This window comes from Eupeodes corollae, chromosome 3 (genome assembly GCF_945859685.1).
Source record: "Eupeodes corollae chromosome 3, idEupCoro1.1, whole genome shotgun sequence".
NCBI lineage: Eukaryota > Metazoa > Arthropoda > Insecta > Diptera > Syrphidae > Eupeodes > Eupeodes corollae.
The window spans coordinates 37,357,305-37,501,483 of record NC_079149.1 but is presented as its reverse complement, the minus strand read 5'-3'; the positions used below and the strand labels follow the sequence as shown (position 1 = coordinate 37,501,483).

The 144,179-nt window shown below is 33.9% G+C and overlaps 3 protein-coding genes across 5 annotated transcripts; 1 reads left to right on the top strand and 2 right to left on the bottom strand.

Annotated features, from left to right (window-relative positions):
• The first annotated feature begins 26,844 nt into the window (after positions 1-26,844).
• On the top strand, positions 26,845-27,471 carry LOC129950420 (uncharacterized). Its single transcript, XM_056062362.1, has one exon. It carries the CDS (start codon positions 26,845-26,847, stop codon positions 27,469-27,471), a length of 627 nt encoding a protein of 208 aa, XP_055918337.1.
• A 38,501-nt stretch (positions 27,472-65,972) lies between these two features.
• LOC129949414 (uncharacterized) lies at positions 65,973-120,292 on the bottom strand. Of its 2 annotated transcripts, none has more exons than XM_056060859.1 (5): positions 119,542-120,292; positions 70,439-70,743; positions 68,623-70,339; positions 67,444-67,619; positions 65,973-67,263 (listed from the first exon to the last, which is right to left on the bottom strand). In XM_056060859.1, exons 2-5 carry the CDS (start codon positions 70,673-70,675, stop codon positions 66,802-66,804), a joined length of 2,592 nt encoding a protein of 863 aa, XP_055916834.1. In that variant the 5' UTR covers positions 70,676-70,743; positions 119,542-120,292; the 3' UTR covers positions 65,973-66,801. The 2 variants fall into 2 exon arrangements, with proteins under 2 accessions (XP_055916834.1, XP_055916835.1); XM_056060860.1 differs by lacking the exon at positions 119,542-120,292 and adding an exon at positions 70,879-70,997.
• On the bottom strand, positions 95,320-106,799 carry LOC129949415 (phosphatidylinositol 4-phosphate 5-kinase type-1 alpha). Of its 2 annotated transcripts, XM_056060862.1 has the most exons (3): positions 106,365-106,799; positions 96,088-97,875; positions 95,320-95,969 (listed from the first exon to the last, which is right to left on the bottom strand). In XM_056060862.1, the coding sequence occupies exons 2-3, from the start codon at positions 97,681-97,683 to the stop codon at positions 95,910-95,912; spliced, it is 1,656 nt and encodes a 551-aa protein (XP_055916837.1). In that variant the 5' UTR covers positions 97,684-97,875; positions 106,365-106,799; the 3' UTR covers positions 95,320-95,909. The 2 variants fall into 2 exon arrangements, with proteins under 2 accessions (XP_055916837.1, XP_055916836.1); XM_056060861.1 differs by having other exon boundaries at positions 95,320-97,875; positions 106,365-106,798.
• Positions 120,293-144,179: the final 23,887 nt, after the last annotated feature.

Below are 144,179 nucleotides of genomic sequence, written 5' to 3'. Positions count from 1 at the left end.
TGGCGGGGATACCATCCGGACCAGGGGAACCTATTGTTCTGAAGAAGTGTTCTCCAACGCTGGCAAAACCACTGCGTAAGCTTTTTCATCTGTCCTACTCCTCAGTTCTCATTCCGAGAGGATGGAAAACTGCATTTGTATAGCACATTCCCAAAAAAGGCGAATTTTCCTTACCCTCTAATTATTGACTGATTGCGCTTACGTCCCTTCTGTCCAAGGTCATGGAAACTCTGATTAAATATCAGCTCAAGAAATATCTTGAAGATCGAAAGCTTCTTAATGATGGTCAGTACGGCATTCGTAGCAATAGGTCCACTGGTGTCCTCATGGTTCATCTCACCAAACAGTGGAACAAATCTTTACATAGCTTTGGAGAGTAAGATTATTGCACTAGATATTTCAAAAGCATTTGATAGGGTTTGGCATCAGGCTCTCTTATCGAAAATGCGTGCTTTCGGTTTGCCTGAGTCCCTGCTTCTTTGGATTAGTAATTACCTTTCGGATCGTTCAATACAAGTACCATGGGTGGATTCAAGTCTTAAGTCCATAAAATAAATGCTGATGTGCCCCATGGTTCCGTTTTATCTCCAATACTCTTTCTAAATTTTATTAATGATCTCCTGTCTGCAACTTCTAATCCAATATATTGTTCTCTGACGATAGTACTCTTAGATTTTCATATTCGTTTTCAGACTCACATCCCTCTTCTTTGGATGTGAATCTGCAACGACAAAACATAATAAGCTCATTAAATTCCGACCTAAACAGCATTGTACAATTGGGATTAAAAACCGCGTGGAATTTCATGCTTTGAAACCCCAATACTGTCTTGTATCGTTAAAGCGAGTTATCCCCTTTTGCCACTATCCATGAATGGCACTTGCATCGAGGAGACTGAACATCTCGATACTCTCGGTATGTGTATCACCAACCACCTCTTGTGGAACGATCACATACGCGATGTCGCCAAAAATGCCGCAAGGTGTTTAGGTTTCCTTAGGCGATGCAAGAAATATTTCACACCTTCTTGTCTCACCCTATTTTACCGATATTTTATCGGCTTATGCTCTAATGAAATAGCCAGCTGCATTCTTCCCTTAAACAATTCAACCGTAACACTCACGCTTCTAGGAATGCTCATCAGTATACCCTCGAGTCCAACTTCGGGCGTACTGTCAAAAACATAGATTCGTTCTTTAGCCGTACCACGTGAATGTGGAATACCTTACCACACTCTGTCTTTCCTAGTCATTGCAACATTCAAGAATTCAAAACCAATGTGCACCTACATCTCCTTTTAAACCCTTTATCCTTTTTCTAGTGCTCACACTGTGCCTTTGCATATTAAGGGTAATAATATCCCCTTGAGTGTGTGCTTATTATATAAAAAAAGGTTTCACATACTTTCTTAAAAAGTAACACATCAAAGTCTTTAAATCATAACAACGAACATGGTCACAAGTCATTAGTGACAAAGCTAAGTTTTTTAATAGCCTATCGGAGTTTCTAAACCTCTAAAGGTAAGAGCACCCGACACCGCTTACATATACAGAATATTTGGAATATTTAATTTGGTCTAGTCTCCGACCTTTTTTCCTCGAATTTTCTACTTTTTAAGTGCCTAGCTATTTTTCTGCCTGCCGACTTTGTGCTTCTAACATTTGTCTAATACCTAAGTCGAAAAACTTTTCCTTTATAACCTTCAAAATATTATTTAAACAAAAGTTCAACAGCTAAATATGAGTGCATCACAGCTAATGACCCACAAATCAAAAACAACAAAAAATGCAAATCCTCCATATTATTAATATGTAGGCCAATGTATTCTACTGACAGAGTGCAAAACTCTCATCTTATATTTAGGATGGTATTTTCCCCTTAAAAGGACATTCACGCTTCAAAAAAAATTCAAGGATATATATTCCCCTATATCTTGTCCAACATGATAAAATTCACCACACCATCTTCGAATTTTCCACCTCGATGGAGAAAAAATATTATTCCCATCTATAAAAAGAGAAAATTTCCCTTTTTGGTTAAAGGATAACAACATACAGAAATATCCTTCTCATCGGCGAACTCAAAAATAAGGAAATACTACAAAAATATCCCACATCCATGAAGAATCGGGTTTGGGCTAGGTAAGTTATGTCTTTCCTTCCGTTGGACAATATTATTCTTAAGGAATTTCTAAGCACAATCACACATGCGCTGCTCCTTCTTCTTAAAACCAATTCAACTCAAAATCTCACCTAGTTCCCACAAGGATAACATAGAAAAAGAAAATTAACAAAAAAAAAACATGTCTATATAAAAATATCACATAACAGAAAACTAAAAACACTGATATCATGTCCTTGGTTTAGAAACTAAAGCGACTACATCACGAGGAGGAAAAGGAGGAGGCAGCATGCTAAAGCGGCAGCAGTAATAGAAGCCGCAGCAACAGTATAGTAGCATTATTAGGACACATCCTGCCTGCCAGGGATGTAGAGTTATTCAACTTTCATTTGCATTATAATTGTTCACGGCGCGTATATACACAGGTTCTTTCAGCTTTCCTCATCCAGGGCCAGCAACATCAGTGGAAACATCATCATCGTCATCATCATCAATGTAGATCCTTAACTCTAGTCCTAGTGCTAATATATATGTAGCCTCCATCTATATGAGTAGGTATACCTCTATATATAGGATATGTGGTATGATGTTGAGGATGAGTGAGTGTATAAGAGTATCTATGCCTTTTGGGTCTTTATCATAAAACTACAGAATGCAGCGCATTAAAATGGCACACGACAACGACGAAGAGCGACGACACGACGACGACGAAAAGTGGCTCTTACGTTTTTCGAGATGCATTGTCATATAAATTTCATCCCAAATGAAGCTGAAGGAGCATCTTCTGCGATCCCTGGGAGCTGCAATGCAAAGTAAAGTATGCACTTGGTTGCAATGATGTTGGTTAGGGCCAGGTTTATTTGTATTATTATTATTTTAATTTTTTTTGTCCTTTTTTTGTGAAATAATAAAATTTAAAATCCGCTGATGGGGATGTGGAAAAAGACGTTAAATGATAAACGAACATCAACAAGCCACATTTGCAGTTCCGGGCGGTGGGGTTTTGCTTTGGTTTGGTTTGGTTTGGTTTGGGAAAGCGAAAATAAGCTGACAAGCAAGATGACAAGGACGACAAGGATAATGACGAAGACGACTACGAAGAGGGTGACTGTAAACGAAATAAGATGTCACTTCTAACAAGAATAATTTATTTGTTTACGTATGTGTGTGTGTGTTTGTTTCAGGGTGTGTGTATAGATATATATATAAGGATTTTGACTTACATATATAAATTGTCAAATCAAGAGTCTGCGTTTATGGGTTTGGGGGATCGCGTCTAGTGCTAAGATGAGTACATACATACATACACTCACAAATATATAGAACAACTGACGTGTATACTGAAAATCATTAAATCTGACGTTTGGGATGAGATATTACTTGATGAGGTTACTTGTGTGACATTTATTGATATTAACTTCCTTTACTCTGGGCGTTACATAGAATTTTACTCATTATAAGTCTTTAATTTATTGACATCAAGTGTGTTGTAGGTTATTTTTGAGATCATTTTAAGGAATAATTGAGAAGTCTGCGTATACTTGTCGTGGGTACGTAAGTACACAAGGATGTAATATAAAAATTATCAATAAATCGGATGCCTGGGATATTAAATAAATATTATTTAGTCTTTTATTTGAAACGTGCTGTTTAAATTTACCAAGGTTGACCTTAAATAAAGGTTGACTTTAAATACTAAAAAAAGAGGCCGAGATGCGAACCTAACTGATAACTTCCCATCCCGCCTGTCGATTTGTATTGCTTAAACGTTTTTAGGTTTTCTTGATTTGTTAAAAAATTTATCAGTTAAATTATTTAAAAAAATTTAAAATTAATAACAATATTTTGCATATGATGAAATGATTTCAAAATCTATTTTTCTGAACAAGATTTTTAGCCGTTAACCGATTTTTACAAATTTTAGAAGCATTTCTTAAAAGTTTTTATTTCTTATATAAACAAATACAAATTGGATGAATGAAATTATTTTAAAGTCAATGTTTTCTATTATAAACCGAACATCGATATTTACCTTTTTGGGGAAATTTGTTTGTAAGTTTTTATTTTGTATGAAAAAACTGATTGTTAGATTTTTATAAAAAAAATTATTAAATGTTGTAAACAATATTTTTTTTATAAAATACAACTCTGCCGTAAAAGTGCATTGTTTATGTACAAAATCGCTCTTGAATATTTATAAGTTTTAAGTCTGTTAAACTAAGAGATAAAATTTTAAATGAACTTTTACTTGAAGATAACAATCAGTTTACTAAATTAAACCAATAAAATCCCTCAAGTTTGCGACCGAAAAGCAATAGAAACCCAAAAGCATTTAAACACCACAATAACATAGCTATGTCACAATCTGTTTTTGAACAAATAAGATCAATTAATGATAAAAGGAACTTCTGTTTGAATTATCAGAAAACATACAATTAATAATTAACGGATTAGCATCTTACTGCAACAGATGCGGACTACCAATTAATACGTACAAATCTAAGGTCATGGTGTTTTCGGGCTCCTCCCGAAGTCAAAACGTGAAGAGGTGGTACTTCAATAGAAATCTACTAGAAGTTACCAATTAAATTAAATATCTTGGCGTAAAACTTACCCACAATTTGAACTTTAGCAACCATCTAAGAGGAAAGGCTAATACTTCACAAAGCTTGTTGAATTCTACATGGAGAAAAGTATTTACTTATAGTAGAATAATTCTTTCCGCCAAGTATAAGATATACGAAGCGGTAGTAAAGTCAACGCTCTGTTACGCATGTCAAGTCTGGGGTGCAGAAATTTCATAAAAAACTGTTCAACTTACCTCGAAACACACCAAACTATGCAATCTACTTGGAAACAGGATTACCAAAACTCTTAACAAGTAATCTTAAAGCTCAGGCTGATTTTATTATTAAATCTTTAACCGATGACGACTCAAGGATGACAAAAAAAATGCTGTTTAAATTTACCAAGGTTGACCTTAAATAAAGGTTGACTTTAAATACTAAAAAAAGAGGCCGAGATGCGAACCTAACTGATAACAATATCTTCAACTTGTGTGGCTTAAAAAGTTTGTCATACGTTTGGCGATAGTTGTTGTTAATTTGTTTTATGGCTGCATTTAGGAGTTTTTGCATTAGGTCAATTTGTATGTGTTTTGTAGTTGCTTACTAATTCCATGCATTTTTTTGCGTTTTATTGCATTCCTCATTCTGTAAATAAATCTTTTGTTTTGTCCGTTTAAACTGTGGACTTCTGATATGCATCATTTTTGTTGTTGATGCATTCATTACTAAGTCGTTTTCATGACATCATCTAACTGCCATGTTGAATTCTTCTTGAATTATCTTTGCTACCGTATCAAGAGAAATATGGCGAACGAAAATAGCGTATCATCAGCAAAAGCGAAGGGAATACTCTGTTTGAAGCGTCATAGCAATTCGTTAGTGTATAAGAAAAACAAAATTGGTCCCAGTGTAGAGCCCTGTGGAACTCCACATCTCATCATTTTTGTTCTCACGCACAGCATCTTTGATTTTAACATAAAATGTTCTGTTTTGCAGATATTCTGTCATCCGATCAGCCATAAAGCCAAGAATTCCAATACTTCTTAGAGCTTTAATAAGATTTGAGTGATTTAATGTGTCAATCGCCTTACTGAAGTCCATGAAGATTACTAATACGTGATGTCTCCTATTTTAGCTTTTGTTGACACAATTCGCAAAATCACAAAGAAACTTTTCTATTATTTTACCCTTCTAAAAACCGTACTGGCTTCTTGAATATATGCATGTTTGTCAACAAAACCTCGCAAGCTGTTGGCAATCACACCTTCCAAACATTTTTCAATAACTGGAAGAATTTATATAGGCATGTAGTTGTTAAGTTGGTTCTTTGCGCCTCCATTGTAAATCGGCCTTACAACTGCTGTTTTTAAAGGAGATGGAATTTTTGATTGAGTTATACTCAAATTAATTAATTTGCATAGAATAGGAGAAAAGACATTCTTATAGCTTCTTATATCAATTGCTTTGATTCAATCAAATCCTGGAGCCTTATTTTCTCCAAGTGTATCGAGAATGTTTTCAATCTCAGTGACATTAGTTGCATATGAAAATATTGAACTTTCCACTGTGTCAAACTTCTCTCAATTTTCTTCTCTAATAAGCTGGTTAACTCTTGAGCTAGAGATGCATGAAGAAAATGGAATTATTCATTTTTTGTATACTTTTCAAAAAAGATAATTGCTCAGTGATCGGTAATACCATTATCAATTACAGCTGCATTTATTACAATGTAATCTTTGTTAAGTAGAATATGGTCTATTAAAGTTTTGGTTCCATTTCTAGGATCAACTGCTATGGTAAAAACCACGAACGCAATATTCTTGAGAGTCCTTTCTGCATATTTCTGCGTTATTATTATCTTTATAACAAAATTATTTGAAGTCGATATCTCTTCTGGTTCTTCTGGGTCTTCACCCACCTGCATGCGCCACCTGAGTCGCGGTCTTCTTCTACTGCGCCGTCCCTCGGGATTGGATTGAAAGACCTTCCGGGCTGGAGCGTTGATGTGCATTCGCTCTACATGACCTAGCCATCTAAGCCGTTGGACTTTAATTCTGTTAACTAGGTCAGTGAAGCTGTACAGCCCGTACAATTCGTCGTTATATCTTCTTCTCCATTCTCCATCTGTGCATACGAGACCTAGCTTGTCTGTCTAGCACCGTTTTGTATGCCTCTTTTTTCACTTCGTGCGCATGCCGGCATTCGTCATCAAACCAGAGGTTCCGCTGTTGTGACCGTTTGAAACCTAGCACTTTAGAGGCGGCATCTCTGATGGCTGCAAGGCAATGTTGCCACTGGTTTTCAATGCTTAATGCAGGCAGCATAGGACTCCTTAAAAGGTTACTAGAAACTCGATCGGAGAAGGACATGGCAGTCTCTTGCGATTATAGCCGTCTAACGTCGAACCTTCTCACAGTACTTCCTTGTTTTTTTTTGTTCGGATATCCTGGATACTGGAGAAGTGTCGTGCATCGATCGCAATGTGGTCAGTCTGGTTGACAGTTGATTGATCAGGAGATTTCCATGTCCCCTTGTGGATATTGAGATGTGTGAACTACGTACTACTCGTAGCTACCAGAATGTCTCGCCCCGCAGCGAAATCAATCAGCTTGAATCCGTTGTTGGAGGTGGTGTCGTGCAGGCTGTATCTACCGATTGTGCCATCAAAGAGATCTTCTCTTAATAGCTAAGGCTGAAAATCTCCTATAAGACAATTTAAATGTCATAGCCAGGGCACTACTCATAAGTCTTGTCCAAAAGCTCGAAGAATATGTATTTGGTGTTATCATCTTTCTCCTCTGTTGGGGCATGCGTGCATATTAGGCTTATGTTGGAGAATTTAGTCTTGATGTGGATTGTCGTGATGCGCTCGCTTCCAACAACAAATCCACACCCAAAGAGACCCCGTCTTTGTTCTCGGTAGCATTTGCCTAAGTATACATCGCAGTCCTTTAATTTGTGTTTGCCCGGTCCATCCCATCGAACTTCTTGCTGCCTTGCAGCAGTTTAGAGCTTCCGCTAATTGTTCAGCTGCACGTGGTCTGTTAAGGGATAACACTCCACTTACAGACCTAAAGTTCGTTGTCCTTATTTCGTTTGCTTGGTTTGTCAACAGTAAATCCGTCCGTATCCATCCGTTGGTGCTTCGAAACTTAAGGTATTTTTTACGTGGCCAGGAAGTCATCCCGACGGCACAAACCCCAACCTGGAGAGTCAGATCCTTAGTATAACTCCAAGGAAGGGGAGCCGGGTAAACCACTCCTTACAGGCCTGGGCTCCGAATATGTCGAAGAAGCCCTATAAGGTGTTTACTAAGTAGCTCAACCTTACTTGAACTGTAGACACCACCGTTGATTCCATCTCGAGAATTCGTCAGCTGCCGTCTGGATAAGGAGAGGTGCCTTGGAATGGAAACACCTCTCCCCATCTCTCGTTTGCTGCCCCCAACAACTTTCAACTGGGGTTAGAGCCAAATCTCCAGTTGAGGTACTAAGCACCCGATGTTCACTGCGGGGAGTTGAGAGTAGGAGTTGATGGACAGAGGTGGGTTTTGAGAAAAAAACTTATGGAGGCTTGTGTCCTCTTAAATGCACATGTCTACCATTTGAACATTTTTTTAAACTGATATGATAAAAAAAAAACCACCCACGCAATTTACTTGAGAGCCCTTTATGCATCTTTCCGTATTATTATCTGTATAACAACATTTATTTGAAGTCGATATATCTTCTGTTTCTTAGGGTATGGACGTCGAAATAAACGTCGCTATCGTCATTCACAAAACTGACAGTTCTTACACTCGAACTATCAATAATATGAAAGATGAAAATCTAGTTTTTCTTATTATGTAGAAGAAAATCCTACATTATAATAGCAAAGTAGGCAAAGTAAGTCTTTACTTCGATCACAGATTACACAGAACAATGTCCGAACTTCAAAACGGATGCTGGGGTAGGTGCAGGTATCTTCTCGGAAAACCCTGATATCACCAATTCCTTCAGACTCCACGATCAAACCAAGGCAGATATAGATGCTGCGAAAAAGGTCTCAGTATCATTTATAGTCAAGCAAAATTAAATTCGATTCCTGACACCACAATCAAATCGAAACTTAAGAGTTATTATTGCCAAGATGAACATCGTGGTAGCCAAATACTAAAGAATAGCCTTAAAAGCTGCACCAAATCACAGTATGGAAATTATGGTCCAAATTTGACAGCACAGAATCCTGTTCGATTATGCTCCACGATAAAAAGTCTCTACGATTACCTGTTGGGCCACCACACGAAGATCCTGACATATACAGAGGGTGTAACTATAACGATGCCCAACATTGTTCCACACAAGGTACATATTAAGAAATAATTTTCAGTAATTTTGAAGAACTCAAAGATTTTGCAGTAATAGTCTCTTAAGGTTTATGAAAAACTCCTAAATGGGTATAAAATGATAGAATCATTTTTCAAGCTGTTGTAAAACTTTCTGAGTATCGATTTTTAAAGATCTATGTGTAGCGAAAACTAAATAAATCGCTTATTTACCTAATCTAACCTTACCTTGTAAAGCAGCTATTTTTCAGAGTTATGATTATAGAGACAATGATCGTTAAAACAAAATGATTTCTATTGTTTTTATGTGGAAAACTAGAATAACCCGTGTATTTGACGACTTGCACTTTAATACATATTCATACAGAAGGCAATTTTGAAATTTCAGTACTTGAAAAATATAACGACAAAAGAACTACAATTTAGGTTGATGCACATAACTCCACTAAGATATAAAAAACTATATCAATCAAAGTTTTCTCATCAAGCTTTAATTAAAAAAAATATTATTATTTTATTTGAACTTCTATTATATAGCCTCAATGCCAGCACTGAAAAAAAAAAATGTCAAACATTTTTATGAGCTCTCATTTCACCACGATCCAAATCCAAATATAAAAACGACAATAAAGTACACAATTCCAATATCAACAAAAATATGTACCTACCTATTTATTATTTCCAAGTGACAAATCTTTTTCTATTTTTATTTTTTGTATATTTAATATTCCATTGTTATAGTTCGAACAAATGAAATTCCTTCATTTGCACTATGCTCATACTTTGTCCCAAATAACATAGTCCGTTCATTTATTATTACTATCTTCTGCTCCTGCTACACCTCTCTCATCATGATGATGGGGTGGTGTTGATAGAAACTTAGTTCCTTCAACTTTCAAAAACAAAACAATAGAAATGTACAAACACTCATAATATACAAGTAGGTACTAGTTTTTGGGATTTTCAAAAGCCTGTGAATTTGGCAGTGCTTGTTTTTGTATATTCTTCATGTTTATTTTTTTATCATATCTATATCTATAACGATAACAACAACAAAAAAGTAGAAATGTCAAAATTGTACAAAAGATTTTTGTATACAATGATGTGCTTGATATGAAGCGTTTTGTATTATTTGTTCTCGCCTCATTCTCATTTTCAAAATTCTAACTTATATTATTAGATGAAGTATAGAGAGAGTGCCACTTCCAAAGACGAACAAGAAATGGTATAGGTAGTATTAGCAGTAAATATACATCACACCAAAAGCCAAACGGAAGCAAAACCAAAACCAAGTTGATAACGTTGACAGAAATAACAATGGCACATCGGAAACAGAGAATTGTTGAGTGAAAAGCTTTAAAATTGGCTCCCTGAAATAATTATAGTCCGATGGGTAGAGTTAGAAAAACCTTTAAATATAACCATGTTAAATAAATGTCAATAAAACTTTATGGACAAACATTTGTATAACAAAACCCGATCTTGAAAAGCTTGGTTGATTTTGTAGGAGGTCGAAATACTGTTTTTCAGAACGCTGTTTCATAAAAATGTATTAGGTTTCTGTTTGGTAATACTTCTGAAGACTAAATTTCTGCAATTCAAAACACTGTTCATTTTGAAAACTGCATAGCTTTAAATCTTGTATAAACAAAACATTGTATGTCATAATACTACATTTAAGACTTTCTTGAGACCAACAATTTATATTCTTAAAAGATTTATTTAATAGTTGTTTAATTATCAGTCGAAAAAAACGATTTAATTTATTCTTATTTTTTGTCAATCAGAATACATTTTGTATCAGAATTCCATAAAAATCGATATTGAAGATACTATGTTACTTTTAATACATGTAAATAATTTCATACAAATTTACAAAAACAAATATTCAAAATATTGATATCCCCATAAAAAAAAGTCACTTAAAACGTATAATTTTTTGACAACGTTTTAATCTCTTAAACACTGTCTATCTAAAAAATAGAATTTTATTGACTTTTAACTTATTTCTTTATCAAGTTCTCAAGCTATAAAACTCTGATTTTGATTTCAGTTTGATGAGGAACTTTTATTTATTACACCCTACAACTAAGGGCTCCAATATTATGTATTAGAACTCGGTTCAGCATTAATTTTACTTCTAGAAACGACTTGACATTTAAATATTTTGTTTTTCTTTATTTGATGATAAATTCAATTATTTCCACGAACTATTTAAAAAGAGACACACCGTTTGTGTTACATGTACTTCTAGGACATATTCTAGAAGTACCAGAGCTGTAAAAAATGCAATCATTTTTGTATTGCAGTTAAATGATTGGAAAGACTTACATTTTGAATAATTTGACTTCATGTCAGTACTTAACTTCGAAAAAAAAATCACAGTAAATTTTGAAGTCTTTTGCAAAAAAATCATTTAGAGCAGTTAAAAGACTTAAAGTCAAAAGAATGCATTACTTTTTACTGCTCGCATTCTTGTAAGTCTTTTAAAAGTCTTTTACATTCTTTGCATTCATTAAGTCTTTTGATTGCATTCAATGTAATGCAGTCATTTGAATGCTTTGAAGTCTTTTTACTGCTTGAAATCTTTTTATTGGTTGAAGTCTTTTGAGTGCTTTAAGTCTATCTATATAGTTTATCATCAGGTTCCTTACGACTAGCATTTACTTTGCTCTTTTGATTATTAAATTCATATTGTACTCGTAGTTAGCCTCACAAATACAAAGTCTATCAAAATTTAAAAAAAAATATACAACAAAGGAAGGCTAATGTTGCACGTTGTTTTTAATAATAATTTAGTTTATATTTGATTTAGTTTTTTTTTTTTAAAGTGTTTCTCCGGCCCGAACTAAGAACACCTACACAAACGTCTTTTTTTAGAAGCCACCTTACATGTTTTAGCCTATGATCACACCTTCTGCACAATACATTCATAAAAAGTAGTCTTTAGACTTCAAGCAGTAGAAAGACTTCAAGCAGTAAAAAGACTTCAAAACATTCAAATGACTGCACTACATTGAATGCAATCAAAAGACTTAATGAATGCAAAGAATGTAAAAGACTTTTAAAAGACTTACAAGAATGCAAGCAGTAAAAAGTAATGCATTCTTTTGACTTTAAGTCTTTTAACTGCTCTAAATGATTTTTTTACAAAAGACTTCAAAATTAACTGGGAATTTGTTTTCGAAGTTAAAGTATTGCATTAAGCAATGTTAATGCATTCCCAAAATTCAGTTAAATGAATGGGACTTTTCGCGATAAAATACCAAATGATTGCATTCTTTTACAGCTCTGAGAAGTACATGTTTTGTCAAAACATTGTTTGATAAAACCAAGATCGAACCCCTTAAAATCTCCTTTTGAATCTTGACCATAAAGAATTTTGTTTATAGAAAATTCTAAGATACAATTTTATTACCCATACAGTATTTGCAACCCTATATAATTTTCAATATTCTGTTTTAATATTTTTAGCATTTTTTGAATTTTTTCAAAAATCCGTATTATTTGTTAGTCTTCACCTCTCTTAAACTATTGATGCTTAAACAGTTCTTATAAAAAAGGTCAAATCATTTTGAAAGACTTTATTTTTGATTGACTCAATAGAAGTTTCAAAATCAGCAATACCAATTTAATATTAATCGAATTTTTCAAAACCATGAAAGCATAACCCTTCTCAAAATTTCAATAACACTTAAATAATTTCTTATTTGCAAAGCACCATACGATTTGTTGAGAAGAAGAATGTTGTGTTTTACGTTTTTAGCTTTTCTAAACATTTTTAAAATGGCATATTTTAAATACCTGAAGAGATGGACAAAATTTAAAGGATTTACATTTTTATTTATTTATTTTTTTATTTATTCATCAAGCAGATTAATATAATATAATTAACAAATAAAATATAATCTTACAGACTACAGAAACAAGGTTTTTAACTTTAGCTATAAAAGAGTGAAATATAAAAAAATATATTTAATTATGTTAAGTAATAAATATAATAAATATTTTTTAAAAGATTCTAGACTTTGATAGGAAAAGAAGTCAACATGATTATAAACGATATTAGATTCTCTAATGCATCGAGTTAAAGGCTCATTGAAACCATAGTTTACTCGTTGATAGGATTCATTAAATAGAATTCAAGATAGCGTTTGCATATGCGGAGCATATATATCGACTAAGGACAAAAGTAAAGGGCCGTATATATGGGAAGTAATAAAATCACATATGAATACCACTGGAAAATACTGACGGCGAATATCAAGTATTGTTAGACAAAGCAGTTTACACCTGGTTTCATAAGGAGGCATTTCAATGTTCCAATTTAGTCGGTGAACTACAATTCGCGTACATTTGCTCTGAATCCTTTCAATCCTTAAACAGTGAGTTTTATAAAAAGGATTCCAAAGTAGCATAAAATAATGAATGAAGAGTAAATTCATCTTTAAACTCTTTTGAGTTGCGAACCACAAACCCTAAGAAGTTAAGTTTGTAATCAAATGTTACACCTTGGCCTTTATTTTCTGTAAGCTTAGTAAGTTGTGTTTTATTTATTTCGAAAGAAAGATAAAAATTAGCATTTAGAAACATTTAGGAAAAGCTGGTTAGCAGTGCACCATACAGATAAGAGCTCAAGGTCCTTTTGAATTAACAGACAATCGTCCAACGATTTGATAAAGCGGAAAATTTTTATATCAGCTGCAAACATTAGGCACATATAATTGTTGATAAACGTTGGTATGTCATTGATTAATATCAGAGATAGAAGCGGTTCTAAGTGAGGAACACCAGAGGTTACATGAATTACCTCAGAAAATAAATCATTAACGCGGACAACCTGTCTTCTAGCTATGAGATAGGACGCAAACAATTTTAAACTATTCAAATGGAATCCGATAGATTCCATCCTTTTTTAATAATGGAAAATGGTTGACCCTATCGAAAGCCTTCGAAAAGTCCGTTAAGACTACATCAGTTTGAAAACCATTTTTGATATTTCTAGTGATTTGGTTACAAAAATTGCTTCGTTTGTTGCAGTGGATCTTCCAGTTATAAATCCATGCTGAGATGGCGCAATCATTTCTTTAGTTAGGTTAGTTTTTTATAAACTATTTTCTCGGAATTTTTGGGAATCGTAGACAATTTACTTATAGGACGGTAATTAGAAACAACCTGTTTAGAGCCAGGTTTATGTATAGGAATAATATAGGAAATTTTCCAATCGTCAAGAAAAAGGCCATTTTCGGTAAAAATATTGAACAGTAGAGTTAATGGCCCTGAAAGAGCAACAGCACAGTTTTTCAATACAATTGGTGGAATTCCATCAGGTTCCGGTTGACTATCATCATTGAGATCCCTTAGAGTTGACTCAACATCTTTGCAGCTTAAGTTTAAGCTGCCTACATTGATGAAATTATCGCTTATTACTGATAAATAATTTTTAGGAACACATTGAGGGGAGTAAACCGATTATTGAAAAGAAATTGCAAGGAGTGACTAGTGACTGACAACTTTTAACCATTCCTGTGTGCGAGTTCTGTTGTCAGGGATGGAAGGGACCTACAGTTTTAAGCCAAATCCGAACGGGAAATTTGAGAAAGCACTTTTCATGACAATAATTACTCTTGGAGAATCTGTCAATTCCTCGCAAGAGGCAGTACCCGTGAAAAAAAACTTTAGGTGGCATAGGCAGGGATCGAAGCCAAGACCTCTCGCATGACAGTCCAACGCACTAACCGCACTAAGTGGTGAATAATATTTTTAAAAATAGGATAGTAATCTTTATGGAACAGAATAATTCTCCATGGTTATTCTGCTCTAAACAGCTCATCCCTCTAGATGATGTCATATACGGCCTTGAAATTGATGAAAAGATGGTGGGTGTCGATTTGGTGCTTTTGGGTTTTTTTTCCGCGATCTGCCGTAATGTGAATATTTGATCTATTGTGGACTTTAATGGTCTAAAACCACACTGAATATATCTTACAGATAAGTGGCTGCATGCTCCCAACCAACTTATCTCCAGCTGCTTTAAAGACCTCGGCATTCAAGCCATCCGCTCCAGCGGCTTTATTAGACTACAGCTAAGATATGGCAATTTTTACTTCATCTAAGTCGGAAGGACGGAATTGTTCGCTTTCGTCGTCTGTGTTGAATGGATCATCCTGCCTTACATCGGAACTTGGTTTGTCATTGCCATTATAAAGTCAGCAAAAGTGGTCCTTCCATATCCTCAGCATTGACTGCGATTCCAGTATGATATTTCCATTTTCGTCTATGCAGCCTTCGGTTCTAGGTTCAATAGAAAGCCAGACGTAAATTTAATACATGTTAATAATTTCCTATAAATTTACAAAAACGTATATTCAAAATATCACTATCTTTATGAAAAAAGTCACTTAAAACTCGTAAAATTCATTTTCAAAGCTCTTATCTCTTAAATTATTTTGATCGAACAATTAGAACCCGATTGAGTTTCAACTTTTCATCAAGTCCCCAAGCTTTAGAACTTTAATTTAGATCTCAGATCATAAGACCTTTCAAAAACAAAACATTGCTTTATAAAACCGAAATTTAAATCCCTAAAATTTCATTTGGATTTTTGACAATACAGAATTTTGTTCTTAGAGAATCTTATAGTATTATTTAATAAGCCCTACAGTATTTGTAGCCCAACCTGCTTGATTTTCTTCATCTTATTGTCAATATTCAGTTTCAATATTTTTTTTTTTATTATTTGTCGTCTTCACCTCGTCCTCAGAACTGTTAAGTCCGTTGTGAACCCCTTAAGGGCATTGACCCTCTACTTCACCTGCGCGCCATCACGATGGTCATACACGTATGGTTTCCGAAAATGTGTTTCAGCTCCTTCCAATTCTTGCCTAGTGACGCTCATTCCACTTTGACTGTCCTGCGCCATGTGCTTCTCTGTCTTCAAGCTCTTTTTCCTTCTTGTGTGAGCGGATTCCACTGCATTGCTTGGCCTGCAATTCAGTCTTTACCTTTTCGAACCGTATGTCCAATCTATTGCCACTTACGTCTTTGTATTCTAAATTCTATAGGTTTCTGGCCTGTTCTTCTATGAAGGACCTCATTTGAAATACGGTTTAGCTAGAAAACTATTAGGTTGTTACGAAGACATCTATTTACGAAGGTTTGCAGCTTTCTTGCTGTGGCTGAAGTAACCTTCCAAGTGCTCCATAAAGAAGCACAGGTTCGACATTTGTGCGAAACACAGTCGTAGCTTTGTTCTTAAGCTGATAGAGTTATTCCTCCGAATTTTTGACAGCATACATAGTCTTGTTCCCATTGCATTGTCTACTTTATGTGCATTTTGTTGTCTGTTAAATCTAATTCAATAACCCAAACCAGTAAAAAAAATTAAAAACAATAAATTAAAAACAATAATAGTCCATCCCTTATATACTTTCTTCTAAATCTATTAAATAAAAATAATTAAAATAAATTCGTCGCCGTATTAATTCCATTATCAAGTGCATGTACTCAGTGTTCAGTGTTTTTATTACAAAAGGAAAAACAAAAAAAACAACAAAACAATACCTACCTACCTTCAACATTGCGTATATAATTAACAAATAAGCAATGAAATGGCAAAAGTGATAAACACAGTGTAATGGGTAATCCCTTCTCTCCTTTCCCTCCACCCCAGACAGGCATATTATCACAATCGATGTAGACATTGCATACGGTTCTTTTTATTGCTATGCAGTGTATATATGGATTGAGTTGGTGTGTCTTCGGATAGATTAGTACATGTGATATCTAGTTAACCAGGGGCGGATCGATATGCAGATTTTCACTAAGGCATAACACTAGTGAAAGTCTGTTATTGAAAAGTTCAAATTGGATTCTAGATATTACATTTACTATAGGTAATTGTCCGAATTTGTTGTTTTACAAGTTTTATACATTAAAATGTTGAGTGAATTCAGGGTGGACTTTAGTAACATTCGTCGTTTAAGAAAGAATTCCTATGCCACATATGTCCCCATTGCATCAAACAGGCCAGCTGTTTTGGCATTGAGTGAAACTCAAATAGGTGAAGATTCCGATCATTCGGAATTCAATCTAAATGGGTATAACTTAGTGCCATTATTTTTTCCTCATCATGGACTAGCCGTATATATAAGAAATGATGTTGCATACCAACTCCAGCCACAATATGGTTTGTGCTCTAACACAAACCTTAACTTCATGTGGTTAAAATTCACGGTAAATAAACACATCATCCACACATGTTTTTTATATCGAAGTCCAAATCTGGACAGAAATTCAACTTTTAACGAATTTGATGCTCTGTCTGACTCCATTCAAAGAATTGTTGCCCATTATCCTCACACTGAAATTGTCATTGCGGGCGATTTCAATGTACACAATTCTTCTTGGCTTCGTTATTCTGGTCAGTCAACACCGGAAGGAAGGTATGTTGAGATCTTTGCTGAGTTAAATCAATTAACCCAGCTTGTCGATGAGCCAACTCGAATCCCTGACGTTGCAGGTCAATCCGCCAACACCCTAGACTTGTTTCTTACCTCTGACCCTAATAAATACACAATTAGTGTATTACCGCCTCTAGGCACATCAGACCATTGTATCATATCTGCAAAATTCTCATGTCGAAAAAACCCAGTTAAAGAAAAAACTCCTATGAGAACCGTTTGGCAATATGAAAAAGCCAACTGGGACGGTCTCAATGAATTCTTCAGGAACTTTAACTGGTCACTATGCTTCCTCGATAGTGACGTGGATTCCAGCGCAGATATGGTTACAAATTTAATTCTTTGTGGAATGAGAAATTTTATCCCGAACAGGGTAAAATCTATCAAACCCAAATAGAACTCATCATTTGATTCGAGCTGTAAAGAGGTTATTAGGATCAGAGATGTAAGTTTCCGTTGTTACAAAGCCAACCCGACTGAGGAAAACCGGAATAAGTTCAGCACAGTTTGCTGTTAATTCGACGCTACCGGAAAGTGTCATGAGTCCTCCTGTTCTTGAGAGCGTAAATGATTCAATGGGACGAATCTTCTTTCGCACTCGTGCGGCAGATGACATCTTGTTCGTTTCCGCCTTCGATGGAAACGATACTTTCAAGGTATTGAAAGATCTCCACTTTTTCCACCGGTTTCGAGAAAATATTATAGTCGGGTTCCGAGGCTGATCGTTTTTGTTTTTTCGGAATTAATCTTTAGCCCCACAACTTCTGCTTCTCTCTCCAAACATGTTGTCATTTGATGGAAATCCATGATCCTATGAGAGAGTAATCAAACATCGTCCACGTAATCCAAGTGCTTTAAATAGGATGTCAAAGTCCATTGAATCCCTCCGCTCTGATGCGTTAAAGTATGACTTTTTCTACATTTGTTGCAACGGCTGGTAGAACGCAAATTCCTTTCCAGTTTTCGCAATTAATCTCCTTTTTTTGGGAGCTTGACTATAATTCCTTTCTTCCACTCATTGGGGAAGTTTTGGTGGTCCAGGCTTCCTAAACTATTGATGCTTTTATACAAAAAGGGAAAATTGTTTTTGAAAGACTTTTTTAAGAATGTATATTTCAAACACCTGAAGGGATGGACAAATTCAAATGTAAGAATCAAGTTTATGACAGCTAAATCATTTAATAAAGTGTTGTTTAGGTAAGATGATAACCTGTAAGTTTTAAAACTTCTCTGAAATGTGAGTGTACCAAATATTCTACGATTCTATCGGCTATCATTTATTAATTTTCGTGCAGTTTTCAAGGCTTTTACATTGCTCGTTGGTTTCCTGGGGAATTTCTTATAAACTATTTTAATTCAGATGGGGTGCTCATAGTTAAGTCTAAATTGGATTGGTACAGTTTTTTAACCTTTCCTCGCAAGTTCAGCGGCTATCTCATTTCAAGGCAAACCACTGTTACCAGGTACCCAGCCGGGTCTAATATTATGCTGTGGACTAAGAACTGTAAGTTTTTGGCGACACTAATTAAGAATCTTCGATTTAATTACTATAACAGAAATTATTTGCTGCTTCTCTATAAATGAAAATGGTGGTATCGCCCGTGATAGCGCCATCATTGAGTACTGTTTTTCAGCGTCTGAAACTACCAATACCTCGGCTTGAAAGACGCTGCATTGATCGGGGAGTTTGAAGGAGTTGTCGAGTTCAATTGTGTCCGAAAAGAAATCATCCGTTTTCGAGCCGTCAGTGTATAGATATAGTCGACCCATGTTATTTATTTACATTTCTTCAAAAGTCCTCTATTTTTGATCTTTGATACACAGCAAAACTTTAGTACATTAAATATTCTACAAAATAATTCTTGTCAAAATTTTCATTGTAATATTTTCGAAATTGACGTTTACAAAAAAGTGTTGTTTGAATTTGAATACTTATTATAACTTTTTCTTGTCACTCAAGTCGTAAATGATTAGTTACAAAAGGTCTTCACTTATAAATATCATTGGAAACGGTTTTCAAAATTTTAAACAAAAATAAAATACAACACTACTTCTTCGACTATACTAGAGAGTAAGAGTAAGTACATAGAATTGAGCCATCTTACTCTATGCTTGACATTATTCCCACGTTGATTGATTCGAAAGTATTTTCGTAAGTCATTTTGGTAAAATCACATTTAAAATCGATGTCCCTTCATTTGGGTAACAACTCTCTTCTATATATAAGAACCACTCGTCTATATGTACATACTTACCCTTCGAATCGGAATAATTAATCATGTGTAAGTCCTTTCAAGTTGAGAGTTAAGTCTCATTGTCATTTCTTTGGATTTCTTCGAAAACAGAGATTGATATAGCTTTTTGAAAAACCTTTAGGTACCTATAACCATCAGTACCTACCCATTCATATACGAATACTCGTATAGCGCCAATTTGAACCAAGTTTTTAAAGATCGGTTTAATTCAATGCTGATGGCTGGTTGATGTAAAATTAATATTCAAATTGAGATTTGGATCTAGGATATTAGGGCAGTGAAGTGGATTGGAGGAGTGGTGAAGGGATGCTCTCGATGATGATGAGATGACGGTAATGATGATGATTGTGATTGCTTTATGTTGGAATAAATCGTTTGTTTTTGTTAGCTTTTTTTTTGTGTTATTTACACGAGCACAAACTTTATAGGACACACTTTGAGGAAACTCATATAATACCATTCAGCCCACATCAGTTATTGTCCTTGTGTTATTATTCTATAAATCAAAGTCTTGAAATGATGATTTGTTAGGCTTTCGATAGTTTGTCATTGTGACATTAACAAATGGGCTTAAATGCACAAAACAAAAATGTAGCAACACCAACAATAACAAAAAATATAAAAATAAATAAATAAAACAGTCGTCGGCTATCATAACTAGGTTAGGTATCCTATCGAAGGTTAGAGAAGAAGAGAAGTTTGGGTTAGGGGTGTGTATTGTTCCTTTATTGGGATTCTGTTCGTTGTGGTCTGTTACTGCTAAATGAATCTAATTGTATCAATAAAGAAATTTTACTGACATTTATAAATTACTTAGACAATTATTTTGACAGCACTATCTGCGTGAGCGATGAAACAATAATAACAGACAAATCGGCTATGAAAAGAAACAATTTCTTTTTGATAAGGTGTCAATTTTTTTTTCTGGGTCTTGATGTTGTTGGTTTTGCCGTAGCTTAACCAAAGTATGATTTGGGAAGAATTTTGTTTGAGATGAGGAATTAGAACATTGATTGAAATAATTTTCTCATTTTTCTTTAACATTCGGATATATAGCGAAAGTAGTTACGAAGCTAATTTGTACGAACTTTCTGTAATATTACAAAAAAATTAATACTTTATTTTGATGTATTTGTTAGAGAAACATAATATTAGCGTTAATTCGATAGAATATTCAATTTATTTGTATTGGAAAACCTATTCGAAGTCTTTTGATGTCCGTTTTCGATTATAAGTTATTGTGATGTGTCCTTATTGATGAATTGAAAATCTTAAAGGAGTGCAAATATCGATTTTAAATATAGACTTCATAGATGATATAAAAGTTAACATATATTTCCTTAAAACATTATTAACTTCCCATAGGAAGTTATTGTAATGGTTCCGATTTGTCAAATTGAAAATTTTGACATTTCTCGACAATTCAAGGTCCCTAGAGTCGAAATAAAAGATTTTTAGAAAGATGTGTGTGCGTGCGTGTGTACGTACGTTAGTACGTCCGTACGTTCGCGACGTTTTTTCGTCATCCATAGCTCAAGAACTAGAAGAGATATCGATTTCAAATTAATTTTGTTAGATAATAAGGCAGAAAGATGCAGAAAGGGCTCTCAAGAAAATTGCGCAGGTGTTTTTTTACCATAGCAGTTTGACAAAAAAGGTGAAAAAAAAACTTGAAATTTAGGGTTCAAACTTATTTTATCTTGTAAGAAATATTGTTTTCAACATTAAGAAATTTTTTGAGAAAAATCGAATTGACAGTTTTTTTACAAAAAATAAAAACCTAAAAAAAAATTATAAAAGTTGGCAAAAATCGATTTTCGACTCAAATATTTGTTCAAAACTTTGAGATATTGGCTTTAATTTACTTTTATCTTTCAAAAAATATTGTTGTCAACATTCGATAAAATTTTGAACAAAATCAAATTGACAGTTCTTTTTACAAAAAATTAAAAACCTAAAAAAAATTAACAAAAGTTGGTAAAAATTTACTTTCGATTCAAATAGCTTTTCAAAAACTACAAATATTGGCTTGAAACTTATTTTATTTCACAGAAAATATTGTTTTCGATATTCAGTTATTTTTATGTAAAAATCCAACAGTCTGTTTTTCATAAAAAATAGTACGCAAATTTGGTAAAAATTGATACGAGTACATATAGACAAACTTTTAAGCAAGACAAATCGGCCGACGGGATGGGAAGTTATTAGTGTGGGTCGCATACCAGCCTCTTTTTTTAAGATGCTATGTATATACAAAAACGATTTTTGAGTTTTCAGTGTTAATGGACAGTAGTTAAAGTTGTGGAAAAATTTGACCAATTGGTAAAAGTTTGAAACTGTGTGCCTCGCTATACTTAAGTATAGTGTTGCTGAAATTCTAAAAACAAAACCCACACCCAAACATAATTATTGGTATGATTAGCGTTTTGGCTAAAACTACTCTGGTTTTTAAAGGTGTTACCGACTGTGTTGCCCAGAGTGTGCGAAGACTTGCGTAAACCTTACCCAAAGTCCACCTGATGTGGTTGTTCCATGTAAGAGTTTTGTTAAAAGTTATCAGCAGAATCAACAAAAACGATAGGACTGTTATTAAGATAAATATATGGAAAATATGAAGTATCTACCGGTTTTCTGGAAATAACCAAACATTTTGACTTGAATGTGTTTAAATGGAGAACGTTTTCGCGAGACCATGGAAGAATTCTGTCGAGATCTTCATTTACTTCACAGGCAGCGTTTTCCACTAGACCCAAAGGAAAACTTTTACGCATCTGCACATCATCTGCGTACATATCAACCGAAGAACTAAATAAAAACTTAGGCAAGTCATTAATGTACATAGTAAAAAATATTGGGCCAAGAATCGAGCCTTGTGGAACACCTGAGGATAGTGGAAGAAAGTCTGATACGGAAATATTAGAAACAACTGCTTGAGAACTACAATTTAAGTAAGAAGATATGAGTTTTGTGGACGATGAAGAAAAATTGAATTGGCTTTGAAGTTTTTTTTGCAGAGAATATTGTGATTAACCAAATGCCTTTGAAAAGTCAAGTAAGATAAGAAAAGTTACTTGATCATTGTCTACAGCTTGTCTTATATCTTCTGTCACATTTATTAAAGCAGTTGTAAAACTGTGTTTTGGTCGAAAACCCGATTGATTGTCACATAATTGATTATTATTTTGAAGAAATCTTTGTGTGTGAGAACTCATAATTCTTTCAAGTACTTTAGATAAAAACTGTAGAATGGCAATTGGTCTGAGCTCATTATGGTTTTTGGGTAAGGACAAACTCCCGTCATTAATATGGATTAAATGATGTGTGTAATATATTTCAAGGTAAAAGGAAGAATAATTTTAATGAAAACCGGACTTATTTCATCAAACCCTATATCGAATCTGATTTAATGGACAAAACACTTTTAAAAACCTCAACATCATCAACAGTTGAAAAGCTTAAATTAGGAGAGGAGTAGTTAACATTCGCAAAATGCTCTTCACTGTACCTTACATTTGAAATTTCACCGTCGTCGTCGTCTAGAGTCGGAATGGAAACAAAAGACCTATTCAACACATTACATTCAATATTATCCATATACCTTTTGATTTGTCTGCCTAAACAAATTTCCTTTAAATTTTTCCAGGCGTGGGGCATAAAAGCACATTTTAGCCACGTGTTCTTCACGAGTTACCCTGTTTCTGAGAGTACGGTACGCACTGTAAAGTACGTCTAAACGAAATCTTTTCTACCGATTGTATGCCTTGTCACGTTGGGATATTAGATTTTTGATATCTGTTGTAAACCAAGGACATGAACTTACTTTGGTTTTTGATAACTTGGTTACTAGCGAAACATGAGTATTTAAAAGACTTACAATTTTGTCTTGAAAGAAGCCTACTTGGTCATCAACATAATATGGCATACCATTATATCCTATACCATTCTACTGCAACAATATCTTCTTTTAGTTGATCTATATTAATGTTCTTAAAATCACGTAACGTAATTTCTGTGCGTGCGAGTGTACGTACGTTCGTACGTCCGTACTTCCGTACATTTGCGACGTAGTAGAGATATCGACTTCAAATAAATTTTGAAAATTGAGTGGGTGGTTTTTTTACCATAGCAGTTTAAAAAAAAGGTGAAAATGTTGGTTAAACCTAAATATCTCATGAACCACTGGCGCTAGAGACTTGAATTAAATTTTATATTATATATTGTAACGTAATACAAATCAAATATATTTTTGGAAAATAACTAATAAAACTGAAAAAAAATTTGTCACCTCGAAAAGACCAAATTTTTTTTTTGACAGGAGGAAATCTTCAAAGGACACTTGGCAGTATTCGTCACCAAGTAGTGTGGGACTCAAGGCGGACTCTATTTCAGAATTAGTATGACTTTGCAGTCTCTGGTTGTGCGATACAGCGTATTTTTTAACAACTTCTGTAACCATTTCTATTTGTAAGTCACGATGTAGATCGGTATTTCTCATGTACCAAGGTGAATTAACTATTCCACGAAGGACTTTGTTTTGGAATTTTTGGATGATTTCGGTATTTGTTTTCTTTGTACAGCCCCATAATTGGATTCCATAGGTCCAAACAGGCTTTAGTACAGATTATTATGTTTTGGATTGATTAATCAGATTTGTTACCAACCAACCAGTACATTTTTCCATATTTTAAGTTTGATTCTTCTCTTTTCTTTTTGATATGCTCTTTCCACTTTAGCTTTGCATCCAAAGTCATTCCAAGGTATTTGGCCGTATTGGCGTAAGGTACAGCTTGATTATTAATGATTATTGGAATACTGTTTATCTTTTTATTTGTAAAGTTTATATGTGAAGATTTTGTTTCATTGAGTTTGATACTCCTTTTTTTGGTCCAAGCTCTCACTGTGTCGACAGCATTTTGTAGTTTTACTGCTGCCTTAGAGACACATTTTTCGGGTACCAAAATTGCGGTATCAGCTGCAAAAGTAGCCATTATGGTGTGATTACTAACTGGAATATCCCTTGTGTATAGTAAATACTGAGTAGGACTTAGGACACATCCTTGTGGTACACCAGTTTCTATTTTCTTCAATTCCGAGTATTTTTGATCGTACCTTACTCTAAACAATTGGTCTGACAAGTACGATTTTAATATTTCAAAGTACTGCCTGGGAAGATCCCTTTGCAGTTTGTACTCAAGTCCCTCATGCCAAACCTTGTCAAAAGCTTGAGCAACATCTAAAAAAATAGCTGAACATACTTGTTTTTCTTCTAATGGTTTTTCTATTACATCCGATATTCTGAACTTGGTCTATCGTGGAATGTTTATTTCTAAAGCCAAACTGATGGTTTGGGATTAACCTTCTTTCTTCTATGATTTTGCTAAGTCTCTTTAGAAACAGTTTTTCAAAAACTTTTGCCATTATTGGTATAAGCGATATTGGTCTGTAAGCCGTCACTTCTGTAGGTAGTTTATCTTGCTTTGGTATGCCAATTACTTCAGCAATTTTCCAATGGTGCTGGACATACCGGTGATTAAGTCATGCATTTATTGTATATTGAAGTTTTATGAAGGTTTTCAATGGCATTTCTTACATAACCTGAGCAGTAATTAGATCGTAACCTGGTGATTTTTTATTTGGTAGTTGATGTAAGCACATACTTTTTATTTCTTTGAGTCTCATAATTGGTATTTCACTTTCATCTATCTTATCAACAAACTGTTAGTTATTTTCAGCAGCGTTTGATGAGTATGGCTTAAAAACATTCGCAAGATGTTCAGCGAAAAGGTTAGCTTTTTCTTTCGGGTTACCGATCCATTTCCCATCTTGAGATTTCAAGGGCGAGTTTTGTAACTGCAGTCTTTTCAGGCGCTTGACTGCTTTCCATAGCGAAAAATCGGTTGAAGCATCAGTCGGTAAATTCCTTAGAAATGTACTGAGTGAATCATTTTTGAATTTGTAAAATTGTTTTTTATCATCTGGAAATCTGCTATTTTGCCATTTTCTTCGAGCTCTTCATTTCTCTATTATCAACTCTCTTATCTCTAAACGATATTTTATTTCATTTTGTCTTCTATTAAAAAATGTTGGAGTCCTTTCTTCAGCAGCCTGTTGCACATCAGCAATAAATTGTTCCACTTCATGGTCAACTTGCTCGATTGTATCCATGGGAGATCTTAAATTTATAAAACTTAAAAGCCTTTCTCTAAAATCATTCCAGTTTGTTTTCTTATTTACAAGCTTTGGGTTACTTTTTTCTAGTACTTCCGATTCACTTAGTGAATGAATCACTGGAGTATGATCTGATGACAGGTCATAATTACCTTCGACACTAATGTGATTTCGTTTGATTCCTTTAGCTACGAAAAGTCAATAAGGTCTGGTATTTTGTTAGTATCGGAAGGCCAGTAAGTTGGCGAACTGGAGGAATAGAATTCGCAATTGTATTTACGGCCTGCTTGGAAAAGTCTTTTGCCTATTGTTGATATACGCCTATAATATTACTAAAGTTGATAAAAATTGAATTTCGACTCAAATATTTTTCCAAAAACTTGACATTAAAGCTTCAAACTTATTTTATCTTATAAAAAATATTGTTTTCAACATTCTAAAAAAATTTGAGAAAAATCGAATTGACAGTTTTTTTTACAAAAAATAAAAACCTAAAACAAAAATATTATAGAAAAGTGAAAATTATAGAAAAGTGAAAAAACAATATTCAAAAACTCCTAAAATTCTACAATAATACGCATTAAAATGATCAGGGGTAAGGTAGTTTTCTCTTGATAAGCTTTGTCTTGCTTCCCCCCCCCCTTTGGACCCTTTTTTACTGATTTTTAACTGTTCCTTTATAATACGTTTGTAGTCACGTGTACAGACACTCAATTGATTAAGTGCACTTCAATAATTATGTTTTGATTTTTAAATAACAATCGAAACACTTGAATATTTTCAAATTAAAAAATGTTTAATTAATAATGAAAAACATCAAAAGGTTCAAGAACATTGTTACATTTTATCAAGAGATAAAGTTGGTAAAAGTTCTTAGTTTTAAAATTATAAAAGCAAATGTAAGTCATCTATTTAAACTAGTTACTCCATAAATTGTCATCAGAATGCGCACAGTTTGTTTTTTACTATTACTCTCAGCAGTTGCCATTTCGGCAGACCTTGAATCTGATTTCAAGGATATTTTGCAACAAGTTTCCAATGAAAATCATCAAGAAGGTGTGAAGGAAACACATCATCTGGCTTTGAATTCGGATCCAGCGCAAAACACCAAACTCAATGGAAAATTTCGCAATGATCTTTCATTTCCCCAGAACTTTAATCTACTGAACTTTATCCAAGAAGTAATGCAACTAAGTGATGTCAAGAAAATTATTGATTTTCTCAAACAATGGGGTTTTGATATGAATATAGTGATTTCACGTTTGGCAAATTATGCCATGAACAATCCTAACATCTTTAATAACATCCAACGGTTGTCCAGTGAAATACCATCGCACGATATTACACAAATAATTCAAGAGAAAATCCAAACAAGTCCGGAATTTGCTAAATTTGCTACAGCTGTTAATAATCCCAAGTTAAAGGGACTACTTTATAATGTTGTGAATTCAAAGGAACTACAAGGACAGGTCCAGGGTGTTGATGTGAGGAGACTTTTCGGATCATTAAGGCCATTTGTTTCGGGTTTTATTAAAGCCTCCAATAATAACCACAGACAAATTATTTACTAATTTTTTTTTGCTAAAAACAGAAACTAAAATGAAATGAAATAAAATAAAATATATACTTTGATGCCATAAAAAGCGTGAATTCTTTATTTTTTTTATTGAAATTCGTTTTATTTATTTCGAAATTGTTGAAAAGGCTTTGATGTCTAGACTCTTAAACTAATAGGCAAGAAATGTGAATTTTTGTAATCAATGATAAATTTAAAAATTTACGGAATTCAAGTTTATAGATAGACTAACTTTTAATGAAGTTTTTTTTTTAGAAAGCATGGAAGACCCATAAGTTTTTAGAAAGCATGGAAGATCCAAATCATAACGAATTATATTGAAAAAAAAAAAAACAATATAATTAATTTACATATCCCCGAAAAGCCTAACATAAGTATTTCTCGAATTATAAAAGGTTTTATCTGAAAAACCTGACCTGATAGATTGATTTAAAAGTCGGAATTAAAATAAATTAATCAAAAACTGTATTGATAACGCGCTTTCCTTATTTAACTATTTTTTTTCCTAAATTTAGAACTTTTTATTTGTATTTACTTACTTACTTACTTAAGGTGGCGCTACAGTCCTGTGTGAACTAGGGCCTCAAAACAACAAACTTCTCCATCTAGCTCCGTCCCTAGCTAGATGTCTCCAGTTTCGCGCTCCAAGTTGGGTGAGGTCACCTTCCACTTGTGCGCGCCACCTGATCCGCGGTCTTCCTCTACTGCGCTGTCCTTTGGGTGTGGAAGCATTGGTTTCCATGCGCTTTACGTGACCCAGCCATCTTAGTCGTTGGACTTTTACCCTTCTAGCTAAGTCAACGACGCTGTACAGCTCGTCATTCTATCTTCTCCTTCCATTCCCTTCGATGCATGCGGGACCGTAGATCGAACGAAGAACTTTTCTCTTAAACCGACCGAAGGAGCTTGCATCCGCTTTTGTCATAGTCCAAGCTTCTCCACCGTGTAGCAGGAAGGGGATGATAGAGGTCTTATAAAGTAACATTTTTGTCCCTTGAGAGATGATTTTACCACTCAATTGCTTTCTTAGTCCAAAGAAACAGCGGTTTGCAAGAGTTATTCCGTGTTTGATCTCAGCGCTGGTGTTGTTTTCTGCATTTACAACGGAGCCTAGGTAGACGCAGTCCTTAACTACCTCAAAGTTACGTCTGTCGATTGGGACGTTTTGACCAAAACGTCGGTGTTGTATGTCCTTTCTAGACGACAGCATGTACTTTGTTTTGCCCCCATTAACCGTTAAACCCATTTTTTCCGCCTCTGCCTCAATACTCACATAAGCCCCATTGACATGACTTTTGAAAGATAGTGCCTCTAGTGTTGACGTGTGAGCTCTGCACTATTCTTCTAAGTACGATGGTAAAAAAATCGAATGAAAGCGCATCACCTTGTCTAAGACCTTTTTTGACATCGAAAGTTTTTGTAACCTTTATGGAGCAGTATGAATTCTCAATCCATTCCATTCTCATCCTGCACAAACGGACGAGTTTAGCGGGTATGCCAAAACTAGACATGGCTCTATACAGCTCGTCCCTGTATATAAACTGTCATATACGGCCTTGAAATCGATGAAAAGATGGTGGGTGTCGATTTGGTGTTCTTGGTTTTTTCCAGGATCTGCCGTAATGTTAATATTTGATCAAATGTGGACTTTCCTGGTCTAAAACCACACTGATAAGGTTGTTGACGATGGGCTTTAGACGTTAACATATTACGCAGAGAATATTTTATAGGCGATGTTAAAAGACTGGTTCTCCTATAGTTGGTGCAGTTTAGTGAGTCTCCTTTTTTTCAGAATCGGGCAAACAATACTAAGGTTCCATTCATTGGGCATGCTTTCATCAGACCATATCTTACAGATAAGTTTGTGCATGCTCCTAACCAACTTATGTACAGCTGCTTTAAGGAGCTCGGCATTCAAGCCATCCGCTCCATCGGCTTTGTTACACTTCGGCTTAGCTATGGCAATCTCTACTTTGTCTAAGTCGGGAGGACGGGATTGTTGGCTTTCGTCGTCTATGTTGAATGGATCATCCTGCCTCACAGCGGAATTCGGTTTGTAATCGCCGTTATACAGTCTGCAGAAGTGGTCCTTCTATATCCTCAGCATTGACTGCGGTTCCACTATGATGTTTCGACTTTCGTCATTGCAGCCTTCGGTTCTAGGTTTATGTACCTGTGAATTTCGTTTCACCTGTTCATAAACATAAACTTTCGAACTTGATTCCTGCTTTAAAACCTCTCAACATCTTCGACCGAATGCTTCTCATGCTCTCTCTTTTTCCTTCAGAGAAGTCGGTGTTCCTCTCGCCTCTTTTGCTGATAGAGCTCATGAACAGCTCTCTATTTCTCTGATTGCATCTTTTCTATGTTGCCACTGATTTTCTATACATCGTGTTGGCGGCAGATAACTTCGAGAGAGGTTACTTGTAACTCGGTCCGAAAAGGATTTGGCGATCTCTTGCGATTGAAGCCGTTCGACGTTGTACCTTCTTCCAGCACCTCCCTGTTTTGCCTTGGGTCTGGAAACCCGAAGTGCTACCTTGCCTACAATGAGGTTGTGGTCCGAATCGATGTAAGCTCCTCGGATAGTTCGGACATCCATGATCCTGGAAGCGTGTCTGGCGTCGATCGCAATATGGTCAATCTGGTTGACGGTAGATTGATCTGGAGAAATCACAGTTCTTTTGTGGATGTTGAGGTGTGGAAAGCGCGTACTGGCTATCATGACGGTTTGCCCCCGCAGCAAAATCTATGAGCCTGAATCCGTTGTCGGAAGTGTTGGCGTGCAGGCTGTTCTTCCCTATTATTTTACCAAAGATGTCTTCCCTTCCTAGCTTGGAATTAAAATCACCCAGGACAATCTTAATATCGTAGCTAGGGCACTGCTCACATGTTTTGTCTAAGAGCCCGAAGAACATATTTTCGGTGTTGTCATCTTTCTCTTCTGTGGGGGCGTTTGCGCATATCAGGCTAATGTTGCTGAACTTAGCCTTGATGCGAACGGTCATGAGGCGCTCGTTGTCTAAGTCTGGCTCCAATGACAAAGCCGCATCCAAATATTGTCCTTAATTGGTTTGTTTGAAAAACCTGTAGACGCTTGTGTCCTCTTGAATTCACATTTCTACCATTTGAACATCAGTTAAGCCATGACTTAAGCTTTAATTAAAAGGTCAACTTAAAGGGCCAACGCGTTGACTCTCTGACGTCATAAAAAAATTTAAACTTTCTGTGTCAACGCACCGTCAAATTTCACAGCATCAATACTTAAAACGTCGACTATCACACGATTTGACAAAATAATCTTTATTTAAGCCAACGTTATTTTTTTTCTTGTTAGTGTGTGAAAGGGAAACATTTTTAAGCAAAAAATTTCTAAATGAATGTCTGTTTCTAGACTTAACTTGATTTAATCAAAAAATTGATAGTTAAATTCAAAATTAAGATTTTCTCCAAAATTATAATAAATTTTTTATTTATTTCAGATGTCCAGACTTCCCTTGATATTTCCAGACCTCCCTTGATTTTTCTAGACCACAATTGATATTTCCAGACCTACCTTAAAATCTTCAGACATGACTCGATTTTTCCAGACCTCCCTTGAATTTTCCAGACCTTCTCTGATATATCCAGACCTGTCTTGATTTTTCTAGACTTGAAATCTCCAGACCTCCCTTGATGTTCCTAAACCTCCCTTGATATTTCCAGACCTCTCTTAAAATTTCCAGACCTTCCCTGATATTTCCAGACCTGCCTTTATTTTTCTAGACTTGAAATCTAGAGACCTCCCTTAATTTTTCAGAACTGCCTTGAAATTTCCAGACCTCCCTTGATTTTTGCCTTGAAACCTCTGAACCTTCCTATAGCTTGATATTTCAAGACATTTCTAGACCTTAGTTGATAGTTCAAGACTTTTCTAGACCTCCCTTGATAGTTCAAGACCTTTCAAGACCTTGACCTTTGTAGACCTTGATATTTCAAGACCTCAAGACCTTTCTAGACCTCCTTTTATTTTTAATGTAATACAATACATTCCACATGCAAAACATGTGGAACGAACTGTTTAGGAAGTCGATAAAAAGATGTCAGGCCGAGCGTTCCTCTTCATGACAGTACTATTCAAATATACAAAGCTGATTTCCTTGTATATATATTTGAAAAAGTACTTTCAAGAATTGAATTATCTTTAAAATAATTGTATTCATATAAAAATAACGTCACATCCAAGACTCTTTTTTAATTTTACTCTCTCAAATTTCACTGAAACATCTGTTACTCAAAAACAATTTTGTTGCAGGACCGACAAGTTATGAAAATCTGTTAAGTCCATACCAGAACTTTCATTTCACTACTAGCCCATAATTATTGGACACCCTTTAAACCGTTATAATTACACATATAACTCTAAAACCACCTTGGTAAATCCCCTTTAAGCACTTATGGTTTTTGAAATTTTTAAATATACTACCAATTATTATTTGCAATTGACTTTTGGTTATGTAAGACACTTATTGCAAGTTAATTAGAGGAAATCAAATACAAATTTTAATTAACTTTTTGAAATGTTTGTTTGTACTTTATCAAAATTAAAAAGAAAATTATGTTTATTTTAAGAAAACGGAATGTGATCTGTTTTACTTGAAGTGTAATTAAAAGAAATTAAAATTTAAATGGAACTATACGGTTTCAAGAACTTTTTTAGCTAACAATTAAAATTAATTATAAGTCTTTATTTCGATGCTTTAATTGAAAATGTTTGCATTACTTGAAAAATATTAAACAATCTTTCTAAAACGCCATTGTTTTTAGAAATATATCTGAATGAGCATGTGGCTGTAATTTTTTGATTATTATTTGTTTTTAGTTCTCGATATCGCATTCTCAAGAACGAGCAAAGTTATCGACTTCAAACAATGTTGGTTTATTAAAAAAACTGAAAGTTTTGGTCTGTCTCAAATATCTCACGAACAATCTGATATCTTCCCAGAACCCACCGTAAGGTTATTTTTTATTAAATAAATATATTGGGTGGCAGTCCGTTGAGAACTAGTGCCTAGTGACTTACAACTCTCAACCATTCCCGTGTTCGAGTAATGTTTTCAGGAATGGAGGTCCCCTACAGTTTATATTCCGAATCCGAACGGCTAATTTGAGAAAGCAATTTTTCATGACAAGAGTTACTCTTGGAGAATCTGTCAATTCCTCGCAAGAGGCAGTACCCGTGAAAAGACTTTAGATGGCATAGGCAGGGATCGAACCCAAGACCTCTTGCATGACAGTCCAACGCACTAACCATCATTCCACGGGTACTTTATTTTTCATTAGGGAAACATTTTTTTCGGGCAGCCATTTTGTGACCATATTTTTACAATGACATCTATTTTTTATAAAATTGAAAAATCCAATTGAACTAACAAAGCAAGTTTATGCAACCAAGTCGTGTACTTGTGCGGGGATTTTGAAAATTAGATTATTTTAGAAAAAAAAAGCAGGCAAACAATTACAGATGTGTAAAGCTATCCACTCTACTAAAGATCTTAACCTACCCAAAGGAATGTATTTTTGTTCTAAACTAATAACCACTTGTTACAACAATACTAACAAGCTTTTTCGAAACTGTTTTTTTTCAATTGTTTTCACTTAGAATATCAGGTTAAGATACCTATACCAGGTGTCAATATTCAATAGCTTTTAGCTTTCGACTTTTTTATCTATATTATTCTATCAATTAAAAAAACGACTATAACATTCAAAGCACCACATATCGTAATATTGTAAATAAAACACTTCAAATACATTCTGCTGATATTATTTCAACAACTATTGCAAATAATATCTGAAGACCTATTTAAGTCGTGAAAACCAAGTTGAACATTATAGTGTTGATTCACATTCTTAATAATGAAAGTTATTTGTGTTCTTGTTCTGCTTAGTGCAGCTGTCATTTCGGCTGATCTTCAGTCTGATATCAATGACATTCTAAGTCAGCTACCTCAACATCAAAAACAACATCAACTTGTACATCATTCTCAGAAGCCCATCGAATCTAGTGATTGGTTGGAGAATTTCTTCAAAACATACGAAGTTCAAGATTTAGTGGATTTCTTCGAACGCAGAGGAATTGATATAAGGCCAATTTTTACAAATTTGTTCAATAATTCATCTAAATATCAATTAACTGACGAAGATGCTAGATCCGGTAGAGATGTTCTTTCCAGAATCAAGAAAATATTCAGTTCTCCAAAGATTGCTGAACTTATTAAACAGAAGGAGAAAACCAGTGAAGAATTTAAGGATTTCCTTGATGCACTTAGAGATCCTGAATTCAAGATACTATTCTATAGAGCTTTTAATCCAAAAGCTTCTCTCAAAAATATGGAACAACAGCAACGCGGTTTCTTCAAGAAAGTATGGAAGAAGGTTTTGGCTCATGGAATAAGTGTTAGTATTCCATTTGCTGGATAAATACTTTATTTTGTTGTTTAGGTGGTTTAAATAAAAAATATGTTTTTTTTTTAAATTTTTAATTCAAAAACAAATATTTAAGCCTTAAAGAATAAATTTGAACATTTTAAACTTTTTTGGTTTTGTAATTCTTATTACGCTTTGTTATTTCTTGAAATCCTGTTTCTTCTTGATCCTGTTGAGTAATATCTTGATTTTGAAAATTTCCAAAAAATCAACTTGTTCTCATGTTCCAACAAATTTGGTTATTTATTTGTTTTTCAAAAACCACACCTTTTAACCTTATTTTTTAAAAATGTCTTGTTTTGTATTCTTTGTATATACTTTTTCTTGTCGTTTAAATAATGTTTCATTGCTTAAGATTATTCAAACATAATTTTTTTGTCTATCAATTTTCCACATGACACTAATTGTTTTCTTGTGAGTAATAAAATGGTCTGGCAAAGATATAATAAAAATGAAACATTGACAACATTTTAATTTTAATTAGTCTAAAATGCAAGTATCGAGAGGAATAGGCCACGTTAAAATGAAATTAATTATTTCTATCGCCTTAATTATTGAAGAGATTTTTTTCATATAAGAAATTCAAGGAACGGATGGTTTTGTCAGATCTTGAAATTTTAAGTGTATTTCCCTATTTTTTGAATTGAATAAAATTTTGATTTTTTGATGATGATACTAAATTATTAAATAAAAAAAAGAGGCGGGGATGCGACCCACACTGATAACTTAACATTCCGTCTGTCGATTTGTCTTGCGTAGGTTTTGGTGTTTTGTTAAAAAAGTAATCAGTCAGATTATTCTTAAAAATTTAAAAATAAGCAACTATATTTTAGATACGATGAAATAGTTTGATTTAAACGAGATATCGAGATCCGAACGCCAATATTTACAAACTTTGCGTACTATTTTTTTCTATTTTATTTTTAACTTCCCATAGGAAGTTATTGTAATGGGTCAAATTCAAACTTTTGACATTTCTTGACGTTTCAAGGTCCCTAGAGTCGAAATAAAAGATTTTTAGACAGACGTCTGTGCGTTCGTGTGTACGTACGTTCGTACGTCCGTACGTCCGTACGTTCGAGACGTTTTTTCGTCGTCCATAGCTCAAGAACCAGAAGAGATACAGATTATAAGGCAGAAAGATGCAGAAAGGGCTCTCAAGAAAATTGCGTGGGTGGTTTTTTAACCCTAAATATATATTTTGGTTAACCCTAAATATCTTACGAACCAAAAAGGCTAGAGGCTTGAATTAAATTTTATATAATATAATGTAACGTGATTTCAAAGAAGTATATTTTTTGAAAAAAAAAAATCCATTAAACGGTTTTTTTATAAATCAAAAAACTGAAAAAAAATATGTCACCTCCAAAATTTTACGACTAAAATATGATTTTATCACCAAAACCATTTTGTGCAACGAAGAATAATGTTTTTGACATCTGATAAAATTTTAAGAAAAATCGAATTGACAGTTTTTTTATAAAAAAAAATCTAAAAAAAACATTACTCAAAGTTGGTAAAAATTGAATATCGATTCAAATATCTTTTCAAAAACTTGAAATTTAGGATTCAAACTTATTTTATCTTATAAGAAATATTGTTTTCAACATTCTGAAAAATGTTGAGAAAAATCAAATTGACAGTTTTTTAAAAAAAAATAAAAACCTAAAAAAAACATGTATAAAAGTTGGTAAAAATTGATTTTCGACTCAAATATCTTTTCAAAACTTTAAGTAATGGGCTTTTATTTACTTTTATCTTCCAAAAAATATTGTTGTCAACATTCAGTAAAATTTTGAAAAAAATCGAATTGACAGTTTTCTTACAAAAAATTAAAAACCGAAAAAAAATTAACAAAAGTTGGTAAAAAATGATTTTCGACTCAAATAAACGGTGATTTTTTAAGAGCTTGAAAACTTAAAAAAAAAAAACGCATACAATTTGCAAAATCTCATCGATTCTTTATTTGAAACGTTGGATTGGTCCATGACATTTACTTTTTGAAGATAATTTTATTTAAATGTTGACCGCGGCTGCGTCTTAGGTGGTCCATTCAGAAAGTCCAATTTTGGGTAACTTTTTCGAGCATTTCGGCTGGAATAGCCCGAATTTCTTCGGAAATGTTGTCTTCCAAAGCTGGAATAGTTGCTGGCTTATTTGTGTAGACTTTAGACTTGACGTAGTCTAAAGGCGTCAAATCGCATGATCTTGGTGGCCAACTTACCGGTCCATTTCTTGAGATGAATTGTTCTCCGAAGTTTTCCCTCAAAATGGCCATAGAATCGCGAGCTGTGTGGCATGTAGCGCCATCTTGTTGAAACCACATGTCAACCAAGTTCAGTTCTTCCATTTTTGGCAACAAAAAGTTTGTTAGCATTGAACGATAGCGATCGCCATTCACCGTAACGTTGCGTCCAACAGCATCTTTGAAAAAATACGGTCCAATGATTCCACCAGCGTACAAACCACACCAAACAGTGAATTTTTTCGGGATGCATGGGCAGTTCTTGAAGGGCTTCTGGTTGCTCTTCACTCCAAATGCGGCAATTTTGCTTATTTACGTAGAACAAAATTTGTCGATAAAAAAGCGGATTTTCTGCTTTTCTAGGGCCCATTCACTGAAAATTCTACGTTGTGGCAGATCGTTCGGCTTCAGTTCTTGCACGAGCTGTATTTTATACGGTTTTACACCAAGATCTTTGCGTAAAATCTTCCATGTGGTCGAATAACACAAACCCAATTGCTGCGAACGGCGACGAATCGACATTTCACGGTCTTCAGCAACACTCTCAGAAACAGACGCAATATTCTCTTCTCTACGCACTGTACGCATTCGCATGGTTGGTTTAATGTCCAATAAAGTAAACAGAGTGCGAAACTTGGTCACAATCGCATTAATTGTTTGCTCACTTGGTCGATTATGTAGACCATAAATCGGACGTAAAGTGCGAAACACATTTCGAACCGAACACTGATTTTGGTAATTAAATTCAATGATTTGCAAGCGTTGCTCGTTAGTAAGTCTATTCATGATGAAATGTCAAAGCATACTGAGCATCTTTCTCTTTGACACCATGTCTGAAATCCCGCGTGATCTGTCAAATACTAATGCATGAAAATCCTAACCTCAAAAAAATCACCCTTTATAAAAGTTGGTAAAAATTGATTTTCGACTCAAATATCTTTTCAAAACTTTAAGTAATGGGCTTTTATTTACTTTTATCTTCCAAAAAATATTGTTGTCAACATTCAGTAAAATTTTGAAAAAAATCGAGTGGACAGCTTTCTTACAAAAAATTAAAAACTGAAAAAAAATTAACAAAAGTTGTTAAAAATTGATTTTCGACTCAAATATCTTTTCAAAAATTTGAGATAATAGCTTCTTACTAATTTTTACTTATAATAAATATTGTTTTCAACATTAGGACAAATTTTGGGGAAAATCGAAATGAAACTTTTTTTACAAAAAATAAAAACCTATAAAAAAAATTAATAAAAGTTGGTAAAAATTGATTTTCGACTCAAATATCTTTTCAAAAATTTGAAATATTGGATTCAAATTAATTTTATCTTATAAGAAATACTGTTTTTAACATTCAATAAAATTAAAAAAAAATCGAATGGACAGTTTTACTTTCGACTCAAATAGCTTTTTAAAAATTAAAAATAATGGCTTCAAACTTATTCTATTTCACAGAAAATATTGTTTTCGATATTCAGTTATTCAGTCCGTTTTTTCTACAAAAAATGTACGCAAATTTGGTAAAAATTGATACGAGTACATATAGACAAACTTTTAAGCAAGACAAATCGACAGAAGGGATGGGAAGTTAGCAGTGTGGGTCGCATCCCAGCCTCTTTTTTTATTCTTTATTGGTAAATATAGGATCTATTTGTAAACGGAGCCGTTGGATACAGGAGCAATAGAATTCGGAAAGTAAGAGAAAAGTTAAACCAAACTCCTCACCATACATAAACAGTTTTTATTAAACACATACAAAAAGAAAACCGATTTTTATACCTTAATAATAATGGTGCTATATTATTAAAGACCCTTCTTATAATTACATCTAATTGATCCTTAATATATCCAATTATTTATATATTACGTTATGCTTATGCCATACACTGATATAACTTAACTCTCTGCAATCAAATAATTCTGTAGCTATAGGAGGAACGTATTTATTTGACCATAGCGTTAGAAGCTTAGTCCCTTATAATTTCGGTCCACAAAAAATGGTAAAATCTTTTTGACCAGCTATATCGTCTGTTTATGGGGGTGAGGAATAAAAAAAAACACATTTTGTATCTTGTAATGGATCCCAGTCAGGACTTTCGATACCAATCTTCATGAGTAGAAACCTTTATACCTATACAACAACAAAAAAAGAAAAAGAAACCTGTAGACCCAACAGGAATTCCCCATGACATTGAACGAATAATAAAGTACGGTTAAGGGTTTAAAACACAATATTCCTGAATGTTTGAAATTCTGTATCGAGCATCAACCTCTGTTCTTATTTTTCTTCTTTGACTTGATACCCAGCAAAGCCCATAGGATAAAAATAGTGATGGTGAGAACTTCTTTTTATTTTCGGGGAAAAACCAAGGGGATAGCATTATCATACCTTTGGCGAAAAAAAGCATTTTCTATCTTATGAGGTCCATGAAAGTTCTAACCTCCACAACTTCTGCCCCAAAACAATCATAGGTACTCTACATAGCAACAATGAGAACAAATTCAGGGTTGGCAACAGATGCGAATAACATTGTGTGGTTCCATATTTCTATAGCTATTATTTGTGAGCAAAGAAGGAGGTTTGTTTTGTATTGTTTTGTTACCTTTTTTGTCACCAGAGGCAAAGTGAACAGATTCTGGGCTAGTAAATATTTAACAAGGGTCTGGCCAAAAGTTATCTTCTGCTACAAGTTATAATGTTCCTTTTACATTACTCACACGAAAAGTGCACCACCAAACAACAAACAATAAAGGTATGATATTGCTTACCTATATATATTATTTTTGTATAATGAAGACAGAACGTTTTGGATTAATTAAAGTTCAAAGAAGTTTTGCGGCAGGACTTATCAGGGGTAACTTTCTTCAAATAGTGTATCATGTGTTTTTGAAACCGAAGTTGCTAATAGAACCACAGAAAGTTTTGTGAGGACCACCTGATTTCTTTCATGATAGTTTGTTGCACAAAGAAAACATATATTTTAATGAATTACTTATTTACAAATGCATGTTAGAAGTACTTTTCGAAAACTTATCGATTTTGGTCAGATTGATGATTTAAACTTGAAATAATGCCTTCATGAGCACGATATGCCGTGTGCAGAAAAAAGGAGTGACCTGAGTGAGCCAGAAAAATTTAAGGAAGAAATTATCAATATAAAGACATACCCTAAGCAAAACAAAAGAAAGCTTTCTGATGATGACTTTGAAAAAGATTCAGATATAGCGAGGAGCTCGTCCAAAAAGAACAGTATTCAAATATAAAACTTTCTCATCGTCATCACCATCGTCGTCATCATCCCCCCTGATGAAATATGTCCTCAAGAAAACCGTCACTATGGGTCAAAATGCCGACGCTAAAAATGGTAACCAATTTGCTGTAGATAACTTCGAAAAAACAACAAATCAATAAATCAATAAATTAAAGGATTTAACGATAGGATAATAGGAATGAAAGTCAAAGTAGAGAATTGTAACATATCCATCATACAAGTCTATGCACCAACTGAGAAAGCAACTGATGACGAGATGAATCGCTTTCACAAGACACTGGAAACAGCGACAGGACACTTTAAAACAGAGATTTTACTGATAATCGGTGATTTCAATGCTAAATTAGGTTTCAGGAAAAATGGCGAAGAAACCATTATAGGAGAATATGACTACGGTAATCGAAATGAAAGAGGTAGTCGTCTTATCCAATATATTTGGCAACAAATACAAATAGATTTTAGTCTTTGCAATAAAAGATCAATCCTTAAAGATCTCCGTACTTAATAACTTTCAATTCGAATCAGATCATCAGATAGTACGAGCGGAGTTGTTAATCAACCATAAAACTAGGCAACTTCATAAAACTAAATACATCACATTGTCCATCCTCGATTGTCGCTCCCAAATAGCGGTAGTTGCGACCGAAAACGATGACTTAGTTTAATTTAACTAAGCTGAAGCAGCAACAACAATCAACAACAAGTGTTACGCAGGTGCATAGATAGAAGTATAAAAGCCTATTCTTTGTGGGCACAGGACACAGTCCATTATTAATATTTTTCAACACACCATCTCCACGTTTATTTAATAAAAAATAAATTATATTACTTGCAAATTTATCGCGTTTCATTTATTTTCATAGCTTTAATATTCGGCTAAAAAGCTAGTCGCATCATAGAGGTCCTTCGAGCCGGATAGCAATCAGTATTTTGTATTAAATTCACCCAATTTGCACTAAATTTATTCGCGAAAATTTGAACTTGTGTAAAATTGTGAACAATCGTGAATTGAACAATCGCTATTATGTCAACCGAAACCAAATCCAAATCGGATGAGTCGTATGAAACGGAGTTAAGGGCTCTCCGGTCTCAACGAGCTGTCATCCTTGGACAGCAAACTTAAGCTAAAAACTTTCTGGCCACTAATTTGGATTCTCTTAATCGCTTCCAGGTTGAAACCAAATTGCAGATGCTCGAAGGAAGAACTCACAAGTGGTAAGAGAGATGCTTTCGAAGAGACGTATTACACACTACGTTCAGATATGCTCCAACATCTGGGTACCTTTTTGGCACCAAATAGCACCATCGCACCCAACAACGTCACCATTTCACATAAATCTCGTGTGAACTTACAAAAGTTAGCACTTCCATCATTCTCGGGATCGTATACCAAATGGATGGATTTCTCAGACATGTTCAACTCGCTTATTCATAACAACAAGGAGCTCACCAATATCGAAAAGTTTCAGTATCTCCGGTCTTGCATCCATGGAGACGCAGCCAGAGTAATTGAGTCTCTAGAATGCACCAGCCAAAACGACGAAACTGCCATCGAACTTCTCAAATGCAGATATGATAACAAACGATTTTTATTCCAGGCACACATCCAAGAAATCTTTCAACTGCACTCCATAGTTAAACCCACTGTGGAAACTATTCGTGGTATGATTGACACCATCAATGTCAATCTCCGAGCACTCAATTCAATAGGTACTACGGAACAAATTCTTGATGGATTCTTGCTGCATTTGATCTTGTCAAAGTTTGACAACGAGTCCCAAGCCAAATGGAAAGATGAATTATCGGCCAGACAAGAGCAGAAGACCCTTAGCAAATTAACCCAAAATTTGGATTCCACAACCCTGACAAATAGTGACACCTTTGAATTCCCATCCTGGAATGATCTCTGCACATTCATGGAGAGACGGTGTAAAACTCTCAACATCATCGAAGCAAAATCACATCGCAGTTCTACATCAGCCAACACATCACAATCGCATCAACGATCACAACAGTCGCAGTCGCATCACCTCGCCAAATCAAGAACTCAAGAATCATTGTTTAAGAACTCGTCCCTGCTTACAACCAATCCACCTTCAACGTCACCTTGTGTCTTTTGTAACCAGCCATCACACAACCCATTTAGCTGTCAAAAATTTGTTAACTTATCTCCAATGGATCGCTTCAAACTCACCAAGGAGTTGAAATTATGCCTTAATTGCCTACGAGGACGTCACACAGTACAACATTGCAACTCGGCAAATAAATGTCAAAAATGTGGTGACAGTCATCATACCTTGCTACATCGTGAGCGCATCGCACCTGCAATTCTTCAGACTCCTGAACCATCAGCAACAGATTCCCAAGAAATTGCTAATCGTAATCCATTACCTTCGTCTTCATCTACCTCTTTACAGGCAAGCCATGCTGACAACCCCAATCGAGATGCTGGGTACGTATTACTTGCTACCGCACTGGTTAATCTTTCCAATGGAGGAGGTACATCTTTAATTGGTCGAACACTACTTGATTCATGCTCCCAACTTAACTTCATCACTGAGCATATTGCACAACACCTCAAGTTGAGTCGCAGTCGCACATACCTAGACGTCAGTGCAATTGGACAAGTTAGCACTATCGCTTATCAAAGAGCACAATTATGCGTTTCATCGTTAAATAATTCCTTTAAGATATACTTAGATGTTATAATTCTTCCAGAAATCACTTCACCTCAACCAAGTCGTCATATCAACATCAAAAACTGGAAGATTCCCTCCAATACTCGGCTATCTGATCCTCGATTCAATAAACTTGGTGCTATTGACTGTCTTATCGGCGCAGGGATTTACTTTGATCTTCTTCAAGTAGGTCAGACCAAATTAGGAGAAAATCTACGAAGCCTACAAAAGACATCACTCGGATGGATTGTGGGTGGCACAATAAGGAATGATCAAGAATACACACCTTTGTTGGACATCGCACCAGTTGGACCAAAATCATCTAGCATCAACTACACTTGTTTCACCACCACTACTACTCCATCTATTGAAGAACTCCTACAACAGTTTTGGACCATCGAAAACAATTACACATCAACAAAAAAACTCTCAATACTGATGATATATTTCTAGAGCGACAAAACCAGGAAGAAGATTTTCCACCATTTCTTAAAAGTGAAATAGAGCGAGCAATAAATAGTTTAAAGAATGAAAAAAAGCAAAGGAAACGATGGGATATTAGCTGAATACCTAAAGTTCGGCAACTTTTCACTGGCCAACTGGTTGACTACTATTTTCAATCAGGTTTTGGTCACCGATTAATTCCCAGACCAATGGACGAAATCGGAAATAATTCTCATACATAACAAAGGGAACAGGGACGATATCAACAATTATCGCCCGATAAGCTTAATATCATCGATATACAAGGTTTTTGCGAAGTGTTTATTTGAGAGAATGAAAACCACTCTTAATTTAAATCAACCTTTTGAACAAGCCGTTTTTAGATCAGGTTTTTCAACAATAGATCATCTACAAACCGTTAATCAAATAATAGAAAATGCAAAGAGTATAACATCACAATATACTTACCTTCATCGATTTTGCAAAAGCGTTTGACACAGAAGAGCAAAGATTTATTTGGAAGGCGCTTCTCAATCAAGGTTTAGACGAAAAAATAGTTCGAATCCTGAAGAAAATGTATGACAGGAGCACATCCCACATAAAAACGGAAAGTATCGGATCAGATTTTAAAATATCGCGAGGTGTAAGGCAAGGAGATCCAATTTCACCAGCACTCTTTTCCGCAGCCTTAGAAGGAGTATTTAGAAAGCTAGACTGGGAAGACAAAGGATTGAAGATAATTGGCAAATATCTCTCAAACCTCCGATTTGCCGATGACATTATAATTATCGCAAACAGCAGTGAAGAACTTCAAACGATGCTAAACGAATTGTGCTCGGAATGCGGAAATATTGGGTTGTCAACAAATCAACAGAAAACTAAAATTATGACAAATGGTGCTTATGATCCAGTTAGTGTTAATAACAATATATTAGAATACGTTGAAGACTACACATACCTTGGTCAGATTATCTCATTCAAAGACAAAGAAAAAAAGGATATAGAGCAGCGAATGACGAAGGCTTGGAGGCAGTTCTGGAACGTTAAGCATCTTTTTACATTGAATATTTCGAATAAAACAAGGAAATATGTGTTTGACTCAACAGTTCTTCCAGTCCTCACCTATGGGTGCCAAATTTGGCAAGTCACGAAAAACACTGAAATGAAACTCCAATCATGTCAGAGAGCAATGGAGAGAGCTATTTTGAACGTTCATATTGCCCAGCAAATTAACCATCAGAATATAAGAAGTCAAACTAATTTTGAAGACGTTAGACACAGGCTTAAGAAACTCAAATGGGACTGGGCAGGACATGTAATACGTACACCTGATAATCGATGGACAAAATTAGTAACCGAATGGATACCCAAAAGAAGCGTAGGTGGACAACATAAACGCTGGAAGGATGACATCCGAAAAATATGCCCACTTTATTGGAGAGAAGCACTAGATACAAGAAGATGGAGAAGTCTGGGGGAGGCTTATGCTCAGATAACCTCAGCATAGACAACCATTTAAACAAAAATAACAGAATGTTGTTCGGGCACTTGTAAATTTGGAAGTCGATTCAAGATCTTAATGATGGAATGGATGTATTGGCACCTCATGAATCTTGCGTGGATTGATGTTTTCTCAAATCCTTGGAGTTTTTTTTATTCATGTATACCCATTTATACAAAAATGGGCCCCATCGGTGAAGATATAATGATCAACTGCAAATAACCATCTTGCGGTCTGTGACAGGCCAAGTTACTTAGAGCGACGAGGAATTTCTGCTATGTTTTTCTAAGATCTTGGTTTTCGTTGACGTACGGGTGTTTTCTAATTGTACACTGCAGTGGTAGACTCGATTTTAGCTACCAATCATTAAATAGTGGACTTCTATCTACTATACTATATATAATTAAAAAAATGCGTATACCCCTAGATATAGTTTTTATTGATATTTTCATCCAACATTTTCAATAACATTGGTTATTGTAATGGGTCCGATTTGTCGAATTGAAAATTTTGACATTTCTCGACGTTTCAAGGTCAATAGAGTCGAAATAAAAAAATGTTAAAACATTTCTGTGCATGCGTATGTAGATACGTACGTTCGTAGTTCCGTACGTCTGTACGTCCGTACGTTCGCGACGTTTTTTTTGTCGTCCATAGCTGAAGAACAAGAAGAAATATGGAATATAAATAAATTTTGTTTTTCAGATAATATTAAAAAAAGATGCAGAAAGGTCTCTCCAGAAAATTGCGTGTGAGGTTTTTTTTACCATAGCAGTTTAAAAAAAAGTGCACATTTTGGTAACCCTAAATATCTCACGAACCAATAAAGCTAGAGACTTGAAATAAATTTTATATTATGTTACGTGATTCCAAAAAAATATATCTTTTGAAAAAAATCAAATTAATGGTTTTTTTAAATAAATCAAACAAATGAAAAAAAATAATTGTCACCTCCAAAATTTTACGAATAAAAAATAATTTTATCTCCATAGCTATTTTGTGCAACGAAGAATAAAGTTTTTAACATCTGGTAAAATTTTGAGAAAAATCGAATCGACAGTTTTTTTTTACAAAAAATGAAAACCTAAAAAAAGTTAGGATATTGTTGATTTTCGACTCAAATAGCTTTTCAAAACTTTGAGACATTCGCTTTAACCTAATTTTATTTTTTAAAAAAACGTTGTTTTCAACATTCAGTAACATTTTGAGAAAAATCGAATTGGCAGTTTTTTTTTACAAAAAAATAAAAACCTGAAACAAACATTACTAAAACTTGGTAAAAATTTATCTTCGACTTAAACATCTTTTCAAAAATTAAAAATGTAAGCATCGAACTAATTTTATCTTATGAGAAAAATTGTTCTGAGCATTTGATTAAATTTTGAGAAAAATCGAGTTGACAGTTTTTAACAAAAATTAAAAGCTTAAAAAAAGCATTACTAAAAGTTCGTAAAAATAGATTTTCACTTATTAACAATTAATAGTAATTATTTATATGTAATAGTATAAGAAAATATTATATCAGATTTCAAAACGTAACGTTATTAAACTATCTTTTACAATTTTCACATAGTATTACCAAATATTTCTAATTAATCAACAAACAATATGAAAAAAATTTAAAAAAAGGGCTGTCTGTTGATTTGTCTTGCTTAAAAGTTTGAAAGTTTTTGTGTTGGATTAATTTTTCATATAATTAAATAGTTTAGTTTGAAAATCTAGTTTTGTTAAATAGATTTTTAGTCGAAAACAGATTTTTAACAATTATAGCAGCAGTTCTTAAATTTTTACAAATTGGATGAACGAAATTAATTTGAGTGATATCAAGAACCAAACATCAATTTTAACCAAATTTGCATACCTACCATTTTTTATAGAGATTATTTTTTCATGGAAAAACGGACTGTTGGATTTTTATAAAAAAAACTATCGAATATCGAATACAATATTTTCTGTAAAATAAAAAAAGATTGCAGACAATATTTTTAATTTTTGAAAAGCTATTTTACTCGTATTCGAAAGTTTTTACCAACTTTTATTAATTCTTCTTTGGGTTTTAATTTTTTGTAAGAAAATTGTCAATTTAATTTTTCTCAAAATTTGAATGAATGTTAACAACAGTATTGCGTTATTTTTCGTTCCAAAAAAAGTTTTGGAGATATAATGATTTCGTATTCGTAAAATTTTCGAGGTTACAATTTTTTTCAGTTTTTTTTTTTATTAAAAAAATAACCGTTAGCTAATTGGATTTTATTTCAAAAATTATACTTGTTTGGTTTCACATTACAATAAATTCTATACAATTCAATTCAAGTCTCAGGCGTTTTTGGTTCGAGAGATATTTAAGGTTATGGTAAAAAAAAACAACCCACTCAATTTTCTTGAGAGCCCTTTCTTCATCTTTCTGTGTTTTCTCCATTGGATGGCGAAAAAAGGTCGCGAAAGTATGTACATACGAATGCACAGACATCTTTCTAAAAATCTTTTATTTCAACTCTAGGGACCCTGACAAATCGGACCTATTACAATGACTTCCTATGGGAAGTTTAAAATAAAAACCAACAAAAAACATTACTAAACGATCTTAAAAATTCTCGACTCAAATATCTTTCAAAACTTTTAGATACTGCCTTTAAACTAATTTTATTCTTTAAAAAATATTGTTTTCAACTTTCGGTAAAATTTTGAGAAAAATCGAATTGTTAGTTGTCTTACAAAAAAAACCTAAACAAAAAAAAAAACAATACTAAAACTTGGTAAACATTTACTTTCAGCTCAAATATATTTTACAAAAATTTAAAATATTGGCTTCAAATTAATTTTATCTCACAGTAAATATTTTTTTCGACATGCAGTCATTTTTTTTATAAAAATCCAACAAGCTTTTTTTTCACAAACAAATAAAATCTACAAAAAATTTGGTAAAAATTAATGTTTTTTGATATTCTTTGAATAAGACCAATTTTACAACAAGTTATGGGCAAAAATCCACGTTCAAACTTAAGATGCGAATATCTCGCTTAATATGCGTCCCAGAGGGTCAAAAGTCGGCAACTTTTGATTTTCATTATTTCTCAATCTAGACCACTTAGAGGGCTGAAATTTCAGGATTGTGATCTAGGAATCATTCCCTTTACATTGCTTATCTTTGAATACGATTAATTTAACAACAAGTTATGGCCAAAAATTCATGTTCAAACAATTATTTATCTAATTTGTATTTGTTTATAAAGGGTGAGTTTTTTGAGGTTAGGATTTTCATGCATTAGTATTTGACAGATCACGCGGGATTTCAGACATGGTGTCAAAGAGAAAGATGCTCAGTATGCTTCCTATGACATTTCATCACGAATAGACTTACTAACGAGCAACGCTTGCAAATCATTGAATTTTATTAACAAAATCAGTGTTCGGTTCGAAATGTGTTTCGCGCTTTACGTCCGATTTATGGTCTACATAATCGACCAAGTGAGCAAACAATTAATGCGATTGTGACCAAGTTTCGCACTCAGTTTACTTTATTGGACATTAAACCAACCACACGAATGCGTACAGTGCGTACAGAAGAGAATATTGCGTCTGTTTCTGAGAGTGTTGCCGAAGACCGTGAAATGTCGATTCGTCGCCGTTCGCAGCAATTGGGTTTGTGTTATTCGACCACATGGAAGATTTTACGCAAAGATCTTGGTGTAAAACCGTTTAAAATACAGCTCGTGCAAGAACTGAAGCAGAACGATCTGCCACAACGTCGAATTTTCAGTGAATGGGCCCTAGAAAAGTTGGCAGAAAATCCGCTTTTTTATCGACAAATTTTGTTCAGCGATGAGGATCATTTCTGGTTGAATGGCTACGTAAATAAGCAAAATTGCCGCATTTGGAGTGAAGAGCAACCAGAAGCCGTTCAAAAACTGCCCATGCATCCCGAAAAATGCACTGTTTGGTGTGGTTTGTACGCTGGTGGAATCATTGGACCGTATTTTTTCAAAGATGCTGTTGGACGCGACGTTACGGTGAATGGCGATAGCTGTCGTTCAATGCTAACAAACTTTTTGTTGCCAAAAATGGAAGAACTGAACTTGGTTGACATGTGGTTTCAACAAGATGGCGCTACATGCCACACAGCGCGCGATTCTATGGCCATTTTGAGGGAAAACTTCGGAGAACAATTCATCTCAAGGAATGGACCGGTAAGTTGGCCACCAAGATCATGCGATTTGATGCCTTTAGACTATTTTTTGTGGGGCTACGTCAAATCTAAAGTCTACACAAATAAGCCAGCAACTATTCCAGCTTTGGAAGACAACATTTCCGAAGAAATTCGGGCTTTACCGGCCGAAATGCTCGAAAAAGTTACCCAAAATTGGACTTTCCGAATGGACCACCTAAGACGCAGCCGCGGTCAACATTTAAATAAAATTATCTTCAAAAAGTAAATGTCGTCGACCAATCTAACGTTTCAAATAAAGAATCGATTTTGCAAATTTTATGCGTTTTTTTTTTTTTTTAAAGTTCTCAAGCTCTTAAAAAATCACCGTTCTTTTAAGAAATGCTACCAAAATTGGTAAGCATTGATTTTAGATTAAATCTGGTTAATAAAAATAGATTTTGAAATAAAACTGTTTCTTCATATGCAAAATATTGTTCGTAATTTTAAATTGGTTTAAAATAATTCAACTGACACTTTTTTTAACAAAACACGAAAACCTACAAAACCTTTTAAGTAAGACAAATTGATAGACGGTATGTTAAGTTATCAGTGTGGGTCGCATCCCAGCCTCTTTTATATTCGTGACGTAATACCAAATTCAAAAAATTAAAAAAAAAAAAATTTAATTAAAAATCGGAAAAAATTGAAGAGGAATATTTTGCAGAAAATGATACTGCTTCCAAAACAATTGTATGCATCAGAAAATATAGTTTTTTAAACAAAATTATATTGAGAACTTTTTTTACAAAGTATCTTGAGAAAAACGAAAAACATTGACATATACAATTTTTGTATCTTTCACAAAATGTTGTTATTAATATTTTGTAAAAGTTGTAGAAATATCGATCAACGGGCCCGAAGAAGAAGTTATCAGTATAGATTTCATCTCAGGCTCTTTTTTAAAAATAAATAGTATAAAAAAAACACTGAACGGATTTCTTGAAAGTTTTTAGCACATCCTGATATTATTATCTATGAAACAAATTTTATTTTAAGTCCATATCTTTGTTAGACTCATTACAATAATTTTGTATGGAAATTTAAAAAAGTATTGACTTCCAGATAATTTTATACTAACAAAAATAATTTAAAAATATAGTCAGTTGTAAATTTGAAAAAATGTATATATACCAAATAAAATACTTAAAATTTGGAAATAAAGAACAACACTGATATTAAAGTCAGCTAATGCTTTTTCATGAGTCCTGTTTTCCAAAAAAATAGTGAACAGTTTTTTAAAGCACCGCACTGGGGAGTTATTAGTGTGGTTTGAATCCAAACTTCTTCTAGTTCATGTTATTTGTATAGAAATTTTTTGTGTTCATAGAATATGCATTAATATTGTTGAAACAAAATTCAGTGTTTCAAATTTATTTAAAATAAAAAAGAACAAATAAATCACAACCTTCTGTTTTTATTGCAGATTCCAGGAAAAGTTTTTGTACATAAAGCTATTGAGTATATTCTAAATAGATTGTTCCTAACTCAAGGACTAAAGTAATTCCAAGTAAAACCTAAAAGACTAACATACCGATTTTTTAAAAAGTTAAAATCTCTACCTACTCGTACATGCATATATAAAACAACAATAGTTTAAGAAGGCAGAGAAAATACAAAAGATGGAAAAAATATAAAACTGAAAAGCTACTATAAAGTTGCTTGCAGGTATTTGACAATTTAAAGACCTTTTGAATATTACAATATTCCTTATCATACGTAAGGTACTGCCAATAGTTTGTTTTATTTTTCTCTTCAATTTAATATTTCCCTTTTTTTCCTGTACACTTTACCTACCTCAACCTCCATATAGTTTCCTCTTCGTTGTTATAAAGATGAAGAAAAAAGAATCTTTCAAAGAACTCGTCGAATCAAAGAGAATATTTTGCAAGTCAAATCGGAATTTGGTTTTATTGATAGTTGTGCATCTTTTTATTCTTCCTTTACACCTTTTGTTCATGACATACAAAGAAAAATGCAATGATAACCAGAAAAGGAAGAAAGTGTAAAATATATGCACATATGAGATATATACTTTACTTTTAACTTTCTTGGTATCTTATTCCTAAATAAATTTATTTATGTAAACTTTACCTATCTAGAGGTTTTAGTTCTATTTTAAATTTAAATATGTATTCATATTATCGTTTGTGAAGAAGTTCAAGAATTCCTTAAATTTTCTGGCACAGTGAAAACATAGTACTTGAAGTCTTCACTTAACCTACAAAATAAGTCACAACAAGGATATCTTCTTCAATTAAACTGACATGGTTTTTAGCAAATTGTTATCCAATATTTTAGATAGTCCGCTATTTGAGCAGCTGTAACTTTTGAAGTTGTCATCTTTTGAGAAGTTTAAACTACCTTATTACTAGAAATTGAACGGCATACACATTAACGCATTGAAATTTACTACAGGTAAACATGTTTCTAGTCACCAAATGCAGTTTTCGAAGAATATATTGGTGTAACAGTAGCTATGATGACTATTTGACCGATATTGTTTTTGTATATACTTTTCTGAGTACTGTTAAAAATATCCATTTTTTCTTGCATCCAAATAAAATCTAGTGTTAGAAAACCCACGAGTTATCGAGAATTCTTTTCTTCGAAAAATTACTATTTTGCGTTTGCATCCAATCATTTTATACTTACTCCAATAATTTGAAAGTAATGTGAAAAAAATTGGTTCCTAGCTCAAAACTAAATTTTGAAGTTTCAAAAATAATAAAATTACACTGTTGACTTCCAATAGGAAGTTATTGTAATGGGTCCGATTTATTGTAAATTTTGACATTTCTCGACGTTTCAAGGTCCCTAGAGTCGAAATAAAAGATTTTTAGAAAGATTTCGTACGTCCGTATCTATTTACATTCGAAGACATAAGGACACAGAAAGGGCTCTCAAGAAAATTGCGTGGGTGGTTTTTTTTACCATAGCAGTTTAAAAAATAGGTGAACATTTTGGTTAACCCTAAATATCTCACGAACGCATTACGCAAGGGACTTGAATTAATTTTCATATTATATATTGTAACGTGATACCAAACCAACATGTTTTTGGAAAAAAAATCAATTGACGTTTTTTTTATGAATCAAAAAGCTGAACAAAATTTTTCACCTACGAAAAAAAAACGTTTTCAAAATCTGAAATTCGACTCAAATATCTTTTTAAAAACTTGAGATTATGGCTTCAAACTTCGATATTCGGTAAAATTTTGAGAAAAATCAACAAACTGATTTTGACTCAAATATCTTTTCAAAACTTTGAGATATTGGCTTTAAAATACTTTTATCTTTTAAAAAATACTGTTTTCAACATTCAGTAAAATTTTAAGAAAAATCAAATTGACAATATTGGCTCCAACCTAGTTTTATTTCACAGAAAATATTGTTTTAGACATTTAGTAATATTTTTATATTCAATTCGATAAAATTCAATTCAAGTCTCTAGTGTTATTTGTTTGTGAGATATTTTGGGTTTACCAAAATGTTCACCTCCTTTTTTTAAATTGCTATGATAAAAAAACCACACACCCAATATTTTTGAGAGTCCTTTCTGCATCTTTCTGCATTATAAGCTGTATAACAAAATTTATTTGAAATTGATATCTCTATTGGATCTTGAGCTATGCACGACGAAAAAAATGTCGCGAACGTACGGACGCACAGACGCACAGACGTACAAACGTACGTACACACGCACGCACACTCATCTCCTTAAAAAGCTTTTATTTCGACTCTAAAGGGACCTCGAAACGTTGAAAAATGTCAAAATTTTCAATTCGACAAATCGGACCGATTACAATAACTTCCTATGGGAAGAAATAAAATATCAAAGCTAGTAACAAGATTTATCAGCTTAAAATGGGGATGGGGACAAGTTTTAGATTTTTGATTTTGGGAAAGGGCGTGGGCGGGGGAGCATTTTTTGTAAATTTTTCAAACTAAAAATTAATTTCTAAAAACAAATCTCTTGAAGAGAATCTGAACAATTGGGAACAAGTTTTAAAATTTTGAATTTCGGAAAAGGAGGACCATAATATGGTTAACAGAATGGTACACTGCTCAGTTTTATTTGGACTTAATATCTTTATTTTTGAATTGGTTTTGATTTTTTTTTTTAATGTAGGCATAATCATTATTAATTTCATAAAGTCGGAATCTTTAAGACCTTTTGGTCTTTACTGAAAGAAAACAGCTCTGCCTCAAAATTTTAAATTTAAGGAAGGGGAAAAACTTGATTATTTTTTTCGTTTTTGTGCGCCTTTAGCTATATTTGCTGATGGTTTGAGACAAAATTTGGACACGATTTGGGGGAAGTATGGTTTGACGTGGAGCAGTTTTTGAATTTTTGATTTTTAAAAAAGGGGAGCTAAAATAATTTTTACAAAATTTTAAGACATCGCAAATATTACGTTATAAGCCAAGTTTTGGTTGCTGTACATGTGCTTAATCACGTTTAATTAAAATGTAGGCTTACAAAAAAAAAACTATTGGGATACGTATTTTGCATTTTGGAAAAAATAAATCGGGGGCAATATCTTTTAAAATATAAATTTCATGACTCTTATTTTTTAGAACAATGATTAGAATACTTTTTAGAATCTAAAAAAATATAAAATGTTGGAATTTTGAAAAAGGGGGGACTAGAATTTTTTTTTAATTTTGCCCATATCTTTTAAAATTTTGATCATAGAGGTTCAAAACTGTTTTTGGAGTCTGAAACCCCCCTTTTTGGGTATTTAAAAAAAAAAACTTTGGAACAATGCGTAACAAACCGAAATCAATTTGAAACAACTTTCCAAAATTGGAAAATCGAAAAAATGGCGGCTATCTTCACGCACTCGAGTTATTCTGTTTCATCAGTGCTGGTGCCGTTGTCTGAATTTAAGTGGTGCCTAGGTAGACAAAACCTCAACTACTTCAAAATTATAGATGTCTGTGTTGACGATTTGTCTAAAACGTTGTCGTTCATTCGTTTAATGTTCTTTTTTGATGACAACAAATACTCGGCCTGGCCCTCATTGACCACTAAAACCATATTCTCTGCATCTTTGATCTTCCAATTATGTCAATAATATCGGCGTATCCAAGTAACCTTTGAAAGATTGTGCTTCTAGTGTTGACGGTTAAGTTTTGCACAAATCTTTCCAGAACGATATTGAAGAAGGCGCATGACAGACTGTTTCCTATAGATGCAGTCATAAGCTGCCTTAAAATCAATAAATAGATGGTGGGTATCGATTTGAAGTTCCTGGTTTTTTTTTCATAGATCTGCCGTATTGTGAATATTTCGTCAATGGTGAATTTTCCTGGTCTGAAGCCACACTGATCAGGTTGTAAAAGAACGGCTTCAGACGTTCAACAAAAAATGATCTTATAGGCAATGTTTAGGGGACTGAAGCTTTTGTAGTTGGAGTAATTAAGAGGGTCTCGGTCGATCGGTAGCGATGTGGTCAGCTCCAGCAGCTTGGTTCGACTTCAGTTTAGAGTTTTTCTATCTCTCTTACAGCTGAATTCTATTCGTCATCGCCCTTATATATAATTTGGATAAGTGGTGTTTCTATATTCTTAACATACACTGCGGTTCTACTACGATGTTCCCCTGATCGTCCTTACAGACTTTGTTTGGTGTCTACTACCCTTTATTGAAAATAGGAACTTAGTGGAACTTACATCATAGTTTTGGAATAAAACATATTGAAAGATATTTGGGTACTTTAGGTTTAAAGGTTACCTTATGTTCAAAAATACAAAACAAATATTGTATCCAACTTTTAAAGACACTGAATTGTTAATTTCCATGGTATAAATAATCAAAAACAAGTTTTAAGAGTTTATTAACATAAAAAGCTTTAAATATTTTACTTCTAATGAAAACTCTACCATTTTTAAGTTTTTTTATATTATTTTTAAAGGAAAATGACATTTCTAAAACTTCCTGACTTCATATTATTATTTCCACCTGTATTTTTTTTAAATTTAATACAGCATTTTTCAACATACTAAAGCCGCCAATTAATGTTGGATTTAAAATGCTTTAAATTGCAATATCAGGACAAGTATAAGTTCGTTTCTCTTCAACCACCATTAACAGCAAAACTATCCCAACAAACCTTGTTTTGATTTATCGTATACATACATAGATTGTGCAAAACATTAAATACCGTAAAGTTTACAAACAAAAAAAGGAATCAACATAAAATCAATAGCATAAGAAAAGCGCGTGTACGCCTCAGTGAACAATTCACTTGCTCTTATTTTTACCGAGAATTAAATTAACAATTTTTTGTGTGTTAATATGTTTCATTGAATTCTAAAAATAATCATTTCATATTTTTTATCTAGAAGTAGAATAAATTCTCGGAAAACAATATGTACCCATCTATTGGATCAAATCCATTTCAATTTGCCCGAAACTGCTACGGACGCGCAACGGTCTGAATTTTAATCTCACAAAAAGTGATGAAAATACGGCTAAATGAAATATGTAGTCCTTTAAAAAAAGGCTTTTCAGTTATTCAATTTTGCAATTTCTATTGAATTCCATAAAGATACAACAAAAAAAATCCCGTTATTGGCTTCATATTCTTTCTTATGACCTTAAAATGTGACCCTTACGTAGCTACTAAACTACAAAACATCTTAGCTTCTCCATTTATGTATATATACGTCCATTCCATACTATAAAAGCTAAAGTAGGCATCACACTAACCCTAATGATAATCGTTATGAAAAAAATAACCTCATTTTAAATGAAAAATGAGCTGTATATCGCACCTAACCCTCCTAAAAATACCATCTTTTAACCCATCACGAAAAGGTCTTGAGGATATGAAATCAATATTTTATTAAAGCAACCCAACACTTAACGGTCCCGCAAAATTACTCTCATCATTTTCCACATGTCATGGCAATGGGATTCATCTATATTTTGTTGCTTGTTCAATGTTAGGTGGGTATTTTTTTTTATTTTGGCAAAGAGCAAGATGCGAACCCTCTTTTGAATGACACAATCTCCAATTTAATTCGACTCAATGTCATTTAACTCAAAACATCGAAATCATTTTGTTGCAATCTTAACTTGATGTTGAAATGGGCACATTTAGTATTTATTTTTTTTCCATCATGATATCAAAAATGATAAAAATATATAAATATATAAACACAAGGGATATCCATTAAAAAATAGACTATCCACTCCAACCCGCCATATAATATCCTTAATGTTGTCCATATACCTAACCTAACCAATACGTCCCGAGTAATCGAACTGAACACTCGCCCACACGTCCACCTTGAACACCCCCGAGTTGTAAGTGTTGCTGGTTCCACTATGATGAGGGCTCCATACAAAAAGCAAAATTTAATAGCCAGCCGCCATGGCCATGGAAAAGACCGGATTATGTGCGTTTCCGGGAACACAGCCATACATTGATCTATAATACTGGCTAGCTGAAAAAAAAATCAGTATCTCACCATTACTTTAAGTATACCTACTTCTACATGTGTATTCGTTTAAAGAGCCGCATTTACAACCCCATCAAGTTTTTCAAAAAGAAAAAAAAGGAAAACATATGCTATGCATTCATACATTCGAAAACCCAAAGGACATCGACATAACGTCGACTAAAGCCGGACGAAGTGGCAGAGAAAATCATTTTGTGTCGTTTTAAGTTAGTTTCTCATCTCAGGACCGGACAGGACAGTATACCAAGAGACCGAGACAGGAAGTTCATAAATTTGCAAGAACATAGCTGTACACCCACAATTTTCTGTACATATCGCCATTTTTGCATATACATAACTTTTTTCAATGAAGTCGAAAAACGACCCACTGAAATGACGATATTTTGGACTGCTATTTCTTTTTTCTTTCAATTTAAGGGGGTAGTGTGCGGTGTTCTTTTGAAAGCAAGGTCCTTTGATGGTGGGAAAATAAGTATCAGAGATAAGTGGAATATAGATGATGCACGAGTATCCTTTAGCTCAATGGCGGTTTAACATGATATTTTGAGAAAACTGGTCTAGGTGGAGTTTAAAGCATTTAAGCGATAAAAGTTTGCCTAAAAAGCTTTTTTTGCTATAGTTTTGGAGCTGTCATATTTTGGCATTTGACAAGTAAAAATTATGACATTAATAAAATTGTAATATTTCACGCTTCCAATTCCTCAAAAAAAAAATGCTGACGAGTTCATCCAGTCATTTCCGAGAGCCGTTCGTTCCATTAAAGAAAATCATTATGTTGACGATTTAATGGACAGCGTAACGACGGAAGCAGAAGAGATCCGGCTTTCCAAAGAGATTCGCTTTGTCCATAACCAGGAACTGGATCTCCAACTCACCTTCAGTCCTCCAGGCGTTGAAAACTGAGCCCACAAATAGCAAGAATCTTAATGTCGATGTAGAACTCACCACAGAAAAGGTTCTAGGAATGTGGTGTACGTCATCTGATTGTTGCTCATATAAGTTAACCGGTTAAGCGGTCGCCGCCCCACGAAACGGGACAAGCTCAGGATCCTAATGACGATATTTGACCCTTTGGGCTTGCTAGCATATTTTTTAATGTACATCAAGGTTCTCCTACAAGACATCTGGCGCTCAGATATAGATTGGGACAAAGAAATTAAAGATCCAGAGTATACTAAATGGATAAAATGGGTTAAATTCCTACCAACGAAGGAAACGCTCAGAATTCCCCCATGCAACATCACTAACAGCCTAAATCCAGAATCCGAACAACACTTACATGTTTTTGCTGACGCCAGCGAGAACGGATTTGCTGCGGCAGCATATGTGAGAACTTCTACAGTTGACATAGTTGAGTGCTCTCTTATCGTTGCCAAGACAAGAGTGGCACCTTTGAAAAGTCTTTCAATACTCGGACTTGAACTGCAGGCCGCAGTTCTAGGCGCACGCTTCGCAAAGTGTATAGTGGAGTCACATACCATACAATTTTCAAAAACTTTTTTTTTGGTCAGACTCTTAAAACATTCTTAGTTGGATTCGATCAGATCACCGGAAGTACAGACAGTTTGTAAGTGAAATACTTGACCTGACCGATATATTCAACTGGCGTTGGATTCCAACGAAGATGAACGTGGCTGACGAAGGAAAAAAGTGGCAAAAGCATCCTAAATTCAAAGCTACGAATCGGTGGTTTAGTGGCCCAGACTTCCTCAAATTACATCCGTACAGTTGGCCTCAGGAAACTCAGCAGGAAGGCAATACGGAAGAAGAACTCAAAGCGTACTTCATCAATATCCACGCCATTGCTCGAAATAATATTTTTCGTTATAACCAAATCTCTCGTTGGATACGATTACTGAGAAGTTCAACCTTCGCCCTCCGTTTCGTCTACAACAAACGAAGCAAAAGACTTAAATATGAAAAGACTTACAGACCACTATCACAATAAGAACTTCAGTCTGCAGAACGATCACTCATAAAATAAGCGCAAGCCAGCGTGTATGGCGAAGAAATTATTCTTCCAAGAGACCATCAGGTAACCCATTTAATTATCCTGGACGTACATTTCCGCTATAACCACCAAAATCATGAGACAGTCGTGAACGAACTACGACAAAAATATCATATGTCAACTGAGAGCTGCTGTTGCAGAAGCCAGGCGGCTTTATCAGGTGTGCAAGAACAACAGGGTTAAACCGCGTCACCCCATAATGGCCCAGCTTCCCCCGCGCGACTTGCTTCATTTTGTCGACCGTTTTCTTCGTAGGAGTAGACTATTTTGGACCAATGAACGTCACCATCCTACGAAGAATAGAAAAAAGGTGGAGTGTTCTTTTAACATGCCTAACCACAAGAGCGGTGGACCTAGAGATCGCGCACTCGCTGACCTCCGACTCCTGTATTATAGCACTTTGAAACTTCATCGGACGCGGCGGAAATCCAATCGAAATTTATAGCGAAAACGGCACAAATTTTGTAGGAGCCGAGCGAGAACTGAAGGAAGCCTTTAAAAACGTAAATACAGATTAACTTATAGAGGCCTTCACATCAACTACCACCAAATGGAAGATTATTCCCCCAGGATCGCCGGGGGGGAAGTTGGGAGAAGCTTGTTCGATCCGTAAAAAACACATTGTATCAGATAATGCCAACTAAGAATCCTTCGGGAGAACTCCTCAGAAATATGTTTATTGAAGTAGAAAATGTGGTTAACTCAAGACCTCTAACGTACATTTCGATCGACAATGAAAACGAGGAAGCTCTTACTCCTAACCATTTCCTCTTGGGATCTTCAAGTGGTTCAAAACCACTATCAGTATTCGACGATGACTTCAGGGTACTGAAAAAGAATTGGCAAATGTCACAGCAGTTCGCACAACACTGGTAAGGAAGTATCTTCCCACAATTAATCGTCGTCCCAAGTGGTTCAAACCAGTGAATCCAATCCAAGTGAACAATATAGTTCTTATAACAGACCCAAACAGTCCAAGAAATTGCTGGCCTAAAGGCCGAGTAGTGCAAATCCGAACTTCCAAAGATGGACAAGTTCGCAGCGCTTTCGTTCATACCAAAACGGGTGCCTACAAAAGGCCTGTCGTTAAACTTGCGACCTTGGACATTGCAAAACCCGAAGACGTCACCCTACCGGGTGGCATCTTTTATGTACTGAATGGTTCGTTCATCTGATGGATTCAAGATTTCGGCAAGTTTTTCGGTTATGTTTTCTGATAATACTTTAACTTGGCGAGATATAGGACATTCGACAAGGATATGCTAAACAGAGAGTATCGTTTTACAATTCGAACATTGCGCAGGATCTCCAGCATTATAGTAATGTTGAATGTTAAAAATAGTTTTTCTAACTCTTATTCGGAAGAGTTTTATGCTATCTTCTCTGTTTAGAGACCGATTGTATGGTATACATGCGTAAGTAGGTTTAGAAAAGTTTCAGAGTTTTGCCAACTTTCAATGAGCTCTTTCTTAAGATCCTGAATCAAAGTACTGCGTAGGAGCTTATAAAATTTGGGATACTCTACAATGAGTAGATAGTTTGTATCAGTTCTTGTTGCAAAGTCTGCTGCCTTATTTCCTTTGATTCCGGAATGTCTAGGTAAACATGTAAGAATAATATTTTTATTGGGGAACAAACATCTTGTTATAAGCTCCAGAGAACTGCATTTATTTGCCTCATACCAAGATTATCGGTTACAATGAGCGATCGGTTAAAGTATTTTTGGGCAACAGATAAGCCTTTATAAATTGCTGTTAACTCTGCAATGTAGCTGTTCGCAGTTTCTGGTAAAAGAGCTTGGTGAATAATAGATGTTTCAAAACTTTGTTGTAACTGAATGACTGCGTATGAACACCAATTGTCTTCTTTCTACGAACCGTCAGTGTAGAAGATTCTATCAGTGTTATAGGCAGAAATCATTTCTTGAAGCATTCTAAGTATGTCGTCAGTAGTTTCTTTTTTGTACTTAGCAAGATTAGTGTTAATGAGAAGTATAAGTCTTTTCCAAGGTGGTACATTAACAACTAATGTCTGCGTATTATTTAATGAAAAAGAGCTAAGATTGGTAACTTTAGATGTCATTTTTATAAGGACAGATTTGGAATATTTCTTGATCGGTTTTGTAGTGTTTATCACATCTTCAGCAGCCTTGAAGAGGGGATGAACTGGATCTGTAAGTGTTTTGCTGATTAGGTTAATTGCCCTTTTTTTCCAAAGTGTCCAAAAGATTCATAGCCTGCTTCTAATTTTGTGGCTTCTATTTTTCTGCTTAGTCAATATATGCGTTATATATTATGGGACAACTGAGAGCGGAGATCCTTGTTGTGTTCCATTGTCCATTTTCATGGTTAAGGAGTCGTAGCCGTCAACATTAACTTTAAAAGTTCTAACACTAATGAATGACATGATCACTGCAAGTATTTCTTTAGGAACGCCCCATTGATGAAGCCGTTTAATAATTGGCACCATAATAACTCCATCATAATAATAATAACATGATAACGCTGTGTTGTTTTCGATAAATTTTCAGCAAGTGCGTGCTCTAGAAGATGAAGGAGAAACTCCTCTTTTAGGTCTGAAACCATGCTGTCTTGGGTTAGCCTTCTCTTTCATTAACCAACCAATTCGTCAAGCAATAATTTTTTCAAAATTTTTTGAGAGAATAGGATGGAGGGTTATTCATTGAAATCATGATGATTTCGCGATATTTTCGGAATCGGCTTAAGTTTTGCTCTTTTCCAGTCGTGTGAAAAAGTCCCAGTCGATATAATGTCATTATAGAGAGAGAAAATTCTGTCTCTGAGGCTATCGTCACATAGTTTTACCATCTTGTAAGTGCTTTTGTTCTCACCTGGGCTAGTTCCTTTGGCTATCTACAGAGTAATTTCTAATTCAGTACGCGTAACACGTTCTGTTAGAAATTTATAAGGCCTATGGTTGGTGGGCCGTACAAGATCTTGTAGACTGAAGTTTTTTTTATTTTCAATAATACTGGGTCGATTGGAACTATCTGTACTATATGCTTGCCACTTCTTTGCAAATGTATTTGCAATTGTTTCTGGGTCGTTTTGCATTTGTCCTTCTAAAAACCTTCTATCTGAGATTGATGAGCGAACAAATTTAATCCTAATCCATAAGGTTTTCATGTCAATGACGTCATGACGGGTTCATTGTGTTAATGAAGTTACACATGAAAGTTAGAAATAATTGACTCTCGCTTAAGTTTGGCACAAATTTTTCTATATGCTACACAGTTTTCTGTGTTAGGGTATCTGTGGGCTTTTTTCCAAGCTGTGTTTTTTCCTCTTACCAAAATTGCTATTTCCCTTGTAAACCAACAATCATGTTTTACGATTTTACAGAAAGTACATAAATACTTTTGAACTTAAGCCTTAAGTTCTACATATCTGTAGATGCAACGGTTTTTACAATACAGTCCAAAAATTATGTAAAATACTTTTTTTTTAACATAAAATCAACGAATTAATACTAAAATAACAAAAATAGACAATTTGTCATAAGGCACAGCTTTGGAGTGCGAAGATTGGGCCTGCTAGGCAGAAAGGTTAATTTCTTTTTGAAAGTTGCCGTACAAACTCAAAACCTTCATTATTGTGATATAACTATTCTGAGAGCAACAAACCTATTCTTGCAGTAACTTTTTAAAAAATGCTCCTTTTATCCATAGACTCAGGGCCGGATTGGGGGAAGGGCAACCTCAAACGGTGGCACCCAAAATTGAGCTTTCGGAAAATCAGGCAATCAGTAAAATATTTAAATCTCAAATAGCCCTGATAAGAAGCACTTCCAATTTATTACCCTTCTTGAGGGAGTACCCCAATCGCTTAATGGCTGAGTGGGGTGGTACTTGCCCGCAACCTCGGAGGTTTTGTGTTCAATTCCATTCAATAAAATCAAGAGATCTTCAATCGATTCTGGCTTTGCTTTTCTCCAACAAAGGGGGAAAATATATTGTTATGCGTTCAAATTGATGCCCCCTCTAAACAACAACAGTGAAGAAGGTTTCAATGACTCGACGCGTGCATCCGATCGTCTCTATGAACATAAGATTTCGAAAACTCATTTGGAGTCAGTAATGAGTTTAGTGCAACGATAAAGATCTAGCGATGCAAGAAGCTCAACAAATCGAGTAGTGGCGAAAAATCCTAAGAATTATCGTTAGATTAGGCTTTCGAGGTATCAATGAAATTGTTGGCTCACTAAGAAATGGAAATTTCCTGGGAATTTGGAATTTGCTTGCCTAGTATGAAACAATCCCGGCTACCTATTTGAAAGTGCACGCAAACAAAGGGAGTGGTCATGTCAGTTAGCTCGAACCCTAAAATTTAGTTTCAGATTCTTTTTTTTCGTTTATGATTATATGTGTTATTAATGTAAAAATGCAGCAGTAATGCAAGATTTGAGTTCATAAATGTAAATAGACTGCATTACTGTAGTGGGTAATTCTTTTCAAAAAGGCAGTCTGACAGCTGAAATACGATCAAACCTGCAGTAATTTTATTTCTGTTGTCGCTCTGCAGGAAAATGCCAGAACAAGATGAGTAGGTAAAATAATTGAATATTTATTAATTTTTTGGCAAGAAATGAAATGATTTGTTATTAATAAGTTGGAATTTAATGTTTACACATCATAGAAATGAATGAGATTTTGGAAGAATTTTGTTGACACACTTAAAAACCAAAACTCGTGTAATTCAAAGAAATAACTTAATTATTTCTGTCATACTTTTTTATAGGCCCCTACTCTGATGACATTTATAAACTGGTTTTGATATTGCATGTCTGCCGCATTCTTGCAGTAGTTTTTCTGTTCATAAATGCATTGCAGGAATTTTGTCGGCATGGCTTGTGCAACTAGTTGCATTTTTGAACTCACCCAGAATCTACTTGGTTTCACAATAAATTATTTATTGAAAAACTCGAGTGAAAAAAAATGGTTTACTTTATTTTGAAAATAATTTGGGGTGAGGGGGCCTCTGGACCTTTAAATCCGGTCTATGATAGACTCAAAAAAAAATTAGTGGATTTAAATCGACACATGAGAAAAAACTACAGATTTTTTAGAGCAACGGCCTAGTCACTGATAAAGCTTCGGTTCCCATCGATGACCGAAATCAAGCATCAATGAGTGTGGTTAGTAGACGGGTGCTGTTGTTCTTTCTCTTCTGTCCCTCTGTCTTGTAATAATGTCTTGTGTTGTTATCACATTACATACTCTAGTCGCTCAAGGTGCTGTGTTCTCTACTCTGAACATTTATGTGCTTAGTAGTATATGTATATAAAATGTATTTTTAGATTTGGCTTTTCGGTGTTTAGTTAAAAGTTGACAAGGACATTCATTACTGAAGAAAACATAGTATTCAATATCATTCAATTTAAAAAATAACAACAACTTTTTCACAGGCTTCAACATTAAGATTATTTCGAGCTGCAAATTTTACTAATTTTTATTAATAATGGTTTAAAAATCTTCCTTAAGCTGTTCCACGTTTCGAAAATTCCATTGAACATTTACTTCCCTGGTTTTGGCGAAGTTATGTTATATCACTAACCACCAGTTATGGTTTCTCCTGAGTGTGTGTCAGTTTAAAATACAAAATAAGCTTGAAGCTTTAGGGTGTCGGAAAGTATTTTCGTCAAACCAGTTTCCAAATAGAAAACGAAATCTGGTGTATTTCTGGTTAAGTTAAAAAGTTTTTTTCAAAAAGTTTCTTTTAAATCCCTCCGTTTTATTCAAATTATTTATTTTCCAGATTTAGACCGCATAGCACAACTTTGATCTAACGACACTTCCAAAAATTATATATTTGACTAATACAGGGTGGACCGTAAATAAGTGCACTTAAAAAAAATTATATTAATACAACTGTAGCGCTTTTAAATGAAATATTTATTTTAAATTATACAAAACGAAATGAATTTTTATTTTTTAAAATTTAAATCATCCAAATATTGTCCATTTCGCCTACAGCACTCTTCCAATCTGACTCTAAAATTTTGGAACACTTTTGTCAAAAGTTGCGGAGTGATTAAGCGGATTTCTTCTTCAATGTTCGCTTTTAAATTAGCCGTCGTTGAAGGATTATTAGAGTACACCTTACTCTTGAGGTAGCCCCATAAAAAGAAATCCGGTGGCGTTAAGTCAGGGCTTCTGGATGGCCAAGCAATATCACCCCTCCTCGATATCAACCTTCGAGGAAACATTTCTCTAACGACCTCCAGAGAGTCGTTACTTGTATGGCAGGTAACGCCATCTTGCTGGAACCAGGTGTGAATAGTGTAACCACTCGATTCTTGCAGTTTTGGAGCTAAAAAATCTCTAAGCATCGAAACATAACGCTCTGAATTAACAGTAACATTACGCCCGTATCGATCTTCATAAAAATACGGCCCTATGATCCCCCACTTGGCTATTCCGGCCCAAACGGTCGTCCATGTTTTAAGCGTGGATTTTCTGTTCCCCAGTATCGACAATTTTGTCGATTAACAAATACGTTGACATGAAAATGAGCTTCGCCTGAGAAGATAATGTTATTGAAGTGAGGGAATCTCCGTCACATTTCTGTTTCGAAATTGAACCGTGAAACAAAATCGGATTCTTTCAAATCTTGGACAATCTGAATTTTGTAAGGGTATAACTTCAAATCATCCCGTAAAATGCGACGTAAAGTCGTTCTGGGTACTCCCAGGGCCGCAGCGCGTTTCCGTGTAGAGCTTCTTGGATCCTCGCGCACAGAAGCTTGTACGCGTTCAATTGTTTCTGCAGTCCGCCTGGAACGTGGGCGTCTTGTAGGTCGAAGTTTTTACGTTGATCCCGTTGCCTCGAATGTAACGATCCATTTTTTGATTACATTCGTACTTGGACACTCGGTGATGTTGCGTAATCCAAACTTTACCCGAAAAAGCCGACGAACAGTCACGTATGAGCGATTGTTTTCATAAAAGGCGCGAACGCAGAAAGCGCGCTGCTCTCCCGTGAACGGACTCATTGCGACTAAAAATTTAGATCTCGAGCTGCAAGGAGATACCATCCCCGCGCGTCTCGGTTATTTCGTTCGGGAGTTAGAGCGAGACATAAAGTGCACTTATTAACGGCCCACCCTGTAGTTTAACATTTGCATTGCTTAAAATCTTGCGCTACCCCAAATATAAAAAGCTCTGTAAAGTGCAGATTGTTTTTAAGATATGTTTCTTAAAGTCACACATAGAATTTTTTTTTAACTCCTTAAAAGTTGAATTCTTTAACAAACCCAATTTTGAAAGAACTAAGGCCGCTAAATTTGTTGAACTTTTATGGAAAATCGAAGTTTTTGACTTCTCAACGTTAATGGCTAGTCCCCATGCTTCACAATATTTGCAATGTTGGTTGCAGATCTCATGTGATTCAGCTAGATAAACTATGTCGTTTGCATGCAAAAGGGTATTAACATTTGAATCAGCGATTCGAACGCCACCAGGTATGCAAGAAACTATGTCATTTATGAATAATGCAAATAGCAGTGCACTTAACAGGAAGCATTGCTTCAATTCTGAGTGGGTGGTAAAACATTTCTTCATCCATCTGAAACCACCGTTTTTGTACCCTTGAGATTCTCTTACAAAACTCATCCGAGAAAGCTTATACTTCGATACATTGCGATTCCCTGAATCGAACGCATCTTTAAAATTTACAAAGAAAGAGTACGCCCTTCTTTTTCTAGAATGCAAAGAAACATAGTATTGGTCCAACAGTCGATTTGTTCTCTCTGAAGCCAGATTGGAATTCTTTTAGGAATCTATTCTCGTCCACCCATTTGTTCAGTCAGATGGCAGGAAAACCACAGAAAATGTTTGATATAGTGCTCAAACTGTTCTGAGTATGTCATCAAAAAGTTTTTTTCAGTTGGTTTATTAAAGTCGGTGATTGATTTTGAAAAACAGAACTCAAATATGGTATCGCACCTTCACCATTTTTTTTTTATTTTTAACTTGAGTTTATATTCATATTCCATTGTATATGTTTCAAATTAAATATTGACACTAATACTAATACACATTCATATTATTTTAAATAAAAACTACATTTTGAAATATTGACTTATAGAAGCTGATTGATTCAATCAAATAAAATAAATTAAAAAGCCAACACAGATCAAATCATTTTGTTTAAGTTTAATAACAATATTTTATTGATATACATAAATTAATTTTCTTTGATTGCCTTATAATATACGTATTATTTACAAAATAAATGTAATTTTAATTTTATACTCTCTACACAATTTGTTTATACTACAACACATAAAAACTCAATGTTTCATTCAATGAAAAACAAAATTATAAAATAAAAAATATAATGTATGTATGTAAGTATGTATGTACAAAACGAATTTCCTACTGATAATATGCACATTTAAATTCATGCCCATATGTGGCTCTTAGTATGTACCTATGTACACGTAGTATTCCTGCAAATGAAATACAAACATTTTACATCCCCCACCCCCCAAAATTTCATCAAGACCCGGGAGCATTTTGTTTCAAACAAAGAAGAAGAAGTTAAGAGCCCTAAAAAAGCGTTTCTTGTCGATAGTCACGGCGCGGCGGCTAAACAAAAAACATTTAAGCGCCATCCATTTTAATTTATATTTTGTAGGCAACATTTAAGTAAACATCAGTCTAGGCAAAGGTTGAGGCTGAGACTTCCAGTTTCTGCACAAACATTAAGCCTACACATCACGTTCATGGTTTTGACATCAATTTTCAATTCCCCCAACTTCATCCAGCTGCTGTTTCACATATACGAAACACGATAGAAATGGGAATGGCGAGGCAAGGCGATGGATGGATTGATGGCCCAAAATGTGAAGCTAAGACATATCTCGACAGCTAAGAAATATCATCGTATCCTTAGCGTGACGAAATGTTTCCTTAACTGCATCCTTGAACCTTAAAGCAACGTCATCGTCGTCGTTGCTTTGATAGTTGTTAGCTGGGTTGTTGAATGATATGGTAACGGTTGGGTGAGTGTCTCTAAACGTAACTCTCTTGCCGTGTTAGATTGAATTTCATCCCTGAAGCTGACAACGGCAACGCTAACGTCGACGAAGACGACGTTGTTGAACCTCGACTCTCCTGTGACCGGTTAAATGATTTATTCGCACAACTTTCGTTCAATTGACGAGCCAAAGCGGATATATCCCTTCCGTAATCTTCATCGGTGCTCTCAAGCACTCCCACCTTTGAGAATATCGGAATGAAATTTTGTTCGAGAATTTCATGGCCCAGACTGGATTCATGGATAAGCCGGGCTAACGTATGCAGAATTGCTTTGATGGTGCGTCGTTGTGCATCAACTTCGGCACGTGACGAATACTTCCGGTAGAATTCCGTTTGAAATATGGACGTGATGAAATTTATGATGCTGCTGTTCGCCAAATGGCTATGGCACTTCTTGTTGCTGGACATGTTGTGAAGCATTGCGACTATTTGTTCCTGCAACAAAAACAAAAGGTTAAATATGATTATCAATGATGGCGACGACGCGACGTCGTGGTGGCGGAATTTTTGTAATGTGTGTGTTTTTTTTTTCTTTCATTTTCAAAAAATTTAAAATTTTTTAAACGAATCATAAAAACAAAACTCAAGACAAATAAAGTCCTTTTATATACTTACATAAAGGAAAATCGATATTCCAGATAATCCACGGCATTCGAGAGTGTCCTTTAGTTTGATTATCGTCTCATTGGACATAATTGAGTAAACAGAGGTCATTTCCACACGACTTAGATTGTTCAATGAGGCTGCACAAAGAAGCAATGTCGGACAACAATTGGTCCTTTCAATTAAATCTACAAAATATAGATAAAGAGATGAAATCTATTAGATATACAAGTCTATAGCAAATACGTGTCTAATATAGAAATTTCGATTTAGATAGATTGCTTTCTGGGTTCAGTAATTAATAAATGTAATTATGTGGAATAAGGTGTTGCTGTGGCAGTGATATTGGTCTTGATTCCAAGGTGCTCTCTATACAAACACACAAACTGACACACACTGAATTGGATGAATATGATATTATTTGTTGAAGATGAAGTTACTGGAAGAAGTGGTTGGAGGTATTATTCTTCAATTGTTCGATTATACTATTAAATCAAATTGAAACTGAATCCATGTAACTTCAACGACCCCGTCACTTAAGGAGCTTTAGATTTGGGTTGTGGCTCGGACGCTAGCGCTGTGGGTTGAGGTCGTTAAGGATGAAGTGACAATTAATTATAATTTATTTGCATGCGGGCACTATGAGTTCATATCAGAGACAAACATTATGCACAAATACATGCACTTCATCAATAACATGTAATCTGAAGGATTCACAATGAATGTTCTCACTACATTAATTCCATAAAATAGATAAGCAGTTTGTGAGGGGTTTTCAAAGGTAACTTAGAAAGATCTGCATTAAGATAGCTTGCGGTTGCAAAAAAGTTATTTGCAAGACATTTTGGTTTATCTTGGAGGATACAATTTGTCCCTATCAATAAATTCGCACATTTTCGATAGGTCAGGTTTTTGAGATGCTACTTTTTACATTTACTACTAACATTTGCAAAAAACCTCATGAAAAAGCTTTTTGAGACAATTCAGCACTAAGAACTATAATTTTTCAAAACCATGAAAGCATTGAATTCAAGGCTTCTGAAAACTTTCTAAAGATTCAAATGAAGAATCAAAACTAAGTGCTTCAGCGTTTTTGCTACAAATCAGAAGAGATGGAAAAAATAACAAATGTCAGTATTCTATGAATTTCTATTAATAACTAGATAAGTAAAATATTTGAAAAAACCTTACCTGAGATACCCTCTACCAGGATTTCGGCCGAGTCCTTGAGACCCTCAACTCTGCACTGACCACCATGCCATGGAGCTGTAATCTGTGTCAGCAACGAAACAGCCTCTCTTTTCTCGGCATCTGTCTTCTTCGATACCTCCTTCTCTCCATCTTTTTGTAAAATATCTCTCACAATTTCGAGACCTCCAGCTTGATTAAATTGACTTATGGCCTCTGGACTACAACAAATCGCAGCCAAAGCTCTTAGCGCCAAGGCCCTCACAGAGGACAGCTTATTTTCCAAGCAAATCATTAACAAAGCTCGAACAGCTTCATTTTGGACGAAGGCATCACTCAGCGATGCAAATCCTTCATATTGCATATTGGAAAGTGTCGCGATCATATTTATATTCGCTCTCAACATCAAATCACACTTGGACTGTTCGACACTGTGCACTATTACTCTGACTAACTTTTCGTAAACCAAGCGAAGAGTTATCAGCAAGTAGCGCTTAAGAACCTGAATATCGTCATGCAGGGATTCCATTTGAATGTAATGGTGTTTCTCCAGAGATATTCGGGTATCTTTGACGATGAGTTTGATGTGTTCGATGTTTTCCTCGAAACGCTTGCGGTCAGCTCGAAATTCGGCAAAGAAGACTGAACGGCGTTCGAGAGCTAACGTAAAACCGTCGACACTTTCAAGGAGTTCATGGGCTCTCGACAGGGCTACATGTAAACTTGCCGAGGTATTTCCTTTGAGTATTTTCTCCATGATATCGAAATCAGCTTGCATGGCCACAGAGCGTTGCTGGAGCTGACGAATTATTTTGGCAACTGTGTTGCTTGTGATTTTCATGTTCTTAAATGCCTCGAGAACGATGGATTTTGTTTGCAGGGTCGACATCACTTCACGATCGTATGACATTCGAATGTCATCGAGCCAGCTTTGAAGGGCGGGTGGATGGCCATTAAGAAGGGGATTATCATACTCAATACCCATCGAAGGTAAGGTACTTCCATACTTAATAGATGCTGATGGTTTTTTCAATTTGGGTGTACTAGTGCTTGCAGTGAAATGAACTCCACTTTTAGCTTTGAGTGGAGAGATTACGACATCTCCTTCGGAATGCAAGGTATTATTATTGGCATCCTCCTCTTCTTCCATGGCACCACCAAGGACGACTGTTTCATTGTTGTATTCGAGAAAACGTGATGGTGATGCATCCAACGGAGCATTCGTTGGCATTAAGCTTCGCCTGGTCTTGCGGCTCACCAAACGACGACGCCGAATCGACGACGTTGAACTAACTGACGCCACCGACGACGATAGCTTATCCGTGGTAATCGGCGAGCACTTACAGGACGACGACGAGTCTCCGTCATTTCCGTCGTGTCTCTTTGGTGTTGTATTAACAAAACTAATCCTATTAAGTTTACTTATAAGATCACAGGTGTCATCTGTGTTTCCGTTGTCATCTGCGATATCCTTTTTTCGTTCGACGCAAGGCGAATTAGGTGCACTGAACGACAATCGGTTTGGTGTCACATTTAAAGACATCTTAGGGCGCCTTATCACAGTGGGTGGGGTTTCAATGGTTCGCATCGAAGTTGGCGAGCCATTATTTTCACTTAAATCCGATTTAGCGCTTCTTGGTGAGGATGAAGATAGTGAAGTTCTTCTTCGGCGACCACCTCCAATGCTCTGTGATTCGTCGTTATCCGAGAATCCTGAGTCCTAAGAAGAAGAAGAAAACAAGAAAAAATAATATAGTTTAAGTTTAAGGATTGTATATAAGGAAATATTATGGTGCTTTCAGTAGATTGTATATCTTACCTGACTTCTAAGACTGCCAGGACTTTCATGCTTAGCCCATAATTTCGAGGAATTTTCATCTTCAACCTCTTGGATGCGGGATAGATTTCCAGCATTGGATCTTATTAGATGATAGTCTAAAGAACTATAACCACTATTTTGTTGATTCGATAGGTGAAAGTTACCGTTATTAGCTGTTGTCGGTAATAAGTTATCCGAACCCCACCACACTTTGCTGTAGCTTCGTTGAAATGGCATGTTGTTTTCTTTTTCTTTTTAATTTAAATTGTTTTGATTTTGGTAATTTAAAGTTTTTGATTGTCTTCCTGAAATGAAAATTAAAAAAAGAAGAAAATTACTTTTCTGCGTATTTCGAAAAATTAACTTCTTAAGAATTTTTTGTATAAATAATGTTTTATATTTATTTTATATGTGAAGTAAGAATCTCTGGTGGCACGCACGTTTGGTTTATTTTAAGTCACGTTTACACGAGAACATTGTTCTTAGAAATTCAAATGCCAACTGCTACTGGTGCGGATATACGAACATTCAACATGGCTTTGAGGAAGAATGAAGTCTTTTTTGAATTAAAATGAAAAATAAGAAAAAAAAGTTTCAGACAAGCGATGACAAAGCAAGCATTTGTACGGCTTCATTGTGTGTGAGCAATTAGGGGTGAACGGTGGCGTATGTGGAATGTCTATAGAACTAATTTTCTTAGGGAAAATATTTTGTTTTCATTTTTCTTGGAATGGTTACAGAGAAGCTTAAGATATATTTAATTTGATAAAATGGTGCAAACATAGATATCACTCCTAGCTTAGATAAAAATGCCTGGAATTTATTTATTCAATTACAAATTATTGCTCTTCAAATATCTTGAATCGATATTGGAGTATTGTCATAGAGCTTATCTTTCACCTTATCTCCAAAGAAAAAGGTGTTAAATGGTAAGATGACATTGGTCAACTTTGATCACCTCTTCATCTCCAAGTCAGGTAACTTTTCTTAAAAAACTCCAATTGTTTCGTTGCTTTCCACAAGACTCATTTTCGAAATGAAATTATAAGGATTATGAAGATCTTTATCAATCGTTATTAGGTTTCCCAAGACGACAATTCTACTTATTGAAGGTGCATACGAGGTGAAAATGCGGATCATGACCAACGAATTCACGACGTTGTTAAATTTTAAAAGCATTAACCAATTTTATGGAATGCTTGATTTGGAAGATCGACGAATAAACCACAATCTTGGGTTTTTGTCAACACGACGGGCTAGCAGACATATAAAAGAATGCAATAAAAAGATTGCATTCGTTGAATTAATTGGAATTCAAATTTTTGCAATCATAAATCATTTGAACTTAAAAAGACTCAAACAACTTGTTCTGCAATCATTTGACTTCAATTTAAGCCAACTGGGACGATCTAAATGAATTCTTCAGGAATTTTAACTGCTAACAAATTTAATTCTTTGTGGAACGAGAAATTTTATCCCAAATAGGGTGAAATCTATCAAACCCAAAGAGAACTCATCGTTTGATTCGAGCTGTAAGGAGGTTATAAGGTTCAGAGATGTAAGTTTCCGTTGTTATAAAGCCAACCCGACTGAAGAAAACCGGAATAAACTCAAACAAGCTAGAAAGACGTGTAATGGTCATATTCGACGAACCAAATTTTTGTATGATCAGAAATTAAGGCAAAAATACTACAATGTCCTAAAGGTAGTAAAAATGTCTGGTCATTTGTAAAAAACGACGAAACATCACGTCATCCTCGGTTCCAATGCTCGTCCACAATGACACTCAATAAGTAAGCTCGATTGATAAAGCCAATTTGCTTGCAGAACAGTTTGCTGTTAATTCGACGCTACCGGAAAGTGTCATGAGTCCCCCTGTTCTTGAGAGCTTAAATGATTCTATGGGACGAATCTTCTTTCGCACTCATGCAGTTGCAAGAGTACTGAAAGACCTTGACATACACAAATCCGCTGGCCACTTATAGTATCTCCCCAATTGTTCTGAAGAGGTGTTCTTCAACGACAGCAAAACCACTACGTAAACTATTCCATCTTTCCTACTCTACAGGTCTCTTTCCGAGCGGGTGGAAAATAACATTTGTCCAGCCTGTCCCTAAAAAAGGCGAATCATCCTCTCCCTCTAACTATCGTCCAATAGCACTCACGTCCCTTCTTTCCAAGTTCATGGAAACGCTGATTAATTATCAAAATCAAAAAAATCAAATCAAATGGTGTGGCGCAACAGTCCGTTATGAACCAGGGCCTAGTGACTTACAACTCTCAACCATTCCTGTGTGCGAGTACTGTTGTCAGGAATGGAAGGGACCTACAATTTTAGGCCGAATCCGAACGGCTAGTTTGAGAAAGCACTTTTTCATGACAAGAATTACTCTTGAAGGATTTGTCAATTCCTCGCAAGAGGCAGTACCCGCGAAAACTATTTTTTTAAATTAAGGTGGCACAGGCAGGGATTGAACCCAAGACCCCTTGCATGACAGTCCAACGCACTAACCATCATGCAATGGGTACTACTACTATTAATTATCAGCTAAAGAAATATCTAGAAGAACGGAAGCTTCTTAATGACCGACAGTATGGCTTTCGTAGCAATAGGTCCACTGGTGATCTCATGGTCTATCTCACCGAACAGTGGAACAAATCTTTACATCGTTTTGGAGAAAGTAAGATTATTCAATTTGATATTTCAAAAGCATTAAATAGAGTTTGGCATCAAGCTCCCTTATCGAAAATGCGTGCTTTTGGTATTGATGAATCTCTTCTTCGTTGGATTAGAAGTTACCTTTCTAACTGTTCAATACAACTTGTATTGGATGGTTAAAAGTCTGAAATTCATAAAATAAATGCTGGGGTTCCCCAGGGCTCCGTTTTGTCTCCGACTCTCTTCCTTATATTCATAAATGATCTTATGTCTGTCACTTCTAATCCATTAACTTTTTTCGCCGACGACATGACAGTACCCTCACCTCATAGCTTCTCATACTCGTTTCTTGATTCACATCCTTGTCCTTCGGATATGGAACTTCAACGGCAGCGTATGATAAGCTCATTAAATTCCGATCTTCACAGCATTGGTTCGAAAACTCAATGCTGTCTTGAGTGCATGGGATTAAAAAAAATAATAATAATTGATTGCTTCCGTCAAAAATCAGTTTATGACAATTGGTTTGCAATTTTAGAATTTTTGTGGAGTGAAATTTCATTTAAGAATGAAAAGACTTGAAGTGAATTCAAAGAATGCATGAAGTTTAAAACGATTGCAATCAATTGATTGCATTCTCTTTTTTTATGGTCAAATTATTGGTGATTGCAAAAGTTGAAATACCAACACTTAGTTGAAATCAGTAAATGCAATCCTTATTTGAATTCAATTATTGATTTCAATCTCAAAACATTGTATTGTAAGAGGGCAGCTGAAATGTTTTCATTTGTTACTAACCACAGGGTTCCGATTTTTCCACATTTATTTGCTGACCAAAAGGGAAAGGATCCAAAAGTCTTTGGAACATGACTTCGAAGCATAACTTTATAACCATTTTTGTAGTGAATTTACTTGTCAAATGTCATAATATGTCAACTTTAAAAGTGACAGCTGTCCAAATAGCAGGCTCTTGAAAATAAAACTTCTTATTGCAAAACCCTTTATACTCATTTAATGTATTGAATTTATTTCATCTAAAGGACTTTTTATCAGGAATTTTAAAATAAATTTTCTCACCAATTTATCCAATTATCCAATTATAAATAATTTTCAATTTATACTGAAAACAATGCCAGTGTAATCGTTTTCCAAGAAATTTGAGGAATAAATTTAGTAGAATTTAAAGTTTTAAGATACTTTTATTTTATATTCTCACAAACCATTTTCTGATACTTTTTATTAACGATAAATTGACTAAAATGGATTTTATCATTATAACCGAAAATTCCAAATACAAAATTATGGATTCTATAGTTGAAAAATAAAGTTTTAGTTTTAGAATGTCATATTTCTGGTTTATTACCATCTTTATGTCAATACTTAATTAAAATCTTTGGTTGAATTTTTGACTTTAATTCTGTTAATTAGAAGAGTTTCGCAATTGATAGTTCAATAGTTCAAAAATTCGATTGCTTAAGCTATGTTCTTTAACCTTTGAATCTATATTTGAACATCTTTTGACATAATTTTAACTTGATGAAGTTTTCTCTCGAATTGAACAAAAATAGTTTTCATCTTTCATTTAATTCTACTTTTTGTTTATCAAAGAGTTTAAAATTTTATACGGGATTTAATTGAATGTATTTTCTCAGAAAATATACCAAGAAATAATATTACTATAAAATGTCCCTAACCCAACTTATTCAAATAAAGTGTTTTGGTTCTGGTCGAAGGATACAATTTTAATTATTATTACTTCTCTTAAGTGCAATGTGCAATGGGTAGGGTAGACAAATACCCTTAAGTACCTTATACACTGCAAAGGCTTTCAAATTATTATTTAACTTAACTATGCGCAACTATACAGAAGTCAATATACTACTACTACAATTTATCCAAATTAATCCATGCCTAAGTTGAAGAATAATTTTCTAATTAACTTATATTTGCCTCTTTTGCGTCTATTAGCCCTTAGAGATGCACATTAATAGTTTCATTTCCAAATGGCCAAAATAATCCAATCTTGTTTAAAATTTCATTACCAGAAAAATCTTTCTTATTTTTTCTATCTATTTTTTTCTTTTATTTTTAGTCTTTGTTCTTTCTCTTCCTCTTTATCTGTCGTTTCTGGCCACAAAATCGTTTTACTCAAGAGGTTTTGTAGATGGGTATATTATAGATAGACTTTGTACCTAGGTATATATTTAAGAACTGAATGAATTGGTATGGGAAGAGCCAGAAGAAAGAGAGTGTACCTAATGTATAGTGTATATTTTCTCATGTCTGTCTATTGTTTTTGTATCTAATAGCATCATGGTATAACATAAAGGATAACATCTCTAAATTTGTTCGTATTTATAGGGTGTTTTTTTCTTATATAGTAACAACAAAAGTAAGGTGCGGAATACCTATGCCGTAATAGTTGGCCCTAGATGGTTTATGAGTACATATTGAGGACGCTAACCAATAGCGTCCTGAAAGAACGTCAAAAATTTTAATAAAAAAATATCTGATAAAGATAGGATATCGCCTTTTATGGCAAGATGACCCAACAAGCAAAATAAATATCAACGGTAACATACAGAACTGCTTCAGCATCATTATTATCTGTGAAACCATTACTAGAGATAGCTAAAAAATGTTCTGAGGAAAAGGAATGGTTGAAGAAAATAGGAAGTGAAGACTTCTATATGGACGACTTGATGACTCAATAAAACAAGGCTGAATGATACAAAAATATATAAGAAAGTATTTTCCAGCATTGGACTTTCATTTGCCAAAATCAATGAAAAAAATCCGGCTCGAAGGACCAATGCAAATAATTTTGAGCTGAAATAACAACACACAAGAAAACAAACGCTTCCTTTATTTCTTTCCAAAATTAAGTTTATTGGTCCTTCGAGCCGGATTTATTTTCAACCGACGACGCACGATGACCTTAGACACCCTGTGCATTAAACTTTTTGCTGCTATTATTTTATTCTGATGTTAGGGAGGTAAAAGAGGATCTTCTGGTTCTGCATTTTCCTCCTTTTACAGTTGTTGATTCCTCGTTTTGATTATCTTTTCTTTGTTGGTTAGCTAAATGTACTTTTGTGGCTTCTATGTTTGGTATTTGTAATGTTACTATACATGTTAAGATAGGTACATATATATCTTTAAGGTTAGGTTAGGTTATGGTAGGGTATAGGTATATGTATGTTTGCATCTTTTAAATTGCATTTTGCACGTTTACTATGCGGTATACGAGTTTTTGATGTGCATATCTGTCTATTCAAAGGACAACATACTATATCGTATTTCGGTTAAGATGAAATGACAAGAAAATCCAATAAAAAAATTGAAAAAAAAACGTTATAAACAGGTAATGCATTCAGTTTTTTTGTCATTAGGTGAGCACAATTTTTTTTACCATTTAATGGCATTTTTTGTGACCAAAATTTTCAAATGACTTGGTCAAAGCTAGGTTGCTTTTGAATTTAGATTTTATTTTTGTTTGATCATTCAAAAGAAATCGCGTTTAAGAAATTTCTTACATTTAGGTACAAGTAATGCTCTTGTCATTGTCATTCTTCAGATACCGTCCATCCACAACGTTTGAAAATTGAAGAACAAAGTTCTGTCTTACTTCTTCAGTTTAAGCTCTGAAATATAAAAAAAATCCCCGACTTTTAAAGATATCTTATTATGCTCTGCTCATATTATTATCAGAAAGATTTTATATAGCTTATAGTTACCCTCAATAAATTACCTACCTAACACTGAAAGAATTTTTCAAATCAAGCTAGCAGTTCTTGAGATTAGCGCATTCAAACACGCAAACAAACAAACAAACAAGCTCTTTATAATGTTAGTATTGAATATTTGTAAATACATGTTGCGCAACTTTGAGCCTAAACACAATTCAAGTATCAATTTACTGTTCTCCATTACAATTCTCAAAAGACTGATGGAAATTAAGCGACACAATTAATTCAAATTTATAAACGCACAAATGCAATTAATTTTCTGTAAAAGCTATCTATTGTCTATTGTCCGACTTGAAACTTGACCAAAAAGGTCCATCGAACCATGAATTTTAGATTCAACAAACCCCCCTATATGCATAGTTCATACAAAACATAGTGTGTTATCGCCATTGTCACAATTAGACATCAGACAGAGTTTCAAACATAATTCAGTCGTTAACACTTTATCGTTTTGTGAAAGCCCAGTGTTTCCGGTTTCTATCTCTTTCGCTCCTTCTCATAGAAGGTACAATATTGTCAGTGGAGAGAAATGTACTCATATACATTATAAATATGCATATAAACAATTTAGTGCAACAATACTGTGTGTTGCAAACCAGAAACACACCTTTGGTGCTATCGGAGCTCAATGACTAATTTTGACCATTTAAGGTGATGTTACACCGTCAATTATATTGTTATTTTCTATAGATGTCAAAGCTTTATGGGTGGCATAAATATACGAGTAGTAGGTAAACTATAACGCTGTAAATTTAATGTGGACATTAAACAGTGAGTATAATATTCAGGTGTTCTGTGTACTGAGAGAAAGATAGAGACAGACCTGCAGCTTTATGGAATGATCTTTCTATATATCCTCTGATGTGCTTAGCTTCCACCAAACACAATAGACACTGACTAAAATTGCTTATTTAACTGTTTTACTGTCCGACTTGTCCCGACCGTAAAATATCTACATATGGACATTGTATGATTATAGGTATTATTAGACTGCATGGTTTGCAACTGGATTTGTATTACATTGGTCATCGTCCATCCGTTCGTCCGAATGGGTATATTCATTGCTATAAGCTACATACAATGCGGGAGTACAAGACCGCATAATGGGGTTCAATTGTATCTTTGCGAGTTGATACATATCTATACATACATTAGACTGATTCAAAAAAAAAAATTAAATTTATATAGACCTTTGATAACTTTTAAACGAGTACACTTACTAGAAAATACGTTGAGACCTTTTTTAAAGGCCTTTCAAATTTCTTTAAGAAAAGGTTTCACTCGTGCTTTAAATATGACAAGTTTTTAAGTTCTTAACCGAAGAAAAGAAGCCAGAAGATACAATACCATTTTCATTGAAAATTTAAGAATACGATGAAAGATTTCTTAAGAGTTATCAATTCACTAAGCTCCAACTAAAAAGCTAGTTGCATTGAAAATTCAAGACATTTTAGTTAAGTTTTGAAACAGGCTAATATCTACATTGGTAGTCATAAACTTCCCAACTTCCCTTTATTACAATGTATCATATTGTTGAATTCAGTTTTGTTGCCCCGTGTTATTTCAAATAGATGTTTGACCATATGGAAGCTTATCACTTTGTAGATGTTTGAATGTATATTATTATAGCAAACATATCTACTTAAAATAGTGAAATAGCGCATCAGTGGCCTTCTTCAGCTTCTGTTCTGTTTTAGGTTGGTCAGTTTGTAGTAGCAGCAGGAGGTAAGGCAAGGCAATGCAACCACATTATTACACGTGAGTTACCTGGAGAAAACAGTCCATGAATGATGTGATGATGGTCTAAATATATAGTGTGTGGTTGTTGAATTAGATTTCTAACATTCCTTAGAAAATGTTAATTTTGGTTGATGCTACGTGTAGGTATTCTCGCAACAAGAAGTTCTAAGTGTACCTTCCCTCAATACACATTATACTCGTACAGTTAAGAATAAATTTACGGTTCTGTTGAATAGAAAACATATCTATACATAAACACTGACATTTATATACTTAATGCAATGATTAACTAACACAAATGGTTTTTGGTTAAATGTGGGCTTCATGACTAGACTCCTATAGCTAGGTGTGGTTAACCAAGAATGAAATTTCAAATGTAATTTGGGTATATAGAAAAACAGATCTTTCATCTTATAGAAAGTGCAGAGCCTTGGGCGGGTTTTAATAAGGTATAAATTGTTAAGTTAGATTATAAATGTGAATGGAAGCAGTTTATGGTCAACTTTAATGTTATTGATGTGTTAATTATTATTATCAAACAGCAGGTATAGACACGATTTTACCATTTCAATAGGAAATCCCGTAAATAATTTAAATTAACTGAATTTTAAGAGTGCTTTTTTGGAATAGTATTTCGTAACCATTTTAAAAATTCGTTCACACTTTTAAAAAAATCCAACAATCCTAAATCTTTTGGAAAAATTAAAAAAAATTGTCATAAAAGCGATAAAACTATTACCGAGACTTTTTATCGCTTGAAGATGATGTCTCTTGTTGTCTTATCAAAGTTTTATCGAAAAGACAATTGCCTCTCAATCCATTTAACATGAACACTCGCACTTTCAAAACATCCATTTTTTTACCCTAAATCCGCTATTGCGAACATACCGTCAAGTGTAGAGATTTTGTTTTCAAACGCACACCACGAATGTACAATGCTTTACAAAACACTATTTCTCTTACTCATCAACTATCTATTGATAAGTGACACTTAAAAAAAGGTGTGTTCATTGAATATAATTATTTTGAAAGGAAAATAAAAATATCAAATATTTTATGAAATTGATCGGATTGTATAATTTGTACACTGAGACGTATACGTAACTTTTTTAAATGTTGCTTTAAGTTTATTATGAATTTTTTTAGAAGCGACATATTTTGACGTTTCATTACTTTTAACATACTCATAGTTGACAGCTAAAAAAAAAACAAGTGTACTGTCTTTCAAAAAAACAGTACACAACATTATGCTACACATTTAAAGCTACAAAAAATCTTCAATTAATAAAACACAAAACCGATTAAAAAAATTCCTCATACGCCTCAGTGAACAATTTTTTTGCACAGTCCTGAAAATTCTCAATAAGGTAGTGATTATAGTAGGAATATGAATAATCTCCTTAAACAAATTGAACTGAACAAGTTTCCTTAAAGAATTATATAAGTTTATACACTAAGTTACAAAAAAAGTGACCCAGTCATACTTTTTGATGTGTTGTTATTATTTGCAGAGATTTTTTTGTTTAGGTGTATATTTGTGTGTTTTTCGATTTTTCTTATCACATTATTGCATTATATTGAGGAAAGACGTAACTTTATCATTTTTCTATAAAGTCGCCAGGGCGCTGTGTTATGCCCTTAGTCACAGAGAACACGCAAAGTTCCCACAATTATCCAATTCCTATGAATCTTCGAAAAATACAAATGCTGGATTTAGTTGGGGATGGACGAAGTGCTCAGTATGCCGCTGTTATGATCGGAAAACCGGAGACGTCGGTAAGAGAAGCCATTCAAAGATACAGAAAAACCAACTCCTGCAACCAGAGGAAAGGCTCAGGTCGCCCCAGAGCAAACTTCGGCAAGGGATGATCGATATTTGGTGCTTCAAAGCCAAACAGCGGTTGAGCTGTCTCATAGACTTCGATCCGTAGGGGAGAGCTGTGAATGCCCAAACGGTGAGACCCCGATTAGTGGATAGTGCAAGGCAGATAATCCTGCGCCCTGTGCAAGATTTGTAGAAAGCGCCCCTTTTTTAAATTTTCACACATAAACTGATACACACGCCTTTCCAACATTACCGAGGAGGTAGACTCTCAATTTTTTTTTATTGAGGTATCCCCAGTAGGTCTAAACTATGAACTAAAACACAGCGAAGAAATGAGCAGAGGGGAAACATTTATACTTGAAAACTTACTTTTCTGGTCTTACATTTTGCAAATTCAGAAATGAGAACATCAAAGTCTTAAGAATTTTTTCAATTGACATTAAGATAAGCTTAAGATAATTTTTAGTAATTTTAAGTTTAGAAAAACTACGTTCTCCTGAAGCTACCGTGACCGGGATTGTGTTAAGGATTTTTAGAGCAATTCATAACTTCGGAGAAAAATCTTCAAGGTTTCAACTAAAATTAAAATTTAACACATCTCATCTTGAGCTTTGTGGTGTAACAAGCTACGATATTATGGTTAACTCTTGAAACAATTCTTCTCTATCTAAATCTTTAAAACTACCTAATGCTAAAACATTCTGAAAATTCGCTTATGTTACTTAAAAATGAAAAATTGATACTATACGTATTAAGCTGTTCAAACCTTTTTATAATTGATTAAATTTCCGAGAGTAGCCTGAGAGTAAGAAGACCTGCTCGTGTACCAAGACTCACTTTACAGCCCAATCGTAGTCGGATGGAATTTGCTTAACTTTACCAATATTGGACCGAGGCCGACTGGGGTAGAGTTCTTTTCACAGATGAGTGACGGTTTTGTCTGCGCTCAACAGATGGACGTAGCAGAATGTGGAAACGATCAGGTGAAAGATACTCTTCGGAAACGGTTGTCCAGCTCGTCATGGTGTGGACTGGAATTTCCATGCACGAAAAAAGCGAGCTGTGGATCATCGGAAGGATCGGTAAACTCCAGTTACTACATCAACAACATTCTTAAGGAATATGTGGTTCCTTTCGCACCATTTATTGGAGACAATTTCTTGATAATGCAGGACAACGCTAGACCACACATTGCTAGGTGCGTTTCCGACTACTTACAAGAAGTGGATATCGATGTAATGGTTTGGCCTGCGATGAGCCCTAATATAAATCCCATCGAACATCTTTGGGATCTGCTGGGAAAAATGATAAGGAGGCAACTCGCCCTTCCAGAAACACTCCATGAGCTGGGATCTGCACTAGTGGGAAAATTTGGACGATACCATCGTAACAAACCTCATCCAAGGTTTGTCCAGGCGAATTAAAGCTTTATTAGATGTCCGTGGAGGAAGTACCCACAATTGAAGAAACAAGACTAGTTTAAAAAAATGTAAAATGTCAAGTTATGAAGTTTTTGCTTATTTTCCTTAATTTATGGTTTATTGCTAACTTTTTCCTATTTTTTCGTTTTATTTTACATGAATGACTTACTTTTGTTGTTAATAAACAGAACTTTACCAGAAAAACGTTTATTTGTTTAAGATACTTCAAAATGTTGCAAAATTTTAGGTTCGCCACTTTTTTTGTAACTCAGTGTAGTTAAATAAAACCCGAGTCCTTTCCGCCAGATAATTCAAAGCGAAATCACAAATTATATCAGAAATGGCTGACAAAAACACTCTACTGTACGTTTAAGTCACTCTCATCTTGAGTCAAGATTAGATATTATTAAGAAAACCATTGCAGAAACATGTTAACAAGTTTATTGACTTGAGTAGTTAACAAATAAATATTGCTTTAGAAAACGGTCGTTTATAATAAAACTGGTGAAACAGGATCGATATCTTACTCTTTTTTAAATGTTTAGTGCCACACTTCAAAAGAATGCAATCTTTTTTGAATGTAATCTTTAGGGGAATGCACATTCTTTTGCATTCTTAAGTAAAATTTCACTACACACTTTTAAAATTTGTATTGTAAAATCTTATTTTATGACACCGAAAATTCGTCAGGGAGGTGTACGGGATAAATTAGATTGGATTGTATTGTGAAATTTCATTAAAGAATGCAAAGGCTTTAATAAAATGCAAAGTCTCAAATGATTGCATCACAATTTAACATGATTACACGCTTTTTAAGGTCAAATAAATGGTTCTTGCAAAAATTACAGTCCAATCTTAAAGTGAAATCCATAAATGCAAAGATCAACGTTTTTGAATGAATGCATCATTTGTTAGCCTTGTACGTGATATAAAACATTAAATTACAAGAGACAAAAATTCAACACTATAGTAACTTATCAACCATTTATTATAAATGAAATTGCATGCAATTGCTTATTTAGTTAGTTTTAAACATGCATAGTGTATTTTTGTACACAATGTAAATTTAATAATACATTCAAAACACGGTGTCTATTTTTTGGATCCATTCCAAGAATCAATATGGTTGTAATTTTTGTTTTTAACTGATTTTTTATTAACTTCCCATAGGAAGTTATTTTGATTTTAAAATGTCGTATCATTAAAATTATTAAGCTACCTTTTCGTGTTAATGTTTTTGTTTTGAAAAAAATAAATAGGGAAGCATTCCAAAATTACAGAGAAAACATATTTTTTATGTTAAATTTAACTGTCATAGCAACATAGCAAAGCATAGGTCCTCGTCCTACCTTTAAAAAAAATAACATAGGTACTTTATTTGAATATGAAATTCCATCCAAGTTATATATCGTTATGGTTTGGTTTTCACTAGGTACTTATTATTTTTTTTAACTTATTTTTGAAACTGATATAAAAACAAACAAAAAAGTTTTAAAAAAATGTTAATACTTCAAATACTCTAGTGTGATAATATTAAAATTCCACATAACTTTTTATTAATATTATACCCATATGACTTGGTATGAGGGAGTGTGTGTGTATTGGATATGTGTCCTACATACTCTATACTCATAATAACAAAGAGTATCAAAACAAACACAAAAAATATCAAAATATTTCAATCCTGATATATTTATAACTTAAACACAAAAACCAACCCTAAGTTTTCCACAAAAATTTCAACAATATATTTGTATTTTATTTTTGTTTTTGAATGCCTTTATTTTTCTGATACTATGCTATAGGTATGCTCTACAACAGGCCGTTCGTCGGCCCATTCTGTCATCAGCTTAAGCTATCACGGAATATTGCATAGGTGATTATATTATGTTTCATTGTCCACTGCACATACCACTAAGCTAAATGGTATCGAATTAAAATTTCCTCATACGCTATATGCGGTATAATGTACATAATATTTTAACTATAGGGTTGCCGTTTGTTATTATCGATCTGTCACATTTCTGCCAAGGGTTTGATCTACAAAAGTCAAGACAAGACAAAACAAAATAAGAAATTGTCGAAGCTTTAAACCTTCTTCGCCAAATTTTATCAATATTGATATTTTTTACGAGCTAAAATTCTAATTTAATTGGGCTGTAGGTATCATTATTTTTTATTTACCAAAAATGTATGCAACAGTAAGTTTGGATTTCTGAAATTAATGTATGTAAACTTTAATCAATTGTTTGTCTAATTTTTTAAGTTTATATTAGCAAAAATGAAAAAGTTAAAAAAGTACGTATACGCCAGAGTATACCACAATAGCTTTTTTCTTTTAATGTACTTATAAGGGGTTATCCATTTTGTGGTTTCAAAAGTAAAGGCCTGGACTTCGACATCTGTCAAACTTAGTTGTTGAACCATTTTTTTTTCAGTTGAAATTATGACATTTACGAAAATGGACTATCGCACAACGAATAAACATTTTTAAGGCCTACTACAAAAATGGTTATTCTACCACCGCCACATATCGTGCTTTAAGAGGAGATTATGACAAGCAATTTGCAAGGAATTTGGTGAAGAAATTTGAAGAGACTAGATTAGATACAGAAATTGTATGGCCTGTGCAAGTGAAAGTGTTGCCGGAGACCTGAAAGTGTCGATTCCTTGTTGTTCTCAAGAATTAGGACTGTCTTACGACACATTATGGTTTTTTTTTCCATTTGGACCTACACCTACATCTGGGGTTTTGAGGATCCTCAAGTAATTAAAGGGAGGTTTTTACATCCACAAAAAGTCACTGTTTGGTGTGCTCTTAGGTCTGGAGGAGTGATTCGAACTTACTTCTTCGAAAACGAGACAATGGAACGAGTGTCACCGTCAATTTGTTATGATCATATGATAACAGACTTTTTGTACCTTTTATTGAAAAATACGACTTGGAAAATATGTGGTTTCAACAAGATGGTGCCACATGCCAAACAAGTCTAGCGAATATGGTTTTATTGCGAGAGGCATTTCCTGGCCGCTTAATTTATATTCTTGGCGATATCAGCTGGCCACCAAGATCATGCGATTTGACACCTCTGGACTTTTTTTTTTGGTCTCAAAAGACCGTGTTTATAGAGATAGACCTTTAACTCTTAAGCAGTTAAAAACAAGCATTCGTCAAGCTACAGTTGAGATACCGCCCATTACGTGTCAAAAAGTGGTCGAAAATAACCTCAAAAGAATCGATGCTTGCAACAATTTGCGTTATGGTCAATTTAATGATGTAGTCTTTCACACATAATGTCCACGTTCAAAGTTTATATTCAAAAAGAAATATCATAAAAAAACATGTTTTATATATGTTTTATTTACATTTAACGTTGAAACCGCAAAATGGATAACCCTCTATACACTTTTGACGTGTGTTTTGTTTCACTTAGTAAATGTCAAAAAAAAATGACAAAAAAAATTGTAATTTGTAAACTCTGGTAGCTCTGTCTTCGTGTCACATTCACAATAGTGCACTCTGCAGTCAACACTTGTGCAATATGCTTGCGCTCATAATGTATTGACTCAATTTGGTTAACGGTCGATAGAACTTAAATGGATCTAAAGTTTTTTTTTAAATTCTTTCTTTGTGTTTAGTTATTGTTGTTGTTATTTTTGTATTATTTAACATTCACCTTTTTTGTCATATTTTCTATCGGTAGCCATTGTTCAAGTTATTATCATGGAATTTGCCTGACTATCGTTTTTTTGTTTTTTTGGATGATGAGTACTCGTATTAAAATTCCTAACACGTTCGTTGGTCTCATTTTTGGAAGTTGGGTGATAGAGGTTGAGGTTTCATAAAATATAGTGATACAATAGTTTGAAAAGTTATGACGACCATTTTTAAACACCCACCACCTTCAAGAGTCATCAATTGTTAGTCAGAAAAAAAAACTACATTGATTCACAAAGGTTATTATCCGTTTCCAATTTCAGGTACCTACTTAAAATGTTTATGTCTAAACTAGCTGCACCCGTTGTATTAGTCGCATGTAGATAACATCATGTTAGCAAAATAGTGAGCCAACTTCTAAAGATAATTATATGTTGTCGCATACTAAGCTAATGTTATATAAATGGCCTAACTTAATCTGAAAGAATTTTTCAAATCAGACTAGTAGTTCCTGAGATTAGCGCCGTCAAACAAACAAACAAGCAGACAAACAAACAAACAACAAAACTTTTCGTATTGTCCGTTTCCAATTTGGGTATACTCAGGTATCTACTTGAGATGTTTATGTATAAACTAGCTGCACCCGTTGCATTAGTCGCATGCAGATAACATCTTGTAAGCATAAACGGGTTATAGTCAGCCAACTTCTAAAGATTATTATATGCTGTCACATACTAAGTGTGATGTTACATAAATGGGCTAACTTAGTCTGTAAGAATTTTTCAGATGCGACTAGTAGTTCCTGAGATTAGCGCCTTCAAACAAACAAACAAGCAGACAAACAAACAACAAAACTTTTCGGCTTTATAATATTGGTAAAGATTTCGTGTTTTTATTTATAGGTAATGGACTGATGGTGTATATTGTTTTAGTCAACATCATCACTTTTTGGTTAGCATCCTAATTCAGTTTTATTTGTTTTTATTGAATTTTTTGTTCATCTACTTTTTCTTACTTAATCCTAATCACTGATGATCATTGAAAGTAATTAAGGGATGACCCAGAAATAAAAAAAAAAATACAATAACTTTTCTGTTTTTATTTTTTTTATTTCCTGTTCCTGTCAACCAGAGAGGCTAAAAGTGTGATACAAAACTTATTTCCTATCCTAAGTTTATCTGAACATTTATCCTGTTGGCTGATGGTGTGACTTGTATAAAGGACTATCTTGATGATAATGATGATGATGAGGGCGGACGCTTTTAGTTTCAGCAATCAAACAAAAATTACCCCCATCCTAAAACACAGATACTACACACACAACTAAAGAAATGTTTATTCTCTTTGTTTGTGTGTGTTTTTTTGTATATGAATGTGAAAGAAGGTATATATGTATAGGTACGTTGTTTGTGGATAATCACTTTTAATGATCCACATAATTAGGCTAAGACGTGGTGGCACTACTGATGATGCTTCTCTCTATGGTTGGGGATGGGGTGGTTTTGGTTCCTATAACAACATCCTAGCTAACAGTTTCCAGCTCCTATAGCTCCCAGAAACATGGAACTTGACGGATTTAATTAAAAATTCAAATTGTCGTTAGAATAATTATTATTTCCACTTAAGTGGATTATGCCGTATGGATGACGACGATGATGATGATGATGGGGTTTATTTTGTATACCTATGTATTTGCATGTCTATATATGAATAAAGGTACATAGGTATGTGTTTATAGGAAGGTATATTGTCTTAAGTATTTAATATTAAACATTAAGGATAGTGTTTCATCGTTTAATACCTACTTGTTATAAATGTGGAACGTGTTTCAATAGACATTTGATGACAGTTCATTGACTTTGATATTAAAACCAAGAAGTGTCTTCCCGGAATTTGCTCTTTGCAATCGGAAGTAAGTTGGTTTAGTAGAAAATCTTTACGACCTACTTAAGATGTACCTACTTGAAATATCTCAATTAATTGGACAGGTGTTGTAATGGCATAGAGATTAAAATCAGCTTTTAAGGGACTTATAATTTAACAAAAACAAGGAAAATCATAACAATTGTCGTTTCTTCACCAGAAAAATATCGTATATATATTTTAAGGTTTTTAAGTCAAATTTGACCTCAGGTTGAACTCAATTAAATTGTATTGCATCTAAATATGTTCTACGTCGATACAAATTTTGAAATTTGTTGCTTTCAAATAAGGTAAAAGGGGGCTAGTTTGGTAATTTTGTTCTTCTTTACTTAAAGCTTCATAAGTATCCAAGTATTCTTTCAATACAAATAAAGACTCATCTTATATCGATGATTTCTAAGACGCTAGTTAAAATCTTCAGTTTTTAAACAGCCCAAAATTTTGGGGCCTTAGGTTGGCATCACTGGAATTTGACACCTTTTTTCTCACTAGTCATTTGAAATGTCAAAATTTGTTTGGACCAGTTTAATATTTCAAGATTTTAGAAAATTTCCGTATTCTTAGAAACATATTTCTCACTTTTTCAGTTAGAAATCTTAAACACGGATTTTTATAATTCTTTGCTCGTAGCGTGTTCTATAAGGTCTGAATAAAGTGAACTTGAAGTAAAAAGCTGAGCGCTGCTGACTTAATTGGCGTTTTTCTTTTTTAGTTCAGAGCAGAGCTCGAACTGTCAAAAAAAATAATTGTTTCTTTTTGAGCTCTGATCGTTTAGAGCTTCGAATTCGTGTTTCTTTTTTAGTTCTGAACGTGTTCAGAGCACTCTCTGTGAGCTCAGAATAAACAGAGTAAACGGAGTAAAATGCTGAACACAAACAATTTGATATTTGAAAGCCGGGAAATTAAAAAAATCATTGTGAAAACAATAAAAATGGCGGAAGAGGCTAGTTGCTTTAGTGTAGAAGGAAAGATAATGTAGACAAAACTAACTGCATATAGCATTTTTATGAATCAAATTTATTTCAGGAGTCAAATGGACCAACTCTATGACTGTTTTATTAATTAATTTGATTACAGAAAATTTTGAACGCCTTCAAACAGACGACATTTAAAATCATTACAGTTTAGTGCTCAAGTTGTTTCATAATTAAATCAGAAGGCTCTGAACATACTCTGCTCAGAACTCTACCCTACTCCACTCTGCTTGCTCACTCTGCTCAGAGCTCAGCTTTGAACTAAAAAAGAAAAGCGCCAAATGTTTGTTTCGTAAGGTGTTAAAATGACAGAAAGCAATTTCTAAAACTTTTGACTCTTCTCAAGTGTGTTTCATAAATAAATGGAACATTTTGTCAAATTCTGCTTAGAGCTTACTTGATAACGAAATAAAGGTTCTTGATGACATTTGGAACGAAAAATGCTATAAACACTAAATTATAGTTCGTTGCCCATTTTAAGGTACAAACTGTTGAATTTCATTGAAAAATATGTAGCTTTCAAAACAAATCTTCTTGTTTTTTAACGTATTAAATATATACAAAATTTACAAAACTAAACCTGCACTGTTTTGTTTTCGCAAAAAAAGTAAAGAGACTTATACCAAAAAGAGTCTCTGTTACACAAAACCGAATCTAATCCAAAGTGTTTGAATTTGAATGACACAGAAGCTTGCCAAAGTTTCGTGTGGCCTTCACGTCTCCTGGGACAAGGTTGTATCGATAATTGGAAAGGGCATGATTTAAATCGTGCAAATTAGGTAACATTAAGTGTCAAAGCTAAAAAAATCAAGCTTTAAACTTTTGGATAAACTTATATGGATGTTTTTTAGAGATATATAACTTTAAGTTCGCAACAACTATTGTAACAAGCACCTATTTTGCCAGCTGTCAAGTCTTTTATGGCTAAAACACAAACACGCTTTAGCTTCGGCTTTGCTAGGAATTCAATGCATGCTATCATAATGAAGCTTTGACCTCACGTTTCGTAAGAAAAAGAACGTAATGTGACTCCAAACGGAAGCTCTAGTTCAAATTTGATGAACATATTTTGCTTTGTCTGACAGCTCAATAGCTGTTGAACATTTGCTTTGTCTGTAACAGTTGTAAAAAAAAAAAGTTAACAAACAAAATACATTTACCTACTGTTAGAGGAATTCCCGTCGGGTATTAGGTATAGACTGTGTAAGCTACTTTAATTGTTTTCAAATAAATTTTTTTTTACTGCACGGAAAATCAAAACAAGCTTTTGAGAAAAAAATAACAACAACCTCGAAGCTGCCCCATCGTAATGCAGAATGGCAGACGAAGAAGCGTGTTTGTGTTTTAGCCATTGGCTGCGTTCAATCTCGGACAGATAGCGTATCTGGATACCTTTTTGAAAGTGTTCTACGTGTAAGATAACAGCTGATTAAAAACAGCTGAGATGTCAATAAAAGAATCCAAAGGTATCCAAGAATTTCTGCGGTATGTAGGTATCTGACAGATCAGCTTATTCAGCACATGGTTGAATTTCAATAAACTTGAAAATTGATTTCAGCTTCATGTATTTGTTGGTAAACAAAAGGATAGAAAATGTTAGTTGAAGTTGTATTTGATATGTTCTGTACATAATAGACGATTAAGAAGCTATTTGCCTCCGAATTTTAGAAGGTAATTATGCGCCCATGTTCCGAATTTCGATCGAAAGTGAATTGAAATCACTTTTCAATTTCACGTGAAATGAAATTGCATGTTCTTTAATTCGATCGAATTCGAAAACTTCGAAATTGCTTCGAACTGTCAGAACTGAAGAATCATACAATTTTATTTTGTTTCTGAAGTAAAATGTTTGCTGTTTTGAAGATGGATGCAATATTATTATCAATTTTAAGTGAAAAAAGAAAGAAGAATTCAAGAGATTAAATAAGAAAGAAAAAAATATACTGGATTTGCTGACACATTTTACTTGTGTGAAAATTATGTAGAATTGTTCTAATAAATTAAGTTATTTTAGTTAAAGCAAATATGCTTTTTTATATGTTCTAAGAGAGATAGAACTTTTTATAATACCTTCTTCAATTCAAAACTTGCTGCAACCCTCCAAATTCCTAGCAAAAGGAAGCTTTCAAAGATCAATTCACAAAATTAAAAAATGTGATTTGAATGCGTTCGAAAAATGGAACAAACCGAAATACAGAACATCCATTTGCATGTTCGAAAATCCAATTCACGATAACGAATTGTGGAACACCCAAATTCACTTTCGCAAAGTGTATTCCCAATAAGTGAAATGCAGAACATGGGCAATGATCTATTTTTTAAACTTCAAAATTAACTTACTTTGTTTACCAGGACAATTTTGACTTCGAAGCTTAAATGTTTCTCTGATCTTTGTGAACAGCTGAAAGTTTTTTTTTATTTTTTGACAGCTATCCAACTCGTTCAACAAGGTATCTAAAATTTCACCTATCCAAGATACCCTATCTAACACGAGATTGAACGCAGCCAATGGGTGTTTAGAGGTATATAACTTTAAGTTCGCAACAAATATTGCAACTATTGCCCATTTTGTCAGCTATTAAGTATGTTATGCCTGAAACACAAACCGGCTTCAGCTTCGGCTTTTTTGCACTGCACGAAAAATCAAACAAAAACTTTTGAGACAGAATGCTAATAAGAGAAGTGCCATTGTAGAAATGTCATATTGGAAATGTCATTCAAAGGAACCTCAAAGCGGGCCCATCGAAACCGACGCTGAAGCGTGTTTGTGTTTCAGCCATTAAGGTTGGTTTGTCATTTCAACATCAATACACTGGCGCAAATTTATTTTGAAAACCATGGTTCTTGTTTCTTAGTTAGCGGTCAATTGATTGCACTCAAATGATTGAAGAAAAAATGATTGCAGTGTTTTTATGACCAAATTATAAGTCATTGCTTATTTTGAAGTCCTAATCTTTAGATGAAATCAATTAATGCAATCTTCAAGTTCAATTCATTAAATGAGTTTTAAAGATTGCATTCTTCTTTTTTATTCCATTTCTATTCCTCTAAAAACAAACACCCTTTATTAACCTGTGCTGTTTGTAAACGTAACAAAACCAAATTCTGAAGAAGTAATACAATGCTGTTTATAGAATTTCAGGTACCTATAGAATACATTTTAAAACTTGGCACTCTACTTTATTTCCTATCGTTATTAACTTAACTTTTTCAAATAAATTTTGCAACATTTTCAAGCGAATTTTCATTTTTCGATGACCCAAATATACCATCATAAAGCTTACAAGGTCTGTCTAAGCTTTTTATGTTTATTGTTGCTCATTAATTGCAGCAATATAAAACCATTTAAAGTTCAATAATATTTAATGTTCTTGTCAACTTTCAGCAATATTTTCAATTTTTTGTTTTCATTTTGATAGTTATAATATTTTTTGTCTGCTTTTGTTTTATTTAATTTGTTCTCGTTGATATTTTCGCCAAGTTGGCAGCAAACATAAATATATACGTCATTTTATCCAGCAATGCTACATACATATATAGATATGAACTTTTATTCGTTTGTCCTCTCTTTATGAAAAAATCGAATTGGTATAAAGTTGATGACTACGACAAAGGATTCTGATGATGGTGATGGTTATGGTTACGAAATCAAAATAAAAAAAAACTATATGAATGTATGTATACCTCTGCCATCGATATTGGCATCAATCAACCATAAATTAACAATCGTTATTTATTTTTGTATGTCCCCGAACACCCTACTCACGCTATTCCATAATTCCAATCCAACGCAATGTAACTTTGACATGGAAAGGATATCATATAAAATATCAGTACGATTCTACGAGTACTACAATATATCTACTATAGTGGCACAAATAGCTTTTGAATAAAATTTAAAACAACACTCGTAAAAAATATATGGAATATACGTTACTTATGTACATTATCCTGGCACGTACGTACGTATATCCAATCCATCCTTTCCTTATGGAATGATGATGCTGATATTCAACAAGAATAACAATCAGATTCGAGCCATGAGAGTGGAGGTAGTGGGTGGTATGAGTTGTTTTGAAAAGTCCATTCAATTGATTATTTGTATTTATCAAACTAAAGGGTTTGTGAACCAAATAAAGAACTCAAGAGTACTCAATTGAAGTAAGTCATTACGTTCCCATGCTCTGTCAAGAACAAATGAATCAATTCAAAGAAGCTTTGGTAATAGCTCGCGGGTTACTTCACCTACATGGCGGATTTTAATATACCTAGTTGCCATAATTTATAGCAAATATAAAAGAAATCTGTTATGAAAGAAGCCACACAAACACCCTTTCTAAGAAATAAAGACAAATTAAATCACAAAAAAAAATATGGATCAAAAAAGTTTTAAAAGTTCGAAAAGAACTTTTGTTTACTTTTTCTGTTTAATTTTAATTCGAAAATAATGAGCGTATGGTATTTTCTTCCTACACTACACTTGAGTTTTAATTGCTTATTTAATGTGTTATTGTTATCGGAAATAATTTTCTTTTATTATAATTCTTCACCATAGTCATTTATTTTATTATTCTCAACCTATACATGAGCGGATTAAGGAGAGACCTTTTTATACTCCATACAAAAGAATAAGTAAATGTTGGAATTCACTGAGGGTATCCTTTTCAAAAAAGCTACTTTAAGCCATTAACCTACTCTGAAGTTTTACTATAGTAACTAACTTATGTCATTAGTTTATCCATCACATTCCTTGACCAAACAATATAAATTTGATCTATTTTTAATATAGCTTATTAAATACGCTCCTGATATCACAGCTGCAAAAAAATGTATACTTAAACGAAATTATTATGAATTGTCATCGTCCTTGTCGTTAAATATTGAAAATGAATAATGATGAACGCAAAATAAATAATATTACAATATTAATTTAAGAGAAGTATAATTACTGAATGGCAGGATATATAAATACATACATACTCAAAAAAAATATGATTAATATTATAGATGCCAAGGCAATTTTAAGGCCATGCCAATGGGATGAAAAGAAAACGCTGCTGTTGCTGCTGCGCTGATTGAAAAATGATCATAAATTTTCTTTTTATGCATACTAAGGTATTGTTTTATTAATATTATAATTATTATTATACGACACAACTGCCAGAAGGTTAATCGGAGAAAGTTTGTCACTGACAGGTAAATGGGGATGTAGAATCGAAGTAGAGAGAAGGTTATTAGGATAAAATAAATATTTCCAATTAGTTTAAGTTCTGGGAAATAATAGAATAGGTAGCAAGTTTGTATTCGATTAGAACGAGAACAAGAATTCTAAATATCAGTTGATTAATCAAAGGTTTAAAAAAAAAACCCTAATTAAATCATTTACACAGACTATGGTTCTGGTCCAATTTTTTTCCGGAACTTTTTTCTCTATAAAAGAGAGTATCTATTTTATCAACAAACGATTGAGTTATGTAGAAAAATACATTTCCCACGAACCCAAGTCTATGACTAAAATTGGAAACTCGTATATTTTAAATTCTAAATGTTCTCTATTGCCCAATGAACGTTTTGGCATAGACGAAAAGAGAAATTGTGCTATTAGTTTTTTTTTACCCAAGCGCCAATTAAAAGCCTGGTAAGACAGTACCGCAGGTAGTTGAGTTCAACAAAATCTAACACGGTTATCCTATTTTAGGTCCGAGGCCAAAGTCACATAGACGTAAATGAAAGAACAGACAAGTTGAACAAAAACGGATCACTGCTTCATCGCATTTAATAGTACTGATTAATAGAAATTAGATCAAATCAATTTGAAAATTCAAAACAATTTCCTCGAAACTGCAAGCAGAAAGTAGTTACTTCCTTTTACAACAAAGCAAGTCTCTATTATCACTATTGACTGGTATCCTAACAGGTCACAACTCAATGCATACCCAGATAACCATCATCGTGTTTATTTGCACGATGTGACGACAAGAAGACAGAAGAGGATACATTTTACTGTCCCCGCGAATGCCTTAACTTTCTTTTAACCAAAAAGGTCAAGAATATTAAAATGCTCTCAGGGAGGCAACCCTGACCAAAATCAACCCCATCCTTCCTTCCACAAACTTCCACTTTTCCTAATTCTGTTCATATCCTGGGGAGAACAATGGATTCACAAGGATTAGCTTTTTTGCAATTGCTAATACATCTTCCCGTAAAACCTAACATAAGCTTACATGGCTTTTTATTTGTATCAGGAATTTAGTGGGTGTGTTTTAGACGCAATGTTTCCAAGAAGAAACAAAACACATATTTTAAAGCAAGGGGTTGCCTTTATTTTCGAAGAAGATTTTTGGTAAGAGACTCGAATAATTTCAGCCAAAACAGGCCCAAGTTTCGACCAACATTCTCTTCTAAGGCATTAAATCGCATGATCTTGGAAACAACGCCACAGGCCAGGCCCAAAACCTGAGATAATGCGCTCATTCCTTCATTTCGATTTTCTTCAATAAATGTATTGATTAATATTTCAAAAATTTTCACGGTTTTGAAACGTTGTTCAAGTAACTCTTTAATTTATTATGAAATGGCAAACCGAATTGAGCATAAATCAAGTGGCAGCTGTCAAAAAGACAAATTGAACATAAATCAAGTGACAGCTGTCAAAAAGACCAAATACAAAAAAAGGGTTGCCCGATTAAAAAAAAAATAAATATTTCTACTGTTTCTATTTTTTTTAACTAATTTTTACTTCAAATAAGAAAACATGATAAAAAGAAAACACATAACACAGTATTTCGTTTGTTTTTTTTTAAATATATAAAATAAAATATATTTTTCAATATTATATTGTTTTTTTTTTTTAATTTTATTTTATGTCTTCTTCTATTGCATCAAACTTTTTTCATAACATATTCTAGTTAAAATATGATCACCAGTTTGTGTTTTTGTTTTTTTTTGTGTAGTACAAACGTTAAACGTACTAAATTTAAATACATACAACATTTAAATAAACAATAATTTTATTACATTTTGTATCTAACTAAAAAATTTAATAGTAAATTGTTAATACAATATGAGATTAGGTCCCGAGAAAACGAAGAAGAAGAAAGAGAAGAAAAAAAAAGTAGTTGTAAGGCAAATGGCCACAATTTTCTATATTTTTTTTTTCGATATTTGCGTTCCACAATAAAATGATAACAACAAAACACTACCTATCAACATATTTTCATTTTTCTTTTATCCACATTTAATAATTATATTATACTTATATATTATAAACAATCAATCCTACTTTAAACATAAAAGTAAAGGAAACAAAAATCGATTAAATAAATACCCAAATTCCATCTACATTCAGTAGAGATTCGTTTGCCCCTGGCATTGCTATACCAATTTTATCTGACAGCGCCCTCTATAACGTATGTCGCTGTAGTGGTGACAATATTCTTTTGGGTCATCGACGTATTGGAGTTTCGTCCATCTTCGTTGGAGATTATGTTTGTTTCACTGCCAGAGCTAGTTTGTCGGACGGTCATGTGAATACTTCCTTCTTCGGAGATGTCATCAAAGGCGGGCGGTGGTGTTGATGAACCTGAAGGGATAGTACGGTAACGATCTTTTGGAATAGCTCCCGAACTGGATGCACTGCTGCCGGTAAGGGAGGGCGCTCTTACGGGCATGCGCAACGGCAATGATATACTGTTACTTACGTTGCTGGTTTTTCGCTTGGATGGGGAATGCTTCAGTGGAAATGTGGGCGTCTTTTTGAAAACAGTTTTGCTCATGAAATCCTGAAACCGCTGAGCATAGAATGATGGCCGACACACAGAGACCGTGTCACCGTCGTAGATGATACTTTTGAATGTGTGTTCGAGCTTCTTTTTGAGTCTGTACGATTGAAGGATATCGATAATACCGATGTAGAGCAGTAAACGTTCGTCGTTCTCGCTTCGCGCCGGGATGCCTCCCAACGGAACGTCCTCCTCTTCGTCGATTGTCTCATCAACTGCTTGAATACTCTCCATCGCCGTCGAATGGGCCACCAACCTCTGGCGGTTCATCGACCGACTTCGGTTGAGAGCCGAAGGCCCAGCAGTGCGATCTCGTTCTATCTGCGCTATTCCCTGATCGGCTTCGGGAGCGTCTTCCATGCACACTTCCTCACTGCGTTGAAGCTTCTGTCGGGCATTTTTTATTCGTTCCTCTTTGCGTTCCTTCAACGCCAGATCCAGATTATGAACGCCCACCAGAAGCGAGTAGTCCATGATCTGGAAGGACTCAAGAACCATGCAATCTCTTTGAATTGTCTTTATCAAGGCATTGTATTTGTCCGTCTCGAGGAATATCCCGCTCGGATGGTGTTCTTTAAAATCCAGATCTTTGTATGTTGGCGATGGTTTACTTCTCTCCGCCTTCGAAGCCTTCCTCCCAAAAGTCGAACCCTTCAAGTCATATTTTAAATGCATTTTCACATCGGACGGCAGCAGATTATTCATCGCCACCAATCTCACATTCTTACTGTTACACTGGAAGCAATACAACCCAAAGAACTTCGGCAACAGTGTCCGCGGATTCTGGCTCAGATTCATATAATAGCCAGGCAGTAGTTTCTGCAAGAATTCACCCTCCTTGTGTTGGACAGTCTTTATTATAAACTCATCGTCATCGGTTAGATAGAATATCGATCCCGACGCACCGGGATTCGAGAGTTCTCGCAGTGGCGATGCACACATAGACATCAAAAAATCATCCGGAGCTATTCCAAACAAATCTCTAAAATAACGGAATGCAATTGGGGCATAAACCTTAAATCTAAATTCACTATAGTGATGAGCAGGGGTAATACTGGATCCGTCTGGAGGGAAATTTATACTCTCGATCTCCCAAAAGTCATTCATCAACAGATCACGCTTCGGCTTCGATGCCAAACTACCAACTGTATGCTGGATACCAAGTTGTATCGATCCCATGATCTGGCTACTGTGGATCTTCTTGTAGGTGATCTCTCCGCCCTCCCCAACTCGGCGATGACCAATTTTCCGTTCATATTTGCCGCTAGCACTCGGACGGTAAGTATTCGATGTTGTTGCGTCCAATGTCGAGGTGCCAGCATCGTATGTTTGTATTGTGGAGATCTTCGTTATGTCGTTTGCTGTCGTTGTCGCTTGACTAGATGACGATGTTGTTGCTGTCACAACATCACTTGAGCTTGTTCGTTTGATTTCCGATTCATCTGATGTTGGAGTTTTTACTGGCCTCACGAGCGATACCATTTCAATTGTGCTGATTTCATCGACTGAACTCATTTTCTTCTATCTTTTTTGTTTTTTGTTGGATTTTTGTTTGCGTTCTGATAGCAGCTGTAGCGGCGGCGCGGAGGCGTCGACGTTGGTTTGAATGTGCAGAAGTAGTTTTTTGTAGTTAAGTAATTATGCTGCGGCAGCTTTAGTTGGTGTTGGTGTGATGGTTGATATTTTATCTAATCTATCACACGCGTTCTATAAAAGAAGAAACGTTGAGAAAAAATGCATTTTAGGAAATCAGTCAACTTCCTGGTGTTTTAAAGAATTGTTTTATTTCAGTTTCTAAACAAAGAAAGAAAAAAGAGCAGGAACTTATGGAATATACAAAAAAAAAGTTATACATTAAAGGACATGAATTTCCTTTTCCAGACTAAAACAGTGACATTTTTGATCAAAAAATGTTGTTGACACGAAGAGGTCAAACGATTCTCTGTCTGTCTGGCTTTAGACATCTACTACTCTTCTATACTGACAAATACTTATATTTCTTTAAAAACCGTCTGTCATTTTATTTTAATTTGCTATCTCATAAATAGGCACTCGGGGTTTGGTACTGTACTCCTGTAGTTGAGAAGATAACAATCGCAAATACTAGACAAAAACAATCTAAATAATAAACAAAAAAGTAGATAGATAGAAGTCTTCATGTCAGTTTTTTGTTTTCTATTATCATTTGAATGAAGTTTAGAAAAAGGAACAACTCAGAGGAGAAGAAGAACATAGATGGTCTTATACGACCTATACGAGCTGCCTGATGAGGAGGAGTTTTAGTCAATAGGTTTTTTATGAAGCACAACCAACGAACCAACAAGACTCAGAAGACTCACCCTGAGTCTCTAGCCTATTCTTGATTATTAATTTGCTTATAAATGTTCGCATTTAAAAAGATAACAGATAAAAAGCCCAATTTCCATTGACAGTGTCTTCGCTCCTAGCTTTTTTTTTTCTTCTTAATATGAAGTAGAGAGACAATGGAATGGAAGATAAATGTGTCCCCCAAAATGCTTCACACTCAAGCCACACTCAATTTTGTTAAGGAGTAGGTCATTGGTTTAGCGATAGGCTAGGCAGAGAGAGTGGGGAGGGAAAGAAGGGAGGTATTTATAGCTCTACATATATGGAGTTGGAGTGGCATAATTATTTTCGCCACTTTTATTCATCGTTTTTCTTTTTTTTTTTTAATTTGCGCTGGCTTTATCATAAGCATAACAATGGGCCAAAAGCAATTGTGCAGTCATCCACGAATATAACAACATCGCCGACGACGACAACGACAACGTAAACGTCGTTGAATACGACAACGACATTCACGGGAACGAACGGTTTTTGTGGAAAGGCGAGATGCGGCGGCGGCTAGGCTACAGTCGGTCGTCGCTCGACGGTCGGTGGAACCGAAGCTATGGCCATGGTGATGGCGATGGTTATGGGTTATGGGCTATGGAGCTATTGCTATGGCATCAAGTGCATTTTTCGCAGTCTATTAAATAATGCTATGTGATACACGCCCTTTTAGTCGGTCTTTTGTCTGATTTCACTCTTGTGGCCAGAACTGGCTTGATAGTGGTGTTGTACTCGTATATCGTATGCAATATGCATAGGTACGTTGCAGTAGTAGAATCATCATCATCACTGAGACTGACTGTGTCGTTTATCAGAACGGAAACAATGGCCAAACACACATTCGACGACACACTGCGCGCTTGACCCAATACAGTTCTTCTCTCTCTATCTCTTTCTGGTTTTCTGTCTCTGTTGGTCTCCCTGTGTCTTTCTGTTTCATTCTATTTGTCTGTTTTTCAGTTGATGGTTTTTATGGATTTTCTATAAGAGGATTTGGTTTTCTAGTTATAGCGGTTATATACTAAAGCTTTTACTTATCTTAGTTTAGATGCAATGGACATGGACAACAACTGAGGTTTTTTTTTGTTTGTTTTATTATACGAGTAAATGATGATTTGCCTATGGAAGCCGATTTCAATGGAGTTTTAGAAAATGCTGCAAAATAAAGTCTCTTAAAACTCAATTCCTGTTGTGATTTAAAAACCAATGGAGTAGAAATGAATAGAGAGTTAAATATTTGTGCAAAGGGATGTTTGCTAAAAACGCGGTTTAATATGAATTTTCTATCAATTTAATTCTATTTAAATTCTGCCTTGATGGTTGGACGAGTGGGAGTGATAGGTTCGGTTCGTATAATAGTGATGATAGTTGTCCTTTGATTCATGAGGATTCAATTGTATTACAGAATTGTATTACAAACGACCGGACTGACATATTGTTATTCTTGTACGAGGATTGCTTTATTTTTTCAGTTCTCCAAGAGCATCAACGCATTTATCATGTTTAAGCACTAATTTTGAATAAAGTTATACCAAAAATTCGGGCAATAGGATGAGACTTAAGATGGCATAGTCAGGGATCGTACCCAAGACCTCTGGCATGACAGTCCATCGCACTAAACATCATACCACGGGTACTATTGATGTTAGCTACGAAAATATCTTTATAACGGAGTTGGCAAGGGGTTGCCTTATTGTACCACCTTCCCGGTTATCTTCTTCTAGATTTGAACATTGCAGCTTATTTTTTAATAAAGTGTGTTTTCTTTCCTTGAATTGAAAGCATTGAATTTTAGTTTGTGAACGCACAAATTACTAATCCTATAACTTTCGTTGTCAATTCGACGCCGTTCTCAAGAATGGAACATCGTGCCTACCACAAAATGGCGTCTTTTGCGTAAGAATCTTGGTTTACAACCAGACAAGATTAAACTGACTCAAGAATTGAAGCCGATGGAAAATTTGAAGCGAAATACAAATATTCTCCGATTGGGCAAGTTGTCAACTCTTTATTGGAAAACCAACTAGATTAGGTTAAGTTAGGTTGAAGCCAATTGTTGTCACATGAATCTTGAAACTTTTTTCTAAGCTTAATGAAAGCAATTGGAATTCCTTAAAAAACGTAAACGACTTTTCGTGTTTGTGTACCTTTGATTATTTGGATAATAGTAGTAGAGTAACCCTAGATGACTCCTTTTTGAGGTAAATTAGGGCAAGTAAACTATTTCCAATTGGTACACTAATTACCAAGGTAATATAAAATCTGTTCAAAGTAATCAAACACTGAGAACGTTTATATTTAGTCCATCATACTGGGGATTTTTTTTTAATAAGAAAGTCTGATTTGATTTTTGGCTTTAATCTCAAACAAGTAAAGAATTGTATATTATTTTTAATCGCAACTTGAAAAACTTAATAATATCAAAAAAGCTTCACTCTTTTTAAATGTGACTATCCACGAGTGGCATCGGGAAGACTTGACCGCTTTCAGTCATGCATATTGAATTGTTTACATATTTGACGTGCATCGTCAAAAACCCTGCCAAGTACAAGAAGTTTTTTAGTCCTTCTGATATTCGTTCGGGTACTATTCTTTTAGATTCAAATCTTAAAAAAGACTCAATGCTCTGTGCTGTAAAGTACAGAGATTTTTTGTTTAGCCGCACTAAAGGAATGTGAAATGTTTAAACCGGCTCAAGCGATCTTCTTGGCGATCCTTCTGTGGCACGATAGAAGAAACTTCTGAAGCCCCTAGGCTACGGACAAAATTCTTGCAACTAATCCAGCGATGCCAAGCTGCTTGAAAAATGCAGACGGCTCCTAGACAAATTCAGGTCATGAATCTATGAACTTACTATTGGATACTCATTTTTCTGGTAGTTCTCTTACCAAAACTTGCAACAGTTATATACGTTTAAGTCCCAATACAACATACCCACAAGGTCTGATCACAAGGGACAAGCTACAATAGGATCTAAACAGCTTCAAACCTTTTAAATCTTCAGGACCAGATGGAATAATACCAGCCGAGCTACAAAAGACTTCTGACATAATTGACCCAATCCTGGAGGCAATATTTACCAGCTGTTTTTACTTGGTCCATGTTCTCTCGGAATGGAGAGAAGTTAAAGTTGTTTTTATACCCAAAGCAGGTAAATCAATCCCATTCCTTCTTAAGACCTTGGAAAGATTGATTGATATCCATTTAAGGACAAGTATTGATACAAGACTTCTGTCTTCGTCTCAACACTACCATCGAATATTTGCTCCATCATAAAGAGTTCACTATGGTTGCTTTCCTTGACATCGAAGGTGCCTTTAACAACGTGGACACATCTGCAATCACGTCTGCACTAACATCTCTAAATGTAAAGAGACTCGCTTCGGGAGTTAAATCATTTAATTCTAACTAACAGAATAATTAACTTAAAACTAGGCAACTCTTCGGGCAGACGGTTCGTTAGTAGAGGGACACCGCAAGGTGGTGTTCTATCCCCTCTCCTCTGGAACCTAGTGGTGAATGAAATCCTAACTAGTCTGGAGGCGGAGGGCTTCAGAACAATAGCCTATGCGGACGACGTTGCTAAAGCAGTTTCAGGAAAACATCTTAACATCCTAAAAGAACTATTACAAAATGCCTTGGACAGACTAATACTTTGGGCTGATCGGAGTGGACTGGGTGTTCACCCACACAAAACCGATTTAGTCTTATTTTCCAAACAACAAATTCCTTTTGTCAACCCTCCCTATATTAAATGAATTCAATTAAAATTCTGCGGCACTGGACATCTTACCATACCTAACACTTCTTGACATTTTTAGCCTCAAAGTTTTATCGCAGTGGACTAACAACAACATTGGCCACTCTGTAATTCTTAGGTATTTAGAATCAATTCCAAAGCACACAGACTACACCATCCCCCAACTGTTATTCGACAGAAATTTCGAGATTTCTATACCTCCCAGATCTTTTGGGCATCGCCTTAGAAAACCCAAATATCTTGCGGCATTTTTGGCGACATCGCGTATGTGATCGTTCCACAAAACGAGGTTAGTGATACACATACCGAGAATATCGAGATGTTCAGTCTCCTCGATGCAAGTGCTATCTATGGAGCAAGGGGAGTATATGTCGCTTTAACGATACAAGATAGCATTGGTTTTTCGAAGCATTGAATTCGACGCGATTTCTTAATCCCCATTGTACAATGCTGTTTAGGTCGGAATTTAATAAGCTTATCATATTTTGTCGTTGCAGTTCCACATCCAAAAAAGAGGAATGTGAATCTGAAAACGAATATGAAAAGCTAAGAGTACTATTGTCAGCGAAACAATGTATTGGATTAGAAGTTGCAGACAGGAGATCATTAATACAAATTAGAAAGAGTGTTGGAGATAGAACAGAGCCCTGAGGCACACCAGCATTTATTTTGTGGTTTTCAGACTTAAATCCATCCAATACAACTTGTATTGAACGATTCGAAAGGTAATTACTAATCCAATGAAGCAGGGATTCATGAAAACCGAAAGCACACATTTTCGATAAGAGAGCTTGATGCCAAACCCTATTAAATGCTTTTGAAATATCAAGTGCAATAATCTTACTTCCTCCAAAATGATGTAAAGATTTGTTCCACTGTTCGGTGAGATGAACCATGAGATCACCAGTGGACCTTTTGCTACGAAAGACGTATTTTCGGTCTTTAAGAAGCTTTCGATCTTTGAGATATTTCTTAAGCTGATAATTAATCAGCGTTTCCATGCCCTTGGAAAAAAGGGACGCAAGTGCAATCGGACGATAATTAGAGGGTGATAAAGATACGCCTTTTTTCGGAATAGGCTAGAGAAATGCAGTTTTCACTCGTAACGAGGCCAGAGGAGTAGGACAGATGAAAAAGCTTTAACTCTTCAGAACAATAGCGGATTTATGTTAATAACGATCTTTTAGGACTCTCACAACAGTACGAGTGCGAAAAAAGATTGGCCTCATAGAATCACTAACACGCTCGATGACAGGCGGAGTCATGACACTCACTGGCAGCGTTGAATTGGCGGCGAACTGTCTAACAAAGAGATTAGCTTTCTCTAAAGAACTAGCAGATGGAGTGTCATTGACAACGAGCGGAGGAACCGAGGAAGTGAAAGAATTCCTCATACCTTTACCTCACGCCACGATAAGGGAACATACCCTCATTTAAGGCTATTATTGAAAATGCTAGCTAGGTGTGGGATGATAAGGTTTATGCTTTTCTGAAGCATCATAGGGAAGATTCCGTCTAGATCAGGGGATTTATACGGGGAAAAGAAGTGAATGGCCTATTTTATCCTTTCTTCCGTTATAATATCCGATGGTACTAGGGTTTCTGTATGAGACTGTTTCTGGCTTGCAGATATCAGCTACGAAGCCAGGAAAATGAGTAATCACAAGGAGCTCAAGCGTTTCGCCACCGGATTCAGTCCAGCTGCCTGTAGGTTTTTTGAGAGATCCTAGAGTGACTGAATCCATGGTCAGAATTTTCCTGAGCCTTGCTGATACATTTGTACTTTCTATTTCGTGGCAGAAGGCCATAAATACGTTGCTTCTTTCCTAGTTCTTTTTTGGCGACGTTGAAAAGTCTTCTAGTATCTTTTTTTAAGTTGCCTATTTCATTGGTCCACCAGGGTGTTTTTTTTTTCTACCTTTTCCCATATGATTGATGGGACAACTTTTTTCTAAAGCGTGATTCAGAACAACTCTAAGTTTTTCTGACGCAATATCTATGTCGGAGGGTTCTTGAATACGAAGTGTGTCCGGGTTTTTAATCCCCTGTCCTACTTCCCTACAGAATACATTTCAGTTTGTTTTCCTGAAATTCCTAAAGGGTTTTGGAGTTGCTGCTTCTTGATTCACATCCTCGGAAACTTAAATTATAGAAATTCGAATGTTTCTTCATGCAAAAATACGACTCTTCGTTTCGAAGTTAAATGTTTTTATTCAGAATCGTGACTACACCATTGAAATACTATATAATGCAATAATATTATAGAAACTAGATATATGTCGCAACAAGTAACGAAAAACAAAACAGATGAAGTCACACACTAACTATAATACGAGTATTCAATCATCAGCCGCCGAGTTTCGCCGTCAGGGAGAACAGATGCGAAAAAAAGTAACTTTTTGCAAAATTTTAAACAACCGGTTTTCTCTGAATTCAACTAAATTATACGAATCAAACCTACATAGATAGGTTTGTACATTTTTTATCCGCGAGCTAAGTTATCTATCTATGCAAAAATAAAAATAAAATCCAAACCAAAACTTTCGATGAAATTTGAATATTTATTTAATGAATCTCTGAATTTGCAGAAAATGTATATTTTCTCCATAGAAAACAAAACTGCAAATAAATCAGAAAATCAATAAATAATTGTAAAGAAATCAATCATCACCAAGTAATTTAGGAGGTATTACACCTTATTATTGTTTACCTTTCATTCTCTCAACACAAAAAAAAGTTCCCAAACGCGACGAACGACCGACGACGATATTGACAATGAGTCATCTAGAAGTCACTAGAAAATCTAGATAGGTATAAGTAGGTAGGTACCTACCACTACTTATTTTGTATTCGTAAAGTTATGCGTCATTGAAAAATAAAACAAAAAACTATATACTTGAATTCCTCCTTGAGACAACAGCAGCTTCCTAAACAAAATCCAACTTAACTCGTGATTCAATTTAAAATTCAAAATAAAATAAAATAAATGAAGTCACGATCGGCGATGCAACGACGGTTTGAAAACAAATAAAAATCTGTGTTGTTAAACAATTTATTAACGTAATTATGATAAAATAGCAATGCAAAATCTTATACAAACTTAATCCCAGTGACTTCACTTGCTTCGTAAAAGTGCAATAAACATAAAACGCCTACAGACCGATTTTGATAAGAGCGAAGGAAAAAAACAAACAATTAAATAATCTTATCAGTGGAAATACCATCTGTGAGTGTAGGAAACTTCGACCACATTCCGCTACTCCACCGGGTAGAGATAGAAAAGAGCCTTTGAGCTTTAGCTCAGGGAATGCTTACGCAATTCATTCCAAAGTCATTAATTCTCATAAAATATCTTCTTTACTTTTTTTGTGTGTTGTTGTTGTTTTTTAAATGAATGAAAAATAGCGCAGTGTAAAAGAAATAAACATTGAAATATTATAAAAATAGACGGAAATACAGAAAAATTAAAACCAGCAGATTGCCTCAAGGGCGTCAGACTAAATGGCAAAAGATAAACAGACATAGACAGACACAGCGCAGCTCAGCGAAGCGCTAGAAAATGCGAACAGAATAGTGAAATGTTTTTGCAAACTTTCTGCTTTCTGGTCTGGACACTCTTCGACCAACCGACCGTCTGACTTTTCGATGATATCGGGAGGACCCAACACCCAACTAAAAACCAAGCAGAGATAGAGGAAGAGGAAAGGGAAGAACAAGAAGATAAAATGATTTAATTATAGTGAACATGAACAAACTATGTGTGATGTGACCCCACGAACGACGCGGACGACCACAACGACAACGAAAACGACGACGACGCCGATGATGATGACGATGATGATGGAAATATTATTAAATAGTTTGTATCTTTTTTTAACTTTTCCACTTTGCCAAGATCGACAAAAAGCCACACAAATGTGAATTACTTCATCCATAGTTCACCTCACCTCACCACAATGACAATCTCCTATTATTATCAAGTTCCTGCTCTTTTCACATTTTTCAAAACTAAATAAATAAGAGAAAAAAAACAATAAAACACCAAAATTGAAAGTTGAAAATACATAAAATTAAATTTACTCACATTTCTTTGTGTTTAAATAATAATTGTTGAATGGGAGTTTCTTTTGTTGGGAATTTTTGTGGACTCTTTTCCATTTGTACTTGAGGGGAATTTATTGCACTGAAATATTTTTGTTTTTATTTAAATTTCAAATCACGAGAAACAAGCAGAAGCAGCAGCAGCAGAAGCTAGCCAGCCATCAACAGGAGACTAAAAACTATTTAGATATTTTTTATTTTCCTTGTTTATTTCATAACACAACACATGTCCATACAAATCCAATTGCACATTACTGATTAGATTAATAATTTTGGTATTTTGTTAAATCGAATGGTTTTAGTTTGATGAGGAGGATATTATTTATAATTTAATTGAATTTTCTTTCAAAATTAAGAAGAACTCTTTGAAGAAATGGCCGCCCGCAGTGATCACCGTCGTCGTTTGTGTTAAGAAAAATTTAGCTGCTGTCAAAAAAGTTTTGTATGTGGCGAAAAGTAAAGAGAAATGTCAGATGGAGGGGTTTTGATTGGTTGCTTTTAAGTGAGTTGAGAGACATCTGGTTGTGGGAAAAGTAAAGTGTGTGATCGTTAGTTTGTGGAAAAGTGATGCCAAATTAAAATTATTTTAAATTAAAAAATTATTTTGTGATTTTATTTTAGATTTCTATTGAATTTGATTATTGTTTTTGGTGTTATTGTAAATTATTGTATTTTAAAATGAAAAAGTGATTTTCAATATTTGTTTAGCAAATTTAATTTTTATAAACAAATTGTAAGTCAGACGATTAAAAGGTTGTCATTTTTAGTTAATTGATCACTTGGACTTAAATATTCATGCATTAGTTTTGAAAGGGGTTTTAACATTTTTAATATATATAAATTTAACATTGGGTAGGTTCAGACGACATAAGGGACTTGAAATTTAGGCAAACTTTGGCCTGATGTCAAAAAGTTAAGGCAACTTTAATGGAAAGTTGACTGGAAAGGTAGTCAAGATAAATCTCCCCAACTATCAAGCCAAGTCTACTTCTATTAAAATGACAGTTGATAATGTTTTTTCATTCAACTGAAAGCTGAACTTTATTAGTCTATGATTTATTTATTTTCTGCACAGATTTGTTTAATGCTTTCTGTTAAAGGATTCCTTGTCAATTTGGAAAAGAAATAACTAATATGTCTTTATACAAATCGTGGTGGACTTGTAGCTTGCCTGAGGAGTGTTTTTGTACTATAAACATAAAGTAGATATTGCGAATTTGTGAATTAAAGACGCTTGAAAAACTAACTAGTTTCCTCTGTAAAAATGTACGTTTAAAGAATGAAGTTGACTGCAATTGAAGTCCCTTAGGATCTCTTCGCGGCCTACTTATTGCATTCTGTAATCGATGTGATTATTTTTTGATAATAGTGAAAAAGTGCTGTATTTTTGTATGCTTCTAGGAGTGACTTTTTGAATTGTGGAGGACTGCGTTTCGAGTCTTTTAATGAAAATTGGGGTTAGTTTGTTTACAGTGAATCAAGTTTTTAACAATTTTTTAGAGGTAATTAATTCAATCCAAAATTACTTCACATTTTTTTAATCAAGAATGTCTGTTAACAAAGAGTGGCTTTCTTTTGAGCACAATGCTTTTTAAACATTTAATAGAGGGTCATTAATTCCAAGGTTTCACACTGGTAGCGATAGCATATGACACATGTCAAACTCAGCTGTCATTTTAAGTATCATAATATAAATATAAATGTTTGTAATTAACGATAAGGATACGGCTAAGAAACTAACAAACGCGTTAATGTTAAATTAAACAACGATGACTTTTGGCATAATTGGAAGATCAAAGCGTGATGTCAGTGGAGCGTTTTTGAGCATTGCGACGGAAGCGAAGAAGATGGGTTTAGTGGTCAACGAGGGCAAGACCAAGTATATGCTGTCATCAAAAAAGGACACTGAACAACGACGTCTTCACCAAAACGTCACCAAGGACAGCTATAACTCTGAGGTAGGTAAAGACTTTGTCTACCTAGGCACCGCTATTAATACAGACAGCGACACCAGCGCTGAAATCAAACTAAGAATAACTCTTGCAAATCGCAGCTTCCTTGGACTTAGAAGGCAATAAAGAAGTAAAGTCCTCTCTCGAGCATGTAAAATCACCATCTATAAGACACTCACCATCCCAGTTCTCATTTATGGCGCTGAGGCCTGGACCCTGTCAAAGAAAGATGAGAGCGTCTTAGGATCCTCTAAGAGAAAAATTCTTCGGGTGATGGAGAATGGTGGAGAAGATATAACGACGAACTGTACGGGCTGTACAGCGACACTGACCTAGTTAGCAGAATTAAAGTCCAACGGCTTAGATGGCTAGGTCATGTAGAGTGGATGGACATCAACGCTCCAGCCCGGAAGGTCTTCGAATCCAATCCCGAGGGACGGCGCAGTAGAGGAAGACCGCGACTCAGGTGGTGCACCCAGGTGAGAGAGGACCTCAACCAACTTGACGTGCGAAACTGGAGACAGCTAGCTAGGGACCGAGCTGGCTGGAGACGCATGTTGGTTGAGGCCCAGATCCTCCCCGGAATGTAGTAAGTAAGTAAGTAGACTTTTGGCGGTCGTCTTCGACCGACTAAGCAAGCAATCGTCTGAGTTTTGAGGTAATTTGAAGAGGGTGAAAACGTTACTGAGCTATCTAAGGTCTGTCTATCGAATATATTGCTACTTATGATCCAAAATAATCGATTTCTCGTCCTTCCAAGCAATTGAACATGTCGTACACCTCGTTTTTGGCCAGAGCAAGTGAAACTCATGTTTTCGATGAAATTTGATTCCAAAAATACAGAGCAACTAAGCACACAACACCACCAATTATGGGTTTATTTTATTAGATGTTTAAAGGGTCCGCAAATTCAAGTTTTTGGTTTTATTATTTTGAACCGTGAGACTAGTCAAGAGATTATGTTTAAGCAAATAATTCTTGAAGTAAAGTCGCTTTTTTTGGCAGAAAATGTTCTAAATGTTCGAAAAATTGGTTAAAAATTATCTCCAAGGAGCAAAAATAATTAAATTTTTGTTTATAAAGCATGGTACGCAGTTCAAGCTAGAATGTAGCTTCCCTATGAAAATTACTCCAACACTTAGTCAAGCTTCAACTTAGCAAAGCATTTTAGTGGAGTGGTAGGTACGCTCTAGCAAAAATGTCATATTATTGTATATTATTGAACTGTCAAAATTTAGTGGACTGATAAAATTGCTTGGTGCATTTATTACGAGCTAATTTTTGAGAGAACATTGGAGATCGTAGCTAAAAGGGTTAATTGTAGAGGTTGAATATTCTTATAGAATTGGTTTTATAATAAAAATGACATTTTGAATATACAACATATCCGCTAAAAGAAACTTTTATTTTCTTAACAAAAATAGTTTCAAAACGGACCCATTTTTAAATTTTCTATCGCTACGTTCAATTGATTGGGATTGGGTTCTGTCATAAATTGTATTTTGTCCGGTGTTAAGATAAAATGAATATTGAGAAGTTATTTCTTGAGCAAAGTCTTTTCAAGCCAAAATAAAAAAAGATTACGAAATACAAAAAAAAACAACAAATTTAACCTTCAAATTAGAACTTAGACGAAAGTTTCCCAAAGATCAGTTGCATTTTGTAAACATCGTTCTTCTGTCAACATTTAGCTCAGTTTTTAGATGAATTTTGGAGAAAACACGTGAACGTAATCTTAGCTCGTGCTGCCTCCAAATAGAGGTGTCAAAATTTTCAATATTATCTACTGAACAAATCTGAAGAACATAGTCAAAGAATTTTCTTATGTCAATTTTGCGATTAAGAAATTCGTAGTATTTCAGAATTTGCTCTTACTAAAAACGTAGTGAAAGAAATATAACAGGCTTTTGTAAGTTTACTGTCAAAATAAAAAAATTCTTTAGCGAAAATTGATATACAAAATAAAAATTACTATTGTACACCCGTGTAAACCCACTTATAAAATATACATTTTCAACGTACGAAGTCAATACCCTAGGCACTCTAAATAAGACACTAATCAAAAACAAGTCTGTTAATGTAGCCATTATTTGTGTTATTTTTTTCTACACTTAATTTTAGCTACCTGCTTGATCAATATCTTCCACATTTGCATTGCTAATCATCGAATTCCAACAAAAACCACTTAAAATAATTAATTTAAAGATTACAAAAATTCAGAAAAAACAATAAAGATTAAAATGAAACCGTTCCGTATCGGATATGGATATCAGATGATTGAAATTAAGCAATAAGTTTTGCTAAAATTAGTTTTTTTTCTTCGGTTTGGCAATAATAGGCTTCGTTCATTATGTTAGCTTAATTTGGCAATAAGTATTGAATTTTGGTGAAACGCACTCACCTAAAACATTCAAATAAAAGAATAGCCGTGTAAATATCATCTAACTTTAAGTGACAGTTGACCAATCAGACGCTTTAAGAACTCAGATGTCCTAAAACTCTGACATAAGCTGTCAATAAGAATGACAATTTGCGAATACCTTTCAGCAGAATTGCCTGTTCACACGGTTGGCATTTCATTTCATTTTAAAGTCGTTAAATTCTGTGTTCACGAGATTAATTGTCAGAAATGACAGTGATATTCGAGACAATTTTTAGTATCAATTCATTTGAACTTTACTTAAGTTTTGAAATCTCAAACTTTCGAAATTCTGAGCAAACTTGTCATTTGGTAGTATCGTTCAAGTAAGTTGTCACTAAACGACACTTTAGCTGTCTCTGTAGAAATGTACACCACCACGAAGTGAAAAGTGAAAACTAACTAAAAGATCGTTTATTCAATGGATTTACACGGATTTCCATTGGTATATGAAATCAATCTATTTTCGTTTACACTTTTCAATGGAAATAAATTCCATTACATCCTAAAACGCCTAAACATTCACCCCGAGTTTCTTAGAATCGACTTACATTCTTAAGTTCTTAGCTTAGTTTAAATATGTCTCGATACCTTCATGCAGGTATTTAACACAAAAATCAAATCACTCACTTGTCAAATTAACAATGCATCAACATGACTAATAAACAATGACAATATCAACAAATAAACATAGAATGGAGACAAATCACATAAATCTAATATTTACTACGTCCCCTTACGTAGCTTCATCATAACCAAGTTCAGAACAGAAGCGCAACGCATTGACATTCGTGGTTTTGGTTTTAGGCTTAGGCGTGTCGGTCTCGGTATTGTTGTCGAGTCGTCTGTCATCGAAATAGGCGTCGTAGTTGTCGGCGAAACAGGCGTACGCAACGCATTTAGTCACATAATTTGCATACAAATCACGTTCAATGGCACGCCTTAACTTATTACCTATAGTAGTTTGTAGAGTAATCTGGTAATAGGTACAGTACTGCCACCTATAGTTAAGTTTTATATAATAAAGAAGCTTTAGCTTATAAAGTATACATCGAAATTTTGTCATGAATGTTGTGATGATGATGGTTACTTGTCATTAGTTATTTAATTATAGATATTGACTGCATGCCTACATGAACTTATTTTTTATTATAGCTTGACAACAGCAGGTTCTTATGAGATTTTTGTGTTATGTGATGGAAGAGATGCTAGCGTTTAAAATTCTTATCACTGCTAAATATTTAAATTACATGCAATTCGTGCGTTTTAGCATATTTTCTCAATAGGCATACGAAAGTAGATAATTTTATATTTAAACGGAAGTAGATTTATTAGATTCGAAGATTTGAGACATTTTTTGGTAGATGGTTCAGTTGTCAAAATTTAAATGGCAACCTTTATGTCACGATTGCATCGCATTACTTATTAGGGAGATTAAATGACTAATGGCTGAATCACAAACACGCCTCACGTTTCGTTTAACGATTGTAAGGAAAAGAACCTAATGTGACTCCAAACGGAGGCTCTAGTTCAATTATCTGAACATTTGCTTTGTCTGACAGCTCAACAGCTGTAAAAAATGTCAAGAAACAAAACATTTTCTCTTTGGAGGGATGAAGCAGCTGTTATAGAAATGTCATTCAAAGCAACCTCGATGCAGGCCCACCGTAACGCAGACGAAGCTGACGCGTGTTTGTGATTCAGCCATAAATGTCAAAATAAGTCCTCCTAAAAGAGTTAAATCAAAAGTAAACAGATCGTGTAACTATCCAAAGAAATTCATAGCAATGCGAAATAGAGAAACAGATCCATTAATAATTTTGCACAAATGCATCTGGGATATTTTTTGACAGATTCATTTTTGACATTTTCTCCATTTATTAAAATTCTCTAAGTTTGCATAAAATGTGATTGTATTTGTCAAATTTGACACTTCAAATTCAGTATTAAGTAACGTGAAACATTTTAAACGTCAAACAATACAAAAGTTACGACCGCCAAATGTCAAATATAAAATATATTTTCCTCGTGACATTTTGAAGGATAGGTGTAGGCAGATAAGTCATCAACCTAAACAATGGCAATTTTCATGATCATTTGTTTTGTATGCTATCGCATTTAACAGAGATGACTATACGCAGACAAACCCGCACTTTTTTTTTAAATAAATAAATTACTCATCGTGAGCGTCATTATAAATTATATTGGTAGAGAAGTTTTCAAGTTCTTATTTAAAGAGAAATTTTAATTAATTTATAGTGACGCCGCCGGTTGTTGTTTGACGAGTTTCAATGTCAATTTTTAAAAACCAGTAAATAGGGGATTTCCTTGTCTAACTTTCCAACGTTAAAACGTATTTTTTTAGGAGATAGAAATATTATAATTTAAATATATGTCTTAGAATTTTTTATCATAAATAATTTAACATTTTGTTGAATACATTTTGGTTGCTTCTTATCTTTTAGATCTTAAGGACTAATTTCTATATCATATTTAGTCCACTTAATTTTTTAATAGTGCCTTTTTAAAAAATGTCATCCAAATTTTCAAACATAGTCAAACGTTGAATGAAGTCAAATCTTAATGTCCAATGTCCGTTACGTTAAGTAGATTTTAAGCTATGTTCACATTAAAATCCTTTTGACGTCTCATTTTTGTATCGCATACAAAAAAATTAAATTATGAGATATCACAATTCGTCTCTATAATGGCTGAAACACAAACGGTCTCGTCTACTTTACGTTGGGCCACCTTCGAGGTTGCTTTGGATGACACTTCCAATATGACATTTCTAAAATGGCACTTCTGTCATTAGCAGCTGTTATTTTTTCTCAAACTAAAAAAAAAATGAGTTTTGAAATCGAAAAAATTTTATTTATCGATTACACAGCCTATAACGACCAATGGGAATCCCTCCAAAAGCCAATGTATTTTGTTTGTTGACTTTTTTACAGCTGTTGAGCTGCCAGACAAAGCAAATGTTGAACTAGAGCTTCCTTTTGGAGGCACATTACGTTATTTCCTTACGATTGTCAAATGAAACGTCAGCTGACGTTCTTATGGCTGAACTCGTAAACGACTGGCGAAGCCGAAGCTGAATCGTGTTTGTGTTTCAGCCATAATAATCAAATTTGAACACCGTATATTATTTTCCAAAACCTCACTAAATGTTTTAAGTAAATGTCACTTAAATTTTCTTGTCTTTTTATGACAGCTGGCCAATAAGGGGCTCGAAAATTTAAGTTTTTTGTAAAATTAAATGCAGAATCTGAAGGTTTTTAAACAAGTGTCAATCGAATTTTCAGATATAGTCAAATGTTGAATACAGTCAAATTTGGATGTCAAATATTTTTCATCTACGTATAGTGGATTTTAAGCTATGTTCACATCAAAATGCTGTTGACAAATTATGTTTGTATCCCATAAATAATATAAAATGATGCAATGTCACAATTCGCCGCTGTCAAAGATTCCAATGTGAAAATCGTATGTCATGAAAAGATATCATTTGACAAAACTTCATTTAATTATTTATGTGAGTAAATGTTAAGTCATTAAATTTATATGACAACTTCCCAATAAGATGCTTTTAAATTTAAGATTTCTGAACATTTGACGCTGAATCCTTAGGTTTTTGTAAGCCATCATTTATGTAGAAAGTAAATGTATTTTTATATAAGATTTAAGATCTAGCCAATCAAGTCTGACATCCAATAAATTTTCCAGGAAATATAAAGTCAAAAATGAATGCTTCAGAAAAATAATACCTTTCTAATTTACAAGCTTTGTAATTAAAAGGCTAAATATAGGTTAATTTTAAAGTAAATTCCATTAAAAATCGCCCTTTTACTTCCGCTGTTAGAGTTAAATATTAAAGTTGTTACAATTTCCAACTCCCCTGAAGCCATCTTCGACTTCCTAAACATAAAACCAGTTCTTACGTTATTTGTAAAAGCCTTAAATACCATTTACACGCTTCTTTAGAATCGAATCTTATTTACATTACTTACGAATCAGAAGGTATTCAAGCCTGTCATTATGAATGAATTTCATTCATTAACTTTGGGTTTTCGCATTAAAATAACATTATTACCAGAAAGAACCTTCAAAAATATTTTGTCCGGCTTACCTACCTAACGATACCGATACCGAAATACCTTAGCAAATTCCATTCTACTTAGTAAGTAAAATTGATCTGACTTAAGACTTGAGTCGAGCGAGAGTCACTGACAGAGAAAACCATTTGTTTGTTGGTATATGAATCATCTGCCGATAGTTTGGTTGTTTTGTTTGTAAAAGGTGACTCGTCGCCTCGACTGCGCAAATAGTTTTTTTTTGTTTATTGTTTTTAATTAATTTAATTTAATTAAATTTTCTAAGAACAACAAAATGCTTGATTTAATTGATATTACGGTTTCTCCTAGTTTCTTTTTTTACTATACACTTAAACAGAAGCTGATAAATTTGTATGAATCCAAGTAGGCAACAGGTTTGACATTCCATTGTAAGTTATAATGTCTAAAAACTATGTACCTATCGTATAGGTACCTTCTCTGGTCTTGGCAAATACCGAACTATTGATTGTTTATGTTTTTAGTTAATTGATGGATCATCGATTGCCATTTTAGGATTACAAAACGAACGTGAACGATCGATTGACAGTTAAATAATTGCAATGATCTGTTAGTGTAATTGATTTATTTTTCTTAAACTTGACATAAAAGTACCGGTTTAGGAAATTTTTCCGCATTTATAGAGATCTTTTTTAATTAAATGGGTCTTTCTTCATCTTCTTCTTCTTGCGGGTGTGTAAATGGGAATTTTTATCCGCTGGATTGTTCAATTTGTTACTATGAATGCCAAACAAATTGTTTAAGAGTCAATACAAATAATAGATTGTATACAGTTAAGATGTCAGATGACATTGACATTGACAGTTAAGAGAATTTAGATGTCAATAAAAAGTAACTTCTTGTATTTTATCTTCCGCGTATCTGAATTATTGATGTGGGAAATAATTATTATAAACAGTCTTGTCCAGTATTATTCGTCAGTAGTTGGAATGACTTCGACGACATTAATTTTTTTGTTATTATACGGGGCAAAGTTGTAGGCTTAACCGAAAGGTCTTAATTGAAGTTCTGAAAATAGTATACTTTAAAAACACTGCCATAAGTCGATTTTAATGAATTTTAAAATGCCACAACACTGAAAAATGGGACGTGGTTCCGAGCAATTTCGAATGTATTATAGCTTCAAACAAAGTCACCTCGAGCAACAAAACGAGAAATTGTCATTTTTAAGGTGTGTTTAAACTTTAAAAATACGAGTTTCAGAAACAAACTATTATTAATACGGAAGAATATTGTTTCAATAAATGGCAGTTTTTAAATAAGGGACGTGAAAAAAAGTTGTTGCATATAACCGAAAGGCGGAGTCGACTATAGACAACCTTTCCTTACAATTGAGAAAGACACATCGACACGACGCGCAATAAGGGGAGTGAATTAAATCACTCACGAGAGGAGATTTCAAGGAATTTATTTAGAATCCCTTTTTCACTTTTTTAAATGAAACTTGAAGCTAAGTAGGTAGAAACTACTGTCAGATCTGTCAGTATCACAAATGATCCTACTTGGCTAGTTTATATTTCTTAAGATCTTGGAGACATTTTTTTTAGTCTCTGAAATACAAGTTTAAACAAAATTTCCCACTTTTGCTGTCAGAAATCTGACAACAGAAGTTTTATGATTGGATTTCTTCAGAATTCTCTGTCGCACAATTTTAAAAGGATGAGAAGAAATGCAAAGCTAAATTGATTGCTAGGTGAAATAAATAGTGAATAATTATGTTTATGATTTATTTTCCTGATCCGTCAATCCGTCTTGGAAAATTCTCAGAAATCTTAGAAATATAAACCAGCCAAATGCCTGACAATCGTAGGAACTTACATATTTGTCAAAACCTGTCACTTTAAGTTGTCAATGTCATATTTGAAATTTTCAGATGACATTGCTTAAGACATCTGACAATTGTTGGCAATTCTTTCATTTTTATATAGGAATATATTTTCTGTGTGGACTCAAAATTAAATCAACAATCCATCTGATAGTTCCATTGTATGGCTTTGGGAAAAACAAATCTAACACCTTTTGGTAGTATAATTGGCTGATATAGAAATATTATAAAAAAAAGAGGCTGGGATGCCACCCACACTGATAACTTCCCATCCCGTCTGCCGGACTTTGCTTAAAAGTTTGTCTATATGTACTCGCATTAATTTTTACCAAATTTGCGTACTATTTTTTGTAGATTTTATTTTTTATGAAAAAACGGACTATTGGATTTTTATATAAAAATGACTGTGTATCGAAAACAATATTTTCTGAGAAATAAAATAAGTTTCAAGCCAATATTTGTAATTTTTGAAAAGCTATTTGAGTAGAAAGTAAATTTTTACCAAGTTTTAGCATTGTTTCTTTTTAGAGTTTTATTTTTTGTAAGAAAACTGTCAATTCGATTTTTTTCAAAATTTTATCGAATGTTTAAAACAATATTTCTTATAAGCGAAAATTAGTAAGAACCTATTATCTCAAATTTTTAAAAAGATATTTAAGTCGAAAATCAATTTTTACCAACTTTTTTGTCAATTTTTTGTAAAAAAAATATCAATTCGATTTTTTTCAAAATTTTACTGAATGTTGACAGCAATATTTTTTTGAAATATAAAAGTAAATTAAAGCCAATACCTCAAAGTTTTGAAAAGATATTTGAGTCGAAAATCAATTTTTACCAACTTTTATTAATTATTTTTAGGTTTTTATTTTTTGAAAAAAAGGTCAATTAGATTTTTCTCAACATTTTTCAGAATGTTTAAAACAATATTACTTATAAGATAAAATAAGGTTGATGTCTAAATTTTAAGTTTTTGAAAAGATATTTGAATCGATATTCAATTTTTACCAACTTTGAGTAATGTTTTTTTTAGATTTTTATTTTTTGTAAAAAAAACTGTCAATTCGATCGAATGTTGAAAACAATATTTCTTACAAGTAAAAATTAGTTAAAAGCTATTATCTCAAATGTTTGAAAAGATATTTGAGTCGAAAATCATTTTTTACCAAGTTTTGTTAATTTTTTTTCGGTTTTTAATTTAAAAAAAAAACTGTCAATACGATTTTTTTTCAAAATTTTAATGAATGTTGACAACAGTAGTTTTTGATTATTAAAGTAAATTAAAGCCAATATCTCAAAGTTTTGAAAAGATATTCGAGTCGGAAATTAATTTTTTTTACTAACTTTTGTTAATTTTTTTTTAGGTTTTTAATTTTTTGTACAAAAACTGTCAATTCGATTTTTCTCAACATTTTCAGAATGTTGAAATCAATATTTCTTATAAGATAAAATATGTTCGATGCCTAAATTTCAAGTTTTTAAAAATATATTTGAATCGATATTCAATTTTTACGAACTTTGAGTAATGTTTTTTTTAGATTTTTATTTTTTATAAAAAAAACTGTCAAATCGATTTTTCTCAAAATTTTATCAGATGTCAAAAAATGATTATTCGTTGCACAAAATTGTTTTGGAGATGAAATCAAATTTAAGTCGTAAAATGTTGTAGGTTACAATTTTTTTATAAAAAAACCGTTAAATGGATTTTTTTCTTAAAATATACTTCTTTGATATGACGTTACAATATATTATATAAAATTTAATTCAAGTCTCTAGCGTTTTTGGTTCGTAAGATATTTAGGGTTAACCAAAATGTTCACCATTTTTTCAAACTGCAATGGTAAAAAAACCACCCACGCAATTTTCTTGAGAGCCCTTTCTGCATCTTTCTGCCTTATTATCTGTATAACAAAATTTATTTGAAATCGATATCTCTTCTGGTTCTTGAGCTATGGACGACGAAAAAAATGTCGCGAACGTACGGACGTACGACATCTTTCTAAAAATCTTTTATTTCAACTCTAGGGACCTTAAAACGTCGAGAAATGTCAAAATTTTCAATTTGACAAATCGGACCCATTACAATAACTTCCTATGGGAAGTTAAAAACTGAAAACCTTCAATAATTTTGAGTTTACGCAAAATTGGTTATGGTGTGATACTATCTTTAAATTTTTGGTTTTTCAATGTCAAAAAGGAGGCATGTACAAAAATAAGTTCTTTATTTAAAAATTATTTCTCTAATAGTAAATAATTTTGTTCTAAGTTTTTGTATCCGAATGTTTAAACAGTTCATGTCGATTATAGAATCCGATACAAGAGTTGCGGATAGCTTAAGTGTGATTTTTTAAAATGTTCATTAGCTATGTAAGAAATGTAAAAACTGACATTTTAATTGCAGAATTCAAGATTATACCTATTGCAGATTTTTTTTTGTGAATCATAACACAATGTCAACACTGGATTCAAATTATTTCAATTTTTAATTATATTAAAGTTATTTTCAATTTTTATTTTTAGTAACTTTATTTAAAAATTACAAAACATAAACAAAGTCATTGACACTTGATTTAATTTCCACAACAAAATACCGTTCATTTCAGGAAAGAACTCAAGAAACTTGATCATCTTCTTAAATATCAACAAACAGCACTAAATTCTTCAACCATGTAAGTATACAATCAATATGAAGCTCGTATATACCTTTACCAAAGGAGTTGTATGTTCAACAAAATTAAGACACAGTAATAATTTGAAATTAGGTACTTTTTACATTAGATAAGCACCTATGAACCTACTTAAGTTACATAATATCATCAAAAGCTCCTACCTACCTTTTGTTTCAAGTTGATTATCCTTTTATTCGTGAGAAATAATAGATATCCAATTAAATCCTCTTTTAAATCCGCAAACACTGCACTTAACGTCGACAAATTATTTCAACGTTATCCGATCGGTCTTTGAATAAGAAAACAAAAATAGGAAACTCTTCTACAACAAATATTCAGTCAATGTGTCACTGTACTCCACAACAACAAAAAACAATCAACCGATCAAGCAATATTTTATTACAAAATTATTTCCTAGCACTCGAAACAAAAAATTCTGATGACACTCGCGAATTAAAATATTCTTTATTAAAGTAACTGATTATTAATAAATTATCATAAACCCCAAGAAGCACACTGAAACTGTTTAGCACAAGGTATTTTTGTCTTGATTATGATTAGATTGAATCCAAAGCCAAACCGCACATGTTATCACGTACTATCGAGAGAAAAGTTATCGGTAAATAAAAATAATGATAATGATAAAAACAAAAACCCAAATGTCACTTATCAATGCGATACCCCAAATATACGAAAAACAAATACGACTACGGAACCCATTTCCATTCAACGCTACGCTAACACCACGTAAATATTTCTAAACCGATCCGCGCGAACTCGAACTAACTCAGATCAGAAGTCTGTCACCTGGGCACGTCCGTCTTGTTGTGCAGCAGAATTACATTTGAGGACAAGCCGGAGAAGCACACAACACAGAAACTCCAATTGTGTTGATTCAAGTGAAACGATGACGAAGACGATTTGCCTGGCCTGGTGTGGTGCTGCTGGTGTGTTATATGGGCTTGGTGCTTGTGGACAGACTTGGAGGTAGACGGTACTTAGTTTGGTAGACATACTGTACGGGTTTTGTGCACGATCGATGACTCGAACAGCTGAACATGGTTACCACACTGTTTATTATTTTCCTTCAAATAACACTCGAATGCATAGAGTAGTCTTTTAGATATGAGGCGTTCAGAATATTAGTGGAATATGTCCTGTCCACATATGTTAAATTCGAGATATTTAAAGTTTAATGAAAAGACGGGAAAATAAAAGAAATATAATGTTTATTTACATATTTCGAAAATTGTAACAATAATTCATGTTAAAATAATGACAAAAGATTTCAAAGTGTACTATTAACTAAAATATAAGCAAATGAAAATGAAAATATGGACTTAATCCATTTTTAAACTGAATTTTTTTTATTTTCGAAGAAATTTGTGTTAAGAATATGTCATCTCATCATTTGATTCGCGGTCTTCTTCTGTTCTGTTGATTTTTAATGAACGAGTTACTCCTTGAAGTGGTAAATTTCTGTAGAATTGATGATACACAGGTGGGATGAAGGGCAAAATATCCATCATATCCATTTTTTTGCTTCTGTAACAATTCTCCTTGAAGGATAAAGTTTATCTTGATTAATATTTAAGAGATTTTGTAACTTTATAAAATTTTGCATCCGGATCCAATGTCTCTTTAAATTGAAATAGCAGAGGCTCTGTCCGTTGAAACCGAAGCCATCTTATGTTAAGCCAAGATTGCCTTTTCCAAATTATTCGTACTTAAAAACTCTTCACGCTGCATTTCAATTACAGTGAAACGTGGGTCTTTTTTTTTTTGCATTTTTTATAATTTCAATCCATTGCTCGGGGCTGTAGATTTGGTTATACCTTCGGCTAGCAGTTTCTATAACTCCGAATTCACCGTCGTTTGGGAGATATGAATGACCAGACACCAAGAATTTAAGATCAATGATATTGATGCTGACGTTATTATCCTGAACAACTCTTAACAAAAAAAGGCTAGTTTTTACGTTCTTGTTTTGACCAGTACAGAAATCTGAGTATGCAATAATATGGGAATAAGATGCAGCGTTTTGTTTTAAATGTTTGACTAAACAAGTTGCAATGTCCTGAGATCCCCGTCCTCCTGTAGTTTCATCCCATACGTACATAAATCCTATGTTATTATTCACATTATGTATACGAAAATTATATAAATATAAGTTTCTTTTATAATAGGCTACAGATACTGTTAGCTTAGGAAAAGGAAGAGCCTTCTGTAGGTCGAAAGTGATTATATATGCTTCCTCTACTCTTTTTGAGTTGTTTTTTTAGGGAATCCCTAGCTGTATCTGCCAAACGCTGATGATCATCTTTCTGGAGACATAAACTTTTCTTAATATTCTCATCGCTTGCAGCTTTTATTTTTAGATCAAGTTCATCGCAAAGCTTACAAGTATCTTGATGTGGAGGCTTAAAGTTTAAGTTAAACTTTGTGTTGAAAATTTAGTAATAGTATTTAAGTTTTTTGGGTTCAGTTTTTTCCTTTATACAATTCTCTTTATATAAATCGTACATTTTTTTCACCGTCAGTTCACTGTTAAGGTATTTTCTGTTAGGGTCTTTTTCCCTAGAATAGTGGCTCTGGTACGCCGGAAAGCTCTGTATATGAGCTATAACATCAGAGTCGTCTAATTATCTAGAGGACGTTCTACCACGCCGTTCTTGAATTATAATTTAAAATGTAAATAAAACATTTTTATACAACAATATTCACATATTTTTTATTAAAAGAATATTTATTACCAGTTGATGGTCCCCCAGTTTCAATACATACCGGTTCGAAGTTGTTAATTTGTCAAATTTCATTTTTGAATTGTTATTCGTCTTTTGAGTGATGCTACACATGTCAGACCCCTCAGAGTACGAAAACTGAGTGTACTATTTCATTGTTCCGAAGAGAAACGACATAAGTTATTGACTTATGCTGTTTCTCCACAAAATTGTTTTACCTTGTACACATAACGGTCCGTTATTTTTCTTACAGGAGATGTTAATATTAAAAATGTACTAGTCGGTGTAATTACTTAAATAGTTTAGGCGTCGTGTTAGGTGAAAAAAATGGAAGAATATGAAGAAGTGCCCACTATAAACCCCAAGAGAAAGAAAGTCGTGAAAAATCTTAAACTATACAAGAACGAAATAATAAAAGGATCTGGAATAACTGGCAGTCAATATACAAACTGGAAAGGAAACGTGGTAGCTGCTGTGACACTCGAAGTAGAATGCATGGAAGTTAAAAATTAGAAGCTTAATAGAGAAGGATATCCCAATCATGTATATTTTTATAGATGTAAAAATAAATGTCTCAACAGCTTGAATGATTCTTTAAAATTAGAAGTTTTCACCAAGATTATAAGCTTCACTTCGAAGAATGAACAAGACAGTTATTTGCAGAGTCTCATCTCTGTTCAACCTGTTACTTAAAGGAAAGCCTGAAGATCAGTCACCTAGGCCATAAAGAGTATCTACTTACTCGTACGAGTTGAAAACTTCTGTGGGGAAATTCAAAGTTTGCAAATCTGGGTTTATTAGAGCGCATGGATTAACCGCTGGAAGCGTCAGAAGACTTTGTTCGCTTCTTGCACATGGTACGAATCCTAACGACAAACGTGGAAAAAATGTTTCTGGAAACGCAATGCAATAAAGAATCATATCAAATCTTTTCCAACAAAAATGGGGCATTATACATCTGGTGAACGCCATTATTTGAGTGAAAAATTAAACGTCAAAATGATGTTTAAAATGTTCCAACAGCGATGTCTATAGTTTCGAGATGTTAAGTACAACTTTTATAACAAGATATTTTAGGACCAGTTCTCGCTCTCCTGTGAGGAGCTAGAAGTAAAGATAAAAAGCACTGTTTTGAACGGTGTTGCAAAAAGGACAGCAGTTGCTGAAAAAATACTATATCTTAGACGGGCTTATAAGTTCTTTTCGACCATTCAACCATAAAAATCACACAGTGATAAGTTTTTTCTCATCTTTAGTAGCTTTAAAAAGTTTAAGACTATTGAACAGTATTTTCCTATACGAGGTCATTCCTTTTTACCATGTGATAGAGACTTCGCAGTCCTAAAACGTAAGATTAAAAAAACTGATAGAATTTACACTGTTCAGGAATATGCCGATTTGATACTGTCTTCTTCAGTATATAACAATTTACAGTCATTTTACCAAAAATGGCTGATATCAACGACTACAAAAGCTGGTAGCCAAGCTTTAACAAAAAAAACATGCTTTCAATGGAATACCTTGGAAGACATGTGGCTAGAGAAAATAAGTACGTTTACTATAAGTAAATTTATTCAGTTTTCCAACTCGGATTGTTATGATAAAACAGTTGTTGCTAGAGACTTTATTAAAGGTTTAACAAGTCATACATTTAACCTGGGAAACCTTCAAAGAGATGAACTGGTAGCTCTACCGCAAGACCTTGCTTATCGCTCTGGAAAGGTGCCAATCAAAATTAAGAATGATGAATGAAATTAAGAACATAAAAAAACTTAAATGGTATCTACTAGTAGACGTTAACATTCAAGAGTACTATGGAGAGATTTTCGCTTGGTCAACTTGCGAAAAGGTTTGTCCAATCGATACAGAATAATGGTATTTTTTTATATTTTTGTAAGCATTTTGTGTTCTGTTTAAGATTATAATAAAACAAAAGTTTCACCAAAAAAGTTTCTTAAAAACCGGTTAAGACTCAAAAAAAGACAAACAAATTGGTGGTTTTTAAATGCATCTTAAGCCAAATTATAACTTTGCATACTCAAAATGTTGAGTGCTGCGGAATTTTATCATATAAAACAGTTTTTTGTTGCTCCTGAAAAGTTAATGTTCATTGACTTATGTTATTTCTGAAATAACCAATTCATTTATAATAAGACTACTGAATTTCTAACATTTATGAGCTCTTTGAATAAATTAATGTTTTCTTGTTTCTTTTTTTACGAACTGTCACCTTTTAGGCGTGTTCAGGGTGACCGTTTTTAATGGAAAACTTGTATTTGAAAAAAATGCTAGCCGTTAAAAATAGGTTGAATATAATATTTTGGAGATTTTCCTTATCATTTTATGTTGTCAAAAAATTGACATCTGTTGTCAAAAACTATTTCTCTGAAACTCAATTTTCTTAGAGTGGCAACCATCAAAAGTAAATACTGATATGGATATAGAATAATGGTGATATCGTAAATAAGTAGTGGTTGGTTTCGCTGGCTATACTGTTATGTTTTGGGCGCCTTATGGTATCGCTTGGCATGCGTTACGCGAACAGAAGACTGCTGCAGCTTGCACCTTTTTTTTGTTGGGTGAATCTTTCTTGAATAAAATTCTTGATTGACTTGAACACATTTTTTGTATTATTTTTAACTATACAATCAACTATATGGACAGGGGGTTGTTCGTTTTCCTCGTGTCGTTTCAAAATAATAATAATACATACATATAGGCATAAGGGGTGCGGATACGGATATTCACCCCTTAGTTTGTCGTTAATATTGTTTTTAGGGATGTATTAAATTTTATCGAAGATGTTCACTCGTTGAGTTGAGTTGTTGAGTTATTTTCTCGAAGGCATAAGAAATATGAGGGATGAATTTAAAGAAATCTAAGGAATTTTTCAAGAATTAAAAATCTCTAATGAGAGTATTTCACATTGACACAACCAAGTTCCAAAGATCACATAACATAACAAACTAACTGTGTTGGTATTTTTATACTTTAATTTTTAATTTGGGGTGAGCCAGGAGCAGCTGCATCAGATTTTGTATGTGCAGTGTCGTCTTTGTTGGGAATGCTGGGAATCTGTAAAGATTAGGCAATGCAATTTTAAGGTAGACAAAAAGGAGCCGAGGAATTTTGATTTATGTTAGGTCCAGTTTTAGCGCATTAGACATCATAGTCTTGATTTTTGTACCTACTACCTACCCATTAGTGCAAGCGCCAATAATTGATATTCCAGAAGGATGATAAAACCGATTTTAATACCTACCTAGAATAGATAGCGTCTTGGTTTTCAAATACCTATAGGGGTATGGTTCATTGGACCTTTGATATTTGACGGTTTCGGAAATGTTTGATCTCAGTCTCAAGTCTCACTAGTTTGAGATTTTGCTAGCTAGCAGTAGATCTCGTAAAATGTTGGGACTACAAGTTAGCTTTCTTAGAAATGAGAATGGCTGGATAGTGGATATTCATACAGTAGTCGGGTTGATTTTGAAATTTTACAAAACAAGTTGTACATACATAGGCATATACATATGTATTTGAGATATCAAAAATCTTTGACCTTTATTTGAGAGCCCTAAAAATGCCATTATGTGTGAAATATGAAATCGTTTAAATGGCCGCCAGGGTTTCGCTGTGTTGAAAACATTCCAAAGACCAGTTTTCGATGAACTTATGGCATAAATCAGCCTGAATTGGACCGATGGCAATTATTATGTTGTCTTTGAAAAGCGCAACAAGAAAAAGTCTAATGGGGTTATATCACACGATACTGGTTTACAATTAACGTTACCTAGGCTCGCGCAGAATATCGATTGGGTCTTGAGCTATATGGCCAGTAGCGACATCCTGATGAAACCAAAGCATGACTTCGGTGTCCATATTATTCAATTCAGGCCGCAAGAAGTTGATGATCATCGATCTATAGCGATCGCCATTGACGGTAATGGCCTGCCCATCATCATTTCTAAGAAGTACGGATCGGATCAAAATCCAACTTTGTTTGGATGCATTGGCAACTCTTGAATCTAGAATGGATTGGTGTCATCCCAAATCCTTCATTTTTGATGTTTCAGCTACGTAATCATCCAAGACTGGATCTTATTGCTAAAGATGATTTTTCAACCAAAATCGGAATTGTAATTTGCCTTGATAATCTGTTCTTAGTGATTGATAAAAAGAAGATTATTATTATTAAAATTTATTAACTATAAATTAAAATTTACAGGTTAATACATATTGTTAAGAGACTTAGCTGCTGAGGCTTCTGACTCTTTATAAAAACTAAGCTTGTATATTTTTTTAATAGATAATGTAAAAAGTGAATAGTATAAATAGTGAGAAATAAATATTTATGTTTTTAAAGTTATTTTATAGTTTTAAGAATTATATAGTTATATTTTAAAGTTGTGTAGGTTTATAAAGTTGTATATTTTTCTGATGTTATTTGGATCGAAGTTTCCTAGTATCTCGGTGGTTGATAGATTTGTATTGTATAAACTGGTGTTGGAAGTCAAGTATTTGCATGTACACATTCCTAGAATATGATTAACGTCCAAGATTACTTGGCAGCCTGCACAAGTTGGATGGCTTTCTTTTTTAAGAAGGTGTTGATGTGTAAGAGCTGTGTGCCCTAGTCGTAGTCTTCCAAAGGTAGTGTTCATCTGTCTTGAAGTTGAGGTTGGGTAGCTTGGTTTAGCTTTATCAATGTTGATGGAACTGTAGAAATGCTGGTAATTCTGCCAGTCATTTAGTCTATGTGCTTTGATTTTACGGTTGACTTCACGTAATAAGTCACGTTTTGTCAGTACATGCACAGATTTCACTGGGGAAACATGAGCAGCATTTGCTGCTTTATCAGCTTGTTCGTTACCAAAAATCCCAGCGTGACCGGGAACCCACATTAGTTTTAGTTTGTTGGCAGACTTAATGAGATGGTCTCTTATTTTGCTAATTATGACGGTGCTGTTGTTGGGATTTTGAATAGCATGCAGAACTGCCAAACTGTCCGAACAGATCAAAAAGTGGCCTTGTAGTTTTGTTAATATCTCTGCAGTCTTTAAGATCGCAGTAGCTTCAGCGGTGAATATAGAGACAGTATTGTCTAGGATTCCAATGGAAAGAAGGGAACCATCTTCGTAGGTTGAAGCAAACGATGTGCTGTATTGGGTTTTGGAACCGTCTGTGAAAATTATTTTCCAATTTTTGGAAGATATTTCAACAGAAGATAAAAGAAACAATATGGCCGCTACGAGCTATAAAAATTAACCCGTCCCTATTGAAAAACCCCATGATGCTAGTTTTCGATTTCTTCGATCTGTTGTTGATCCTAAGTTTCGGAATCAATCAAAGTTGAGTTTCAAGGATTATAATGCAATTTTCGGGAAAATTTTGAAAAAAAAGTGGACTGAAATAAAAAACATATTGTGTTTGCAAATACTCTAGAAGTCTAGAGGAAAAAGATGTTGTATACATTTCCATACATATTCATTTTGGTCAAAATCTATAAAAAAAATATTTTAAAGTTTTGTACATCTCGAAGATTTTTGAGAACTTAATACTATTTTTAATTTTATATAAATTAAGACAGAAATTTCAACAAAACACGGTACTAGATCAATTTTTAAACTACCAGAAATAGAACCAAAAAAGTACACAAAATATTCTTACCCTCGTCTTTTGTAGAGTTGTCATGAACACTGGAGGCTGAGATAGTAAGAAATTTGTCTCATTTGCATATGGTCAATCTGTCTACAAAACAATTGAGTCACTTTCATTTTCAAAGATGTTAGGCGCAATCACATCGCCCTTCATCGCCAAACCAAATACCGCCCAAAATAGTGGCATGTTCATGATGTAGAGGCTTTTCATGTATCAGTCTTGGATTTAAAGAGTCCCAAATGCGACTGTTCGTCATATTGACTTAGCCTTCTTAGTTAAAATACCAATCTAGATTATTTTAAAACCTTTCAAGGAACTAATTATAATAATTAATAAAGGGTGATTTTTTAAAAGCTATGGGAAAGTTACAAAAAAAACGCATAAAATTCCGAAAAATACATGAAATATTTATTTGAATTGATAGTATGGTCCATATAATTTAATGTTTGAAGATTATTTCATGTAAATGTTGACCTTGACTACGCCTAAAATAATCCATCCCCTTAGGCAAATGTTGGCATACTCTTTCCAACATTTCGTCCGGTATCTCACGAATAAATGATTCAATGTTGTATTCCAATACGGCAATTGAAGCGGATTTGTCTGTATAGATATGAGCTTTAACATAGTCCCCAATAGTCTAAAGACGTTAAATCGCACGACCTAGGCGGCCAATTGACCGGCCCTGAAATTGAAATAAAATGTTTACCGAATTCGCCTCTCAATAAGTCCATTGTTGCGCATGCTGTTTGGATTGTGGCACCGTCTTGTTAAAACCAAATATCATGCTAGTCAAGCTCTTGCATTTTGGGCAAAAAAATGAATATCATCTCACGGCAGCGCTCACGATTCCCAGTTACGTTACGATTCTCGACAATTCTGCTTATTTTCGTACCCATTGAGCCAAAAATGAGCCCCGTCGCTGAACACCATAAAATGGAAGAATCGCGCGAAGAACTATCCTAACAGAGCACGTGTTTTTATAATAAAATTTAATATTTTGCTAGCGTTTTTCGTTTGTAAGACGATTTATGGTTAAATTATAGACCAAACTAAAGATGTTTGACAGTGAACCAAAACACGAAACGAGCGTCAGCTGTTTAAAACCAGTATTGCCAAAAAGATAATAGCTAAAAAATCGCCCTTTACTTATGGAATATCTAATGTCAAATTTTGACGAAGAAAACCCATTTACAAAGTTAAGTTTTTGTCAATATTCATTTTAAAAGCGAATTTTAACTATTTCAATGCAATAATTCAATCAGCTGTCTTTCCATTTTTAAGTAATGGCGTAGTTTTTTACTTGACAAATGTCACAAGATGACAGCTTCAAATTGACAGCTGCCCAAAAAGTTTATTATTTAAAAAGTCACTTGGCGTGATAATTAGTGCGTATAGGACTGTCATCCTAGAAGTCTTGGGTTCAATCTTTTCTTGTGCTACCTAAAGTTTCTTACACGGGTGAATACCCGTTGCAGAATTTCAAGTGTAATTCTTGTAAAGAAAAGTGCTTTCTTAAATTACCCTTGCCATTTTGACATAACACTGTAGGTCCCCTCCATTCCTGGCATGACTCGCACATAGGAATGGTTGTTCGTGCAAGACACTGATCCCTGGCACCGAACAAATCGTAGCTCCACCTAATTTATTTATTTATTTTTAGGCATGTATGAATTTTCAACAATACCCGTGTTTTTTGGCATTATATAAATAGTATAGTAGAAAATTCCCAAGAAAAACCCATCGGCAGTAGCCAGAATTTTGCATTTAAAAATTGGTACAACTGAAAAAACAATATAAGAATAATAATAAAAAAAAAAACACAAATAGAAGAAAGTTTTGTGAAAATCAAAAGTTATAATTGACTTCAGCAAAAAACTAAAACTAATAAAATAAACAATTTTGAAGAAGAAATGGTAAGAACAACATCTGGAAATTGAGATCCTATAAAAAAAGTTAATTTAACAATTGCAGCTTTGACATAAAATAAAAACTTCAAGAAGGGGGTTTGTTCGTAGACTACTACAATAACATGTGGTGTTAAAGTGAGCTTGAAGCTCCCATCAATTGTTTTTATACCTGAATCGAGTTGAAATGAGCTTGATTCGACCCGATTCCGGTCAGAGATTGGAGTTGAGTCAAAATTTGTGAAGAAAAACAGATAATGCATTATGGTCTGTTTATTTGCATGCTTGTGTTAAAAAAATATAGTTTTGTTTTAATCAAATTAAAAAAAAATTGCTCATGGAGTAAGTAGCATATTCTTATGTGGTGCTGAACTATTCAGTTCTTCATTCTTTAACACGAATTAAACTATCTCACTAACATTTCATAAGAAACATCGAAACACTATTTGTACTTTAGAAAGTGCTGTCAAACTTAATCCTTTTTAAATCTTCTTGAAATCTTCTCGGTGGAAACACCAAAAAGATTTATTTAATCTAAAATGAGATAAACGTTTGGTGGAAACATAGCAAAACTTAATTATCCTTTCTATTGTTTTCTCTTGCAAAATAAGCCCAGTTAGTCCATTTCCATTAACAAAACTAAATAACATGAACAGTAACAGATTGATTTTTTCCCTAATGGAAAACACATGATTACAAATGCACAACTACTCAACGAAATCACAATACTTGTGAGACTCGTTTAAATGTAGAAAACCCATAATGCGGATATTGTTTTTGTTAGATAGATTTTCCAACAAAACATGGGTAATATTTTTGTTTAAATCCCCAGTTTCTTCATTAAAGTGAGTCTCACTAAAATAATAGTATTAGAACGTTTTAAAGTGTTTTTGTTAGTTAAGGTACCTGTAAACATTTAAAAACACGTTGGAAAAGTTTTGAATCACCCTTGCCATAGGTTTTCCTGTGTACTTTTCTTGGATATCGAATTTCAATTTAATTTTTGTTAGATTTTTGCTAATAGATTAACTATTTTCCATTTTCAATATTATGTACTGTGCATGTACTGAACTCATATAGATACCTGTTTGCATAAAACAATTTATGAAACTACAAACAGTCTGCAGATAGTTGAAAGATAGGTTATGCAAGTAGGTTAGGGATCCATGCACAAGTTAGTTTTTAAGCATCTTTCATATTTATAAATTTTAGCACAGTGTTGGTTTGCTTTTATAATTTCCATTTGTTTTTCTTAAGTTGAATTGCAATTTTGTGAAAATTTCTGAATGAATTTAAAGTTCATAACGTTTTGTCTGTGACCCTAGGTTTAACATTTATTTATAGATATTCTAAAATAAATCTAATTGTTTTTTAATTGAAAAAACTTTTCTAATATGAAAATTTCGTTTTGTACGATTATAAAATACATAAGTATGCGTTATGGAAGTCCAAGTTTTTAAGTAGAAGTCGACGGAGATAATGTTCTTGTTCAGGGGTATAATGAAAGACAATGTCAATATCTATGTACAGTATAGTACAGAAAACAGAGATAATCTCAGTTAGGTGTTTAGGTACATAAATTTGATCAAAATCTATACTTAATTATAAATCATGCAGGTAGCAACTAGCTACTCACCTTAATATCTAATTGAAGTTGAATTGACATTATTTATTTGAAGAATGTGTTACCTAATTTCCTTAATCATTATAGCTTGTAGAGCATATAAATGTTTAGCCACCTAGTGGTAACTTTAAAAATCATATAGATTATTTTGGTAATGACAGCTGTTCCCCGCTCAAAACCTTCTTAGAAAGTCAATATCATACGTGGAATTGAATAAGTCGCTTTAAGCTTGAACAACTTTGGAAATATTTAAAACTTGTGTAATCATAATAGTGCATTTTGACCAAGTTAAAGTTCGTGAGATGAGACACTCGTAGTCGCCGAAAAAAGAATTTATGGCTGTCGATATGGAGGGCTCATTTAACGAACATCATACTCGATATGGATCTTAAAGTTTTAACATGTCATGCAGCAGTTATATGCTCTAAGCAGAATTCTATATAAAAATCTCAGATTATTAGTTTTCACGGTCTAATTGACTCCGTAAGTGAAGTCTTACAAGGCTGGTAAAGTGTAAGTCATGTAAAATGACTTCTTTTGCCTGAAAGTGAAGTCTTGTACTTTGATGACTTCTGGTTCAAACAAGATGCCAAAAAGCTTATAAAAACCTTGATCTTTTATACATTCCGAAATTGTATGGGATTTTTCTATAAATAATTGACAATTTGTCTTATCGAAAAATGTACTAGTTCAAATGGTCCGTCGGCTTCAATGCTTGAGTTGTGGTCTTAGCGATGCCAACTCTTGAGAACGCATTGGAATTGATTTTCTTATTTGGATCATTTGCTACTGGATTTTCTTATTTGGATCATTTGCTACTGGCACTTGAATGGCAGCGATGTTTTCTATCAACCTGTTGTCTTACTAGCACGGCAACATCAAACAAAAAATATGCAGACTACTAAGGCGAGAATTATTGTCAAAAATTGGAGTTAACGTTTTTTGAGTCGCGGTCATGGACTCCGAACTTCTTTGGACTTTGTTTCTTCATGTTCCTTAGCTTGAAGAAAATTTAGAGTTTACTGAATAAATTGGCAATGATGGAAAGATAATAAGTGATAGTGAGAGCTCACAAATTAATTTGAAAGTTGTCAAGTCCTTATAAAAATAAAACTAGGGCCAAGTGACTTACAACTCTCAACTAGTCCTGTGTGGGAGTACTGTTCTCAGGGATGAAGGGGATCTACAGTTTTAAGCCGAATCCGAACGGCTAAATTGAGAAAGCCCTTTTCATGACAAGAATTACTTTTGGAGAATTTGTCAATTCCTCGCAACAGGCTGTAGATAGAATTGGCAGGGATCGAACCCAACACCTCTGGCATGACAGTCCAACGCCACCATTCTACTTAAAACAAAACCCTAAAACTATAAAACAAGTATTTAAGCCGGACAAGGGTTAAAACCCTATTTCGACTACCCACTATCAAGCTCCGATTGAAGCCACCAAAACTGGTTTTCCAGCTTCACCCTATCAGGTCGGTGCCGTTCGAACACAGAACTACTGATCCGACTTGTGCCATGACGTCCCGATTGTACAGGAGTCGCCTATCCACGGTATCCACGGAAACGCCAATCTATCCTGTATCAGACCGCATCTGTCTAAAAAGATGAATGACTCTGGTGGAATAAAGCCGCTCAAGCGTGCACTCTCAAAATACTCGTCGTTCAGATAGAAAGCCCCGAAAATTAAATTGTTGGTCGCATACATAGCTCTTGCAATGTGACCTCGAATGAGTTTCATCACGAAATTGTCAATTTGAACAGTAATGCACATAAGAAGATTCGGCTCTTCGATATAAACCGGTACAGCGTCGTAAACACTGCCGCTCGAACACCCGAAACGTCTCCATCTAGGAACCATAAACGATCATTAGCCGTATGAGGGTCATGTAGCAAATTACCTTCACTCTGGGTCGATTGCTGCCGTTTCGTCAGAGCGAAGACTCCTCTGGCCCTGGTCCGTTCTGTACGCAATTCGATCGACGGCGTACGCAATTGCCGTTGTAAGACTACCTATCAGATCGCTGGTGTAAACACTGAAAAGAATCGGCGAATTCACCGCTCCCTGTTGAAGACCATTTTTAATTAAGAATGTTGTGGTAGAAGTTACATTGCCACTTTTGAGAACAAACTTTCTACCGTTAAGCATATCATAGAGTATATACAACAATAACTTGCTTATGCCAAGCCTGCTCAGTTTTAGGTAAAGACCCGAAGAAGGAAAAGGACAACTCCAACCCGTCAAATCTTCGGTCGATAAGTCTTCTTCCGAGCATAAGCAAAGTTTTCGAAAAAATCATTAATAGGGCTCTGACTAAGTGGGCTTCGGACAACAAAATAATTTCGGATAAACAGTTCGGGTTCAAGGCGGGTCATGACACAATTCATGCTGCGTCTAAACTCGTTTCTGATATCCAATGGAATAAATCAAAACAAAAATGCACAGGTGCTGTTCTGGTTGATTTGGAAAAGTCCTTTGACACCGTATGGACTTGGTCCCGTTTGCTCTCCGATTATGGCATTTGCCAAGAAATTGTCATTGAACCGCATGAAACCGCGATTCAGATCACCATTGTGTTTCATCATTTCGAAGGTAAAAGTGATTAAGTAGGGCTTTGGTTTCCAAGTCGTGAATGGGGCGAAAGCTACCACTTACATCCTTTTACACTTGCTGGAAAGCAGCTCCCACCGCCTCCACTTTTTCCTTTAATTATGAAAAAGTCATCTTCAAAGTCGGCTTCTACTGGATTTATTTGCGCTGTCCTGAGTACGTCTCTGTCCTCTTCAGTTCTTTGGAGTTTCAGACACGGAAGGTCAATAACGTTCTATTTCTAGAATATATTGTTGATTTTAAGTAACATACCAGGGCCACTGGAATTAACTGACCGGATCTTGCGGTCACAGTACTTGTTAATTGATAACCTGTAGTTTTCCTTAATCAACAGATTAACATTTTTTATTGATGACTTTAGTGTCCTAAGCTCCAAGTGGTGGGGGTCTGTAAGTAGTCTGTATAAGTTTTTATTTTTTTTAGTCGGGTTTTGTAGGCGTCCATTTGGTCCCGTTCTTTGTACTTTAATATTGTCAGTATCATCGTTCGTTTTATTGTTTCATCCATCTATTGCAAATGTTGGCCAATTTCTGTATTTGTTAGGTTTCTGTTGTTTGGTGCGGCTATGTCACTAAAACAAAGTTCTCTCGGTAAGGCGATTGCTTTGCACCGTATTCCTCCAACTCCACGCGTTTGTTCGGAATCTGCAGCTAGTCTCCAGTGATCACTGTGATTATCCACTTTGTCTGTAACTGTTAGTCTGGTGTCGTACCTCAAAAGATCCAGAAAAAAGCCGCTTCTTAGATGCGATGGCTTTTCAGTAGCCAGCAGGTCAACGCCTTATTCAACGCTGCAAAGATTCATCAAATTAAAAAAATGATTATCTCTGGGATTACTATGTTGATTTTCCCAATCTTCATGTTTTGCGTTCAAATCACCGGCCAAGACGAAATAGCTCTCTTCCAAGCTCAGTTTAGCTCTCTAAAAAGAATCTTGAATGCCTTCAATCAAGAAATTATTTCAAGGTCAATAGAGTCAAAATCTTGAAAAAAAGAATGACAAAATGCGGTAATGCGAATACTAAAGTGTCGCCTAGTCAATTTCTAGCTAAGGATCATTAGATCCAAATAAGTCAACCTTGATTCTATATTTCAAGGTTCAAAATCTTGTAAAATTCCATTGGTCTATTTTCTAATCCCTAGACCTCTCAATCAAGCAAACCCAACACAGCAAGTTTAATATCTTTGTGCATATATTAACCTTCATGCTATAACATTTTTTGTTTCAGGTGCAAATAATTAAAATAAATTTCATATTTTCATACCGTGACAAAGTTTAAAATTAAACCTGTTCTAAAATTAGATATAATCTTTATTATTATCGACAAGCTCCACTACTTTGATCTCCATCATTATTATCATCACCAACAACTATCAACTAACAACCAACAACCCTTTAGAGTTCAAGGTCAACTTTAACAACAAACCCAGTTGTAAATAAATACCTTCTCCTATACTTGTAGCTAACAAATAGATACATATACATAAGCTTAAGTACATTTTTATAACATATAAACAAAATGTAACTTGCTGTAAAGCTAAAAACAACATCACAGTAGAAGCCGGGAAAAGCCTCTAATTTCCATTATGCTAATGTTACGTTAAGAAAATAACTTAAGAACTATAAAGCTTAAACTAGTTGTGTATACATGAGGAGTTATGTTGTGCGAACAAAAGAGTGTCAACAAATTTTCCAAACAACGAACATACTTATTCAGTTGGCTTTTAAATTTTTACAGAGTTGCCATAATGTTTGAATTTTTCTTTTGTTAAATTAGTTTTTACTTCTTTTTAAAATAAAATATTTTAGGTGTTGTCTTAAAAAAAGCGTTTGATTTCTTTTGAACTTCCCATAGGAAGTAATTCTAATCGGTCCGATTTGTCGAATTGAAACTTTTGACGTTTCAAGGTTCCTAGGGTTGAAATAAGAGACTTGTAGAGAGTTGTCTGTGCGTGCGTGTGAACGTACTTTTGTACGTCCGTACGTTCGCGAAGTTTTTTTGGTCGTGCATAGCTCAAGAACCAGTAGACTTCAAATAGGAAAATCCAATTTTTATAAACAAAAAAAAAAACTATTTGTCATCTTAAATATTTTATAAACAAAAAATATATTAATAAAAATATTTTATTTACAAAAGAATTTTACGTTACGAGAAATAACGTTTTTGACATATGGTAACATTTTGAGAAACATCGAATTGACAGTTTTTTTTATAAAAATAAAAAAAAATAAAAAAAAACATTGCTAAAAGTTGTTAAAAAATGATTTTCGACTCAAATATCTTTTCAAAAATTTGAAATTATCGCTTTAAACTAATTTTATATTAAAAAAAATATTGTCTTAAATATTCAGTAAGACTTTGAAAAATCGAATTTACAAACATCTTTTCAAAAATTTAAAATATTGGCTTCAAACTAATTTTATGTCACAAAAAATATTGTTTTCGACATTTAGAAAATCAAACAGTCATTTTTTTTAAAGCAAAATTCAAATCTTAAAAAAATAGTGCGCGATATTGGTAAAAATTGAAGTTCGGTTCCTGATATCTAGTGAATAATAGAAGATATTATTGACTTTAAATTATTTTCAATTATCCAATTTTTATTTCTTGGCTTAAAAATTTTCGATTTTCTAAAAGCCAAATTCTATAATTTATTATAAATGCAGAAGGTTAAGATGTCTTGATACATAATAATTTTTAAGAAATAGAAACTTGTAAGAAATGATACTAAAATTTATAAAAATTGATTTTCGACTAAAAATCTCGTCTACAAAAAATAGATTTTGAAATCAAAATGTATTTCTCATTTGCAAAATATTTTTGGGAATTTTTAAACTTTTTCAACTGACAACTTTTTTAACAAAACACGTAAATCTACAAACCTTTTAAACACGACAAATCGACCGACGGGATGGAAAGTTATCAGTGTGGCTTTTTACTTTTTCATTCGTGCAAAATTTCGAACTCGATAATCAAACATGATCATGATATCACAATGGTAGAGAAGTCGAAATAAGTGGGTCCCGCCATTCCATCCGGTCGGTTTTTTCTGTCTATCCACGCACCTACAGCCTAAGCCATTGGGTCGATTGAGGTCAAACTTGGAAGTTAAGGTTTTGAGCAGGTTCGCGTTAGGCGTTTTTTTTCATTTTTTTTTTTAAGATCAAAATATAGATTTTTTTTAAATTTTAACAAGAAAAACATATTTTTGTATTTCCCAGGAAATGTACCGCTCATAGAACCGTTAATTTTCTCAGCAACTTAAGAACTGATTTTAATAATTTTTTTAATGAGCTCTTATATTGCCTTAACAATATTTGATTATCAAAAGTGCATTTTTTTATTGTTTGGATTTTTAAAAAATATTAAATTTTATTTTTTTTTCAAAATTCGATATCTCAAAAACAGGTCAACATTTTTTTAACGAAATTCAAACGTAGAGCGTATATTTACAATCACTAAACAGCTGCATACCAAAAATATTTTTAGAACAAAATTGAAAAATTTTATATATAAAAATTAAATTTAAAAAAAAACCGCTCTAACTATTTTCAAAAAAAAAATTGAAAAATCAAGAATTTTTTGATTTATAAAATGGCATTTCGGGTAAAATTTTGAATCTTAAAATATTTTTTTTAAACTATTTTAACTAATTTAAAGTAAATTATTTTGACAAAATTTTAATTACATTCCTATCTTTTATCCAAATTAATGTATTTGGTACATATTTACGTATTTTTATAACTATAACTATTGTAAATACCAACTATGGCTGTGTAGCGCCACTGCATCGGATTAACGAATACGATATATTTAATCAAAAATCTATTTTAAAGTGTCTATCAAGAAGTATTATCTTGGTACCTTTGTATATGTGATTTTAAAATAGGTAAAAGGTTGTTGCACACATATTTTACTTGCCTTCGCCTATATAAAAGAATAAATACTTAGTACTAGTTAAAGAAACGTACAACCTCTACAACTACTGCTTACGTGTCACTTCATAACTAAAATCCAAAACGCACAAGAGCCTGACTGTAACCAACACATGAATAGCAATTTCTTGTACTTTAACGAAAAAAATAAGCTGAACGTATTAACGTAATAACTCCATGTTTGCGCTGAAAGCTTGTAGGAAAGAAGAATGTGATTGGATTGTAGTAGGCACCTTCTACATACCAATAACATTCTTTTACTATCATCATAAATAAACATGTCATTATCTATATATCTGCATAAAGCTGAGCACATCAAGGGAACCATTCTATGTTCGTTTTAGATACCTACCTAACTACATAACAAATAGGCGATCGCTTTACAATTTCAGCATACATATTCTTCCTCTTTCTTATCTTCAGATAATTTACTTTCCATCCTGGTTCTTCTAATATGAAATTAAAATAAGGCTATCCAAACAAAAAAGCTTTGGACGAAATAGTTGAATACACAAACAATTGTTTTCGTTAAGTACGCTTACAAGTATATTTCACTTGCGGGATGAAATGTCCTAGGATGAGTTGTGTCTTGGGATGAATTGCGCGTTTTTTTGACATAAAATAAATTACAAAGTTTGACAGTTAAAAAATCAAAAATGATCAAGTATTTTAGTTTTGACATTTATATTTTCTTAAGAATTGCGATTTTCATTTTCCTTAGTTCCCATTTTAGAGACGAATGTAATAAATTTCTTAGATTTTTTCTAGAAAATAATTTTAAACTCTGGCAACACTTATTTCATATTTAAAGTGTTTACCAAGGTGTCGTCAATGTAAGGAGTCTATTAAACATACATATTATGTGATTATGATGGTGACGCACTTTCATAAATGGGAATTTGTTTTAACTTTTAAATCACCCCTCTTATAAATCATCAAATTAAGAACTAGAATTAAGAACTATATCATTTTCATTATACTAACTTTTAACACAAACAACTTAGGTTAGTAGATGGTTAAGGAAGATACATATTAACAATTATAATAAAATATTAATATACATACACAAACTTTGCTTTATTTATTCGATGATAATGTCTGCTCTGGTTTGTGATATCCATATCCATCTGAAAACTTAACTTCCTGTTTATAGAATTTGTCTGCATCTTTTTTTGTGATAAACAAATTTAACCCACCAACCCATATTGTTTTGCATACCAACATTTATCAAAAAACGCACGATGACTCGCATCATTGGATTCATATTTCTGATGAACTTACGATGAGACATTATATTTGGAGCAGAATTCAAGGCAAACAAAGGTTTTTCACTTTATGTGGTTTGATCGGATGTTTGATAAAATAATTCACCGCACCAGGTAAGAGTAACACTATACCTAATTTACACTATACACACCTCACTTACCTTTAGTTCCGAAGCATGAACAGAACATCTGTATACTTATGGTTCACGTTCCCAACACAAGTCAGATTCATTTTTATATCATTCAGGTGGCTTGGTTTGACTTTTAGTGACTCATGGCAATTATGAGAATTATACAAAGGGCAGCCCATTACACTAAAATTCAGAATTCATTCAGTTTTTATGACTATGTATTTGTCATGATAGGCAAACATAGGTACCGATAGGCTGATTAAGTTGAGGTTGACGAATTTGACTATCAAGATCAATAGGAGTTTTTATTTTTTATTTCCGAATTGAGTTTGAACTGTCAAGCTCAAGAAAATGTGTCGTGTTTTTAGTCAATACGTTCAGAGCTCTAAAGTTGTGTAAAGGTTTTCGTAAAGAAGATGGTCGGTTTCCGAATTGTCAACTGAGGACAACGACCTCGAAGCAAAACATCTAACGTTGTGATTGAATCCAGATCACAGCAAATGCCAGGCGTGTAAGATGAAGAAACACATAAGGGGTGATTAAGTTTTAAGGGCCGATGTAGATTTTGAATAAAATACAAAATATTTGCGACTGTCAAGTTAGCACTAATTTTTGAATATAGGCATAATCGTTATTTATTTCAGAGAGTCGGAATCTAAAAGACCTTTTGGTTTTGCTGAAAGAATACAGATTTCAAAGGGGGCACTAAGGAGGGAAAACAATTTTTTTTTCGTTTTTGTTAGCCTTAAGCTATGTACATGTATTTGCTTATGGTTTTGGAGGAAATTTGGACACAACTGGGGGAAATTTAACTTGGAACATTTTTGGAATTTTTGATATCTTAAAAAGGGGAGCTAAAAACACGTTTACAAAATTAAAAGGCATCGAGATTATTTTTGAAATGTAGATCATCATCGTAAATAAAAGTTTATAAGCCAAGTTTTGGTTGATGTACATGTGCTTATTTATATTTAATTAAAGTGTATGCTTTAAAAAAAATTAAGAGACGTATTTTGCACTTTTGAAAAAAAATTCGGGGGCAATATCTTTTAAAATTTACATTTCACGACTCTTAGTTTTTGGAACAATGGTAAGAACACTTTTTAGAATCTAAAAAAATATAAAAAGTTAGCATTTTTTTCAAATTTTGTCTTTACCTTTTAAAACTTTGATAATAGAGGTCCAATTTTGGAACAATGTTTAAAACAACCTGGAATTATTTTCAAAAAATCGATTTTAGAAAAAGGGGGGCTAGGTCAAAAACAGTTTTTCGGGTCTAAGATCCCCATTTTTGGGTATTTTTCAAAAAAAAACTTCGAAACAATGCAGAACAACCCGAAACAACTTTCCAAAATAGGAAAATCGAAAAAGGGAGGCTAACTTCACGCACTCACTAAATACCCGCTTTTTTAAAATAATGAAAGTAAAATAAAATATGGGAATTTTTTTCTTTCCACAACTAATTTTAAACAAAAAAACTACACTTAATTGTATCGTTACATTTTTGAATATCCTTGTTTTATGCCTGGGCTCACGGTGTCAAGTAAGCACTACATACCCCCTTTTAAAAAAAAATTAAAGTAAAAAAAATGTTTATAGTTTTTTTCTTTCCACAACCAATTGTTAACTAATTGCGAACTAAGTTTTAACAAAATCAAAAAGTGTGGTGCTAACTTGACATCAACCTAGCACTACGTACCACTTTTTCAAAAAATTGACGAGCTAAAATTTTTTTTCCGAAACTAATTTACAACAAAAAAGCTAAAATTAACTGAATACTCAGCTTTTTTAATTTTGAAAAATGTAGTGTTTATACCTTCTCTTTAAAATAACCCCAAAGAAAGTCCAACGGTGTCAAATCACATGATCTTGACCGCCAATTGACATCGTCACCTCGTGAGATTACACGTCCATTGAATCAAAAGAGCCATTGTTTCGTTAGCTGAGTTTTAAGTGGCAGTGTCCTGTTAAAACCACATATCGTCCACATCCATATCATTCAATTCGGGAAATAAGAAGTTCGTTATCATTTGACAATAGCAACACCATTCACAGTATAGCTACCTGACCTCCTTCATTTTGGAAATAAAGGCTTTAGTTCTTGAGTCAATTAAACCTTCTGTTTCCACTTCTCCATGAAGAACCAGGGTCTAGTAACTTAGAACTCTCAACCATTCCTGCGTGCGAGTAATGTTGTCAGGGTTAGAAGGGACCTACAGTTTATATGCCGAATCCGAACGGCTAATTAGAGAAAGCACCTTTTCATGACAAGAATTACTCTTAGAGGATTTGTCAATTCATCGCAAGAGACAGTACCCGTGAAAAAAGTTAGTTAGCATAGGCAGAAATTGAACCCAAGACCCCTTGCATGACAGTCCAACGCACTTACCATCACGCTGCGGGTACTACCTGGTTGGTTTGGTCAAATTTTGCACAATTTTTTCGATTACGACGTACATTTGGACGATTAGATTGACCGAAAAAAGCACGAAGTTCACTATATGCATTTTAATTTGAACGCCCATTTTCGTAATAAGTCTGAATAACTTTATCGCGTTGCTTGACGTTGTATCTTTTCATGACTGAAATTGTATTGGTCTAAAATTGACAAATATCAAATGAATTTCAGAAAAAATACTTGACGTTTAGGTGTGGTTCAAATTTTATGGCAGTTAAAATTTGAAAAACATGAAAATAACCAAAATTGCGGGATACGTTAGTTGCTCTAAAAATCGCAAATGTCAATTCGTGACGGCTTTATGGCTAAATCACAAACACACTTCAGCTTCGGCTTCGTCTGCGTTACGGTGGGCTTGCTTCGAGGTTGCTTTGAATGACATTTCTATTATTTCATCCCTCCAAAGACATTTTTTTTACAGCTGTTGAGCTGTCAGACAAAGCAAATGTTCAAATAATTGAACTAGAGCCTCCGTTTGGAGTCACATTACATTACATTACGTTCTTTTCCTTACGATTGTCAAACGAAACGTGAGGTCGAAGCTCTATTGTGATAGAATACATTGAATTCCTATGGCTGAACTCGTAAACGTCAGGCGAAGCCGAAGCTGAAGCGTGTTTGTGTTTCAGCCATAATGCTCAAATGCATTTCAAATAAAATCTTTGTATATACAAACTAGGTTTTATATTACAAAGATTAAATTAAAGTTTGTATACAATATTTGGATTAGAATTTGCTGAAAAGACTCGGAGTTCAGATATCCAAGCTTAAGAAGTAAAACGGTTTTTAATCTCATCTAAACATGTGTAGAATTAAAAATCCTTCTTAATTCAGATATTTGTTGTAGTTGGTCAAACTTGTCACTTTTAAATATTTTGTTTCGAAAACTAAGCGGAATTTTGGAATTCAAGTCAATAAACGTTCTTTTAAACAAATTTAATTTGTATCGCTTTTGATAATTTCAAAAACAATACATATTTAAAAAAGCAAAACAAGTTTTTAATGAAGTAAATTAAAATCAAAAACTTAATAAATCATTTTTATTAAGCTTTTAAAGTGTTTTCGTATAAGAAGTTTGGTATGAACGTATGTAGGTTTCATTTCTGAGATTGTTATCTTATGTAGGCTTTATTTGAGAGGTAAAAATATCGATATTACTAAAAATAATGCGGTACACGCTTCAAAAATATTACCACAACGATGTGATACTTTTGGTCTCAAGGCATTGAAGGCTAAGGTTCAGTTTATGCAAGAAATAAAGGCTGTCGATCATTACCAACGTTGGATCTTCGGTTATTGGGTCTTTCATAGTCAAAGTTGTCCAGATTTTCATCAGTAAAGAGGCTCATATTCAATTCAGAGATAAAGTTAATAAGCTGAATTGTGGCATTGGAGATTGGAAATTCCAAGAGTGTTTGTTGAAAAGTCCTCAACGTTTCATTGTTAACTTCCCATAGGAAGTTATTGTAGTGGCTCCGATTTGTCGAATTGAAAATGTTGACATTTCTCGACGTTTCAAAGTCCCTAGAGTCGAAATAAAAGATTTTTAGAGAGATATCTGAAGGCTTTACGTCCGTACGTTCGCGACTTTTTTTTCGTCGTCCATAGCTCAAGAACCAGAAAAAAGATCGACTTGAACTAAATTTTGTTGTACAGATAATAATGCAGAAGGATGCAAAAAGAGATCTCAAGAAAAATTATTGTTTTTTTTTTACCATTGCCTAACCTGGTTAACCCTTAATATCTCATGAACCAATAACGCTACAGACTTGAATGGAATTGTGTATTATATATTATAACGTGATACCAAGTTTATTTTTGGAAAAAAATCAAAATACGGTTTTTTTTTATAAATCAAAACAACTGAAAAAAAATTGTAATCTCGAAAATTTTACGAATAAAAAATAATTTTATCTCCAAAATATTTTGTGGAACAAAGAATAACGTTTTTAACATTGGGTTACATTTTGAGAAAAATCAAATTGACAGTTTTTTTATAAAAAATAAAAACCAAAAAAAAATTATGAAAGTTAATAAAAAATGATTTTCGACTCAAATTACTTTCAGAACTTTGAGACATTGGCTTTAAACTAATTTTATCTTATGTGAAATATTGTTTCCAACATTCAGTCAATTTTGAAAGTAATCGAATTGATAGTTTTTTTTACAAAAAATTGACAGTTTTTTAACAAAAAAGAAATACCTAACATCTTTTCAAAAACTTAAGATAAAGGCTTCAAATTAGTTTTATTTTATAAAAAATATTTTTTTCAACATTCAGTACTTTTTTTTTAATAAAAATCTAACAGTCAGATTTTTCACAAAAAAATAGAACGCAAAATTGGTAAAACTAGATGTTCGGTTTTCTATATCTCGTGAATAATAGAAAACATTGACCTCAACCTTTGTTAAATTAAACGAGTTAAAATCGGGAGCTTATGTTTTCTGACGTTTCAAATTAATTATAGGTTC

Bases quoted from the DNA above. Each gene is read 5' to 3' on its own strand.
- LOC129949415 (XM_056060861.1), bottom strand. From the start codon at position 97,683: ATGAGTTCAGTCGATGAAATCAGCACAATTGAAATGGTATCGCTCGTG.
- LOC129950420 (XM_056062362.1), top strand. From the start codon at position 26,845: ATGCGCACAGTTTGTTTTTTACTATTACTCTCAGCAGTTGCCATTTCG.
- LOC129949414 (XM_056060859.1), bottom strand. From the start codon at position 70,675: ATGCCATTTCAACGAAGCTACAGCAAAGTGTGGTGGGGTTCGGATAAC. The intron at 67,620-68,622 runs GTAAGGTTTTTT...TATATTTTGTAG, and splicing joins CCTGGTAGAGGGTATCTCAG to ATTTAATTGAAAGGACCAAT. The intron at 67,264-67,443 runs GTAAGTATATAA...TTTTTGTTGCAG, and splicing joins GAATATCGATTTTCCTTTAT to GAACAAATAGTCGCAATGCT.